The sequence below is a fragment of the Salvelinus alpinus genome, chromosome 30 (assembly GCF_045679555.1).
Source record: "Salvelinus alpinus chromosome 30, SLU_Salpinus.1, whole genome shotgun sequence".
Taxonomy (NCBI): Eukaryota; Metazoa; Chordata; class Actinopteri; order Salmoniformes; family Salmonidae; genus Salvelinus; species Salvelinus alpinus.
The window spans coordinates 37,856,206-38,000,384 of record NC_092115.1 but is presented as its reverse complement, the minus strand read 5'-3'; the positions used below and the strand labels follow the sequence as shown (position 1 = coordinate 38,000,384).

At 43.8% G+C, this 144,179-nt stretch overlaps 6 protein-coding genes, 3 non-coding genes and 2 pseudogenes across 19 annotated transcripts; 4 read left to right on the top strand and 7 right to left on the bottom strand.

Moving 5' to 3' along the window:
• Positions 1-9,136: 9,136 nt before the first annotated feature.
• Positions 9,137-9,248, bottom strand: trnal-caa (transfer RNA leucine (anticodon CAA)). The gene is made up of 2 exons: positions 9,211-9,248; positions 9,137-9,182 (listed from the first exon to the last, which is right to left on the bottom strand). It is a non-coding gene; the product is annotated as a tRNA-Leu (tRNA).
• A 355-nt stretch (positions 9,249-9,603) lies between these two features.
• LOC139559792 (uncharacterized protein CXorf38 homolog) lies at positions 9,604-13,088 on the top strand. Its single transcript, XM_071376147.1, is given in 7 exon segments — positions 9,604-9,895; positions 9,897-9,971; positions 11,399-11,533; positions 11,673-11,795; positions 11,876-12,025; positions 12,126-12,278; positions 12,424-13,088. Coding segments are annotated over 7 exon segments (954 nt in total). The 5' UTR covers positions 9,604-9,751; the 3' UTR covers positions 12,598-13,088.
• Positions 13,089-19,628: 6,540 nt separating this feature from the next.
• On the top strand, positions 19,629-39,584 carry LOC139559768 (uncharacterized). The gene is made up of 21 exons (XM_071376108.1): positions 19,629-19,960; positions 29,570-29,704; positions 29,809-29,937; positions 30,008-30,160; positions 30,233-30,418; positions 30,856-31,012; positions 31,775-31,882; positions 32,207-32,416; positions 32,584-32,718; positions 32,822-32,965; positions 33,119-33,667; positions 33,829-33,972; positions 34,073-34,210; positions 34,369-34,581; positions 34,794-34,943; positions 35,826-36,038; positions 36,252-36,398; positions 38,129-38,336; positions 38,547-38,641; positions 38,772-38,909; positions 39,080-39,584. Exons 1-21 carry the CDS (start codon positions 19,751-19,753, stop codon positions 39,169-39,171), a joined length of 3,654 nt encoding a protein of 1,217 aa, XP_071232209.1. The 5' UTR covers positions 19,629-19,750; the 3' UTR covers positions 39,172-39,584.
• Positions 39,585-48,352: 8,768 nt separating this feature from the next.
• LOC139559769 (uncharacterized) lies at positions 48,353-79,270 on the bottom strand. Of its 9 annotated transcripts, none has more exons than XM_071376114.1 (13): positions 79,166-79,265; positions 75,980-76,070; positions 62,401-62,495; positions 60,758-60,839; positions 56,382-56,458; positions 54,388-54,527; positions 54,089-54,260; positions 53,911-54,010; positions 53,228-53,573; positions 52,888-53,026; positions 51,187-51,295; positions 49,807-49,882; positions 48,353-49,692 (listed from the first exon to the last, which is right to left on the bottom strand). In XM_071376114.1, exons 5-13 carry the CDS (start codon positions 56,449-56,451, stop codon positions 49,612-49,614), a joined length of 1,233 nt encoding a protein of 410 aa, XP_071232215.1. In that variant the 5' UTR covers positions 56,452-56,458; positions 60,758-60,839; positions 62,401-62,495; positions 75,980-76,070; positions 79,166-79,265; the 3' UTR covers positions 48,353-49,611. The 9 variants fall into 9 exon arrangements, with proteins under 9 accessions (XP_071232215.1, XP_071232213.1, XP_071232216.1 ...); XM_071376112.1 differs by lacking the exon at positions 62,401-62,495 and adding an exon at positions 56,979-57,099; XM_071376115.1 differs by lacking the exons at positions 75,980-76,070; positions 79,166-79,265 and adding exons at positions 56,979-57,099; positions 62,605-64,021.
• A 2,491-nt stretch (positions 79,271-81,761) lies between these two features.
• Positions 81,762-81,833, bottom strand: trnae-cuc (transfer RNA glutamic acid (anticodon CUC)). The gene has a single exon. It is a non-coding gene; the product is annotated as a tRNA-Glu (tRNA).
• Positions 81,834-82,505: 672 nt separating this feature from the next.
• Positions 82,506-82,577, bottom strand: trnae-cuc (transfer RNA glutamic acid (anticodon CUC)). Its single transcript has one exon. It is a non-coding gene; the product is annotated as a tRNA-Glu (tRNA).
• A 3,584-nt stretch (positions 82,578-86,161) lies between these two features.
• LOC139559766 (caspase-8-like) lies at positions 86,162-92,488 on the top strand (annotated as a pseudogene).
• A 100-nt stretch (positions 92,489-92,588) lies between these two features.
• LOC139559763 (caspase-8-like) lies at positions 92,589-111,859 on the bottom strand. Of its 3 annotated transcripts, none has more exons than XM_071376103.1 (11): positions 111,716-111,859; positions 98,385-98,544; positions 97,756-97,946; positions 97,534-97,639; positions 95,322-95,451; positions 95,086-95,202; positions 94,899-95,011; positions 94,680-94,794; positions 94,448-94,575; positions 93,952-94,322; positions 92,589-92,971 (listed from the first exon to the last, which is right to left on the bottom strand). In XM_071376103.1, exons 1-11 carry the CDS (start codon positions 111,787-111,789, stop codon positions 92,842-92,844), a joined length of 1,635 nt encoding a protein of 544 aa, XP_071232204.1. In that variant the 5' UTR covers positions 111,790-111,859; the 3' UTR covers positions 92,589-92,841. The 3 variants fall into 3 exon arrangements, with proteins under 3 accessions (XP_071232204.1, XP_071232205.1, XP_071232206.1); XM_071376104.1 differs by lacking the exon at positions 111,716-111,859 and adding an exon at positions 102,622-102,867; XM_071376105.1 differs by lacking the exon at positions 111,716-111,859 and adding an exon at positions 101,110-101,153.
• A 1,210-nt stretch (positions 111,860-113,069) lies between these two features.
• LOC139559767 (uncharacterized) lies at positions 113,070-120,014 on the bottom strand. The gene is made up of 3 exons (XM_071376106.1): positions 119,898-120,014; positions 114,895-115,180; positions 113,070-114,759 (listed from the first exon to the last, which is right to left on the bottom strand). The coding sequence occupies exons 1-3, from the start codon at positions 119,992-119,994 to the stop codon at positions 114,603-114,605; spliced, it is 540 nt and encodes a 179-aa protein (XP_071232207.1). The 5' UTR covers positions 119,995-120,014; the 3' UTR covers positions 113,070-114,602.
• Positions 120,015-120,612: 598 nt separating this feature from the next.
• On the bottom strand, positions 120,613-129,023 carry LOC139559765 (DNA replication licensing factor MCM6-like; annotated as a pseudogene).
• Positions 129,024-136,922: 7,899 nt separating this feature from the next.
• On the top strand, positions 136,923-138,590 carry LOC139560065 (C-X-C chemokine receptor type 4-like). Its single transcript, XM_071376557.1, has 2 exons — positions 136,923-137,008; positions 137,173-138,590. The coding sequence occupies exons 1-2, from the start codon at positions 136,994-136,996 to the stop codon at positions 138,277-138,279; spliced, it is 1,122 nt and encodes a 373-aa protein (XP_071232658.1). The 5' UTR covers positions 136,923-136,993; the 3' UTR covers positions 138,280-138,590.
• Positions 138,591-144,179: the final 5,589 nt, after the last annotated feature.

The window sequence follows — 144,179 nt, the reverse complement described above, 5'->3', positions numbered from 1 at the left end:
GAGAGAGGGCCCGGGGGAGGGGGGGTTAGAAACAGAGGGATTTAGAGAAAGACAGAGCTAGAGAATCCACATGAAATACATGTACGGACACCAGGGAAAGAACAATATGTTGAAACCAATAGTTAAAACCAGGGCTGGGTAGGTTACTTTCTAAATGTAATCCGTTACAGTTACTAGTTACCTGTCCAAAACTGTAATCAGTAACTTTTGGATTACCCAAACTCAGTAACGTAATCTGATTACATTCCGTTACTTTTAGATTACTTTCCCCTAAAGAGGCATTAGAAGATGACCAAAACGTATGTTACCAATCTAACCACATCTATTGCAGAATAAATCAATGTTTAAGTTTACATAGTTGGCCATATATGGATGTTACATTTTACTTTATGGGTTGGTTATGTGGGCTTCTTCTAACCTATTGCTTTCGAACTACATGTAATAATACGATTAAATTATATCTTTACACTAAAAAACAAAGTCTATCAGAATTCCAGTCATTCCAATAAATATTAAACCCCTTGATCTTCAAGAATAAGACTTGGAAATATGGAAGTGTAGATTAGCCAAATTGTTTTACCTGAGCATAACCCCAAAACTACCGACTTATTAGCCAGCCCTACTCTGCTGTTTATGATTTTGTTGTCATGGAGGACTGATTGGGTTCTGATTTGAAAAATAAATGCTGCGCTCATGGAATGGTATGATTTGAGCACTACTGAAAAGTGCTATTTACATGTGAAAAATGAATGCCGTATGCTGCATTTTCTATCGGTCGATTGTTTAATCCACAGATGAAACAATAACAGAATGGCCGCCCAGCCTCTGTTTTGGTAAAAAGCTGAGGGATGGGCCTGGAGAAACGTAATCACTCAGATTAATAGACAGAGCTATGGATGCAAGGACTGAACATCCATGATATCAACATGTATTGTTTTAACCATGTTATGAGGCTCTACAGTGTTTGTTGACATGTACAATGTTTACAAACATTGGAGAAAAACAAGTTTATATTTTGGGTTCTCATGGAGTGTGACAGTTGAACTAAGCTCATGAAGCATTTATAAGTTATATTCATCAAGAATCAATGGGTATACAGTGCCAGTCAGAAGTTTGGACAACACCTGCTCATTCCAGGGTTTTTCTTTATTTTTACTATTTTCTAAGTTGTAGAATAATAGTGAAGACATCAACACTATGTAATAACACATATGGAATCATGTAGTAACCAAAAAAGTGTTAAACAAATATATTTTAGATTATTCAAAGTAGCCACCCTTTTTCTTTATGACAGCTTTAGGCATTCACTCAACCAGCTTCATGAAGAATGCTTTTCCAACCATCTTGAAGGAGTTCCCACATATGCTGAGCACTTCTTGTCTGCTTTTCCTTCACTCTGAGGTCCAACTCATCCCAAACCATCTCAATTGGGTTGTGGAGACCAGGTCATCTGATGTATCACTCCATCACTCCTTCTAGGTCAAATAGCCCTTATACAGCCTGGAGGTGTGTTTTGGGTCATTGTCCTGTTGAAAAACAAATTATAGTCCCACTAAGCACAATACAGATGGGATGGCGTATCGCTGGGGATTTAAAAGTGGGGCTTTAATTCATGCTGATAAAAATATATAGATATATTTAAAAAATGGATGTAGCAACTACAGATTGTCACTTTAAGTCTAAAAGTGTGCGAGTTTGAGCACGTGTCCATTAGGTCTATGGATTTTTTTTTTATCAGCATGAATTAAAGCCCCACTTTTATTCCATAAACTGGGATCCGCACTGTGCAGCTGTTGGAAGAGCACATTTTTCACTGGCTGTCCACTGGTTTCAAAAACAATGATTTATAGGCAGCTTAAACTTCTTGAATTCAACCATTATTGGGTTCAAATACACATTTAGATTTGTGAACAGCCATCCACAACAACCACAATCCGTAAACCGCAAATAACTAAATGAGAAAGCAGGAGTGTGGTTCACATCAATGCGCTATGTAGATATCATTAATAAGTGATATCCGTATCACCATAGTCTACACCACTGCTGTCATCCTTACCTCCAAACGTTTATTCAAGTTGGATAATCTTTGGATGCCGACAGCAGTCGCACCATTGGAAGACATAGCTTGGACTAGCCTACAAAAGCCTATTCCTGCTCTTTCCCCGCGATCCATCAAACCCATTTGGTGTGTCATCATAGTGGTCTCTGACTTGTGGTCAGACTCGCTCAGGTGGAACAAACTTAAACTTGCCCCTTTTTTCAATGCTGATTTGAATGTCATTGAGAAAACAGAGAAGTGTCAAAGATTTTTTTCCTCAAACATCCTTTCTGAATTTAAAAGTAATCCTGGAAGTAATCATCTAGTTTTTCAGAAGTATCTGTAATCTGATTACAATATTTTTGCTGGAAACATAACGGATTACAGTTACCGTTTTTTCGTAATCCCTTACATGCAACGGATTACATGTAATCCGTTACTCCCCAACCATGGTTAAAACAATGAAATAATCCTTTCCCAACCCTGCCATGAAGTTTCCCTCTTGTTATCGCCATCTAGTGTTTATCCAATGAGCTGCTCCCCCTGTAGTATGTCACCTGTATCATCACTGGGAGAAGCAGGCTTAATCACAAAAAATGTATTGATTTATATTTATTTCATGAAAATATTATTTATCAAAATTCTACGGAAATGCACCGGGGAAGAACCTCATATCAGACAGAAAAACTCTATATATATATATACAGTGCATTAGGAAAATATTCAGACCCCTTGACTTTTTCCACATTTTGTTACGTTATAGCCATACTCTAAAATGGATTCAATTGTTTTTTCCCCTCACCAATCTACACACAATACCCCATAATGACGAAACAAAAACAGGTTTTTAGAAATGTCAGCTAATTTATCCAACAACAAAAAAACTGAAATATCATATTTACATAAGTATTCAGACCCTTTACTCAATACTTTGTTGAAGCGCCTTTGGCAGCGATTACAGCCTTGTGTCTTCTTGGGTATGACGCTACAAACTTGGCACACCTGTATTTGGGAAGTTTCTCCCATTCTTCTCTGCAGATCCTCTCAAGCTCTGTCAGGTTTAATGGGGAGTGTCGCTCCACAGCTATTTTCAGGTCTGTCCAGAGATGTTCGATTGGGTCCAAGTCCGGGCTCTGGCTGGGCCATTCAAGGACATTCAGAGACTTGTCCCGATGCCAGTCCTGTGTTGTCTTGACTGTGTGCTTAGGGTTGTTGTCCTGTTGGAAGGTGAACCTTCGCCCCAGTCTGAGGTCCTGAGAGCTCTGGAGCAGATTTTTATCAAGGATCTCTCTGTACTTTGCTCCGGTCATCTTTTCCTCAATCCTGACTAGTCTCCCAGTCCCTGCCACTGAAAAACATCCCCACAGCACGATCCTGCCACCACCATTGCTTCCCTGGAGGGATGGTGCCAGGTTTCCTCCAGACATGACGCTTGGCATTCAGGACAAAGAGTTCAATCTTGGTTTCATCAGACCAGAGAATCTTGTTTCTCATGGTGTGAGTCCTTTAGGTGCCTTTTTGCAAACTCCAAGCGGGCAGTCATGTGCCTTTTACTGAGTAGTGGCTTCCGGCTGGCCACTCTACCATAAAGGCCTGATTGGTGGAGTGCTGCAGAGATGGTTGTCCTTCTGGAAGGTTCTCCCACCTCCACAGAGGAATTCTGGAGCTCTGTCAGAGTGACCATCTGGTTCTTGGTCACCTCCCTGACCAAGACCCTTCCCCCCCGATTGCTCAGTTTGGCCGGGCGGCCAGATCTAGGAAGTGTTGGTGGTTCCAAACTTCTTCCATTTAATAATGATGAAGGCCACTGTGTTCTTGGGGATCTTAAATGCATTTTTTGGTACCCTTCCCCAGATCTGTTTCTTGACACAATCCTATTTTTTTAAAAGTATTTAACCTTTAACTGTATGACATGATGGAGGCCACTGTCAACTGTGGGACCGTATATAGACAGGTGTGTGCCTTTCCAAATCATGTACAATCAATTGAATTTACCACAGGTGGACTCCAATCAAGTTGTAGAAACATCTCAAGGATAATCAATGGAAACAGGATGTACTTGAGCTCAATTTCGAGTCTCATAGCAAAGGGTCTGGATACTTATGTAAATACGGTATTTCTGTTTTTTATTTTTAATAAATTAGCAAAAATGTCTAAAAACATTTTTTCACTTTGTCATTATGGGGTATTGTGTGTAGATTGATGAGGGAAAAATACTATTTTATACATTTTAGAATAAGGCTGTAACGTAACTGTCCATAGAGAGCTTTTTATGTCTCAATTTTGGTTTGGTCAGGGTGTGATTTGGGTGGGCATTCTATGTTACTTTTTCTATGATTTGTATTTCTTGGTGTTTGGCCGGGTGTGGTTCTCAATCAGAGGCAGCTGTCTATCGTTGTCTCTGACTGAGAACCATACTTAGGTAGCCTTTTTCCCACCTGTATTTGTGGGTAGTTGTCCATGTATAGTTGCATGTGAGCACTACGTTGGCTTCACGTTTTCGTTTTGATGTTTATTGTTTTGTTGGCGACATCTTATAATAAAGAAGTATGTACGCTCACCACGCTGCACCTTGGTCTACCGTTTCCACCTTAGACGATCGTGACAGTAACAAAATGTGGAAAAAGTCAAGGGGTCTGAATAATTTCCAAATGCACTGTATATCTCTCTCTCACACACACACCACAGTTCCAAATGTCAGAATCTTTGGTCGGCCACTAAAAGATTCCTCTCGCCAAATGTCTCACCTTCAGTTCAAAACGGGTTCTCACCTCACGGGTCACTGACTACCCTCTCTCTCTCTCAGTGTGTGTGTGTGTGTGTGTGTGCTCGCGTGGTTGTTTGTATGCTTGTGTGTGTGTGATGCTTCTCAGCGTGCAGACAGAGTGTGTGATGATTGAATCACAGGTCAGTATTAAACCTCCAGGCATCACATGTGAGTAATGTAACATGTTTCCCACTGTGACTCTCTGTGTGGGGAGAAAACTACATTAATGACCTGTTTGTTTTATATGAACTCACACACAGGAGAGGTAACACACACACACACACGCGTGCGCACGCACGCATGCCTGTCTGGTTGAGTCTCCATCACTCACTGCTTTAGGGTGGTGAAATGCAATAACAGTCATAGAAGCATACATACACACACACACACACACACACAAACACTCACCCACACAAAATATGCGGTGTGAAATTGGGTCAGCAGTGGAGAGTGGGCTTAATGCCGAGCACATACGCTCCCTGAAATACATCTGCATATTCATGTGGGTGGCTATCAAAGTACACACACACATATGCAGATACACGTGTGGGAACACAGACACTCACAGACAATTACACAATCGCACACAACCTCATAATCACATGTTTGAGTTACTGTCAGGAGCAGAGTGTTTACCTTTCATGGATCTGATTGTTTTTCTAAAACACTGGATGCCTTCAGACGTGTGTGTGTGTGCCTATGTACTGTATGTGTCACCATATCCTTCGTGGGAGTGATGATAACTGTATTGACAACTGTTTGCTATTGTTCCTGTAGACACTGGGGCATATGCGGTTTGCTCTCTGTCACCAGCGTCATTTAAGAACTATTCGGACCCTAAGTCTTCTCAGTCCCACACACATGCTCAAGTCATAAAACAAAATTTTACTCATTCTAATTCTACATATGAAAGAACGAAGAATTGAATCGCACTACACCGGCTCTGACGCTCGTCGGACGTGGCAGTGCTTGAAAAATATTACGGACTACAAAGACTCCCAGATGAGCTAAATGCCTTTTATGCTCGCTTTGAGACAAGCAACACTGAAGCATGCATGAGAGCACCAGCTGTTCCGGACGACGGTGTGATCACGCTCTCTGTAGCCGATGTGAGCAAGACCTTTAAACAGGTCAACATTCCCAAAGCCGTGGGGCCAAACGGATTACCAGGATGTATACTCAAAGCATGCGTGGACCAACTGGCAAGTGTCTTCACTGACATTTTCAACCTCTCCCTGACCGAGTCTGTAATACCTACATGTTTCAAGCAGACCACCATAGTCCCTGTGCCCAAGAAAGTGAAGGTAACCTGCCTAAATGATTACCGCCCTGTAGCACTCACGTCAGTTGTCTTGAAGTGCTTTGAAAGGCTGGTCATGGCTCACATCAACACCATCATGCCAGAAACCCTAGACCCACTCCAATTCGCATACAGCCCCAGCAGATCTACAGATGATGCCATCTCAATCGCACTCCACTGCCTTTTCCCACCTGGACAAAAGGAATACCTGTGAGAATGCATTGACTACTGCTCAGCATTCAACACCATAGTGCCCACAAAGCTCATCACTAAGATAAGGACCCTGGGACTAAACACCTCCCTATGCAACTTGAACCTGTACTTCCTGATGGGCCGCCCCCAGGTTGTAAGGGTAGGCAACAACACAACTGCCACGCTGATCCTCAACACTGGGGCCCCTCAGGGGTGCATGCTTAGTCCACTTCTGTACTCCCTGTTCACCCACGACTGCATTGCCAAGCACGACTCCAACACCATCATTAAGTTTGCTGACGACACAACAGTGGTAGGCCTGATCACAGACAACAATGAGAACGCCTATATGGAGGAGGTGTAGTGCCAGGAAGTGTAGTGCCAGGACAACACTCTCTCCCTCAATGTGAGCAAGACAAAGGAGCTTTATACTGGACTATAGGAAGACGAGGGCCGAACAGGCCCCCGTTAACATCGACGGGACTGAAGTGGACGGGTAGAGGGTTTCAAGTTGCTTGGTGTCCACATTACCAACAAAATATCATGGTCCAAACCCACCCAGACAGTTGTGAAGAGGGTAGGACAACACCTTTTCCCCCTCAGGAGACTGAAAAGATTTGGCATGGGTACTTAGATTTTCAAAAAGTTCTACAGCTGCACCATCGAGAGCATCCTGACTGGTTTGCTCACCGTCTGGTATGGCAACTGCTCGGTATCTGGCCGTAAGGCGCTACAGAGGGTAGCGCATATGGCCCAGTACATCACTGGGGCCAAGCTTCATGACATCCAAGACTTATATACTACGCGGTGTCAGAAGAAGACTACAGTCACCCAAGTCGTAGACTGTTCGCTCTGCTACCGCACGGTAAGCGGTACCGGAGCGCCAAGTCTGGGACCAAAAGGCTCCTTAACAGCTTCTACCCCCAAGCCATACGACTGCTGAACAATGAATCCACCCGGACTATTTACATTGAGCCCCCTCCCCCCTTTGTCTTTACACTGTTGCTACTTACTGTTTATTATCCATGCATAGTCACTTTACAAAACTTTACCTCAACTAACCTGTACCCCCTCACATTGACTCGGTACCGGTACCCCCTGTATATATCCTCGTTATTGTTATGTATTTTCTTAACTCTATTTCTTGAATAGCATTGTTGGTTAACGGCTTGTAAGTAAGCATTTCACGGTAAGGTACCTGTTGTATTCGGGCGCATGTGACAAATGAGATTTGATTCGAAATTGATTCCAGTGTCTTTCTTCCCTCTCTGTCTCTCTCCATCTCCCTTTCACTTATCTCTCCTTCTTTTCGATCTCCAGGTGACAGTCTTTGAAGAATAATATACCTATCCCTAGAATGACTATTTAATAAAACTAACAACAAGAAACTCAGTAAGTCCTTAGAAAGTGAAACACTAACGTTTCAGTAAAACCACAAAGTAAAGACAATGACATATCATTAAACCATCCTATCCAGAGGTAGCAGACTGAAAAACAGGCTTCCCTGAGGATAAACATGTCGAACCATGTAGTTGGCGTTTCTGACTTTCTCTCTGACAAATGAACAACCATTTTCTCTGACGAAGCGTTTTTCTGCTTATTTGCAGAAAGTGGGTGGAAACTGTATTTTGTGCAAACATGAGAAACAGTGAGAGGGTAACAAAGGAAACAGAGCCAGTGAGCAGATTGTTATGAAGCCCCATGGGGGTAAGGGAGGGCAGACTTTTGAAGAGAGAGACAGTGGGTTGAGCCGAGTGGAGAGAGAAAATATGTGTGTGTGTGTGTGTGTGCGTGTGTATGTAAAAGCATGCAGGCTTGTGTGCGTGTATCCTTGTGTGTGCTTGTGTATGTGCTTCATGTGTGTGTGTGTGTGTGTGTGCGCGGACTTGCCTGTTTGTGTGTGTGTGTAGGGGGTTCGGGGGCTCTCACAGTGAGACCTGGGCGTATGATTTATTTCAGAATACTAATGTCTCTTTGATCTCCCTCTGCTTAAAACAACCCCCTGCTGGGATCACACGCACATCATTGTTGTGTCCCTCTCAATTCACTAAGCAGGCCACATTTATGCACTTACACTCGCAGGGAAGTATGGACGCAAGCGCACACACACACACACACACACATACACACACTCCAGGGTGTCTAATCTACTTTAACTTTAATCAAATCCGTAGAGATCCAATTACAAAGATAGAGGGATATTTGTTTTTCGGTGAGCATCCTAAAAGACTAATTAAATGTTCATGTAAAGATGACATTATTTGATACAACACAAAATGTATTTTCATTTTCATAATTGCTCTTTGTTGTATAAATCTGTTTGAAGTTGGGTCCTATAACTCTAAGTAAGTGATTCACTGTATCAGAGAATTCCACTGGTCCTTAAATTAGGTGTGTGGGTTGTTTTCTGTCCTCTAACTACAGAAACAAAATATGCACGCTTTACTGTTGCAGGGCCACACGTTTCTTATAATGCACATCTTGGTATATATTTCTAACACACACACAACCACACCTTGGTTATGTGGATACCCTGTAAATCAATCACTAGGAGGGTGACCAGTAAATCTTCTCCTTTCAGCCAGCAGTAAAACTCGTCCATGCAGGGCTGCCTCTGGCGTTTGGTATGATGATGGCGCCACCTCATGGACGAAAACACTCACACACTCTTTTCCTTCTATTTGAAACGTCGCTGATCTGTCTCGATCACTCGGAAATAGCCTAGATTAGCGCATTTAAAACTAGGCAATGGTAAAATGTAAAACTTTCATGTGTTTTCTTTTCACCACTTGAGGGAATCCACTGACTCTTTCATTACGATTTTGTTAGGGAAAAACATTGTCAGAAGCGGGATTCGAACCCGCGCCTCCATTCGGAGACCAGAATACCCCTTTACCCAGGAAGGATTTTCACCTTGAGTCTGGCGCCTTAGACCGCTCGGCCATCCTGACAACTGTTCTTTCTAAAGATTCTTATAGCTTTTATTATTCTGTGACCTAAAGTCTGACTTATATAGGTGAGTACTGCTATGTAGGTAAACTACATGTTGGATTTATGTAGGCAAGGCAGTTAGGGTACTGATAATGTATGGCCTAAGCCTATAGTTATAGATACATCTTTAGATTTTCTAATGAATCATATCAATTATTTTACCTGTATTGTCGTTATCACTTTAATAAATCATATTTAGGCTATGCAAACAGTTTCGCTGTTTCAGGACAGACCGACGGCAGCTGGAAAAGTCTAGCTAGTTTACTACAATCCCCATACTGCACTGACAGAAAATGGGCGGTGTTCGATTCAAGACAAACGCGGAAACTTGACATCACGGATGATACGCACTTTTGTTTGTTGACCTTTTCTTATGTCGTGTTCCAGAGATATAGTCGGCATACTCTTCAGTTTGTTTTAAGATCTAGCTCTTCTTTATGTTGGTGTTTGTTTTAATTTGTACATGGTACACGAAGAGTTGAGCGCTCGTCTGAACGATGGCGGGTATAAGAACTGGCTGAAAGCGGGGTACTGCCTCCTCAAACTGCGGGAGGGGTTGCACCCTTTCACCGATACTGAGATGAGATCCTTCCACGGAAATCTAGTGCCACGGAAATCTAGTCACTAGGAACCCAGGTCTGCGGCGGCCGTGTCGGAGCGGGTGCAGATCCAAAGGGAATCAGGTGAGAGTCAAAAGTTGTCTGCTGGCATAATGTCAGTTGAGTTTAACCCCTCCCCAAATAACCTGAATCATTTTAAGAGGAAAATGATAATGGGCTAGCTAGATCATGTGTCAATTTACTCCAGTAGTAGCCTGGGCTTTAGGAGTGTATTTATTAGTTCGAACAGTTGCAAAGCAGAAAACATATTGAGGTAGGTCCCTTCCGTTTCATTCCTTTTGCATCCGTAATAAGTTTTGTAAAAGAATCGGCGTAATGAATACGCCCCTGGCTCTCGCGTACTCTTTTCTGATATAATGGTGTTCGCACTAATTTAATGTGCATGCTGTCACCAACCGTACTGGTAATGAACTGAAGAAAAAAATGTAAAACCATTGCGCAAAGGAATAATAAAAACAATATCATACAAAATATTAAACCATCTCACTCCAGTCATAGTCCAATTCACAGCACTACACAGGCTCAGGGGCCTGGGAGGGGGGATCATCTTCAGTCAGTATTCCATGCAATGTTTCAGTTGTTAATTCCTGAATACCCCAAACTTTGCAGCTGCAGATACAATTATGCCCAGCTTCTTGGACTTTTTTTTCGTTTGGGAAGTACAATTAATCACTTGTGCAATAAACGCCACAATTGACCTTCACTATCAGTGTGTCTGTGTCCTTCAACTCATGAACAACATTCTGAATCTTAACTGGCTGCTGGGCATCCACTGCCATAACTTCCTCAGCACCACTCACTCCTTCAACAATTTCCTGCGCCTCCATGTAGGAGACCTTCTGTTCAGCCCGGATCCGTGCTCCTTCAAACTCCTTCACCCTAGCAGGGCACTCCAGGAATTCGGCAAGGTGATTGTCCACCACAATTGCAACGCCATAGATCATCACCAATATATTGCTTCTGTTGACACACACTTGATTCATGACCATACCTTTTGCAATTTTGACACTGCAAGGGTTTATTCACAAACACTCTCACTGTGTATCCCAGCTTCCCATGAATAGGCAGATACTGTTCTTCAAACATCAGTAACACCGATAGTATCCTCCTCCTTTCCATCTTCTACACGTTTAGGCGACGTGCTCTACCACTCCTGGAATCTGCTTCGACCATCTCTAGCACTTCCAAGACACTTTCCAACCCTTATTATCCGGCTCTTGTGTTGAGTCAGATTTTCTACTATATTGACAAGATAGTCGAGTGACTGCTCTAACAATGGAAGTCGTTGACCCAAAGGCGGGAATGTAGCCGGTCTTATCAGTCTGCTTATCGTGGAAAGATTTAGATGGGAGTAAACCCCTCTCGCTTCGCCTCGTCCTCTCTGGTCGAGTGAACAAAACGAGATTTGGATTTGTGGTCACGAGAGACTACTCCAGTAGAGACCTGTCATGATGAAGTTTGAATGATTCTTTCTCGTATGTGTTCCACAGCTGTACTCTGTGTGTGTGGTGTGCACAGAGTGGAGGACCGTGATCCTGAGGCACCACACAAACCCCAGGGGGATGGTGAACTGGGGGAATTGCAGACCCCCACTCTGGAACCAGGACCACTGGGAACTGGCCAAGGTAGTGTCTGTGTGTGCAAACTAAAATATTACTGATTTATTGGGTCTGTTATTGAAATTGTACTCAGTTTACTTTCATCTGTTATATTAGATATATATTAGACTACTTCTCTCCTTCTTTCTTCCTTTGTCTCCCTCAGGCCTACATGCCGCGGGGTCAAGCTGGGGTTAAGGGGGCGGAGCTGTGTGACGTGTCCGCACTGCTCAACCTCCTCAACTTCTGCTCCCACTTCAACTACGTAGACCAGCACTGTGTCAGAGAGGTAACACAAACGCACACAGTATAAACACACATGTCACCTGTGTTTGTGTGTGTTATGATTGTGTATGCGTCTCGTCTTAGGTTATCAGGTGTAGGAACGAGCTGATGCACTCCTGTGAGATGCGAGTGTGTGACCAGTGGATGAGGCGCTACCAGGTCAGCATACAGCAGCTCCTACAGCAATTCACACACCTACCAGAAGTGGCAGCAGCCGGACAACAGATACTAGAGGTGTGTGTGCGTGTGTGTGTGTTATCAGCTCTCCGATCTGTGTGTTGTATCACCTCTGATCTATGGAGCGGAAATGCTGTGTGTGTGTGTTTCTGTCCAGATGCTGGCTGTTGATTTGTCGGTGTTAGTTCCTGGTGTGGACCGAGTGGACGGTTCCGTGTCGGAGGGGTTGGAGCCTGAGTCTATCAGCCAATGGGAAACGGACTTGCTGAGAGAGAGGCTGCAGGAGCTGCTTACTGACACAGACACACAGGTACTTCTAACCACAATTGTAACCATTATCAGGTGTTCAAACAATTCACTACAGTAGGGCTGGGCTATATGGCCAAAATGTCATATCACAGTATTTAATGGTTTGAGTAATAAATGTCTGACTGACTGCCTGCTGTATTTTGTAGGACACTGAGGAGTTGCTGAGACTGAGGGATTTCCTCCTGGCCAACAGAGACTTGAGTGACCAGTTCTCCTCTGAACTCCAGACCATCACATCAATGGAGACACAGATGAGAAGGGGAGGAGGGACGAGAGAAGGGGGAGGGAAAGTAGGGAATGAAGTGGAGACACCTGAGTAACCAGTTAACCTACTAACTCATCAGAGAAGAGGGGCGCAAAGGTGAGCACTGAACCAGAAGAGATAGATGACTCAAGTGCCCAAAAGCCAGCTTTAGCATGGGCAGCGCCATTGAGGACTTTCACCATTTTTAAGTAGTCAACTGGGTGGGACTTCCTATGGGTTAAGGAAGGATCACATGATTCTATTTGTGTCATCAGGAGGGATCAGCGAATGCATTATACTAGTGAGCAAACATTCCATAACTGCAGGTGGCATTAAATCAGCAACCTTGGCATTGTACCTGTTCAAACAATTCACTACAGTAGGGCTGGGCTATATGGCCAAAATATTATATCGCGGTATTTAATGGTTTGAGTAATACATGTTCTGAATTTGCTTTGAGTAGTGTGTGACCCTAGGGTGGCAACACATACATTCTAATTGATTTCAATGGGTCTTTCTCTGTTCTGATTGTTTTATACTGTTAAATTAAACTTCAAGACAAAATAATTTTCATAAATGTTCTGCACTCATTTGAGATCATTTCCACACTGCCACGTAGCGCTGCACGATATTGGCAAAAAATGTAGGCTTTTAAAAATATTTTTACCAAATGTTGCAATTGTAATTTGACTTGTGATTTAGATCAGAACACTTGGGTGAACTGATGGAATCATGGAAATATAATTATCATAATTCTATAGTTAGAATACAAGAGTGGACACTTTGAATACAGTGTTTGACATGAAAATGCCAGGGAGGAGTTAGTGACAGGGTAGCAACCAGTGTTGGTCAGTGTTTCCTACGGGATCCTATAATCTTTGGCTACATTAAATGTTTTCTTCATGTAGCGAACAAATTCATGCTTTGCCTATTCCTCTTTTGATTTAGAAGATACTGTTGCACAAACAACATGCTGATTTAGGCCTACACCATCACTGGTATCAGGCTGTATAGCCAGCTACATTTGCTCTGACTCAGTACATTTATTGGCTAGCCGGCTGACTAGCGATTAGCATTAGCGGCTAACACGACTTAGCCACAACTTGCTAAGAAAAGAAACTAGCTGCTTACAGATGTAAGAAACAGAAACTAATAGTGTAATTATAGAATGCTTGTGGATTTATGTTAAGAAGTAAAGTGGAATGTGAACTTCATAAACTGGACAGGGGGGCAGCTGCTGGACTCGATGCTGGGATAACTTTAGAGGAAATTAACACAGCGATAGCACAATTTACAAACAGCAAGGCCCCTGGGCCTGATGGATATGTCATAGAATTCTATAAGAAGTACTGCGCCAGTCTAGCTACACTTATGTTGCGAATGTTTAAACGATCCAAAGAAAATGCCAAACTCCCGCAAACACTGTATGAGGCTACAATAGCACTGATCTTGAAAAAAGATAGAGATTCCATGGAGATGTCGTCTTATCGCCCCGTGTCGTTACTCCCCATAGAAAATAAGGTGTTGACAAAGATATTGGCAAACCGATTGAAAACATATATTTCTGACATCATACACCCTGACCAGACAGGTTTTATCCCGGGCCGACATACAGTGCGGAGAACAAGTATTTGATACACTGCCGATTTTGCAGGTTTTCCTACTTACAAAGCATGTAGAGGTCTGTCATTTTTATCATAGGTACACTTCAACTGTGAGAGACGGAATCTAAAACAAAAATCCAGAAAATCACATTGTATGATTTTTAAGTAATTAATTTGCATTTTATTGCATGACATAAGTATTTGATCACCTACCAACCAGTAAGAATTCCGGCTCTCACAGACCTGTTAGTTTTTCTTTAAGAAGCCCTCCTGTTCTCCACTCATTACCTGTATTAACTGCACCTGTTTGAACTCGTTACCTGTATAAAAGACACCTGTCCACACACTCAATCAAACAGACTCCAACCTCTCCACAATGGCCAAGACCAGAGAGCTGTGTAAGGACATCAGGGATAAATTGTAGACCTGTACAAGGCTGGGATGGGCTACAGGACAATAGGCAAGCAGCTTGGTGAGAAGGCAACAACTGTTGGCACAATTATTAGAAAATGGAAGAAGTTCAAGATGACGGTCAATCACCCTCGGTCTGGGGCTCCATGCAAGATCTCACCTCGTGGGGCATCAATGATCATGAGGAATGTGAGGGATCAGCCCAGAACTACACGGCAGGACCTGGTCAATGACCTGAAGAGAGCTGGGACCACAGTCTCAAAGAAAACCATTAGTAACACACTACGCCGTCATGGATTAAAATCCTGCAGCGCACGCAAGGTCCCCCTGCTCAAGCCAGCGCATGTCCAGGCCCGTCTGAAGTTTGCCAATGACCATCTGGATGATCCAGAGGAGGAATGGGAGAAGGTCATGTGGTCTGATGAGACAAAAATAGAGCTTTTTGGTCTAAACTCCACTCGCCGTGTTTGGAGGAAGAAGAAGGATGAGTACAACCCCAAGAACACCATCCCAACCGTGAAGCATGGAGGTGGAAACATCATTCTTTGGGGATGCTTTTCTGCAAAGGGGACAGGACGACTGCACCGTATTGAGGAGAGGATGGATGGGGCCATGTATCGCGAGATCTTGACCAACAACCTCCTTCCCTCAGTAAGAGCATTGAAGATGGGTCGTGGCTGGGTCTTCCAGCATGACAACGACCCGAAACACACAGCCAGGGCAACTAAGGAGTGGCTCCGTAAGAAGCATCTCAAGGTCCTGGAGTGGCCTAGCCAGTCTCCAGACCTGAACCCAATAGAAAATCTTTGGAGGGAGCCGAAAGTCCGTATTGCCCAGCGACAGCCCCGAAACCTGAAGGATCTGGAGAAGATCTGTATGGAGGAGTGGGCCAAAATCCCTGCTGCAGTGTGTGCAAACCTGGTCAAGAACTACAGGAAACGTATGATCTCTGTAATTGCAAACTAAGGTTTCTGTACCAAATATTAAGTTCTGCTTTTCTGATGTATCAAATACTTATGTCATGCAATAAAATGCCAATTAATTACTTAAAAATCATACAATGTGATTTTCTGGATTTTTGTTTTAGATTCCTTCTCTCACAGTTGAAGTGTACCTATGATAAAAATTACAGACCTCTACATGCTTTGTAAGTAGGAAAACCTGCAAAATCGTCAGTGTATCAAATACTTGTTCTCCCCACTGTATATATATACTACAATTTGAGACGCCTTTTCAACGTAATGTATCATGATCATAAAGTTGAGGCAGTGGTAATAGCTCTTGACGCAGAGAAGGAATTTGATCAGATTGAGTGGAAGTATATGATGTCGGTTCTGGAGCATTTCAGGTTTGGAAAGGAGTTTATTCATTGGATAAGAATTATTTATGCACACCCAATGGCGTCCGTGGTAACCAATCGGGAAATGTTGCAGTCATTCTGCCTGTTCAAGGGCTGCCGACAGGGGTGCCCTATTTCGCCTGCTCTCTTCGCTATAGCCATGGAACCCCTTGCTACTTGCATTCGGGCATGTGCTGATATAGGTTCTGTTAAAATAAAAGACACGCAGCACAAAATGTCCCTATATGCAGACGATGTTCTTTTGTTTTTATCCAAGCCTAAAACTTCTATTCCCCCTTAACTTGATAAATACATTCGGCTCCTTCTCTGGCTACAAGAGAAACTGCCAAAAAAGCGAATTGATGCCAATATCACGGCCTGTGGATATGCAATTTCTGCAATCTACCCCATTTAGAACAGTGATGGACAAGTTCACAAGCATTGGCATTGTAGTGACAAGAGACCGTGATCAGCTACTGAAAGCGAATTGGGACATGAATTTATCAGCTTAAACAAAATGTCGATTTTTGGAAAACTCTGCCTATCTCCTTGGTTGGTCGTATAAATGCTATTAAAATGGTTGTCCTACCTAGGTTTCTTTACCTCTTCCAATGTCTACCCAATTTCATACCACAAAGCTATTTTAAGAAACTGGATTCAATAGTAATTCAATTTTTATGGGATAACAAGGCAGCAAGAATTTCAAAGAAGCATTTATGCAAGTACAATATAGAGGGGGGCTTTGGCCTTCCTCACTTTAAACTGTATTATTGGGCTGCTAATCTGAACATTGTGCCTTTCTGGAGGGAAAGTTTACCTGGGATGCGACAGAATGATATGCCTTCATGGCTTTTGATTGAGCAGGCCTCCTGTCAACGTTCCTCACTCCCTGCACTTGTTAAAAGTCCATCATATGTGAAAAAAGCCACTTATGACTCTAATCCAGTCAATTGTCATACACTTACGATCTGGAAACAGATTAGGTATTTTCTTAACATACCCACTCCACTGTATACATTGACAGCCCGATTTGCCGGAATCATGCTTTCCACCCTGCATTGGATGATATGGGTTTTTCACAGTGGAGGGAGAAGGGGCTCACAACAATTGGTAATTTATACATTGATGGTCAGTTAGCTTCCTTTCAACAATTACAGGGAAAGTTCAACATGCCAACAACACGTTTTTTCAGATGCCTCCAAATCAGGAATTTCTTAAGGACACATACCCCACAGTATGGCATTAAGCCAAATAATCCTACATTAGATAGCCTGATCCTTGTCAAACCCCATTCAAAAGGGTCGGTCTGTAGACTGTATGATGTGCTACAGGCCCACATAGAGGCATCCACAGACACTATTAAAAGGGCTTGGGAACAAGAACTTGGTTCAGAATTCTCAGATGAGGACTGGGTAGAAGCTCTCAGGAATATAAACCACAGTTCAGTGAATGCCAGACAGAACCTTGTACAGTTTAAGGTGATACACATGTTACATTACTCAAAGGTTAAACTGCAATATTCCCGGACACCTCACCACTGTGTGAGGGGTGCAAGCAGGATGAGGGGACGTTGACCCACTTATTTTGGACATGTCCTAAGTTACATGCTTACTGGGCTCTCATTTTTGATTACATATCTAAAGCCTTCGATCGAGTTATAGCCCCAGACCCATTGATCGCTCTGTTTGGTACAGTTGATGGGAATAACCAGGAGGGGAAGGCTGTCTCTCTTTGTACTCTATTAGCCAAAAGGCTCATATTGCAATTTTGGAAATTGGCTGTACCTACCTTTGAAATGTGGTTACGGGATTTAGGGAATGTAATACATATGGAAAAGATACGATACAATACCTCCAATAGAAGTCCAGTGTTTTATAAAATATGGCAGCCGATACTGGATAAATGGTCTAGTCCCGCTTCATAACTGGGCTGACAATCTGCTGCTACTCTGTGCTGTACTCCACTCAATATTTATTTTTGGCTTAACTACACTGCTTGTAATGACTATATGCTGTCTTCTTATACATGTACCACCTAATAGGATTTAGTTTTATTTTGTTTGAGTTAAGTTTTGTTTTGTCCTCTAAATTGGCCATCCCATTCAACGGTACAATGAATGTCAATGTTTGTATTGCTGTCTTTTTTAAATTAATTTTTTATTGGAAAATAATAAACATTATTTTTTTTTAAGAAGTAAAGTGGAAACAGCATCATAGTCATTCTCGTTGTTGCTTGTGCTGCATTGACCAAGTGTCTCAACAAATGCGCTCCTTGAGTGAAGGGGCGGGACTAGGTCTGTGTGGAAAACGGCATACAATGACCGGAGAAAGATGACTCAATAAGCGGAGTAAACTATAAAAATTAACATTACACAAGGCGTATCATATTTAACAAGCAAAACCTTCGAATACTGTTTATAGAAGGTAAAGTAAAAACCCATACCGGTCCGTGCATCAATACTGGTATATAGTAAAATACGGTATACCGGCCAGACTACAGGTGACCGTATGCACTCAGTTTGTTTGCCAACTCATAGAAGTAGTAGAAGAAGAAAATGGAGATGGCCTCAATGGCACTGCCCATGCTCTCATATGTCTATAATGGGACAGATACAATATTGCAATGTCTGTCTAAGGGATCATCAACTAGATTCAGACGCGGGCCTTTAAAATAAAAAATGTATTGAGTGGATGGTCGGGGAGCCGAAACATGATTACAAATAATATGTAGACAGCAAATTGACCACAAGAAGTCCAAACATATATAATATTTGATTAAAACATATTTTCAAACCTTGCTTACATTTTTATATGATCACGTGTCTCGCTATTATGCGTGGAAATAATTGTGAACAGATTTCCTAGTTTAAAATTACTTGGAGCTGATTTCCCAGTGTTAAAAAAAATTATTATGTCCAAGAATGAAAATGCAAAAAATTCAATGGTGGGGATAAAACCACCTGCGGGATGCCAGCTGGGGAACAGAGATTTTTTTTAAATGTAACCTTTATTTAATCTAAGTCTATGGACTGTACTGACCAATCATGCCTTTATGCCAGGAGCGGGGTTAGGGATCAGGGGTCATGGGTTGAGTAGTGACCTACCAAAGGACAGGACAGTAGAACCCAGGGAACTATTGAAATCTGGTCAAAGTCTGAAAAAGTTTCAGATTTTGCTTGCGAGCATGTTTTTATCGATATGAACTTGGTTTTATTGACCGACTGTTTGAAAACAACATAAAACAAGATGTTTTATGTTTACTCTGTAAATCCAGCCACACTTTGATTGAACAGAACCTAACTGTTCCTTTTTTATATCATGGAGGGCCAGAAGGGGAAATAAGGGGGGAATTGATTGTCCCCCAAAAACAACTCTCCAACATGACCATACTTTGTTTTATTTGTTAAATACTTTATATTGAGATGTAGGTATGTCTATGCTGTAGATCACATTGAGACACTTTGTTATTGAATAGTGAACAGAACTGTAAGCGATAAATGCACAATCACTGAAATGTGCTAAGTTTCTATCATTATTGGTTTGAATACAATGCCGTACATCGGAATGTTTGTTTTGCTGTAGTAATAAATGGAAGCAAAGTATATGGTATAAACGGGTTAAATATGTATCTTGGAGGTGAGAGAACTTTCCACAAAAGACATGTACAGGAATCGAACTACGTACACGTTATGACGGTAGAGAGAACGCTGCTCATTGGTTGAACCGGGTTCCTGTGCGCCTGACAGTTCTGCTGCAGTCTCTACAGACAGCCTGTCAAGCCCAGCGCATAGGTAGGTCAACGGGTACGGGACTGATCGAGTCGGGTGGTACCGAAGGAATTATTATCCAGCACAACGATACGGCATTTGTTTCACCATGGACTCATTCAAACGGTTTCAGGATGACGACTATAAAAACTGGATTAAAACGACCATGGGTCTGAATTGTCTTAAAACGCGACTAGGAGGGTTTCTGGAAAACGAAACCGAAACTTTCCACGATCATCTCCGAAACAAAGTGAACACAGGAGGCAATGTATGTAAAGCTGAATGTAACCTGAAGAAATGGACCCCCAAGTCAAAGCAGGTGATTAAAATATGTGAGTTAAAATGTAACTCGCATGATATCTGAGTTTCCGTCCCTACTTTTAAAATATGTTCTGCCCATATACTGATGTCATGAATTTCACTGCTTGAAGTCTCTCACTTAATAGGCTACAACTGTTGTTTTATGGAATTACTTTTGTGATTGTAATATCAAACAAACCTTTTGAATTCGAGAACCAAATTCTTAGTATTGCGAAGCAAAATAATCATATTGAGGGCAAAACATTAACCCAAAAGTATTGAGAGGAAAAATAAATAATATTGAATTGTAAATTAATGGAAAAATGTTTTCAGTAAGCACGTTTCCATACACAGTTTGTATGGAGTGAAGTCGTCGGTAAAATGAATTATGCGAGAAATGGCGGTGGAAACGCCTTTATGCGTAAATATTGATATAATAGCCACCATACTGAAGTAAATTTGGGAGTCACGTGATGATATGTTGTGTGGTCCTTCCACTACGACTCGGGGAAACTGCAGTTTATTAGGCTACAGATAAAAAGGTAATGAAACCTCACAGGGTGGTGAAAGTGCACGGTGATCGTGATGCGTATTTCCAATATATATCGAGGTTTCGATTCTGGGGACTTGACGATCGATGCTTGATTTGCCTTTTGACAAATACAAATATTCTTGCGTTTATCCATAATAATATCACTGATCAACCCATGACCCATGATCCCTAACCCCCTGTAGACTAGTCTACCCGGGGTTGCCATGTCTGCGGCTTTCTGTAAATTGTTGTAACCTGTTGCTGCAGATTATCAGGCAGTGAGCAGACTGTTAATGAGTGAGTGGTGGGGATGGCTGGAAGGGTGTGTGTGTATTTAGAGCACTGGTTGAGAGCGCTGCTGCTGAGTCATGAAGACAGCAGCACGCGCACGTCGTGACAACATTTTACCAGTTGTAGGTTGGCTATTTAGATTGTCATTATGGAGACAACTCCTTTTCCATAAAACATATTAATGCGCTATAACTGATATAACCGCGACAAAGCACTGGACAACGAATGGAAAACGACTTTAGGCTCACTAGTATGCTGTAGATAAATTCGCTCAGAGGTGGTTTAAAGTAAACTGCATTTGAAAATCGACTTTTCTTATGGAAAACTTTATCAAGCAAAGGGTTTTACGCATGCTTAGTTCTTGGGTCTCGAGCACTGCGTTAGTGGACATTTGAAATGGAATTTATGGGTGCTTCTGTTATGGGAAAAAGTCCACAATAAACCTGACATTAAATGTGGAGAATGATACATTTGCATTTGTTGGCCATCACGTAGTCTATTAATTTATATGCCATTGTAGGCTACTGTAGTCTACCGTTTGATACGCTATATACATAAAAGTATTTATAGTATGTGGACACCCCTTCAAATGAGTGGATTTGGCTATTTCAGCCACACCCGTTGTATAAAATCGAGCACACAGCCATACAATCTCCGTAGACAAACATTGGCAGTATAATGGCCTTACTGAAGAGCTCAGTGACTTCCAATGTGGCACCGTCATAGGATGCCACCTTTCCAACAAGTCAGTTTGTCACATTTCTGCCCAGCTAGAGCTGCCCCAGTCAACTGTAAGTGCTGTTATTGTGAAGTGGAAACATCTAGGAGCAACAACGGTGCTGGGAGCGCGTAGCACATAAAAATTGTCAGTACTCAGTTGCAACACTTACTACAGAGTTCCAAACTGCCTCTGGAAACAACATCAGCACAATAACTGTTAGTCGGGAGCTTCATGAAGTCGGTTTCCATGGCTGAGCAGCCTCACACAAGCCTAAGATCACCATGCGCAAGCTAAGCTTTGGCTGGAGTGGTGTAAAGCTCGCTGCCATTGGACTCTGGAGCAGTGGAAACGTGTTCTCTGGAGGGATGAATCATGCCTCACCATCTGGCAGTCCCACAAATGAATCAGGGTTTGGCGTAAGCCAGGAGAACAATACCTGTCTGACTGCATAGTGCCAACTTTAAAGTTTTGTGGAGTAGGAATAATGTTGTGGAGCTGTTTTTCATGGTTTCGGGCTAGGACTCTTAGTTCCTGTGAAGGGAAATCTTAACGCTACAGCATACATTGACATTCTAGACGATTCTGTACTTCCAACTTTGTGGCAACAGTTTGGGAAAGGTCCTTTCCTGTTCCAGCATGACAATGCCCCTGTGCACAAAGCGAGGTCCATACTGAAATGGTTTGTCGATCTGTGTGGAAGAACTTGACTGGCCTTCAGAGCTCTAACCTCAACCCCATCGAACAACTTTGGGATAAATTGGAACGCCGACTGCGAGCCAGGCCTAATCGCCCAACATCAGTGCCCGACTTCACACATGTTCTTGTGGCTGAATGGAAGCAAGTCCCCGCAGCAATGTTCCAACATCTAATGGAATGTCTTTCCAGAAGAGTGGAGGCTGTTATAGCAGCAATGGGGGCACCAACTCCATATTGATGCCCATGATTTTGGAATGAGATGTTCAACGCGATATCACTGAAGTCATTGCAAATCAATTTGTGCCACTTGTGTAGTCTACCTGGAGCTGACAAACAGATTTTAATAAATGGCCAATAACTTCAATTTGTTGTTGTAGCCTTGTGTTATTAGGCAATTATTAATGGCCATGTTAGGTTAATTCAATTAGAAATGATCAATTGTTATCATGGTCACTGCTCCTATCTTAAATGTATCATTCTCCACATTTAATGTCAGTTTCATTGTGGACTTCGGCATGTTGGCCTATCAGGGCCTATAGGCTACCTGCATCTAGCTCAGCAAACCATGGCAAAGTTGAATTGCAATTATAAACCCAGATTTTAGTCAGTAGCCTATGCCTATTGAAATAACGAGTCAATCTCACAAACAGGCCATTTTATAACGGTTTGTAGTCTTAACATCTAACACATAATGGCACAATTGGCAGAAAATAGCCTAGCGTTCTTTTTTTGAAGTTCGTTCAAGTGTTTCTTTTTCAGAGATTTTGAGATCCTCTGTCCAACTTTCATCCCTCTAACTCTCCTGTCGGATTTATCAAGTTATGCACATGTGCAAAAGGGATTTAATTACAATTATAAACTGAATGCTGATTGGTTGAAAGCTGTGGTATATCAGACCGAGTACCACGGTTTGACAACAACCCAAACATTTATACTGTTCTAAATATGTTTAACCAGTTTATAATAGCAATAAGGCACTTCAAGGGTTTGTGGTATATGGCCATTATACTATGGCTAAGGGCTGTGTCCTAAGAACAGCCCTTAGTCGTGAAATATTGGCCATGTACCTCACCTCCTCGGGCCTTATTGCTTAATCATAGCAGTCAAAACAAGTTAAATCGACATCCATTGATGGAAAATGATCTGGCAAATTTAATAAGGGCGAATTAGCCTTTCTCTTGCGACATATTCTTAAGCTCACAATAATAATTATTTTGATGGAAAACTGAAGTTTGCTTCTTAGCTTACATCGTTACAAATTCCGCAGATATTCCTTCTTAATTCGCTCTAACATGATAGAAAAAGGGTTTATTGGATAAATGTGGCAACTGTTCTGCTGCGAAAAAAAACAAAATATTTTTGATCTAGTTTTCAGGCCTGGTAAGTGGGTTGAGATGTCATTGGGCTAGAAATTTGAACTTGACCTGGCAACCCTGAGCCTATCCTACCCTCATAGCCTACCCGCCCTGTATCTGCCAACTGTTGGCTAGAGCACGTGCTAAAACCAGACCAGGCACATTTGCTATTTAATTTTTGTGAAAAACTATGGTTAGAGTAGAAAATGCAATGGAAACACACTGAACTTTAGATTTTTATTCAGTACATGAAAACTTGAGGGAAAAGGTCAGCCTCACCCAATGATCCAGTTTGTTTACATCCAAGGCTATGTAGACCTCGGTATGTTAGATAGCTACCATGCAACCCGGATAACTTGCTAAATACTTGTTTGTTACTCTATAAAGTAGCTTGATTGCTAATTCCAGAATTCAGGGGATACAATACACATCTAAATTATCTTCAGACCCTAACTATGTTAGGTAGCTAATAGGTTAAGAAGCTAGCTAGCATGTTGATTCACACATGACTGTGTTCATTTGTAGGTAGCTGCAGTGCAACATGACCAAAGCCAAAACCAACTTTTTCTAAACACCTCAATCTGCACGTATATGGCCAGTGACGATAGCTCCTTATGTACTTATCATTTGAAGAGCCATAGTAATAAACATATTTGTCATGTGTACTCCCTCTCCGGCCTCTAGGTCATCAGGTTGCTGATTATCCCGTACACCTGTCACCGTCGTCAAGCGCACCAGCGCCTCATGACACTCACCTGGACTCCATCACCTCCTTGATTAGCTTCCCTGTATCTGTCACTCCCCTTGATGCTTTCCTCAGGTGTTATCGACTCTGTTTTCACGTCGGCGCGTTGTTTGTGTTTCGCGTTTATTGTTTTGTTTATTTATTAAAACACGCTCCCTGTACTTGCTTCCTGACACAGCGCACTCGTTACAATAATCTTGGAGTTAGTCCTTGGCGAGACAGTTGACAAAGCTGTTACTTGACTCAATACTGTTAAAGCTGCAAGACATGGGCATTACCACATAAGAGTTTTTCTTTACTCATGTCGACTGGAAAATCAGAGGCATAAAGCAGATAAGTGTTTAATTACAGTATTTGATTGATTTGTCATGTCCACGCCGTCGCAATCAGTCTGCAGAATTAACCATCACAAATGATTTTATTAAGGATATACCCCTTACTGTACATTTAGACCTGTGATAGACACATTGTCCTTAGAAGAATGTTCAAGAAATGTACAATTTCCACAAAGTGTTCAACTCGTTTTCCTTGATAATGGTTTCCAACATATGATTGGCAGAACTTAACTAAAGAGCAAGAACATCTCTGTATTGTAATTGTATTTGCAGAATACCTTATTCAACATGTGGCTGGTAACAAATTGGTACTGTAAACTGGACTGAACACAGTTCAGCGACAATGAATAAGTCTGCCCCACTCATTCTCATCTGTACAGTTAGAAGTGTTTGTAGTATTGTTGGGAACGAATTGATGTTCCTCTTCGACTTCTCTCAGCTACGGAGGCAGATCATCAGCCAAACTACCTGTGGAAAAGGAACAGGAATTCTGCAAAAGGTTAATTAACATGGGTGGAAACCGAACACAGATGATCAATGTACAACTAACGATAAGTGCACTAGTCATAATTCGCTGAAAGTTTTTTTTAAATTATTGTTCACGGTAACTGTACGCTCCGGTTTAGTCAATGTTGTCACAACCAACTATAAATTCATTACATTTACTCAGGTATGGTCTTATTGTAGTTCAATTAGGTGTTATAGCACAGGTAGGGATGACAATTTACACACTGCCGCCCTTCAGGGCCAAGAATGAGGAACACTAAAGTCGTGCACACTTTGGTAGAAAGGGTGAAGAATCAGGACACAAGCCGACCCTCTACCCTTAACCTGAAGTACGCATTCATACACTCTCCCTCTTGGCCCTTTACACTCGTACCCGTATACTGGTTGAAAATGGCAGATATGGACATTGATAAGCACGTAAATTGGAACGCAGTGGCTGTACAGTAACATGCTACACATGACGTCAGAGCTCAAGGGCCTCCACTTCATAGCGCTGTATTAGGTTTTGACTGACAGCCGTTAGGAACTTGAGCAGCACGCACGGCCCCAAAAAAGTTGCCCCATTCCTCCCGCTAATTGGCCAACTTTTGCAAATTATCTTGTGTGTCTGAGTGAGGGAAATGCCGTAAATTACGAGGACTCTGTGTATTTTGAAAGATGTGACGTTGAGGATTTATAATAAATACCACTTTGATGTCATACGAGCAAGCCAAACACCCGTGAATCCAAATGTACACTTCACATTTCCACATCATAAAACCCATGTCATATACAGTGTCAGTGATTTATAATCACTATGTTTAGTGTATAGTTACAAGATGACATGGCCTCATACCCTGGGCTGTCCTGAACACAATGAGCCTATGCTTTGCTGTGTTGTGAAGAAAATGTACAGTGGACCACGCATCTGAATGCACTTATGTCTTCATTCTATGCGCACCAAAATTACCATCTGCTTCTCTGAATTGCCTAGTGAAAGCCTAACACTGTAAGGCCATTTTTTAAAATGTAGCTAGTCATGTTGGCAATAGAACCCTACATTTTCCAACAATATTCTTGTCATGTTACTGAATCTATTTGGAGTATTTTCAGATTTTGTTATCAACAAATGTGGTCAAAAGTACAGTAAATGTAAAATGCACGTGAAGTCTTGGATTCAGTCTTGTCAGGTGAAGCGTCATGTCTTCACCTTTAGTCTAATAATTTCCCCATGATCTCCAAACGGTTCCCTTTTAATTGCTACCATGGTTATGCTTTGCTTACCATATTTCTCATGTAATAAACATTTCAATTTAGCCCTATCTATATAGGCCAATTCCCACGAGTGTAAGGGGTTAAAGGAATGAACTGGCGGTGTAAGGAATATGGCGCAACTCAACCATGGTTGTAGCAATCCATTGCCTTAAATCCATGAAAGGGAGTTAACAAGTAAATACCATTTGAAGAAGGGGGTTTAGGGCACCAAGTCCTTTTTCAGCCACGTTGGTGCCACTACAGCCCTTGCTCCCCATGGGAGAGCATCCTCACCTTGCAGCTTAGAAGGGCAGCTTGGTCAGCAGCATCTGGAAGACAGGAGGGGGCCGTCTGCTGGAGGAGCTGCTGGGTTTGCCTGCACACAGCAATGACTTTAGCCAGCTGAACCTCTCCCTTCTCATAGTTTCCTAAGGGTTGGAACACAAAATGGATTAGTTGGAAAGCACTAGGGGCAACAGTGGAGCGCATCTTTACTGAGTAGTGGGCACATGTTGTGGACGGGGATAGTGGGTGGGTGTAATTGCATGACTCTGGATCAGAATATTGTGTGTTCGATCCCAGTGTTGGACACTGATTTTTTTTTACCCTATCCCAAACCTTGACCATTCGGAATGAGTACCTAAACTTAATCCTTAACTTCGAAACTTGACGTTTAGAGAAATGGAATGCAGCTCAGTGTTCAACACATTTACATTTACATTTAAGTCATTTAGCAGACGCTCTTATCCAGAGCGACTTACAAATTGGTGCATTCACCTTATGATATCCAGTGGAACAACCACTTTACAATAGTGCATCTAACTCTTTTAAGGGGGGGGGTTAGAAGGATTACTTTATCCTATCCTAGGTATTCCTTAAAGAGGTGGGGTTTCAGGTGTCTCCGGAAGGTGGTGATTGACTCCGCTGACCTGGCGTCGTGAGGGAGTTTGTTCCACCATTGGGGTGCCAGAGCAGCGAACAGTTTTGACTGGGCTGAGCGGGAACTGTACTTCCTCAGAGGTAGGGAGGCGAGCAGGCCAGAGGTGGATGAACGCAGTGCCCTTGTTTGGGTGTAGGGCCTGATCAGAGCCTGAAGGTACGGAGGTGCCGTTCCCCTCACAGCTCCGTAGGCAAGCACCATGGTCTTGTAGCGGATGCGAGCTTCAACTGGAAGCCAGTGGAGAGAGCGGAGGAGCGGGGTGACGTGAGAGAACTTAGGAAAGTTGAACACCAGACGGGCTGCGGCGTTCTGGATGAGTTGTAGGGGTTTAATGGCACAGGCAGGGAGCCCAGCCAACAGCGAGTTGCAGTAATCCAGACGGGAGATGACAAGTGCCTGGATTAGGACCTGCGCCGCTTCCTGCGTGAGGCAGGGTCGTACTCTGCGAATGTTGTAGAGCATGAACCTACAGGAACGGGTACACCATAGTGCCCACAAAGCTCATCACTAAGCAAAGGACTCTGGGACTAAACACCACCCCCAGGTGGTAAGGGTGGACAACACATCTGCCACGCTGATCCTGAACACGGGGGCCCCTCAGGGGTGCATGCTTAGTCCCCTCCTGAACTCCCTGTTCACTCACGACTGCGTGACCAAGCACGACTCCAACACCATCATTAAGTTTGCTGACGATGGTAGCATTGATCCTCCTCAGGGGACTGAAAAGATTTGGGGAAGGCCCAAAAAATTGTCAGACTCCAGTCACCCAAGTCATAGACTGCTGCTACTCACTGTTTATTATCTATACATAGTCACTTTACCCCTACCTACATGTACAAATTACCTCGACTAACCTGTACCCCTGCACATTGACTCGGTACCAGTACCCCCTGTATATAGCCTCGTTATTGTTATTTTGTGTTACTTTTTATACAATTGTTTCACTTTAGTTTATTTAGTACATTTTCTTAACCAACAATGCAGTTCAAGAAATAGAGTTAAGGGCTTGTAAGTAAGCATTTCAAGGTACGGTTGTATTCGCCGCATGTTACAAGTAAAATGTGATTTAAATGATACAGAGCAGCAGGAGCAACTCAGGGTGTAAAAACAAATGTAAATAAAATAAATATATATTTTCAAATGTGACTTTTTGAGCAACTTGGATAAATGTCTAATTCTGCACTGAGACAGAGCTTATTGGGCAGACAGATAGACACACACACACACACACACACACACACACACACACACACACACACACACACACACACACACACACACACAGCCAGTGAGAGCCAGGCCACAAAAAAAGAAACAAATGCAAAACAAAATTGTCTATAGTACAATCAGACTGTAGTGAAACGCTGCCCTTGCTCTCGAGAACCCAGGGCCATACAGCACTGGAGTTCATGAGAAGGGCTTGTAGTGCCTTTGTTCTTGAATAGCCACATACCACTAGAGTAACTTCAGAGTTACTTCAGTGCACCATATCTTGCTTGTTGGCTGTGATAGAAATGATATAGCCATGCTTGCTAATTGTTTCAATACATCTTCTAAATGTGAAATTACAAGACCCAAAAGACACTTACCAAAGGGTGTTTCCCTATGTCTTCCTTGTTGTAAAGCTGACGTTATCTAGTTATACTAGTCAGGCCCATTGGGCTAACTAGCTAGCTAATAGCCACTGAGCCTTTATTTTATTTTTTTATGGAAAAGTTAAATAAATAATCAAGCTTTTTTATACACTAGCTGGCTAGTTATCAGAAGACACTGTTGCCTCTCAGCATTGCCAGCATTAACATACCTCAGTGAGCTGTACAGTCCATCATTTTATTTTAAATGACAATGAACTGTCTCTCCAAAACCAGTTGACCAATAGAGACGCATCATATACCTCCTCCCTCTAAACCCCGCCTACCCAGAATGAACATGCCAAAACTTTGCAAACCCCAAAAAAAGTCAGTGAAGCAAAGGGCCGGATAATGTAACCAAATAGAGTAAAAAATTGCAGTCAGAGGTGTTTAATCGCAATTCCGTAATGATTGAAAATGTTTCACAGATTATATAGATTTTTTATTAATTTACAATTATTTTGTTTTTACCTTTCAAAATTATTTTCTTGCAATACTATTTATTTTGCTCTCAATACTTTTGGGGTAATGTTTGCATTCAATATTATTATTTGTGTTTGCAATAATAATTTGTTCTCGAATTCGAAAAGTTATCTTGATATTAAAAGCACAAAAGTAATTATATGGTTGTTCCTGTGTAAGGTTCCTCAAGTGTGTAAAGTGTGCGAGCCATGGAGAGATGAGATCTTGGCAAACCATTCATGTAAAGGCGGACAGGTCTACTGGAATAACTCCAAACCGAACCTGTGGCCTACGAAGAAATGGGAGGTAGCCAAGGTAGAGTGTCTACATCTGGTGTAATGCTCTGGCTGTATTTATCATAAGTGTGTTACATCCTGCCTTGGTAGTTGGTATGTCATTGTGTGTGTGTGTGTGTTTAGGTCTACATGCCCCGTGGAAATACGGACCATACCGCGGTGGACCAATTTGACATCTCAGCCTTCCTCAATCTCATGTCCCAATGCATCCACTTTGCCAAGTTTGTGAAGTCCAAAAATCTTATCACACAGGTAAACTTCCTCACACTCACAAATGTGCACATTTACCTGTGTATAAGTATGACAGTGTGTATGTGTGCAGGTGACCAACGTGAGGAACCAGGTGATGCACTCTGCTGACTTCCGGGTGGTGAAGATGGATTTAGAATCTTACCTAGGGCGAATCAAAGACCTGGGCCAGGCTCTGAAAACACACTACCCCAAATTCAGTGAGCTGGCAGAGGAGATCGAACAGGTGTGTGTGCATGTGCTATTATGTCCATACCTCACTTTTACATTGGGAACCTGACCGGTATCTTTGTCCCAGCTCCAGAATACAGACTTCGATTTTATCATGAGCTGGGTTGGGAAGAAGATTGTACTTGCGGCAGATGAGGACCCAGAGAGCATGCTGAAACTCCAGAACTTTCTGAGTCTGGAACAACAGATACTGAAGGAAAAGTTGGAGTGTCTGTCCCAACGCTATGAAGAGGACAGAGAGACAGCCCTTACTGTAAGACACACACAAACACACACACGTCATGTTATTCTATCCTCGTGGGGACCTAAAATGTATTTCCATTCAAAATCCTTTTCTCCCCCCTAACTTTAACCCGTAACCCTAAACCTAATTTATAACCCTAAACCTAACCCTAATTCTAACCCTAAGCTTAAAATAGCCTTTGTCCTCATGGGGACGTGGGAAATGTCCCCACGAGGGAGAATTGTTTTACTATCCTTGTGAGGACTTTTTGGAATTTTAGGTCCTCACAAGGATAGAAGAACCAACACACGCGCACACACACACACACACACACACACACACACACACACACACACACACACACACACACACACACACACACACACACACACACACACACACACACACACACACACACACATCCTCACTGTAAGGCACCTCAAATGTGTGTGTGTGTGTACCCCCAGCTGGAGGAGTTGCAGTGTGTGAGGGTGTTTCTGGAGGGGAACAATGACCTGCAGGAGAGCCTGGCGCCACAGTGGGAGAAACTGAGAGAGGTGCAGGAAAGAGTGGACACACTCACCGTCAGAGTGGACACACTGGAGAAGAACACACGCACACACGGTGAGGAAGAGGAACAGAGAGAGAGAGATGGATTCAACCCCACTCAGGGCATTTGTTTTCCAGAGAGAGAGCAGGGCTGTATTCATTAGTCAAATTCCATTGCAAAACGTTTTCTCTGTTGCAAAAAGATTTAACGTAAACCGTTTACTCTAAGAAACAAACAAGCAAACAGAGTAAACGGAACCAAACAGGAAGGGACCTACCTTAATTTGTCCAATAGAAATGCTCATTTTTCATTTGGAGTAAACGGTTTCCATTGCAAAAAGTTTTGTAACAGACTAAACATTTACAACAAAACAACAGAATCCAACTAATGAATACACCCCGGGTAGAGCGAGAGACCGAGAGAGAGATAGTAGAGAGACAGATAATGGAGTTACTGAGGAATACAGCCCTACTCAGAGAGAGACTTAAAGTTAAAATTACTTAAAAGATTCACATTTTTATTTAACCTTTATTTAAACTAGGCAGTTAACAACAAATTCTTATTTACAATGACGGCCTACCCCGGCCAAACCCTAACCCGACGACGCTGGGCAATTGTGTGCCGCCCTATGGGACTCCCAATCACATCCGCTTGTGATACAGCCTGGAATCGAACCAGGGTCTGTAGTGACGCCTCTAGCACTGAGATGCAGTGCCTTAGACGGCAAATTAATCTAGTGTACAACTTTAAGTGTTCACCACATTTACATAATTTTACACAGACTTTACCATGAACAGAGAATAAATATTGACCTATGGCAGCTGTGTGTTTTTCAGATCCTGAGTTCAGTACTGACATCCTCAAATATAAGAACCATCTATATGAGGAGGCCAGGAGGCAAGGGTGGCCTGAGCCTGTCTTCTCAGAGATAAAGGAAGCCCTCGGTAGGTCAGAACCTTAACCCTAGCCTTGGGCCTGGAGTTCTTCCTTGTAGCCCATAACGGTGATCCAGACGATTCTGGCTAGGTTACATGGTCAGGAAAAACTCCTGGCCCTTATCCAATTCTGTGGTGTAAAGAATATGTCTTAAATTGGGTTATGCTGGGTTGTTTTATGATATTATATGTAATGGCTTTATAATATCAGAAAACAGCTCTATTAAAATGTGTCGATTGTAAATAAATGATTTATTATTATGTGAAAAACGTTGGAGATGCATGCAGCTGTGTCTCTGACCCTCTGGCTTCTCTCAAAATGGGTTTGTCCAGGTTACAGGGGTCGTGTGAAGGTGAGAGGTCAGACATTTGAAGGTGTTCAGGTGTGCCCAAAGTCGAAGACAGCGCACCAGGAAGTGGCTAAACTGGCCCTGAGCCAGCTAGCCAAGGACAGTGCTAGCCTGAGTGAGCTAGCCAATGACACACAGGAGGGGGAGGCATCCAGTAGCCAGACGGACCAACCACAAAGCCTCTCATCCACAGGTGCTGTATTCCTCAGCCAATCAAATGTATGGTATGGGTTAAAATATTGTATCAATAGTATCTGTTAAAATATAATATCATCATGGTTTGTTTCTCAAATGACCAATAGTCCTAAATTGGTATCGGTGTCTGATTGATTAACCTCTACCATGTAACTCTGTCTTTAGGCCCCGTGTTCTTTGGTAGTGTCACTGTGGTCCTTAAAACTGACATCACCTCTGGAGAGGGGCATTCTGGGGAGACAGAGGCTGTTCAGTCTGCCTACAAGAAACTAGCTCTCCTGTTGGATCTACCAGAATCAGGTTAAAGAGCCCTACAGTACAGTAATGTACATCTACCTTTACTGTCTTCACTTGTGTCCATCAAAATGCTTGTTGTCATGGAAACTCTTCTCTTGTACCTCAGCTTCCTCCTATAAGGATGTGGTCCTGGAGCACTGTCATACGCGGGATGTCCCACCCCCAGAGGAGGCCGTTCAATCTGATGCAGAGGGGAAGAGCTACCAATGCACTCTTCGATTCACTGGACCAATCACCTTCTATGTCCCAGGTAACACCACATTCAGTAGGCCATATGGATACTTTACAATGTTATGTTTCATGGTGTATTGAATGTAAATATAGTGTGTGTATGTCAAATGTATATAGATATATACTGTAAGTATTGTATAATGGTTAAAATATGGTTTCTGGTTCACTCCAGAGGGTTCCAGCAAAAAGAAACAGGCATATCAGCAGGCAGCTAAAGTGGCCCTCCAGCGGCTGTCCGGAGTCCTCGACAGTAAGGAAGTGGTGGGAGAGAACTACGTGAGCACCCTGAAAGAGCTGCTGGAGGCTCAGACCCCACAACTTGACAAGCCTGCGTATGATGTCACAGACAGAGGAATGGGAGCGGGGGAGGTCACTGAGAGAGGGGGTGGAGTGGAGGAGAGTGGAGGGGTGACAAGTGGGGGGGGGATAGGGAAGAAGGAGAAAGGAGTGGGGTCAAGCGAAGGTGAGGGCTGCCCTCACCTCCCACCAGCTCCCATGATACCTAGCGTGCAGCCCCCCGAGAGTCAGGTGGTCCCAGTGTCACTCATGGAAACCTTAGTTACTATGGACCCCATGGCTACCACAGTCACCATGGTTGCCATGCATACCACAGTCCCCATAAATACCACAATTACCATGGAGACCCAGGGGGGAGGGGCCTCAGAGTCAGACCCCCACCAAGCCACGCCCACCCTCCCAGAGGAGAGCAGCGTCTCTTCAGGTACACAGAATCGCATTAAAACTCACAGCTTTATTGTCCAGTTCATATTAACAGACAACTTTGTACCTAGAAGAAGAAACAACAACAAAAATAAGACAACTCAATGAAAACGAGAACGTATGAAAAAGGTGAGGTCCTTTTATCTGTCCTCCATTTTTTAGATGGCCCTGGGTTCGTTATGTGTGTGGCGGTACGTGTGCAGAAGGACCTCGCCCCACACGAGGCCTCCACTCCAGAGGAGGCGCTACAGGCAGCCTACTGCAGTCTGCTCCAGGGCCTGTCCCTGGATCCGCCACCTACAGCAGGTACACTACACACTTTAGATATGAGGGGACAACTTCATCCTACTTCATTGGTTAGTGGGTGTTGTTGTGACTCAGCCTGAACTCAGTGCTGCCCTTGCAGGTGGTGAGAAGCAGAGTGTGTTGGAGTTCTTCAGACGGGCAAAGTGTGGCCCCCCAGTGGAGGACTGTGTAACAACAATGGAGGGAAAGCACAGATGCACTCTAAGAATCGTAGGCGAGCTCACCTTCCACAGCACAGGTGACTTTTTTTTCATTACAATGGCACATTTGATGAGATGTAAACATTGGTTATAAAGGGTAATTGCAGTTTTTCCAGGACATGACATGATCGATGTCTCACAATCACCTGTAACCCCCTCACCTCTCTCTCTCTCTCTCTCTCTCTCTCTCTCTAAGAGGCGGCCCCAAAAAAGCAGCAGGCAGAGCATTGTGCAGCTAAGGAGGCACTGAGGTGTCTGAATGGGGTCCTGAGTGGGGTTTTGGGCGGAGACATTGGCGGAGCGGGTCCGAACTACAAGGGTAAACTCCAGGAGTTGCTGGCCAAGCATGGAGGAGGAGCCAAGCCAGAGTACAAAAATACTGAGGCTAACAAGATCAGAACAGGAGCCGGTTAGTCTGGACCTCTTTCTATCTCCCCACAGCTGCAGGTCAGGTGATGGGACACTGCTGCTGCTGGCTCTGCTCTGGTCAGAGGCTAAAAACTAACACAGCACTTATTCCATTATTAATACATTATCTTCTCTCTGTATCTTTCTCTATGTCTATGTCTGTCGCTCTCTCTCTCCTGACTTCTGTCTATCTCATGCTCTCTCTCCCCACAGCTGCAAGTCAGATGACCGGGGAAACTGCTGCTGTTGGCACTACTCTACAGGGTGACAAATTGTCAGTTAGTGATGCAGTTACCATGGAGACAACGCCTGAAGATTCCGGCCCGCCTCCGCCTAAGAGATCTGCAGGGGGAGAGATGGAAGGTGACTGTCCTCTCTTTGTTACTCTGCTCAAAGAACCGGAAAATGTCATTTGTCAAGGAACAGAATCGGAACCGGGAACGAAGCTGATCTATACTGTTCCGGAACAGAACCGTTATTTTAAAAGCAACCGTTTAATAACGTTCTTTTATATTCCAGACCAAAAAACTATAGTTATCACATTTCACATTGTATTTATTAACTCCAAAAATACAAGTTATTTTATTCTGGTGACGGTCTGCACACACAAGCATGTCAGCTAGCTATCTCCGGTCCAACGTTAAGCCAACTCTGAAGTTAAAGGACATTCAAAGTTCCTCAATAGAAGCCACTTCTCCGTAGGTGTAATACCGTGGGCCCTAATTCAGATAATGCCTGTTATATCAAGATTCCCAGCGCTTCAAGGCAAGCCTCCTCCTCCACCCTCACCCGCTCTCTCCCCACTCGCAAAATGTCAGTTGCATCTCACGGCCCTACACTTGTCTTTCCATCACACACGTAAACAACTCACTGAACTAGCTTGCCCGCCCCATAGCAAGCTGCTCTATCCCTACTGCATGATCGGTGAAGTCATTTCATGTCGAGCTAAATATAAAAATAAAATAAAAGATAAAAAAAGAGGTTTAAAAAGGAACTGAAAGGAACGATATTAACCAGCACTTTTTTGGGGTCCAAACCAGTTCAGAACTGTATTTATCTGGTCGGAACAGTGGGACGGAACAAAAAAAAATGGTGGTTCAAAATGAAACGATTGGAAAATAATTTAGGTTCCTACCCCTGGACCTACCCTCTTTCTGAATGATTCTAAGCCTCAATATCAGTCCATTAGCAGTAACCTTTTACTCAGTACCTTTTACTTAGCGCTCGTGTGTGTGTGTGTTTCAGACATCCGGCAGTGTCTGGCACTGTGGAGTCTGCAGCCCCCGTGTGTGGTGTGTGAGGATGTGTCTGTGGAGCAGTTGTGTGAGTGGACGGTGGAGGTCCGACTAGACCGCCACGCCTTCCGGAACCAGAACCTGTTTAGCTCTAAGAAAGAGGCTATCCGCCAGTCCTACCACAGTCTGGGTAGAGCAGGAGATATCTGCCAGCATGGCACCGGTGAGCAATCAGTCATTCAATCAATTAATCAGCCAGAGCTGAGCCACAGATCGTTATTAAAAAAAATGTTTTAAACACCACTCCTCAGTAAATGGTTACACTACATAACACCTGTCTCACCATCCTCCTTATATTCCTCCTCTCCCGTCTTCACACCCCTTCTCTCGCTCTTCCTCTCCTCCCGTCTCTCGCTCTCTCTCCTTCTCTCTGTAGACGAGAGTAAGTCCACAGCGATGGTAAAGGCTTTTTTCCTGCAGCGGTCGTTCCCGTTGCCTGTGGAGGAAGTAGCAGAACCAGAGAAGGGAAGGTTCTGCTGCAATCTCAAAGACATCACCTGTGTCTTCACTTACCGTGGAAAGGGTATATAAGGCCATGATTAGTTGAAATTGATGTATTTATCATATACCGTGCATTCGGAAAGTATTCAGACCCCTTCCCCTTTTCCAACATTTTGTTACGTTACAGCCTTATTCTAAAAAGGATAATAAATAAAATAAATCCTCAATCTCCACACAATACCCCATAATGACGAAGCTAAAACAGGCTTTTAGAAATGTTTGCTAATTTATTAAAAATAAAAAACAGGAATACCTTATTTACATAAGTATTCAGACCCTTTGCTATGACACTCGAAATTGAGCTCAGGTGCATCCTGTTTCCATTGATCATCCTTGAGATGTTTCTACAACTTGATTGTAGTCCACCTGTGCTAAAATCAATTGATTGGACATGATTTGGAACACCTGTCTATATAAGGTCCCACAGTTTTGCATGTCAGAGCAAAAACCAGGTCATGAGGTCGAAGGAATTGTCCGTAGAGCTCCGAGACCGTATTGTGTCGTGGCAAAGATCTGGGGAAGGGTACCAAAAAATGACTGCAGCATTGAAGGTCCCCAAGAACACAGTGGACTCCATAATTCTTAAATGGCAGAAGTTTGGAACCATCAAGACTCTTCCTTGAGCTGGCTGCCCGGCCAAACTGAGCAATCGGGGGAGAAGGGCCTTGGTCAGGGAAGTGACCAAGAACCCGATGGTCACTCTGACAGAGCTCCAGAGTTCCTCTGTGGAGATGGGAGAACCTTCCAGAAGGACAACCATCTCTGCAGCACCACCAATCAGACCTTTATGGTAGAGTGGCCAGATGGAAGCCACTCCTCAGTAAAAGGCACATGGCAGCCCGCTTGGAGTTTGCCAAAAGGCACCTAAAGGACTCTCAGACCATGAGAAACAAGATTCTCTGGTCTGATGAAACCAAGATTGAAAACTTTGTCCTGAATGCCAAGCGTCATGTCTGGAGGAAACCTGGCATCATCCCTTTGGTGAAGCATGGAGGTGGATGCATCATGCTGTGGGGATGTTTTTCAGCGGCAGGGACTGGGAGACCAGTCAGGATCGAGGGAAAGATAAACGGAGCAAAGTACAGAGAGATCCTTGATGAAAACCTTCTCCAGAGAGCTCAGGACATCAGACTGAGGCGAAGGTTCACCTTCCAACAGGACAACGACCCTAAGCAGACAGCCAAGACAACACAGGAGTGGCTTCTGTACAAGTCTCTGTATGTCCTTAAGTGGCCCAGCCAGAGCCCAGATTTGAACCCGATCGAACATCTCTGGAGAAACGTGGAAATAGCTGTGCAGTGACGCTCCCCATCCAACCTGACAGAGCTTGAGAGGATCTGCAGACAAGAATGGGAGAAAGTCCCCAAATACAGGTGGGCCAAGCTTGTAGCGTCATACCCAAGAAGACTCAAGGCTGTAATCGCTGGAAAAGGTGCTTTAAAGTACTGAGTAAAGGTTCTGAATACTTATGTAAATGTGATATTTCCTTCTTTTTTTTATATATACATTTTCAAACATTTCTAAAAACCTGTTTTTGCTTTGTCATTATGGGGTTTTGTGTGTAGATTGATGAGGGAAAAAAACGATTCAATCCATTTTAGAATAAGGCTGTAACGTAACAAGGTGGGACAAAATCAAGGGGTCTGAATAATTTCCGATTGCACTGTATGAGAGCGTAGTGCAGGATAATGTTAGTAAATGAATGTACTGAATGAACTGTATCACATTGCTAAAGGCAGATTTGATTGACAGGTTCCAGTGAGGCTGCAGCATGTCAGTCGGCCTCCCAGAGGGCGCTGTCTTGTCTTGCTACTTTCATTGGCTACTGTGGTCCACCCAGCAGCACTGAGGATGCGAAGGGAAGGCTCAGCACTCTGTTGAAGGGGACAGCCCTTACATCTGCGAACTCCGCCCTTTCAGAAACTCAGTACAGAATCTCCGCCCAGCTTAGGTTCTCGGGGTAAAGACTGATAACAATCTATATAAAGTTAATTTCTAAATATCAATGAATTTAAAGTTGAATGAATAGTCCCTCAGTGTTTTTTTGATATGTTGAAAATGTGTATTTTGAGTGAACTCTCTCTTTACCACACAATTATATAATGGACTTGTTTGTAGTGAGTAGTAGTAACTGCCTGATGGTGGTGCATGATTGTGATGGGATTGGCAGGTACAGCATGGAGACTGAAGGACAGGACAGTAAGAAAGCTACCAGAGCCCAACTAAGCCAGCGCTTACTGGGCCTACTTGGGGAGGATGAGATGGGTCAGTACCACACACACACACACACACACACACAGACACACACACACACACACACACACACACACACACACACACACATACACACACACACACACATATACTAGTGTTGATATTGTGAATCCCTCCACAGACTCCACAGCCTCGGTGAGGAACGTTCTAGATGAGTGGTTTACGAAGAGTGGTCTGGAGAAACCCGGATTTGAGGACACTAATGACAAGTTTGGGACAAAAGTCACCTTCTCTGCCCCTCTCATCTGCTCCTACAAAGGTAGGCTTCTGACACACACATTTACCTTTCAGTGATTTAGCAGACGCTCTTATCCAGAGTGACTTACAGTAGTAAATGCATATATTTTCATACTGGTTCCCTGTAGGGGACACACACACTCTCGCTCTCAGGCTATTTTCTGATTGGCTGTTCTCTCTGTCCTTCTGAAGAGTGGCAAGCCAGCCGGGAGAAAGCTAAGAAGAAATTAATCGATGAACTGCAGAGGCGGGTCAAATACCTTTGTGATGGAAGCACCAACTGAGGGCCCACTGACCAATCATAAAATATAGTTTACTTACCCTTGGCTCCTGCATGAAACGACAAAATGTCCTCTATTTCCCAGTCTGGATCTCTCTCTTCCAAGTTTTCCCTCTTTTCCTCTGTGTTTCGTCAGTGCTAGTGGTGTTGGTGATAGATGTCTGTCTGTAATAGTATGGCTTTAATAGTATATAATTCACTCTTTGCATGCACTGTTTTAACCACTGGTTATGGCCCTGATATGAAATTATCCAACATTTAGCAGCTGTTTTAGTTTTTACAGTCTAGTAACATAATGAATGCACTTGTGCGCACCCCAGGTGTAGTACTTTTTAATCTTTAATAATTCCCTAAGTATTTTAACACTAAATGAAAACGCTCCTCTCTGATAATAAAAATACCATCCACTACTTTGAATGATGTACTTGTCTGTCTCATCTGTCTCTGAAATGACTGGTCTTACTGCTGTGAACAGGAGGTAATGGGGAACACTGGTGTAATCGTTCCGCTGTCGCAGGTCAAATTATTTTGTATGGTTGGCTGAGTGTGAGTAATGTCGGGCGAATTGTATGGAATCCTGGAGTGGGTTGGTTGAAACATTATACACCGGCATGTTGAGGTTTCAGCCCGAATATAAGTACTCTAATGTTGTTGGCCTCAACATCGTATGAAGAGAGTCTGACTACTAGTCAATAAACATATTTAAAAATTGGCATCACTTCATCTTCATTACCTTTCCTTCTTAACTTTACATTGCCTAAATCATTTTTGACTAATGTTCATAGTCATGATGGTCGATGCTAACTTCCTTTTCAGCTGAAACGGTCATCTAATACTTTACCCAGGGGGCACCAGAGCTCCTCTTAATCACACTACCACAGGATACATTGGTGTGCGCGTTGAATGATTGTATAGAGCCAGAAACCACTTCCAAACACATTGCATGACCAGACAGACAGTCTCTCTGTACCACATCCTGAAATAAATAAGTCAAGTCTTTGCAGCAAGAGTTGTTTCTATCTCTCTCCCTGTGGCTCTGGTACCTGTATGTTGGTGCTTGATTAGCCTCATCCCAATTTAGACACTCCTCGACAAGAGGCCAGTGGAGTCAGGTGTCAGGAATACTATTCTGCTAGGCTGCTATTTATTGTTATTTCTGCACCAGCACCTTATAATGTGACTGTCTATAAACATATTATTACACATACCATCTGATGCCAGGCCGGCGGTGCTACTGCACTCTGACCTGGGTTTGTTGACATCCTGTTCAGGCCGACAGCCCGTTTCCCATGAGATGCAGGCAGTTAAGGCACACAGAGAGAGTGAACCCGAGAGAGGGAAGGGTGAGATAGGAGTGTGTGTGTGTGAAGTGGATATATATTATGTGTCTGGTGGTAGATGGGAGGGAGGGAGTGTTCAAGACCATAGTAGTGTAGTTATATTTTCATACCAAGGTTGATAGAGAATTAAGTCAAATAAGAACATGGATCTTAAATATTGCTAAAAGGAAACTCCTCTCCCTTTTTTATAAATAGCTACTCACCTGGCTGCGATGTGTGTAGTGGTCCTAGGTGTGTCTACTACTAGACAGCCACTTTTGGCTCTTGAGACCTCTACATTTGACACATCCCCAACCCCCACCACCCCTAAACAGATGCTTGAGCTGCGGTAGGCCCATCTATCGCAAAGCATCTGATTGCGGTGGATCTACTTCTCTTTCCAAAACCACTTGTGTGTCGCTCTTTGGTCGTCCGCTGCTATGTGCCAAGCCTATAGCGCACTGAGCACCTCGCTCCGCTGTCTGGCCCGCTGTCTGGCCCGCTGTCTGGCCCGCCGCGAAGTCTGTCTTTACATACAGGGAATAATTATGCTGTTGACAGGGGGAAAACTCAAGTGGTTTAATACGTAAAAAGCTTCCAAACAATCATTTGAAATAACCTATGTGGGGTAAGTAAATAAAGAAAACTAAGCCATATTTTTGGTCATTGTCTCCCATGTTCAGTGGTGACCCGTCATTCAGGGCAGTTAATAAAGCTGCATACAAACATGGTCTCTTTTTTGTTTTCTTGAGTAAGGCAGCTCAAGATGCAGGCGTTTCAGCCTAGCTCAGTGCTTTCTGCGATGGTTGGGCAAGGCAAGCCAGCAGAAAATACGTAGCGTTGCGCCGTGATTGGCTCAGTGTTCTGTCACTCATGGGGACACTAGGTCACCGCCAAGTCTAAGGGTAGAGCTCTAAAATTCTAGCCCCTTGGGTGCTGCCATAGAATTACATTAGATGTGCCCATCCAAGAAGGCTCAAGGTCATTCGCCACAGATAAAATGACGTCAAATCACGTTATCTCTACAGTATCTAAAAAGCTTGGACACACCTATTCATTCAAGGGTTTTTCTTTATTTATTTTCTTTCTTTATTATTTTCTTAAATTTTTTCTACATTGTAGAATAATAGTGAAGACATCAAAACTATGAAATAACACATATGGAATCATGTAGTAACCAAAAAAAGTGTTAAACAAATCAAAATATTTTATATTTGAGATTCTTCAAAGTAGCCACCCTTTGCCTTGATGGCAGCTTTGCACACTCTTGGCATGGTGTCACGCCCTGACCGTAGAGAGCTTTTTATGTCTCTATTTTGGTTTGGTCAGGGTGTGATTTGGGTGGGCATTCTATGTTCTTTTTTCTAGGATTTGTATTTCTGTGTGTTTGGCCGGGTGTGTTTCTCAATCAGAGGCAGCTGTCTATCGTTGTCTCTGATTGAGAACCATACTTAGGTTGCCTTTTCCCACCTGTATTTGTGTGTAGTTGTCCATGTGTAGTTGCCTGTCAGCACTCATTTCTGTATAGCGCCACGGTTCGTTTGTTATTTTGTTTAGTGTTCTTCCCTGTTTTGGAGACACGTGTTATTTGGGCATTGCCTGTTGGTTTGGCTAGACTACGCGAAATAAATGCATTTCTTTGGAAGTTTGCTCTCTGTGCCTGACTCTACACCCACCACTCCTAGAAATACATGACACATGGTCTATTCATTTGCTGAAAATGACTATAAGAAGTATTGTACTGAGATGAGTAGTAATACCTAATTAGAACTAAAAGCACTTTCAGAATGAGTGGATAGTGTTTTCAACATTTGAGTGTGTTTTAATGTCACCAGATTGTTTTACCTTTTGATTTATATGACCCTACTGAAACCGAGTGTAAATCCTTCCTCCCTCTGGTTCAGGAGGACACCGTACGCCCACAGTTTCAGAATGAATCTGAAGGATTGAGACTTCAGGTGAGTCACTCTGTATTATTCTGAGAACATGAATAAATATGATTTCAAAAGTATTCATTAAACATGGAAAATAAACTTCAACTCTCACTCCTCACTACACACATGCACTATTACCTCCCATGTTATAGCAGTCCGTGTAAGGCCTTGTAGTCAGTGTTATGAGCTGTACATTTGTGAGAATAACTGCACATTAACAACCAACAAGTACACAAAGTAGCAGCCCATAATGCAACACAATGCAGCAAACATAACAGCCTCCAAATCACTAAGTCCACATCTGCAGATAGTCCCTGCTGACAGCATACCCCCGACCACACACCCCCTGGACAAAACACAGCTGAGAGACGAGAGGCTGTAGAGTGGTAGGTCGTCCCACACACACACACACACACACACACACACACACAAACACACACTGCTTGTAATGTAGTTAACAATTTTATGTTTTCAACAGAGATGGAACAATGTGTTTGTTTGTGTGTGTGTGTGTGTGTGTGTGTGTGTGTGTGTGTGTGTGTGTATATATATACACTTAATTGAGCCTTTGAGACAATGCTTTTGTTGTTACAAAAGTGCACGTTTGTTGTTCCAGATGGAGGAACGCTTTGAAGTGTGTGTGTAATAATTTGGTGGGTACTAATATTTGTTCTATTTCACACGTGAGAATTAGAAATGTGTTTTTTTTTTTTTTTTTTTCCATATCCCACTCTCTGAAAGGATTGGATAGGTGTTAACAAAAGGTAATGACTGCATCTTGCCCTGTGATAGGTTAAGGGGATCCTCATTACAGATCGTCCCACAAGCCTAGGGGTTAACGATGATGGGGTTTAAGCAGGTAGCCTAGCGGTTTGAGCATTGGGCCAGTAACTGAGAGGTTGCTAGTTTGACTCCCCGAGCCGACAAGGTGAAACATCTATGGATGTGCCCTTGAGCAAGGCACTTAACCCTTATGGCTCCAGGGTTACCGTTCATAATGGCTGGCTGTGACCCCACTCTCCATTATGATCAGTAACCCTGGAGCCATTAGGGTTAAGTGCGTTACTCAAGGGCACATTCATAGATTTTTCACCTTGCCACTCAGTTAAACCTAGCATGGTGGAGGCAGCATCATGCAAATAGTATGGGCAGCAATTTGATTAGGTGTTCAGGAGTCTCATGGCTTGGTGGTAGAAGCTGTTTAGAAGCCTCTTGGACCTAGACTTGGGGCTCCGGGACAGCGTGTCATGCTGTAGCAGAGAGAACAGTCTATGACTAGGGTGGCTGGAGTCTTTGACAATTTTTAGGGCCTTCCTCTGACACCGCCTGGTATAGAGGTCTTGGATGGCAGGACGGTTGGCCCCAGTGATGTACTGGGCCATTCGCACTACCCTCTGTAGTGCCTTGCGGTCGGTGGCCGAGCAGTTGCCATACCAGGCAGTGATGAAACCAGTCAGGATGCTCTCAATGGTGCAACTGTATAACCTTTTGACGATCTGAGGACCCATGCCAAATCTTTTCAGTCTCCTGAGGGGGAATAGGTTTTGTCGTGCCCTCTTCACGACTGTCTTGGTGTGCTTGGACCATGTTAGTTTGTTGGTGATGTGGATACAAAGGAACTTGAAGCTCTCAACCTGCTCCACTGTAGCCACGTCGATGAGAATGGGGGCGTGCTCAGTCCTCTTTTTCCTGTAGTCCACAATCATCTCCTTTGTCTTGATCATGTTGAGGGAGAGGTTGTTGACCTGGCACCACACGGCCAGGTCTCTGACCTCCTCCCTATAGGCTGTCTCGTCGTTGTCAGTGATCAGACCTACCCCTGTTGTGTCATCGGCAAACTTAATGATGGTGTTGGAGTCGTGCAGTCATGAGTCAACAGGGAGTACAGGAGGGGACTGAGCATGCACCCCTGATAGACCCCTGTGTTGAGGATTAGCGTGGCGGAGGTGTTGTTACCTACCCTTACCACCTGGGGGCGGCCCGTCAGGAAGTCCAGGATCCAGTTGCAGTTGGAGGTGTTTAGTCCCAGGGTCCTTAGCTTATTGATGAGCTTTGAGGGCACTATGGAGTTGAACTCTGAGCAATCGTTAATTAATAGCATTCTCACATAGGTGTTCCTTTTGTCCAGGTGGGAAAGGGCAGTGTGGAGTGCAATAGAGAATGCATCATCTGTGGATCTGTTGGGGCGGTATGCAAATTGGAGTGGGTCTAGGGTTTCTGGGACAATGGGGTTGATGTGAGCCATGACCAACCTTTCAAGGCACTTCATGGCTACAGACGTGAGTGCTACGGGTCGGTAGTCATTTAGGCAGGTTACCTTAGTGTTCTTAGGCACAGGCACTATGGTGGTCTGCTTAAAACATGTTGGTATTACAGACTCGGACAGGGAGAGTTTGAAAATGTCAGTGAAGACACTTGCCAGTTGGTCATCGCATGCTCGCAGTACACGTCCTTGTAATCTGTCTGGCCGTGCGGTCTTGTGAATGTTGACCTGTTTAAAGGTCTTACATCGGCTGCGGAGAGCGTGATCACACAGTCGTCCGGAACAGCGGGTGCTCTAATGCATGTTTCAGTGTTATTTGCCTCGAAGCGAGCATATAAGTAGTTTAGCTCGTCTGGTACGCTCGTGTCACTGGAAGCTCTCAGCTGTGCTTCCCTTTGTAGTCTGTAATGGTTTGCAAGCCCTGCCACATCCGACGAGGGTCAGAGCTGGTGTAGTACGATTCCATCTTAGTCCTGTATTGATACTTTGCCTGTTTGATGGTTCGTCGGAGGGCATAGCGGGATTTCTTATAAGCTTCCAGGTTAGAGTCCCACTCCTTGAAAGCGGCAGCTCTAGCCTTTAGCTATGTGCGGATGTTGCCTGTAATCCATGGCTTCTGGTTGGGGTATGTACGTACTGTCACTGTGGGGACAGTATGTACATCATCAATGCACTTATTGATGACTGATGTGGTGTACTCCTCAATGCCATCGGAGGAATCCCGGAACATATTCCAGTCTGTGCTAGCAAAACAGTCCTGTAGCTTAGCATCTTCTTCATCTGAGTACAGTAACACACTCACTGTCATTTGCTGTCGTTATTTTGTCCACTAGGTTGAGACACTGTCATTTCAGTATTTGACCCCCAGACTAGTTTGAATTTGCCCTAGACAATCATATCGGAGGTCAGTTTTGCATTGTTGGTAATTGGTCAAATGAAGGATTGGGGAGGGTAAACTGATCCTAGATCTATGACTATGGGCAACTTCTACCTGGAGCATAAATGACCCCTGTTGGTACCGTCATAACCTCTGACCTTTTACGTTAATGTCATTGTGAAGCAGGTCACAACCCAACAACCCTTACAAGTGCACACTTCAACTGTTAAGAGGGTTATCAAAGTATTCCACCTCTTCCCTCACTTTTCGGTAATGTCCACATAATTTGCCATGAGCTTGTTACTACAGTCATTGGGGGAGCAGACAGCTAGGGGGCCGCAGAGCCTCTTGTGGATGATGCTACTCCGCAGTAGAAGCTAAGCACATAAGGACAATGCATGTCCGTGTCATTCCTACTTTTAAACTCGGACAAAACAGAGATGCTTGTTCTAGGTCCCAAGAAACAAAGAGATCTTCTGTTAAATCTGACAATTAATCTTGATGGTTGTAAAGTCGTCTCAAATAAAACTGTGAAGGACCTCGGCGTTACTCTTGACCCTGATCTCTCTTTTGACGAACATATCAAGACTGTTTCAAGGACAGCTTTTTTCCATCTACGTAACATTGCAAAATTCAGAAATTTTCTGTCCAAAATTGATGCAGAAAAATTAATCCATCATTTGTTACTTCTAGGTTAGACTACTGCAATGCTCTACTTTCCGGCTACCCGGATAAAGCACTAAATAAACTTCAGTTAGTGCTAAATACGGCTGCTAGAATCCTGACTAGAACCAAGAAATTTGATCATATTACTCCAGTGCTAGCTTCCCTACACTGGCTTCCTGTTAAGGCAAGGGCTGATTTCAAGGTTTTACTGTTAACCTATAAAGCGTTACATGGGCTTGCTCCTACCTATCTTTCCGAGTTGGTCCTGCCGTACATACCTATACGTACGCTACGGTCACAAGACGCAGGCCTCCTAATTGTCCCTAGAATTTCTAAGCAAACAGCGGGAGGCAGGGCTTTCTCCTATAGATCTCCATTTTTATGGAACGGTCTGCCTACCCATGTGAGAGACGCAGACTCGGTCTCAACCTTTAAGTCTTTACTGAAGACTTATCTCTTCAGTAGGTCATATGATTGAGTGTAGTCTGGCCCAGGAGTGTGAAGGTGAACGGAAAGGCTCTGGAGCAACGAACCGCCCTTGCTGTCTCTGCCTGGCCGGTTCCCCTCTCTCCACTGGGATTCTCTGCCTCTAACCCTATTACAGGGGCTGAGTCACTGGCTTACTGGTGCTCTTTCATGCCGTCCCTGGGAGGGGTGCGTCACTTGAGTGGGTTGAGTTACTGACGTGATCTTCCTGTCTGGGTTGGCGCCCCCCCTTGGTTTGTGCTGTGGTGGAGATCTTTGTGGGCTATACTCGGCCTTGTCTCAGGATTGAAAGTTGGTGGTTGAAGATATCCCTCTAGTGGTGTGGGGTCTGTGCTTTGGCAAAGTGGGTGGGGTTATATCCTTCCTGTTTGGCCCTGTCCGGGGGTTTCTTCTGATGGGGCCACAGTGTCTCCTGACCCCTCCTGTCTCAGCCTCCAGTATTTATGCTGCAGTAGTTCATGTGTCGGGGGGCTAGGGTCAGTTGGTTATACCTGGAGTACTTCTCCTATCTTATCCAGTATCCTGTGTGAATTTAAGTATGCTCTCTCTAATTCTCTCGTTCTCTCTTTCTTTCTCTCTCTCGGAGAACCTGAGCCCTAGGACCATACGTCACGGCAAACCGGGCATGATGACTCCTTGCTGTCCCCAGTCCGCCTGGCCTTGCTGCTATTCCAGTTTCAGCTGTTCTGCCTGCGGTTCTGGAACCCCTACCTGTCCCAGACCTGCTGTTTTCAACTCTTAATGATCGGCTATGAAAAGCCAACTGATATTTATTCCTGATTATTATTTGACCATGCTTGTCATTTATGAACATTTTGAAAATCTTGGCTCTCTCTAATTCTCTCTTTCTTTCTCTCTCTCGGAGGACCTGAGCCCTAGGACCATACGTCAGGACTACCAGGCATGATGACTCCTTGCTGTCCCCAGTCCACCTGGCCTTGCTGCTATTCCAGTTTCAACTGTTCTGCCTGCGGTTATGGAACCGCCACCTGTCCCAGACCTGCTATTTTCAACTCTTAATGATCGGCTATGAAAAGCCAACTGAAAATTATTCCTGATTATTATTTGACCATGCTTGTCACTTATGAATATTTTGAACATCTTGGCATAGTTCTGTTATAATCTCCACCCGGCACAGCCAGAAGAGGACTGGCCACCCCTCATAGCCTGGTTCCTCTCTAGGTTTCTTCCTAGGTTTTGGCCTTTCTAGGGAGTTTTTCCTAGCCACCGTGCTTCTACACCTGCATTGCTTGCTGTTTGGGGTTTTAGGCTGGGTTTCTGTACAGCACTTTGAGATATCAGCTGATGTACGAAGGGCTATATAAAATAAACTTGATTTGATTTGATATGCTTAGCTTCTACTTTGGAGTAGTATCCACTTACACCAGGGGTTCCCAAACGTTTTTGGACCGCGAACCCCACCATGTCACAAACAAAGTTATGTAATCAACCGCCAATGTTTACTTTTTTCATTTGGGCTAGGACAATATTACAAATCAGTCTGACAGTACTTTTTACTATTTCAATCTGAAGGAAGCATTTTTTGGGGGGAATACATCATCAAGGTCAATCATTTTTCCTGACGATATGACCTGTTAGGTTCTAAACAAACAGAGTAAAAACTGAAACGGATGACTAGGAAAAGCTCAAACCAAGTTTATTCCCCCACTGGGTCAAACGTCAAACAGCCGCAAAGACAAAAACATGTTTACACAAGCACATATCTTTATAACCTCGTACTAGGAGACGTCACCTCCTTGCATATCTAGACAGCCAACATCACTGTTGCTAGTCAGGAACTGAATTGGTTCCTCTCACTGGTGTAGTTATGGCCCGCCTCCTACTAGAACCTTTGTAGGCATGCAAGTCTGCGTGTGTGACAGGACTATTCCTTCTCACTTCATCTGACCTCGGGCTGAATTTCTCACTCCTCCCTAATCCACAGCTGTCCTACTTTACCATTGACTGAAACCAGACTGTTGCCCTTTGCCTCCCTCCATAGGACCCACTGATTAACTTTCCATACACCTAGTTCTTATCCGCCATTTACCCAAACATATACATTCATTGTACATGTAAAGTCATCAATAATTTATAGTATGTAACATGAATAAGTATATTTCAAGCTAGAATCCAACATATCTGACCAAGGAAACTGCTTGTGTAATGGTGCGATTAAATTGTTAAATTCCTGCATAAAATTGGTATTATGCCACCTCCTGGTGGATTAGTGTGTTTACATTCTCTAATACACTCAGTGATAAAAGTATGGGATTCTGGGTAATCCACAGCAAATTTATGGAGAATTGCTGTGGGTGAGTTGAAAATGGAATGGTCCCGGGATAGAAATGTACAAAGTTGACATTACATCATAAAATCCACATTTTACATGAGCAATTTATGTTATTAGCAACTAATGTTGTTGGTTTGGCGTCAAATAAGCCCCTCCTTATATGTTATTTGCCATGTGGGTTTTATGCTAGTTAAAGTTCCCTCTGAAGTTGGTAGCTAACTGGAGAATGCATCTTCTTTAGGAGTGCCGTTTATATTCCGTCTACTACTCATCATTCATCCATACTGTGTATGTGTCCCATGATTGCAGCTTTGGAAATAAAATAACTATCCATCCATTACTCCTTCCTGTGTTGACTCACGGACTTGAGGGACGGGACCAGGAAGGTCACACTTGCCCTACACGCACACACTCTCCTTGTCCTACTTGTAGATCTGAAAGAACTGGATAGGTATTAATAAATAATAATGACTGCATCTTGACCTCTGATAGGCTAAGGGGATCCTTCTTACAGATCGGCCTAGGGGCTAACGATGACAGGGCTTTAAACAGCCTAGCAAAGCCGTCTCATCCCGCAAGCTTCAGTCTGGTATTTACAAGGCTATTTTAAAATCTGGTCATATTGACAGGTGTTTCCTCAGCTTCCTCCACCACAGTGATCTCCTCAACACATTTGGACGGCAGGGCCTGAGGGACAAACGGTGCAAACCAGAAGGAGAGGAGTTTTGTTAGCTCCACAAGAGAGGGAATATGATAGTTTACAAAAGTAAAGATAAATGTTTCTGCTCTGTGTTTATTCACCTGAAGTAGGTCGTCTCTCTCCAAGAGGTCTTTAATCTTCAGTGGGGGACCAGGGATGGGGGGAAACAGACGTTCGCTGAACACACACACCACAGTCATTCAGGGAATCACACCACTAATACCATGGTGTTATATCATTACATTTAAACCGTATACTGTTTTCATATTGTTCTTGCCAGTTACTGTTCAATCACACAGGCATTTGTCTTCCCCTTTCTGTTGTTTTCTAAGAATAAATGGGTGTTTTCCACCTCTTGTTGGAAGGAAGTTCTGTTTCACTGTGAAAATGTGTGCGGTCTGTAGACAGATGCTAAAATCTAACACCTCTGCCCTTATTCTATTAATACGTTGTCGTCTTCTCTCTATCTTTCTCTGGGTGTCTATTTTTTGTAAATGTTTCGTTTCTCTCTGGTCCCTCCCATTCTCTCTGTTTCCTTCTCTCTTTCTCAGTCGCTCTCCGTTTCTCTCTGCTGCTCTGTCGCTCTCTGTCGCTGCTCCGCTTCTCTTTACTCTCTCAGTTGCTCTCTTTCTCAGTTTCTCAGTTGCTCTCTTTCTCAGTTGCTCGCTCTGCTCTCTCTCGTTGGAAGGAAGTGCAGTGTCACTGAAAATGTGTGTGGTCTGTAGACAGAAGCTAGAATCTAACACCTCTGCACTTACTCTATTAATACGTTGTCTTAATGTCAGTGTCTCTGCCTCTGCGTCTCTCTGCGTCTCTTTGCGCGCTCGCGGCCTCTGAGCAAAGAGACTGTGCTCTCTCAGTGTCTCTCTGCTCTCAATGGCTCTCAGTGGCTCTTTGCTCTCAGTGGCTCTTTGCTCTCAGGGTCTCTGCGTCCCTTTGCTCTCAGGGTCTCTGCGTTTCTTTGCTCTCAGGGTCTCTGCGTTTCTTTGCTCTCAGGGTCTCTGTGTCTCTTTGCTCGCTCTGCGTCTCTTTGCTCGCTCTGCGTCTCTTTGCTCGCGGCCTCTGAGCAAAGAGACTGTGCTCTCTCAGCGTCTCTCTGCTCTCAGTGGCTCTGCGCCTCTCTGCTCTCAGTGGCTCTGCGCCTCTCTGCTCTCAGTGGCTCTGCGCCTCTCTGCTCTCAGTGGCTCTGCGCCTCTCTGCTCTCAGTGGCTCTGCGCCTCTCTGCTCTCAGTGGCTCTGCGCCTCTCTGCTCTCAGTGGCTCTGCGCCTCTCTGCTCTCAGTGGCTCTGCGCCTCTCTGCTCTCAGTGGCTCTGCGCCTCTTTGCTCTCTCAGTGTCTGTGGCTCTGCGCCTCTCTGCTCTCTCAGTGTCTGTGGCTCTGCGCCTCTCTGCTCTCTCAGTGTCTGTGGCTCTTTGCTCTATGTGTGTCTGTGTCTTTTTGCTCTCTGTGTCTCCTCCCTCCCCATGAACCCAACAGAATACCTCTGGAGTCTGATCAGCAGCAGCAGAGCCAGGAGGATCATGGGTATCCCCAGAGTGATGCCAACAACAACAGTGTTCAGATGATTGTGTGATTCAGACGGGGCCACCGCTGCACACACACACACACACAGCAGTGTAAATATAAACCAACAGAAAAGACTGCTAATCAAATTAAAAAATAGATTAAAAATAGATTAGAGGTCGACCAATTAATTAATTAGGGTCGATTTCAAGTTATCATAATAAATCGGTAATCGGCATTTGTGGACGCCGATTATGGCAGATTACATTGCAATCCACGAGGAGACTACGTGGCAGGCTGACCACCTGTTACGCGAGTGCAGCAAGGAGCCAAGGTAAGGTGCTAGCTAGCATTAAACTTATCTTATAAAAAACAATCAATCTTAACATAATCACTAGTTAACTAGTTGATGATATTACTAGTTTAACTAGCTTGTCCAGCGTTGCATATAATCAATAGGGTGCCTGTTTATCATCGAATCACAGCCTACTTCGCCAAAAGGATGATGATTTAAAAGCGCATTCGCGGGAAAAAAGCACACTCTTTGCACCAATGTACCTAACCATAAGGCACTGATGTTTAAAATCAATACACAAGTATAGTTTTTAAAACCTGCATATTTAGTTAAGAAATTAATGTTTACAGGCAATATTAACTAGGGAAATTGTGTCACTTCTCTTGTGTTCAGTGCAAGCAGAGTCAGGGTATATGCAACAGTTTTGGCCGCCTGGCTCATTGCGAACTGTGTGAAGACCATTTCTTCCGAACAAAGACCGTAATTAATTTGCCAGAATTGTACATAATTATGACATAACATTGAAGGTTGTGCAATGTAACAGCAATATTTAGACTTAGGGTTGCCACCCGTTCGATAAAATACGGAACGGTTCCGTATTTCACTGAAAGAATAAACGTTTTGTTTTCGAAATGATAGTTTCCGGATTTTACCATATTAATGACCTAAGGCTCGTATTTCTGTGTGTTTATTATATTATAATTAAGTCTATGATTTGATATTTGATAGAGCAGTCTGACTGAACGGTGGTAGGCAGCAGCAAGCTCGTAAGCATTCATTCAAACAGCACTTCCTGCGTTTGCCAGCAGCTCTTCGCAATGCTTGAAGCACAGCGCTGTTTATGACTTCAAGCCTATCAACTCCCGAGATTAGGCTGGCAATACTATAGTGCCTATAAGAACATCCAATAGTCAAAGGTATATGAAATACAAATGGTATAGAGAGAAATAGTCCTATAATTTCAATAATAACTACAACCTAGACATCTTAACTGGGAATATTGAAGACTCATGTTAAAAGGAACCACCAGCTTTCATATGTTCTCATGTTCTGAGCAAGGAACTTAAACGTTAGCTTTTTTACATGGCACATATTGCACTTTTACTTTCTTCTCCAACACAGTTTTTGCATTATTTTAACCAATTTGAACGTTTCATTATTTATTTGAGACTAAATTCATTTTATTTATGTATTATATTAAGTTAAAATAAAAGTTAATTCAGTATTGTTGGAATTGTCATTATTACAAATATATATAAAAATCGTCCGATTAATCGGTATCGGCTTTTTTTGGTCCTCCAATTATCGGTATCGGCGTTGAAAAATCATAAACGGTCGACCTCTAATCCAGATGTCATTATAATATTGATGACTGCGGACTCACTGATGATGTTGCTCCAGCTGCTCCAGTGTTCAGATCCTCTGCAGTCACTATTCTTCCTCACCCTCATCTTCACGTCGTACCGTTGTGTGTGGTCCAGGTTGGTCTCATTGTATGTCAGTCCCTCTGTAAAGCTCCTCACCTTACAAGACACATATACAAATAGCCTCTTAATAAAAACAGGGCCACCACTGAGTTAGACAACTCTCTGGTATACTCATCTATTTTTTTACTTAACACTTATTTTTCTTAAAACTCCATTGTTGGTTAAGGGCTTATAACTAAGCTTTTCACTGTAAGGTCTAAACCTGTTGCCAAATACAATTTGATTTGATAGTATTACCAGGTCATTGATCTGGAGCTGGTAGTGGAAGCATCTGGGTGTGGTGTTGGGCGGGAGACCCCACTGCACCAGCAGACCCTCCTCTCTGACCCAGGCAGTGATGTTGGGGGGCGGGCGCAGTACTTCAATATCTATGGTGTACATTTTATTGGTGTAGATGCAGCACACGCCAGGGCGTGACACTTTGAAAGTCATACTCAAAGAGGTGACGCCGTCACCCACACTGCCTTGGCAGACAGCAGACACATCTCGAACCACACCGCCAGGCCATCCCTGGGCTCCCTGGCCTCCCATGACCTCAGAGACACAGTCCACACTGGAGATACTCTCAGTGTCCCTACACACACTGATATTCACACACACACACACACACACACACACACACACACACACACACACACACACACACACACACACACACACACACACACACACACACACACACACACACACACACACACACACACACACACACACACACACACACACACAAGCACTTATAGCAGACACCTTATATAAAGGTGGGTGTCATGTACTAAAATTAGATTACAATTTTATTATACTGTAAAATGGTAATTGCACAGTAATAACCAATAAATTGACAAGCTTCTACTATCACATTAAATAATTGTTGCTAAGCCTTTCATTTTCTGTGTGTCTTGGATATTGTGGGAGGGGCTTACGAGACAGAGGCAGAGAATTGGCTGTCATTGGAGAGACCATGGAATTTCCAGGAGCAGTTGAGTTGATTGGTTGGGTAGATAAGACAGAGGGGCGGTCCACCTAGAGTTACAGAGAGGGTTCAGTGAGTGTGCATGCGTGTGTGAGTGTGTGTTTGGGTCTTTGTGCGTTTTGTCTTACTGGGTGATAGGTTGCAGGGGTGAATGGTGGTGTCAGGGTGAATGGTGGTGTCATTGCTGGTGTCAATGTCAGTGTCTTCATAGTCCTCGTTGCCTTCATAGTCCTCGTTGCCTTCATAGTCCTCGCTCTGAACCAGCTGCATAACACCATGAGAATCCCTCTGGTACACTCTCTGGCGCATCAGAGACAGAAAAAGAAAGCACGAGTGAGATTTTTATTTTAAGAGACAAAGAGATTGTAAATCTAAAATGGTTTGAGAAAGGGCCATTAGAGACCACAGACTATCATAGTGATCTCACTTCTCTGTATTCCGTCTCGTCATCCTGACAGGGGTTTAAGGGAGGCGGTTCTTGGTTCTGGTCATCCAGCCCTATAGTAACCGTCCCAGCAGTCAACCCTTCTGTGCTCGCAGAGAAACTTGTTTCAGTCGTTTGAGTTACTGTCAGACAGAAACAGAAACAGAAATAGAGCTCAGTAAGGTCGCCCACTACAGGGTAACAGTTTTGGGGAAGCTACTCTGAAATCATAGTTACTCATAGTTACAATTACTTCACACTAGAAGTTAAGTTACGTTAAAGATACCCTTAGAAACTGACTGTACAAAACATGACAGACTGACCAGGTGAATCTGGGTGAAAGCTATGATCCCTTTTTGATGTCACTTGTTAAATCCACCTCAAATCAGTGTAGATGAAGGGGACGAGATAGGTTAAAGAAGGATTTTAGGAAGGTGTTCTTAATGTTTTGTACACTCAGTGTAGTTTAATTAAGTAAAGCTACATTGAAAAAGCAGTTCACTACATCCAAGCTACTTTGGGAAAAAAATGATCATATCTAAATCTGAAATGTCATAGACTATAAAAACACATCACTCTGGGGTCAGGTGTTAAATGTTCAATGCTGCCATTTATTTTATCTCAATATCAAATCATTTCTGGGTAACAATTAAGTACTTCAATTGAATTGAAAGCAATCACAGCAGTCAAAAATAAACAAAAATAGCTTCTTAGCGAAGAGCAATTTCTCAAGCAATAATTTTGCTCGGAGTGTCTGGGAGTGGTCTGAGTGGGGAGGGGAAAACTGAAAACTAGGAGAGGTTTGGAACTCTTTCTTATTGGCCTATCGAAATAATTTAATGCATGTTGATGTCACCAGACATGTCAAAACTCCATCCCACCAAAACATGGACAAATTTCAGGTGGTCTTTTCAAACAGCTCTTATAGTAACACTAGAGTCCATACCTCAGCCAGACGTCAGTATAGTAACACTAGAGTCCATACCTCAGCTAGACGTCAGTATAGTAACACTAGAGTCCATACCTCAGCCAGGCGGTCAGTATAGTAACACTAGAGTCCATACCTCAGCTAGACGTCAGTATAGTAACACTAGAGTCCATACCTCAGCCAGACGTCAGTATAGTAACACTAGAGTCCATACCTCAGCTAGACGTCAGTATAGTAACACTAGAGTCCATACCTCAGCCAGGCGGTCAGTATAGTAACACTAGAGTCCATACCTCAGCTAGACGTCAGTATAGTAACACTAGAGTCCATACCTCAGCCAGGCGGTCAGTATAGTAACACTAGAGTCCATACCTCAGCTAGACGTCAGTATAGTAACACTAGAGTCCATACCTCAGCTAGACGTCAGTATAGTAACACTAGAGTCCATACCTCAGCTAGACGTCAGTATAGTAACACTAGAGTCCATACCTCAGCCAGACGTCAGTATAGTAACACTAGAGTCCATACCTCAGCTAGACGTCAGTATAGTAACACTAGAGTCCATACCTCAGCTAGACGTCAGTATAGTAACACTAGAGTCCATACCTCAGCTAGACGTCAGTATAGTAACACTAGAGTCCATACCTCTTTTCACAATTTCACAGTATTTTTTCATCCTCATAGTGTGGAAATATGTCAAACACAGGAATCACATTTCACTGCACTCGATCTTTAACAAAATGTGTAATTTTACCTATTATTAATAAAGACAAAAGCTGTTTCAAGTGAGAAATAGGCAGTTCTGAACCTGAAAAAGAAACACATTTTCTCTTTTGCAACAACAACAAAAAAGTGTGTAGTTCCAATAGTTAGCTACTCCACTACATGGCAAAACAAGTTAACTACTGAAAACACTACCATGATTTGAATTTATTGGAATTCAACTTCCACCAAGCTACTGCAAAATGTTGTTGAATTACTAGTTGACCTAAATGTAGTTCGCTACTCCCCAACATTGCAGGGTAAACGCATGTAAGGATGATACACACACATTCACATTATCACTCACCTTTCTCTGCTCTCCCAAGGGAATGCAGCACCACAGCACAGACCCAGAGGACCACCAGATATAGCCCCATTGCAAACCTGGGGGGGGGGGGGGAACAAACACACAGATATCACACCATGATAAAAACCTGACTACTTCAGCATCCTAACTCAGACCAGATGAGCTTATATGGTCATAACTGTCCTCCTACATTTGCTCTTTTCAGTATTATGTCCATCTCTGATAAGCTACCCAGGAAAGGGCTGAAAATAGCCCATATTAATATATGTTGCCTTAGAGATTATGTTAATGAAAATCAATAATTTGCTAACATCAGATAACATTTATATTAGACATTTATGAGAGTTAATTAGATAATTAATTTGATGATACAGCAGTAGCAATACAAGGATATAACATCTACAGAAGAGACAGAAATGCTTATGAGGGAGGTGTTGCTGTATATATTCAGAGCCATATCTGTCACGCCCTGACTTTAGTTATATTTGTTTCCTGTTTTGTGTTGTTGCACCTTTCAGGACTGTTTCGATTTTCGTTGTTTCACTTTGTTATTTTGTATTTCGTGTTCAGTTATAATAAATTAACATGGACACTTACCACGCTGCGTTTTGGTCCGATCTTTCCTGTTCCTCAGATGAAGAAGATCGTTACAGAACTACCCACCACCAACAGACCAAGCAGCATGGTAAGGAGGAGCAGAGGGTTCAGGACTCCTGGACTTGGGAGGAGATATTGGACGGTAAGGGACCCTGAAGACAGGCTGGGGAATATCGCCGCCCGAAAGCAGTACTGGAGGCAGCGAAAGCGGAGAGGCGGCGATATGAGGTAAGGCAGCGCAGCAGGGACGAGAGGCAGCCCCCCAAAAAATTATTTGGGGGGGCACACGGGGAGATTGGCGGAGTCAGGCGATAGACCTGAGCCAACTCCCCGTGCTTACCGGAAGCAGCGTAGTACTGGTCAGGCACCGTGTTATGCGGTGAAGCGCACGGTGTCGGCAGTGCGCGCTCAGAGCCCGGAGTGCTATAAGCCAGCCCCCCGCAAGTGCCATGCGAGAGTAGGCATCCAGCCAGGGCGGATTGTGCCAGCTCAGCGTGTTTGGTCTCCGGTGTGCCGTTTCGGCCCAGGGTATCCTGCGCCGGCTCTGCGTACTGTGTCTCCGGGGCGCTGGGAGGGTGCTGTTCGTCCTATGCCTGCGCTCCGCCCGTGCCGGGCGAAAGTGGGCATTGAGCCTAATGGAGAGGTGTGAGCGGTAAGCACCAGATCTCCAGTGCTACCCCACAGCCCAGTTTGTCCTGTGCCTGCACTCTGGAGGGGCCGGGCTAAAGTGGGCATTCAGCCTGGAGGAGTGGTGCCAAGGCTGCGCACCATGGCTCCAGTGCTCCCCCACAGCCCGGTCTATCCGGTGCCTCCTCTACGCACCAGGCCTCCTGTAGGTCTCCCCAGCCTGGTGGGCCCTGTGGCAGCCCCACGCACCAGGCTGTCTCTGTCTCCTCCCTCCAGAGTCGCCCTCCTGTCCGGAGCCGCCAGAGTCGCCCTCCTGTCCGGAGCCGCCAGAGTCGCCCTCCTGTCCGGAGCCGCCAGAGTCGCCCTCCTGTCCGGAGCCGCCAGAGTCGCCCTCCTGTTCGGGGCCCGCTGCAAGGGTTCCCAGTCCGGGGTCGGCGGCGAGGGTTCCAATCTTTCGTAGCCGAGATTCTCAGAGACCTGCACGGGCAGGGGGTGGTAGTGTACATCGATGACATACTGATCTTTTCTGCAACACGTGCCGCGCACGTGTCTCTGGTGCGTAAAGTACTTGGGCGACTGCTGGAGCATGACCTGTACGTCAAGGCTGAGAAATGTGTGTTCTCCAAACAAGCCGTTTCCTTCCTGGGTTATCGCATTTCCACCTCTGGGGTGGTGATGGAGTGTGACCGCGTTACAGCCGTGCGTAATTGGCCGACTCCGACCACGGTAAAGGAGGTGCAGCGGTTTTTAGGGTTTGCCAATTACTACCGGAGGTTTATCTGAGGTTTTGGTCAGGTGGCTGCTCCCATTACCTCACAGCTGAAGGGGGGGCCGGCGCGCTTGCGCTGGTCAGCAGAGGCGGGCAAAGCTTTCACTCGTCTGGAGGGGCTGTTCACTGACGCACCCGTGCTGGACATCCGGACCCCTCTTTGGCGTTCATAGTGGAGGTGGACGCGTCCGAGGCTGGGGTGGGAGCCGTGCTATCACTGCGCTCGGGCACGCCACCAAAGCTCCGCCCCTGCGCTTTTTTCCCGAAGAAGCTCGGTCATGCGGAGCGGAACTATGACGTGGGGGACCGGGTGTTGTTAGCTGTAGTCAAGGCTCTGAAGGTGTGGAGACATTGGCTTGAGGGGCCTAAGCACCCTTTCCTCATCTGGACTGACCATCGTAATCTCGAGTATATCCGGGCAGCGAGGAGATTGAATCCGCGTCAGGCTAGGTGGACCATGTTCTTTACCCGTTTCCGTTTCACGATTTCATATTGGCCAGGCTCCCAAAATACCAAGGCCGACGCGCTGTACCGCCTCTATGATACCGAGGAGCAGTCCATCGAGTCGACTCCCATCCTCCCAGCTTCATGTCTGATGGCACCGGTGGTATGGGAGGTGGACGCGGAGATCGAGCGGGCGGCACGGTTGGAACCAGCACCCCCTCAGTGTCCAGCAGGGGTTTAGTACGTGCCGCTTGGTGTCCGTGATAAGTTGATTCGATGGGCTCATACACTACCCTCCTCGGGTCATCCTGGCATCGAGAGGACAGTGCGGAGTCTTAGGGGGAGGTACTGGTGGCCCACATTGGCTAAGGACGTGAGGTTTTATGTCTCCTCCTGCTCTGTGTGTGCTCAGAGCAAGGCTCCTCGACACCTGCCTAGAAGGAAGTTACAGTCCCTCCCCGTTCCACAACGGCCGTGGTCGCACTTGTCGGTGGACTTTCTCACCGATCTTCCCCCGTCTCAGGGAAGTACTACGGTCCTGGTCGTTGTGGATCGGTTTTCTAAGTCCTGCCGTCTCATCCCATTGCCCGGTCTCCCTACGGCCCTGCAGACTGCGGAGGCTCTGTTTACCCATGTCTTCCGGCATTACAGGGTGCCTGAGGACATCGTTTCTGATCGGGGTCCCCAGTTCACGTCCAGAGGTTGGAGGGCGTTCATGGAACGGCTGGGGGTCTCGGTCAGCCTGACCTCGGGTTTCCACCCCGAGAGTAATGGGCAGGTGGAGAGAGTAAACCAGGATGTGGGTAGGTTTCTGCGGTCGTATTGTCGGGACCGGCCTGGTGAGTGGGCGAGGTACGTCCCATGGGCGGAGCTCGCCCAGAACTCCCTTCGCCACTCCTCTACTAACATGTCTCCCTTCCAGTGCATGTTGGGCTACCAGCCGGTCCTGGCTCCATGGCATCAGAGCCAGACCGAGGCTCCTGCGGTGGAGGAATGGGTGCAGTGCTCGAAGGACACCTGGAGAGCCGTCCAGGAATCTTTAAAACAGGCTCGAGGATGGCAGAAGAAGAGCGCTGACCAGCACCGCAGTCAGGCCCCCGTGTTCGCACCGGGGGACCGGTTCTGGCTCTCGACTCGAAACATGCCCCTCCGCCTGCCCTGCCGGAAGCTGGGGCCGCAGTGTGTAGGGCCATTCAAAGTCCTGAGGAGGATAAACGAGGTGTGTTATAGGTTACAGCTTCCTACTTACTATCGTATTAACCCCTCGTTTCATGTGTCTCTCCTCAGGCCGGTGGTGGCTGGTCCCCTGCAAGAAGGTGACATCGAGGGGTCCCCGGCGTACACAGTACGCGCTATTCTGGACTCGAGACGCCGGTTGAGGGGCCTACAGTACCTCGTGGACTGGGAGGGGTACGGTCCGGAGGAGAGGTGCTGGGTACCGGTGGGGAACATTTTGGACCCCTCACTTCTGAGGGACTTCCACCGCCTCCACCCGGATCGCCCGCGCGACTCGGGGGGGGGGGTACTGTCACGACTTCCAGAAGGTGGCTCGGCGGTCGTCGTCGCCGGTCTACTAGCCGCCACCGATCCCTTTTTCCTTTTCTGTTAGTTTAGTCTTATTAGTTGCACCTGTTCCTTTTTGTGTTTCTTGATTTTTGTCTATTTAAGCCTATTAGGCCCGCTTATGTTTGTGCAGGATTATTTTGTGTTCTCTGTCGTTTGTGGATGTGTTTTTTCTCTGGATCGTTTACCCTGTGTTCTGGGTTGGTCAGTGTGTATGCGCCCTGTGTTTGGCGTGACCGTTTATTGAACCCTCTGCTCTCTGCGCCTGACTCCTACCTTCCACTCCTAGTAACCAGTGACAGGAAAGCCAAAGTTCCAACAGCTGGGCCTAAAATACTGTATAAGAGATCATAAAAAAGATTCTGCTGTGACTTACGTGGATGATGTTAATATTTTTTTGTCTGATCCACTTGATGAATTTATGAAATTGCTTCTTCCAGTTATTGATAAACATGCACCTGTTAAGAAACTGACTGTTAGAACTGTTAAGGCTCCATTGATTGACAAGGAATTGAAAAACTGTATGGTTGAAAGAGATGGGGCAAAAGGAGTGGTTAATAAGTCTGGCTGCACATCTGATTGGCTTACTTACTGCAAATGGAGAAATTGTGACTAAACTCAAAAAGAAGAAACTGTTCTATGAAGCCAAGATCAATGGTATAAAGAATAATGGAAAAACTTGAGTACTTTAAATGAAATTATGGGCAAAAAGACAAATTCAACAATTTCATCAAATCAGATGGCTTATTTGTCACAAAACCATTTGATGTTGCCAATTATTTGAATGATTATTTAATTGGCAAAGTGGGCAAACTTAGGCAGGAAATGCCAATTGAGCAATTGTATTCATGCATAAAAAATACAAATAATGAAAGAAAAGCATTGCAAGTTTGAATTTTGTAAAGTTAAATGTGGGAGAGGTGGAAAAATTATTGTTATCAATCAATAATGACAAACCTCCTGGCATTGACAACTTAGATGGACAGCTACTGAGGATGGTAGCTGGCTTCAGCCACTCCTGTCATATTTTTAATCTGAGCCTAGAGGAAAGGCTTTGTCCTCAGGCATGGAGGGAAGCCAAAGTAATTCCGCTACCCAAGAGTGGTAAAGCGGCCTTTACTGGTTCTAACAGCAGACCTATAAGCTTGCTGCCAGCTCTTAGCAAACTGTTGACCAAATACAATGCTATGTCTCTGTAAACAAATTAAGACTTTCAGCATGCTTATAGAGAAGGGCACTCAACATGTACTGCACAGACAAACTGCTGATGATCAGTTGAAAGAAATTGATAAGATTGTAGGAGCTGTACTGTTAGATTTCAGTGCAGCCTTTGATATTATTGACCATAACCTGTTGTTGAAAGAACTTGTGCTATGGCTTTTCAACCTCTGCCATAATGTGGATTCAGAGCTTTCTCTAATGAAAGCTTCTCTAATGTCAAACATGTAAAGTGTGGTTTACCGCAGGGCAGCTCTAGGCCCTCTTTTCTATTTTTACCAATGACCTGCCACTGGCATTAAACAAAGCATGCGTGTCCATGTATGCTGATGATTCAACCACATACACATCAGCAACCACAGCGAATTAAGTCACTGAAACCCTTAACAAAGAGTTGCAGTCTGTTTTGGAATGGGTGGCCAGTAATAAACTGGTCCTGAACATCTCTAAAAATAAAAGTATGAACCAAGATGGCGTAGAAGTGGGGATGTCTGTTTTGATTGTCTTGTCCCATCCCTTGTATATATCGTTTTTCTTCGTATATATTTAATATATATTTGTGTTCTTTTTTTAAAATCTCATTTTTTATCTAATTTTCCATCTACGGACTGAACATACTCTCCTGCAACCCGCCTCACACAATGTGGTATGGATCTGCTATTTTTACACTTTTGAACAAGAACCCCCTTCTGAAGCTAGCCAGCTAACTAGCTACTAGTTAGCCTGGAGCTAGCCTCGAACAAGGCTCATGTCCCGGCTAGCCGAAGAGATTCCATCAAGCAATCCCTGGGATTCAATTACCTCTTTTGTCAATTGGCCTGGACCCTTTGCTGCCGACACGAAGCCCCGCCGATCCATCACCACTGGTTTACTGACGTAACCATCCGAGGGGGTTTCTGTCCCGAAGGAAGCACCAGTTAGCCTGGAGCTAGCCGAGAGAGAGAGAGAGGCCCTTCTTCCGGATAGTCAAATAATTCCATCAGATAATTCCTGGGCTTCAATTACCTCTTTTGACAATTGGCCTGGACCCTTTGCTGCCGACATGGAGCCACGCCGATCCATCACGATTGGTCTGCCGACGTAACTGTCCGAGGGTTTTTTTCAACAAACTCTCCCGTAGCGACATCTCCCTGAAGCCCATCTGCTAGCCTGCTGTTAGCCCCGGCCTGCTAGCTGTCTGAATCGCCGTGCCTCCAGCTCCCCTAGCTACTCACTGGACCCTTTGATCACTCGGCTACACATGCCTCTCCCTAATGTCAATATGCCTTGTCTATTGCTGTTTTGGTTAGACATTTTTGTCTTATATCACTGTAGAGCCTCCAGCCCTGCTCAATATTCCTTAGAAAGCCCTTATGTTCCACCCCCCACACATGCGGTGACCGCACCTGGCTTAAATGGTGCCTCTAGAGACAAAACCTCTCTCATCATCACTCAATGCCTAGGCTTACCTCCACTGTACTCACATCCTACCATACCTTTGTCTGTACATTATGCCTTGAATCTATTCTTCCGCGCCCAGAAACCTGCTCCTTTACTCTCTGTTCCGAATGCACTAGACGATCAGTTCTTTTAGCCTTTAGCCAAACTCTTATCCTAACTCCTCCGTTTTTCCTTTGGTGATGTAGAGGTTAACCCAGGCCCTGCAGCCCTCAGCATCACTCCCATTTCCCAGGCGCTCTCATTTGTTGACTTCTGTAACTGTAAAAGCATTGGTTTCATGTATGTTAACATTAGAAGCCTCCTCCCTAAGTTTGTTTTATTCACTGCTTTAGCACACTCCGCCAACCTGGATGTCCTAGCTGTGTCTGAATCCTGGTTTAGGAAGGCCACCAAAAACCCAGAAATTTCCATCCCTAACTATAACATTTTCCAACAAGATAGAACTGCCAAAGGGGGTGGAGTTGCAATATACTGCAGAGATAGCCTGCACAATTCTATCATACTATCCAGGTCTGTGCCCAAACAATTCGAGCTTCTACTTTAAAAAATCCACCTTTACAGAAACAAGTCTCTCACCGTTGCTGCTTGTTTATAGACCCCCCCTCGGCCCCCAGTTGTGCCCTGGACAACATATGTGAATTGATCGCCCCCCCATCTATCTTCAGAGTTCGTACTGTTAGGTGACCTAAACTGGGACATGCTTAACACCCCAGCAGTCCTACAATCTAAGCTAGATGCCCTCAATCTCACACAAATCATCAAGGAACCCTAAATCCGTAACCATGGGCACCCTCATAGATATCATCCTGACCAACCTGCCCTCTAAATACACCTCTGCTGTCTTCAACCAGGATCTCAGCAATCACTGCCTCATTGCCTGCGTGAGTAATGGGTCCGGGGTCAAATGACCACCCCTCATCACTGTCAAACGCTCCCTAAAACACTTCAGCGAGCAGGCCTTTCTTTTTTTCAATTTAAAGTTTTATTACGTTTTCTTGTTTTTCAAATCAACCAACCAAACACATTCCACATTCACAGATGTGACAGACTTAAAAAAATAAAATAATAATAATAAAAAAAATGGTTATATATATATTATATATATATATATATACACTGCTCAAAAAAATAAATGGAACACTAAAATAACACATCCTAGATCTGAATGAATGAAATATTCTTATTAAATACTTTTTTCTTTACATAGTTGAATGTGCTGACAACAAAATCACACAAAAATTATCAATGGAAATCAAATTTATCAACCCATGGAGGTCTGGATTTGGAGTCACACTCAAAATTAAAGTGGAAAACCACACTACAGGCTGATCCAACTTTGATATAATGTCCTTAAAACAAGTCAAAATGAGGCTCAGTAGTGTGTGTGGCCTCCACGTGCCTGTATGACCTCCCTACAACGCCTGGGCATGCTCCTGATGAGGTGGCGGATGGTCTCCTGAGGAATCTCCTCCCAGACCTGGACTAAAGCATCCGCCAACTCCTGGACAGTCTGTGGTGCAACGTGGCGTTGGTGGATGGAGCATGTGGAAGTGAATGGATACAGGCTGGTAAAAACAGGAAACTAAAGCAAGGCCATAAGTGCATAGAATAGCTGGACACACCGAGGTCAGAGGGACATACAAAAGAGGGGGCCAGCCAAATGACCAACAGATGAACTATAGGCATAATACATATTTATATTAGGACACTGAGAAGGTCCTGGCACCATTGTAATCTAATCAAGAGCGGATACAGGCGTTATTGGGCACGAACAAGCAGGAAGCCTGAAAATGAAAGACAATGGTAACATATGACGTATGAGAAGTAACTTAAATGTGCGTATGTAATGGACTGATATACTGTATGTGTATAAAAACAGAGCCAGGGCTTAGGAAAGGTGGTCTTTCCGCGGACTGACACGGCTTGTGATAAATTGTATTAAAAAAGCCTATATTGATCTCACTAGTTTTTGTAAGAGTGTTATATTTCTGAGACGATTATCCACGACAAGCGAGACATGATGTCCCAGATGTGCTCAATTGGATTCAGGTCTGGGGAACGGGCGGGCCAGTCCATAGCATCAATGCCTTCCTCTTGCAGGAACTGCTGACACACTCCAGCCACATGAGGTCTAGCATTGTCTTGCATTAGGAGGAACCCATGGCCAACCGTACCAGCATATGGTCTCACAAGGGGTCTGAGGATCTCATCTCGGTACCTAATGGCAGTCAGGCTACCTCTGGCGAGCACATGGAGGGCTGTGCGGCCCCCCAAAGAAAATGCCACCCCACACCATGACTGACCCACCGCCAAACCGGTCATGCTGGAGGATGTTGCAGGCAGCAGAACGTTCTCCACGGCGTCTCCAGACTCTGTCACGTGCTCAGTGTGAACCTGCTTTCATCTGTGAAGAGCACAGGGCGCCAGTGGCGAATTTGCCAATCTTGGTGTTCTCTGGAAAATGCCAAACATCCTGCACGGTGTTGGGCTGTAAGCACAACCCCCACCTGTGGACGTCGGGCCCTCATACCACCCTCATGGAGTCTGTTTCTGACCGTTTGAGCAGACACATGCACATTTGTGGCCTGCTGGAGGTCATTTTGCAGGGCTCTGGCAGTGCTCCTCCTTGCACAAAGGCGGAGGTAGCGGTCCTGATGCTGGGTTGTTGCCCTCCTCCACCTCTCCTGATGTACTGGCCTGTCTCCTGGTAGCGCCTCCATTCTCTGGACACTACGCTGACAGACACAGCAAACCTTCTTGCCACAGCTCGCATTGATGTGCCATCCTGGATGAGCTGCACTACCTGAGCCACTTGTGTGGGTTGTAGACTCCGTCTCATGCTACCACTAGAGTGAAAGCACCGCCAGCATTCAAAAGTGACCAAAACATCAGCCAGGAAGCATAGGAACTGAGAAGTGGTCTGTGGTCACCACCTGCAGAATCACTCCTTTATTGGGGGTGTCTTGCTAATTGCCTATAATTTCCACCTGTTGTCTATTCCATTTGCACAACAGCATGTGAAATGTCTTGTCAATCAGTGTTGCTTCCTAAGTGGACAGTTTGATTTCACAGAAGTGTGATTGACTTGGAGTTACATTGTGTTGTTTAAGTGTTCCCTTTATTTTTTTGAGCAGTGTATATATACACATACATACAAATAATAATTATTACAAAATTTAAAATATAGAACTTGCAGCAGCACTATCAAGGTTCTTATTAGCTATTTCCAGCCTTAGCTGAGATGACGAGTAAATAATTCGTTTTTAGATTTTACAGCACCTTACACAACATGCATCTGCTCATCTCCCTAATCACCCTAATCACCTAATCAACAATCTGGTTCACTCTGTCCAATTTGAAATATAGTTGAGTAGTGGAGACCAGAGTCTATCAAACTTGGGCTGTCTCTTGCGGAGGTCATAAGTGAGCTTTTCAAGAGGGAGAAAGTCAACAATCTGGTCAATCCACATTTTAAATGTAGGAGAGGTATTAGAGGCCCACAATAGAAGAATACATTTCTTAGCAAAGTATGTGATGGTCATAAGCAAATTTTCTCTGTCAGGATCAAGAACAAAGTCCTGCTGGGCATTAAGAAGATAGATACACGGGGTCATATCAAACTGTACATCTAGTATTTTCTGTGCAGCAGTATGTATAGATTGCCAAAATCTGTCAATCTCTCTACAGCTCCAAAATACATGCATAAAGGTTCCACTTTCAGAGGTACATCTTTTACAGTTAGGAGAAATGTCTGTTTTCATTCTATGGAGTCTCAAGGGAGTGTAATAAAATTTGTACAAAAATTTGTAATTAGATTCTTTCATTTTTACATTAGTAGAGGAGCAGTATACCCTGTCGCAAACCTCCGGCCATAACTCATCACTGATGGTCAGACCAAGGTCCTTTTCCCAGATTATTTTCAAAGGAGTAAAGGAGGAGCCTCCTTTCTCAGAAAGGAGTCTATAGATATAAGATATTTTGCCTTTAATGAATTGTGCTGTGACAAGAAGGGTTTCAACTTCATTCAACTGAGTTCTAAACCTCCTCTTGGAAGTAAATGAGGAAATGACATGTCAAATTTGAAGATATTTTTAAAAATGGGATCTTGGCACATTGAATTCACTGCAGAGCTCCCGAAAGGATTTCAGTGTAGTGGTCTTCTGATGAAATAGGTCTGAAAAGGTCCTGATTCCTAGAGTATGCCAAAGATTAAAGTTGGCGTCCCTCAGGGCTTTTGGCAAGTCTGGGTTGCCTACTATAGGCGAGTGAGAACATATTTGGGAGGAAATGCCCAGGTATTTCTTACAGTCCTTCCATGCTAGTAGGGTGCTGTAAATCACAAAGGTTTTGGCTATGTTGCCCACTTCACTAAAGTTATTAATGAATATAATTGAGCTTAGTGGCAATGAACCACAGGATTGGGCTTCTATCTGAATCCACATTGACTCTTGTCTGTTTGTGATCCATGTTAGCATGTTGTGGATTTGGGCAGACCAGTAGTACAATTGAAGGGAGGGAAGGGCAAGACCGCCCTTAGATTCAGGTTTCGATAGAGTGGAGAACTTGATCCTAGGTTTTTTATTGCCCCATATAAATTTGGTGATGCTTTGGTTAGTTGTTTTGAAAAAGGAAGCTGGGAGATCGCATGGGAGCATCTGAAATAAATAGTTCAGTCTAGGGAGGATGTTCATACGGATGACATTAATTCTTCCTACTAAGCTAATTGGGAGGGAGATCCAGGTTTGGAGATCGTTCTTGATTCGATCCAGGAGAGGAAGAAAATTATCCTTGAAAAGCCTATTCAGATCTGGTGTTATGAATATCCCAAGGTATTGAAACCCCTGTGTCTTCCATTGGAATGGACATAGTGTCTTCATAGAGCTGGTGAGTGTAATATTGAGAGGGCAGACAGTGGATTTGTTAAAATTGATCTTATAACCTGAAAAAGTGCCATACTGAGCAATTGTGTCTAAAATGGGAGGAAGGCGTAAAGCGAAATCTTGTGCTGCAGGCCGCCTGCAGAAACACCTATAATACTTGGATTGCTCCTTATCAACTCTGCCAGAGGCTCCGCCCCCAACAAGTAGAGCAGGGGGGACAGCGAGCACCCTTGTCTTGTGCCCCGTCCCAAAGGGAATCTGTCAGAGTTCAGTCCGTTAGTAGTCACCATGGCATTTGGATGAGAGTATAGTGATTTGATCCATTTAATAAAGTTTGGGCCCATATTGAACTTTTCTAAGACTGAGAACAGAAAGCTCCACTCCATCCTGTCGAACGCCTTCTCAGCATCCAGTGAAGCCAGCAGGACAGGGGTCTTCTGTGCGTTTACTTGATCAATAATATCAAAAAGACGGCGAATGTTATCAGAAGAGTATCTGTCTCTAATAAATCCAGTTTGGTCCGCTTTTATTATTTTGGGAAGAAGAGTGTTTAGTCTTTTGGCGAGCAATTTGGTAATTATTTTGTAGTCGAAATCCAACAAGCTTATGGGCCGGGAAGGAGGAGCAGGATAGAGGGTCCTTGTCTTTTTTGAGCAACACTGTAATGCGAGCTGTGTGCATTGAGTCTGGGAGAACTCCGTTTTTGCAAAAATCCTCCAGCATTGGAATGAAAATAGGGCTAAGCTGGGGCCAAAAAGCTTTGTAGAACTCTCTGGGGAATCCATCTGGGCCTGGGGACTTGTTAGGTGGCATGGAGGTAATTGCCTCCAGGATCTCCTCAGAAGTGAAGGGGGAGTTGAGATCTTCTTGGTCGGTCTCTGATAGTTTAGGTAGCGAGATTCCCTCTAGGAAGGAGTGGAGTTCTGCCTCCGTGTGTTTTCTCTCAGAGGTATATAGTTTGCAGTAAAAATCATGAAAAGTTAAATTGATCTTTTTTGGGTCATATGTGACCTCGTCCTCTGCTGTTCGGACAGCCATGATTGTACGCTCTGACTGCTCTTTTTTTAATTGATAAGCAAGCAATCTACTAGGCCTATTGCTATACTCATGGTATTTCTGTTTAGTAAAGAAAACTTTTTTTTTTATCTCCCGAGTATAGTCCAACTTCAGTTTGGCTTTGGCTGCTTTAAGTTGACTCCAGGAGGTGCTGTCTGGGGATTGTTTATGTACTTTTTCACAGCGTTCCAGCTCCCTCTCAAGATCTAGCCTGTGTGCTTCCATTGCTTTTTTCTTAGAGGAAGCATATGCAATTAGGTGACCTCTTAGTGTGGCTTTAGCAGCGTTCCACATTGTGGCCGGAGAAACAGGAGAATCTTTGTTGTCTTGTGTGTAGTTGTCTGTCCATGTAGTTACCAATGTATGGAATGCTTCGTTTGATAGCATGGAGGTGTTGAATTTCCAGCTCTTTGACCTCGGGATGTTTTTGCAGAGGTCAAAGCGGAGGTGGACAAAGGCGTGATCCGAAAGCGCTATGGGTCCGATTCTACACGTGGCTGAATTTATGAAACTCTTTGGGATAAAAATGTAATCTATACGGGAGTAGGTGTTATGGACATTAGAGTAGTATGTATAGTCCATAGATGAGCTATTAGTCTCTCTCCATATATCTATCAGTCCCATCTCTTTAGTAAGAGAGTTCAACATCTTTGCAGATCTAGGATTTGTGGTGGGGACTTGAGATGATTTGTCTAGGGTTGGGTTAAGGGTACAATTGAAATCTCCAGCCAGCACTCCAAAGGAAACACAATGCTCATTGAACAGGGTTATCATTTTCGACATGAAAGCAGGAGTATCTGTGTTAGGGGCGTATATGTTTAAGATAGTAATTGGTTGCCCATACAGTGACCCAGTTATCAAAATAAATCTGCCCTCCGGATCAGAAATGTTTTTGTCAATTATGAGTGGAACATTCTTATGGATAAGTATGGCTGTACCTCTACTGTTGGATTTGAAAGATGAGAAATACACCTGTCCCAACCAAGCTCTGCGGAGTTTGGCATGTTCAGCATCACAGAGGTGTGTCTCTTGTAATAGCGCGATGTCTGCTTTTTCCTTTTTTAGAGCACATAGTATATTTTTCTGTTTTATTGCATGACCTAGACCATGGCAGTTCCATGTCAATAGATTTAAGGTACTAGTCATCGTCATCGAACAGTAATCGAACTTTAGTGCAAGTCATCTCTGGGTAAAGGTGGATAGTAGTTACAGCTGCGTTCACATAAAAGGAAAATAAATGGTTTACATAAAATAACAATCTCTGAACACCGCAGCCGAGTTCCCAAACAACTCGACATATCCCGTTGGATCTATTACCTCCCCGCTCAGTCACAATTCTGTGTTCCAAAAAAAACAAAAACGGGAACAGTTAGCAACGCACAACGTCTCCCCCTCCCCCAAAGAAATACCTCATCCTCTCCGCCCCGCATTGAGTAAATGACAACGTAGCCCCCGTCCAGACCACATTAAAATAGGGAGAAAATAAAATCAATAGCCCAGCCTACATATAGTAGGCCTAGGTTGTACTATGGAGCCTATCCCTCTCAGCTAAAGGAACATAAATATAGATTAGACGGCTATAATGACATTTAGCTGGGCGGGTGGGTCTTTGGATATCGGCTATATGTTGTCTTACCTCCTTTAGTAATAACAGTAATCGCATTTAGTCATTGGTCCATTTCTCATTGACCGGGATTGTCTTTCAAAAAACGTTTTGCCTCTTCGGGAGTTTTGAAGTGTCGCAGGGCTCCTTGGTGAAGAATCCTGAGCTCGTTTGGGTATTTGAATCCCCTAAAGATGTCTCGGTCAATGGAGTATTTCTTCACCTCGTTCAAACTCTCGGCGCTTTCGACGTATTCCAGCTGACAGGTCCTGGTGTAAGGTGAGTTTGGCGTTTCCCACTGTAATGGTGTTGGTTTTCGCCGCCTGTAGGACTCGTTCCTTGTCGGTGAATCTCAGGAAACGTATGGTGATTGGGCGCGGTGGTTGTCTGGCTGCTGGTGGGGGCCTCAGTGCTCGGTGAGCTCTCGAGTTCTATGGGCCTGTCGGTGGACAGGTGGAGCCACTCGGGAAGTTTGTCTTGCAGGTAGCGGATCAGTGGCATGTTTCCCTCTTCTTTTTCGCCCAGATTTAATAGAACACAATTATTCCTTCGCCCCCTGTTTTCCAGGTCCTCTGTTTTCTCTTCCAGCTGCTCAATTCTTTTTTTAGCATATGCTATTGTTTCCATGGCGTCTGTCAATAAGTTTTCCGTGGATAGGATTCGCCCCTCTGCCTCAACCATAAACGCGGGGCGCCTGGACATCTTGTTGTTGATGTCAGGCAAAGCATTTTCTAGAATTGTCACCTTGCCCCCTATCGCACTAAGCTGAGAGTTAATGGCATCTAATTTAATGTTGAGTTCTGTACGTTGGGATCTCAGCTCAGAAAGGATGCCGTCGACAGAGTGCGAGGTTGGCATTCGTTGGGCCTCGGGGGGGAACGGGTCCTCTTGCTCATGGCTAATGGCGCTAGCTTTTTCTGAAGCTAGCTGCTTCTTGGAGGCTTTTTCCGTCGCTAATGCTCGAGTCCGGGTGAAAATGTCACCTGTAGTGTCGCCTTTTGTAGCCGCCATGACTTTTTGACTAAAGCTAAATGAGTTTAAACTTGAAGTGGAGGTAAGATTAGGAATTGGAAACTACTTGTGCGGAGCTCCTAGTTCATGCGGCCATCTCGTTCAGGGGTCACGTGATCCCTGAGCAGGCCTTTCTAATCGACCTGGCCCGGGTATCCTGGAAGGATATTAACCTCATCCCATCAGTAGAGGATGCCTGGTTGTGCTTCAAAAGTGCTTTCCTCTCCATCTTAAATAAGTATGTCCCATTCAAAAAATGTATAACTAAGAACAGATATAGCCCTGGTTCACCCCAGACTTGACTGCCCTTGACCAACACAAAACACCCTGTGGCGTTCTGCATTAGCATCAAATAGCCCCCGCGATACGCAACTTTTCAGGGAAGTCAGGAACCAATATACTCAGTCAGTTAGGAAAGCTAAGGATAGCTTTTTCAATCATAAATTTGCTTGCTGTAGCACTAATTACAAAAACTTTTGGGTCACTGTAAAGTCGGTGGAGAATAAGAGCACCTCCTCCCAGCTCCCAGCTGCCGACTGCACTGAGGATAGGAAACACTGTCACCACCGATAAATATACGATCATCGATAATTTCAATAAGCATTTTTCCACAGCTGGCCATGCTTTCCACCTGGCTACCCCTACCCTGGCCAACATCTCAGCACCCCCTTAAGTAACTTAAGTAACAGCACCCCCCCCCCCTCCGCCCCGCTTCTCCTTCATCCAAATCCAGCTGATGTTCAATCTGGACCCTCTCTTTGTAAAATGATCAGATGAAATTGTTGCAACCCCTATTACTATTCAACCTCTCTTTTGTAAGGTCTGAGATCCCCAAAGATTGGAAAGCTGCCGTGTTCATCCCTCTCTTCAAAGGGGGAGAAACTCTAGACCCAAACTGTTATTCACCTATATCTTCTTATGGCTGAAGGGGCAGTATTGAGTAGCTTGGATGAAAGGTGCCCATTGTAAATGGCCAGCTCCTCAGTCTCAGTTGCTAATATATGCATATTATTAACAGAACTCATATGGCAGGCAAAAACCTGAGAAGTTCCACTTCCTGTTTGTATTTTTTCTAGGGGTGCCATATTTTCAACCAAGGGCTTATTCAAAATACAGAGACTTGTGGATGGGTTTTAACTTCCTACGGCTTCCACTAGATGTCAACCTCTCTTTTGTAAGGTCTGAGATCCCCAAAGATTGGAAAGCTGCCGCGGTCATCCCTCTCTTCAAAGGGGGAGACACTCTAGACCCAAACTGTTATAGACCTATATCCATCCTGCCCTGCCTTTCTAAAATCTTCGAAAGCCAATTTAACAAACAGATAACCGACCATTTAGAATCCCATCGTACCTTCTCCACTATGCAATCTGGTTTCCGAGCTGGTCATGGGTGCACCTCAGCCACGCTCAAGGTCCTAAACGATATCATAACCGCCATCGATAAAAGACAGTACTGTGCAGCAGTCTTGATCGACCTGGCCGAGGCTTTCAACTCTGTCAATCACCGCATCCTTATCGGCAGACTCAATAGCCTTGGCTTCTCAAATGACTGCCTCGCCTGGCTCACCAACTACTTCTCAGAGTTCAGTGTGTCAAATCAGGGGGGGCCTGTTGTCTGGACCTCTGGCAGTCTCTATGGGGGGGCCACAGGGTTCAATTCTCGGGACGACTCATTTCTCTGTATATATCAATGATGTCGCTCTAGCTGCTGGTGATTCTCTGATCCACCTCTACGCAGACGACACCATTCTGTATACATCTGGCCCTTCTTTGGACATTGTGCTAACAAACCTCCAAACGAGCTTCAACGCCATACAACACTCATTCCGTGGCCTCCAACTGCTTTTAAATGCAAGTAAAACTAAATGCATGCTCATCAACCGATTGCTGCCCGCACCCTCCCACTTGACTAGCATCACTACTCTGGACGGTTCTGACCTAGAATATGTGGACAACTACAAATACCTAGGTGTCTGGTTAGACTGTAAACTCTCCTTCCAGACTCACACTAAGCATCTCCAATCCAAAATGAAATCTAGAATCGGTTTCCTATTTCGCAACAAAGCCTCCTTCACTCATGCCACCAAACATACCCTCGTAAAACTGACTTTCCTACCAATCCTGGACTTCGGCGATGTCATTTACAAAATAGCCCCCAACAATCTACTCAGCAAACTGGATGTAGTCTATCACAGTGCCATCCGTTTTATCACCAAAGCCCCATATAATACCCACCACTGCGACCTGTATGCTCTCGTTGGCTGGCCCTCACTACATATCTGTCGCCAAACCCACTGGCTCCAGGTCATCTAAGTCTTTGCTAGGTAAAGCCCCGCCTTATCTCAGCTCACTGGTCACCATAGCAACACCCACCCGTTGCACGCGCTCCAGCAGGTATATTGCACTGGTCATCTCCAAAGCCAACACTTCCCTTGGCCGCCTTTCCTTCCAGTTCTTTGCTGCCAATGACTGGAACAAATTGCAAAAATCTCTGAAGCTGTAGTCTTATATCTCCCTCTCTAACTTTAAGCATCAGCTGTCTGAGGAGCTTACCGATCACTGTACCTGTACACAGCCAATGTGTAAATAGCACACCCGACTACCTCATCCCCATATTATTATTTACCTTCTTGCTCTTTTGCACCCCAGTATCTCTACTTGCACATCATCAATTGCACATTCTATCACTCCAGTATTAATGCTAAATTGTAATTATTTTCGCCTCTAGGGCCTATGTATTGCCTGCCTCCCTACTCTTCTACATTTGCACACAGATTTTTCTATTTTCCTTTTCTGTTATTGACTGCATGTTTGTTTATGTGTAACTCTGTGTTGGTTTTTTTGTCGCACGGATTTGCTTTATCTTGGCCAGGTCGCAGTTGTAAATGAGAACTTGTTCTCAACTGGCCTACCTGGTTAAATAATGGTGAAATAAAAAATGTATTTAAAAAAATTGTATTTGGTACAAATGATTCCTTAAGTTCAAGACCTCAGCTAAATCTGGTAATGAATGGTGTGGCTGTTGAACAAGTTGAGACTAAATGACTTGGCGTTACCTTAGATTGTAAACTGTCATGGTCAAAACATATAGATTCAATGGTCATAAAGATGGGGAGGGGTCTGACCGTAATAAAGAGATGCTCTGCTTTTTTGACACCACACTCCAAAAAGCAAGATCTGCAGGCTTTAGTTTTGTCTAATCTTGATTATTGTCCAGTCGTGTGGTCCTTTGCTGCAAGGAAAGATCTAGTTAAGCTGCAGCTGGACCAGAACAGAGCGGCATGTTTTGCTCTTAATTGTAATCAGAGGGCTGATATAAATACTACGCATGCCAGTCTCTCTTGGCTAAGAGTTGAGACTGTTTCTTATAAAAAATAAGTGATGCAGTCAATGTGTTGAAAACCCCAAATTGTTTGCATAGTCAACTTACACACAGCTCTGACACACTTATCCCACCAGGGGTCTTTTCACAGTTCCCAAATCCAGAACAAATTCAAGAAAGCATACAGTATTATATAGAGCCCTTATTGCATGGAACTTCCTTCCATCTATCCATCTCATATTGCTCAAATAAACAGCAAACCTGGTTTCAAAAAACAGATAAAGCAACAGCTCGCAGCACAACGCCTCTCCCCTATTTGACCTGGATAGTTTGTGTGTATGCACTGATATCTAGGCTACGTGTGCCTTTAAAAAATGTTATGTAATTCAGTCCTTGAGCAGTTCTTGTCTATTGATGTTCTGTATTATGTCATTCTGTATTATGTTTCATGTTTTGTGTGGACCCCAGGAAGAGTAGCTGCTTCTTTTGCAACAGCTAATGGGGATCCTAATAAAATCAAATAAAAACTCAAGGCACATCAGAACTTCAAAATTTAGAGGGCCACACATGTTTTACTTATTTCTACCAGGTTTAAGAGTGTTGCCTGGAGTCGTTCTTTAATCATGTCATTCCATGGGCTTTATAGCTTCTGGTAGAGGCTTCTCTGAGGTATAGATCTAAGACACCGGTGCCCCCTGTATATAGCCCCGCTGTTGTTATTTACTGCTGCTCTTTCATTATTTTCTTTCTTAAAACTGCATTTCATTGTAAGGAATGACTGTTGTATTCGGTACATGTAACAAATATAATTCGATTTTGAAGACCAGCTTAACTACATGAAATCCTTCCCCTATCCAGTACAAACCAGACTGACCTTGGATCAGCATCTAAGGGAAACTTGATGACATACACACAAGGGTTTTAGACAGTTGAGAAACACAAAACACTAAATTGTCCCCTTAACATTTGACATATCAAGTTCAAAACAGCACAAGACATGTTAGGCTTAAGTGTTAATAAAGTAGAGAGGTTAGAATGATGGTCTCATATCAAGATAAAAGTAAAATACCGTTGTGTTTCACTGAGTATCTTCCTTGGTCTGGTCTTGATGCCGTCTAGTGTCAGCAGAAAGATTGTTGGCACACACACACTGACTGCCTCTGGAGGGAAATGTGACATTACTCATTACTGGAAGGTTGATAGACAGGAAACTACAACCAGTGGGGTATTATGTAGAAATACTTTGAAGTACAACGTCAGTAGTTTTTTGTGTAGTTTTTTGTGTAGTGAACTTTTACTTCACTACATTCCTAAAGAAAATATTGTGCTTTCTACTACATAAAAAAGTACTCGTTTCATTTTGAATGCTTATCAGGACAGGAAAATGGTCTAATTCACACATTTAAAGTGAAAATCCCTGGTCATCCCTACTGCATCTGATCTGGTGGACTCACTAAACACAAATGCTTTGTTTGTAAATGATGTGTTAGAGTGTGCCCCTGGCTATCCGTAAATTTAAAAAACTAGAATATTGTGCGTCTGGTTTGCTTAATATAAGGAATTTGAAATTATTTATACTTTTGATACTTAAGTATATTCAAAACAAAATGTATTTTCAGCAAACTTAACATATTTGTATGAACATAACAAGATTCAACATCTGAGACATAAACTGAACAAGTTCCACAGACATATGAATAATGTGTCCCTGAACAAAGGGGGGGTCAAAATCAAAAGTAACAGTCAGTATCTGGTGTGGCCACCAGCTGCATTAAGTACTGCAGTGCATCTCCTCCTCATGGACTGCACCAGGTTTGCCAGTTCTTGCTGTGAGATGTTACCTCCCTCTTTCACCATGGCACCTGCAAGTTCCAGGATATTTCTTGGGGGGGAATGGCCCTAGCCCTCACCCTCCGATCCAACAGGTCCCAGACGTGCTCAATGGGATTGAGATCTGGGCTCTTCGCAGGCCATGGCAGAACACTGACATTCTTGTCTTGCAGGAAATCATGCACAGAACGAGCAGTATGGCTGGTGGCATTGTCATGCTGAAGGGTCATGTCAGGATGAGCCTGCAGGAAGGGTACCACATAAGGGAGGAGGATGTCTTCCTTGTAACGCACAGCGTTGAGATTGCCTGCAATGACAACAAGCTCAATCCGATGATGCTGTGACACACCGCCCCAGACCATGACGGACCCTCCACCTTCAAATCGATCCTGCTCCAGAGTACAGGCCTCAGTGTAACGCTCATTCCTTCAACGATAAATGCGAATCCGACCATCACCCCTGGTGAGACAAAATCACGACTCGTCAGTGAAGAGCACTTTTTGCCAGTCCTGTCTGGTGCAGCGACGGTGGGTTTGTGCCCATAGGCAATGTTGTTGCCGGTGATGTCTGGTGAGGACCTGCCTTACAACAGGCCTACAAGCCCTCAGTCCAGCCTCTCTCAGCCTACTGCAGACAGTCTGAGCACTGATGGAGGGATTGTGCGTTCCTGGTGTAACTCGGGCAGTTGCCATCCTGTACCTGTCCCGCAGGTGTGATGTTCGGATGTACCGATCCTGTGCAGGTGTTGCCACCGCGAGGACGATCAGCTGTCCGTCCTATCTCCCTGTAGCTCTGTCTTAGGCGCCTCACAGTACGGACATTGCAATTTATTGCCCTGGCCACATCTGCAGTCCTCATGCCTCCTTGCAGCATGCCTAAGGCACGTTCACGCAGATGATCAAGGATCCTGGGCATATTTATTTTGGTGTTTTTCAGAGTCAGTAGAAAGGCCTCTTTAGTGTCCTAAGTTTTCATAACTGTGACCTTAATTGCCTACTGTTTGTAAGCTGTTAGTGTCTTAACGACAGTTCCACAGGTGCATGATCATAAATTGTTTATGGTTCATTGAACAAGCATGGGAAACAGTGTTTAAACCCTATGAACTATGCATATGAACTAACAGGTTATAGAGCAAATTACAATTATCACAACACACAGGTTTCATTTTTTTCCTGGATTGGCTTCCCCAGTGATTTTACCCACGCACCTCTGCTGGAAGTAGGCCGAGCCTACTAACTGCTCTGTGACAGGACCCATGAAAGCTATTTTTTCACCAAGATCCATACTGTAGCCTATAGTTGCTTTCACCTATCCAACTACGTCACGTCAGTGGTTACTTCAAAAATGGAGGAAGAAGGGTACAAAAGGACGTTATAGAAATTCAGTCAGATCTCAAATGTTGGATGATGTGCGTATTGTTCTCTAGGTATTATTGAAGCACTGTTGGAGGTAGAAACACAAGCACTTCACTGCACCTGCAAGAACATCAAAATCTGTGTACACGACCAATCAACTTTGATTTGGTTATGAACAATGCTTGTTTTTTAATTCAATTAGGCCTACAGCAAGGCCTAAGGTATTAGGCTTAGTACATTTACGTCATTTAGCAGACGCTCTTATCCAGAGTGACTTACAAATTGGAAAGTTCATACATATTCATCCTGGTCCCCCCGTGGGGAATGAACCCACAACCCTGGCGTTGCAAGCGCCATGCTCTACCAACTGAGCCACACGGGACCATTTTACAACCTATTTTGTGATAATTGCTCTATAACCCGCTAGTTCCGCCATATCTTCATAATTCCCTGTGTCGTTTTATTGTCTCGGCTTTATGCCTAAATATCACGGAGACAATAAAACGACACAGGGAATTCTGAAAAGATGGCGGACTGAACACGGTAGATCACCTCGAGATAAAAAAAAAACGTTATATTCCATATCGGTAAATTAGACAAAATATTAGGCACTTCACAAACGGGTGGGTTATAACCTTCAATCTGGATAAGATCACAAAACAAATAAGGCTAGAGAAAAGTATCGACAAATATTACGAAAACAAGCAACAACCAAACATGACGGATAGTAAAACAAGGGAACCAATCCCGAAAAGAAAACAAGACTCTTCGACAGATACAGACGACTTAATATTTTCACCACCGGGAATGGTAAGGGTGGAAACCGATCTGTTAAAAATCAATAAATGACAAACTGGGCATACTTGAATTAGTCAGTTAGTTAAAGGAGTTGAAGGCAAGCATCGAGATGAGTGACGAAAAAGCTGCTACATTGGAGAAAGATATACACAAGCTAAAAGTGACAGTCAATAAGATTGAAACCGATGTTAATAAACTTAAAAATGATAAAATCTTTCTGAGAGAAGCCTTACTTGACAGACTAGATCCATGAGAGAAAATCAGGTACTTACTGGTGGTATCCAATAGAAAGAAGAAGTTCCTGAAGGTGTAGGGAGTTCCTCATGCCCCGTGTTCACTAGCAGATGGTACCCGCTTCCCATTCACCTTTGGACGGCGTGGGAGGTGGTGAAAAAATATTAACTTTTCCCAACTTTTAATGCAAATCACCAGCGGTGAAATAAGTATAGCCAGTTATAATAAATGGTGAAATAAGTAAAGCCAGTTGTAATTGTAATGGCTTAGCAGATCATTAGAAAAGGCGGTCAATATTTAACTGGCTAAAATAGAAGGAATATAATAAATATTGTTTACAGGAAACTCATTCAACAATTTTTGAAAACATTTTGTTGAAAAAGGACTGGGGGGGGCGAAATATATTTCTCCCATGGGCAAAGAAATTCAAAAGAGGTGATGATATTAATTAACTGTAATTTTGATCCAAATGTGCAAATTGTCCAAACAGATCCTCAAGGTAGATGGATGATTTTAAATATGTTATTGGCCATAAACAGATATGGCTTATTAAACCTATACAGTCAAAATAATGATGATCCACGCTTCTTTGAAAATATATAAAATAATTGATCAACCCTTCAAGCAACACAAGACTCTTTTATTATGGTGGGAGATTATAATACGTTTTTTTACTGAAACAGGATCCAAGTGGTAAATATAAAGATCCAGTCCATTACACTTCCGTGTCGTGATGTAGAAATTCTAGCTAAATGCTTAGCACATAGAATTAAAAATGTTTTGTCAGATATTATTCATCCTAATCAGACAGGTTTTTTTTATATGGACAATACATTGGAGATCATATAAAACAAGTACTGGAAACAATAGAACACTATGAAATATCTGGGAAACCAGGCCTGGTATTCATAGCCAACTTTGAAAAGGCCTTTGATAAAGTACGACTGGAGTTTATATATAAATGCCTTGAATATTTCAATTTTGGAGAATTTCTTATAAAATGGGTTAAAGTTATGTATAGTAACCCTAGGTGTAAAATAGTAAATAATGGCTACATCTCAGAAAGTTTTAAACTGTCAAGAGGAGTAAAACAAGGTTGTCCACTATCGGCATATCTATTTATTATTGCCATTGAAATGTTAGCTGTTAAAATCAAATCCAACAATAATATTAAGGGATTACAAATCTAGGGCTTAAAAACAAAGGTGTCATTGTACGCTGATGATTCATGATTTCTTTTAATTAAATCCACAATTAGAATCCCTCCACAGCCTCATTGAGGATCTACTTTTTCTAACCTCTCTGGATTAAAACCAATATATGATACATTTATGATACTATATTATGTATTGGATCACAAAAAAATAAATAATAATTACATTACCATGTAGTGTACCAATAAAATGGTCTGACAGGATGTGAACATACTCGGTATACATATCCCGAAAGAAAGAAATTATCTCTACACTCTAGACTCCAATACATTTGAATAGAAAGTTGGCAAAAATAGCAAAAATAAAATAACCCCGATTAACTCTGTAGTCATATCACAGTTTAACTATTTGCTTATGGTTTTGCCTACACCTAGCGACCTGTTTTTTAAAATTATTTGAGCAAAAAATATTCAATTTTATTTGGAATGGCAAGCCAGACAAAATTAAAAGGATTTATTTATATAAAGAATATGAATTTGGGGGGCAGAAATTATTAAATATTAAAGCAGACCTCTCACTAAAGGCATCAGTCATACCAGAGTTGTACTTTTATCCGAACTGGTTCTCTAGCAAATTAGTAAGTATGTCTCACCCCATGTTCAAGAATGGCCTTTTTCCCTTTATTCAGATTACAAACGCTCACTTTTGGTTATTTGAAAACGAAATAATCTCCAAAACATTGTTATTTTTTAAACAAGCCATAGAAAGTTTGTTACAATTTCAGTTTAATCCAGGAAAGACACAACAAATAATAGAACAAATATTGTGGTTAAACTCAAATATACTCATTGATAAAAAAATAAATCGATAACGTTTAAAAAAAACACGTATAGTCTTTGTAAATTATATCATAAATAGGACTGGTGGAGTTATGTCACACATGCAGCTAACACATATATATGGAAATGTCTGCTCGACCCAAAATTACAACCAACTAATTGCAGCATTACCACAAAAATGGAAGGGGGGAAAAGTAAGGAACTTGTTTGTCAGCCCTACATTAAAGACGAAAATTGGTTAAATAAAATTGTGATGAATAAAATATATACCAATTTCATTTAAGGACCAAAAAATTGACAGCTGTGCCATATAAACTCAGCAAAAAAAGAACCGTCCCTTTTTCAGAACCCTGTCTTTCAAAGATAATTAGTAAAAATCCAAATAACTTCACAGATCTTCATTGTAAAGGATTTAAACACTGTTTCCCATGCTTGTTCAATGAACCATAAACAATTAATGAACGGCAGGTCCATGGTGACCATCAAAGTTTTTCATTGTTTTTCACTATGGTAACTAAAAAAAACTATGCAAAATCCTTGGAACCAGAAGTTGTTCAGTGGGGAATAAGCCCCACTATGAGCTTTTGAATACATCCAAGCAGTCAAAAACAGTACTTTCGATTGAGTACGCAAAATTGTAATTCCCTGACCGGGAATCGAACCCGGGCCGCGGCGGTGAGAGCGCCGAATCCTAACCACTAGACCACCAGGGAAACAACACTTTTAACACCAACAAGTGACATCACATATATTACACAAAGTACAACTTTGTGCGAATGGGCAGCAATACTAACTTAAAGTACTCACACTTGGCTTTTACGAGGGAAGAGGGGAGCACACGGTGAGCAAAACACTCTGCAGTAGCGGTGTGAGGGTAAAATCACTGGGGAAACCAATCCATTGTGATTATTGCGTTTGCTCTATAACCTGTTAGCTCATATGCCTAGCCACCGTGATATATACGCCTACGGCCGAGACAGTAAAAAGTCACAGTGTCAGAATAAATTCAACGCAACATCTGTCTGGTGAAGTCCACAAAGCACTTTTCATGTAACAAACCTCCTACAGCATGGTCAAGCAAATTAATGTTTCTGACATTTTCAACAGGGCACCGGAAAGCTAACAACACGTCTTCAATAGTCCAAAGCAGCCCTGTAGTACCCCCGAGCGTCTGCACCTTTGCTCTACCGACTTTGTTAACATGAAGAAAAACAGGTAACATGGCCATCAAAGTTGTTCATAGTCATTCACAGTTAATAAGGGGAAAAACGATGAAAAAGCCTTGAAACCAGAAATTGTTGAGTGGGGAATAAACCTATGACTTTTTAAAATAATCACACTTTTAAAAAAAAAGTGTATTTTCAGTTAAGGGGGTCAAAAATATGTTCCCTGACCGGGAATCGAACCCGGGCCGCGGCGGTGAGAGCGCCGAATCCTAACCACTAGACCACCAGGGAAACTATAAACTTTGGAGAGAAAAGCGAAATAATAAAGCTGTACTTTGCCATAGATATAGGGCAAATACTGTCTTGATAGGTCATCATGTTAATTATTAATTAAAAGGCACGAGCGATATCCTATGCTCTTGCTTATGCTGGTGTGTCTGTTTGCAGTAGAAATGTCCTTTAGCAAGTAGCTAGAGATAGAGAACAGTAGCTAGAGTGTATACACTTCATTTTATTGTTCTATCTATTAATCTAATCTGCTCACTGTGATTAAAATGTATATCATTTATGCTTATTAAATACAAACTTTCCCCTTTATTTTCACAGCAGACATGGAGTCCAGCTTCAGAAAACTGCCAAAATTGAATCCTTGTCTTAAAGGACAGTAAGGATTCCAGGAGTTACAGGACAAAAACTACTAAAAGAGCATGGAGCAGGGCTGTCTCCAGACAAAGTGGTGGATTCAGCCAGGAGGGCTGTACTGCTCAGAGGTGGCAACCCAGCAAGCAGAGCACATTTGCTGGGTCTGCATAAGATGCAGTTTGGCCTTTATAAGGAGCAGACCTTCAAGTGGATAGTTGAAAGTGTGCTGGGCTGGGTATTTGGTGGCATCGATGCAGAAAGAATCTGCCTCTCAGCCAGCAAGTAGTGATTTAAAAAACCATGCTAATAAAATGGCTTTCAAGAAAAACATGGAGCTCTTCCCTGAGGGCTGGGAGGCTATCCGGATTAAGTCCAACATCCAGCCATCTACCACCCAGCCACCCCCCCACCACGCAAAGACCAGATGACCACTGGTCCCACTTCCCAGAGATCCTCAACATCCTCACTCAGGCCATTGCTGGTTGGAAAACTACACCCCTCCCAGAATCTCGATAGGACAATAAGAAAGGTGATTGAAAGGAAGACGGATAACATTACTAAAGAGATCGATGTTAAGATAGGAACGGTCTTGGAAGCAATAGCAGTCCATTCAGCTGAACTACAGAGGGTTGTCAAGCGTGTGGATGAGGCAGGAGGAAGAATTGCTACTGTGGAAACTTCAACTACATCAATAAATAAAGGCAATTGAGAAACAGGTGCGCGAAATGGCGGAGCACATTGACGACTTGGATAATCGAAGACGCAGATGCAATATCCGTGTTGTGGGACTCCCGGAAAGGGACACGTTCAGTATACATTTTCGAGGAATGGATCCATGGCTACTAAGGCTGGTCGTGTGAAGCTGGACAGAGCCCATCGCTCTCAAGAACCGGAACCGATACTCGGTCTCAACCAGCGCCCAAGGCCAGAGGTTATAAAGTTCCACAACTTCACCCACAAGCAGTGCATCATGGATGTGGCCAGACGCATCGGTTCTGATGGTTGTCAAGGTCCAAGGGTCTCATTCTTCAATGATTATTCCACAGCGGTTGTACGGAGACGCATGGCGTTTGATGAGGTGAAGGCTCGACTCAAGATAATGAATATGGACTACGCACTGATGTACTCAGCCACATTGAAGATGATGGTCAACGGATCGCCTAAAAAAAACTCTACACACCTGAAGAGGCTGCTGTGTTTTTATTGACTCTCTCGGGTAAATAACTTTAAGCTGCACCTCCGCAGCATTGGACAACTTTTTTTATTTGAATCTGATCATGAAGCAGTGATGTGAGTTCAAGTGCTCCTTGTTCAGTAATATTCGTATGTTTTATCATTTTTCTTGCCTAAGTAACTGCCACTATAGCTCAGACTAGTGTTGCCAACTGTCCCGTATTAGCCAGGATGTCCCGCATATTGGGCTAAATTGGTTTGTCCCATACCTGAGCTCCCTTGTCCCGTATATCCATCCAATCACAGTATAGCGTAAACGCGCCAATTCCGGCAAACTAATTTCTGTTGTTGTTCGGTCGGTTTGACATATCAAGGAAATATGGATAAACCTGCAAAAAAGAAAAGACTGCAACTACAACAAACAATGGGAAGCAAAAAAAGACGTGAGTTAAGGCTGTCAGTGGTGACAGTGACAGTGACTCGGCGCCAATTCAGAAAAAGGTTTCTGTACTTTATGCCGTCAGGAATTCTCAATTGGCCATGGAGGGGAGAGTGACCTAACTCGGCATGCATCCACAGAAATGCACAAGGAGGCCACGCTAGCTAAAGGTGCTAGCAATATCGGCGCATTCTTCGTGACGTCTACTGCGGAAAATGATTATCTGCCTCCTACGGAAGGTGATCCCGTGTATTTCTCAGTTGCCAGTGATGCCTCAAACAAGGGAAATATATTCCAGTGTGCGTCAGATATTTCTCTGTGTCTGATGGAGTTCAGTGCAAGTTACTTGACTTTTATGAAGACAGTGATGAAACTGCAAATGGCATACATCAAGCTCTGATAAACTGTCTGGAAAAGCATGAACTGGATATTAGACACATCACAGCCTATGCAGCAGATAATGCCAATGTCAACTTTGGAAAACACCACTCCGTTTACCAGTTATTGAGCAGTGACAACAATCGCATTCTGAAAGCTAATTACCCAGCTCATATAACTCATAATAACTTTTGCCTTTCCAATTGAAAAAGACTATATATACACTGTATATTCATTCCCATTACACCATACCCACACCACCGTGTCACTGTGCACTGGCACGCCGCCCTTTGTTCCTTATTTGGTAGTGAGAAAGTTGGCAACCCTAGCTCAGACTGAGATCTTGTGTGAATCTATGTTGTTGCCCAGGCTTGCTTTTAGGTGGAAGAGCCTCAATCTTCTTTTATTGATTTTCATTTCCATATATATAAAGGATGAGGCTATAGATTGGCTATGCGGGCTGAAGAGTCTACATTGGAGAGTTGAAATCCCCTGCATGTTAGCTAGTGGGAAACCCCCCTTCTGGATCTTTACATGTTTAATTTTCGGGTTTAGTATAGTTCCGGTTCAGGGTTCATATCGTTTGTTTATGCTTGGTGATATTGAGGAGAGTTCAACACATGGGAAAAGGTACCATCCCATCTTTACAGTAGGATTCTGTCTGGATATTGGTTGGTCAAAGTGCAATGGCAGGTAACAGACTGCGTGAATGTACATGGAACATTAGAGGGAGCCATAACCCCATAAAACATATTTTTTTTTCACCTTTATTTAACCAGGTAGGCTAGTTGAGAACAGGTTCTCATTTACAACTGTGACCTGGCCAAGATAAAGCAAAGCAGTGTGACACAAACACCAACACAGAGTTACACATGGCTTCAAACACTCTACTCAACAAATTGGATGCAGTCTCCCACAGTGCCATCAGTTTTCTCACCAAAACCAAATAAACTCTCTGAAAGGTATTGTAAACTCTTTCAATTTAAAAAATTGTTCATATGTGAGAATATTACCCTTGTCGAAAACATCAAGAGCAAAGTCAATATTCCTCTCATGCCAGCTGGGGTAGAACAATGACTTACTTATTCCTTACAGTTGTGTCTGAATTATTCCACAAAAGAGCTTTATGTGGGGAAAAATTGTGCAGGAAACATATTTTCCAGGCCATTAATAAAGTTTGTTGGTGAGACCTGTGCTGGGTATTTTTTGGCATCGGTGAAGATTGACGCCAAAAAACATGCTGCCAATCAGATGACTTTGAAGGAGTACCTGGAGGTTCCACCCCAGCATCGAGGAGGAAGTGCAGTCAGCGCAAGCGAACACTGAATTATTTCAATCGGCGAGCGAATCACTTTAGTCGTACAGGTAAGTCGTAGCTATTACTATTAGCTATCAAACCGTTGTTAATATATCTTGATAACCACATCGGCAAAATATGCTCACTGATAGTTGACACGAAAGTAACTAGCTAGGCAGCTAACGTTACTCATGCTTAACTTGCGCGTTACTGTACTATTAGCTACTTTTACACACTATTAGCTACTTTTACACTAAACCTATTAACGTTAGCTACCGTAGCTATCAAAGAGTTTATAAACCTACTAAATCATCTTTGGTATTATTGGGCAGTGGTGGATAATTATTTTAAAAGTAAAGATACTTTAAAAGAAAATGACTCAATTGAAAGTGAAAGTCACCCAGCAAAATACTACTTGAGTAACAATTAAAAGTGAAAGTATTTGGTTTTAAATATGCGTAAGTATCAGAAGTAAATGTAATCTCTCAAATATACTTAATGTATCAAAATTTCAAGTTCAAGTATAAATATTTTCAAATTCCTTATATTAAGCAAACCAGACGGCACCATTTTTTTTATGGACAGCCAGGGGCAAACTTCAACACTCAGACATAATTTACAAGTGAAGCATGTGTGTTTAGTGAGTCCGCCATATTGGAGGCAGTAGGGATGACCAGGGATGTTCTCTTGATAAGTGTGTGAATTGGACTATTTCGGGGGGCACTCAAGATGGCGGGCTGAGAGGGTGTAACATTACTAGCTGAGGAACAATTTTAGGGTTTTCTCACAGCTAAAATCAAAGAGAGCGCAGATGACATCATGGATTTGGTGGAAAAGAACACTATCAGTATCGTACTATTAATGTAGTTTTTGTAGGGTTTTTGGATAAACGCCCCAAATAAGGTCTGTGATAAACACAGGCTTAGGAGATCTTCTACATTTTTTTCTGTGAGATAATCTTCATGAGCTAACGTCACTTTTTGTGAAATATGAAGCATTTATGTAATACAAAAAGCACATAAAGCACAAAGACTTTATAATTTACAAATGTCATGCTAACTGACTGATATTATCTCATAGAACAAAACATATATAAGATCTCTTAAGCCTGTGTTAACCTTAGACCTTATTTTTCAGCGTTTATCCCAAAACCCTATTCTTTCCCCATTTAATTTTCCTATTAGGAATGGCTGAATGAACCAGAGGTATCTAATTTTCTGATTTTTAGGACTACAAGCTTGCGAGCTCTATTGAGGCTGCTATCAGTCTCTGGCCCACACTCCCGTACAGTAGGTGGCGGTATTGCACCAATAACATTGGATGCCAACCACTGTAAAACCCCACCGAAGAAGAGGAAGTACAGTGGCGGGAGTGGCCAAAGATAGAGCTAGACATTTTTTTTATTTTTTTACTTCATGGCTTCAACGAGAGGGGGCAGTCGTTCTCCCCTAAACAGTATCAGTCAATGCATTTTGAATGTGACCCATTCTTGGAATTTCAAAAAACTTATTAGGAACAAGGTAGGTTTTATTCATGTTTAAAATATTTTATATCATGAACAATCTTTCTCTCTCTTAAGGTCCACCATGCAGAAGTTGAGAGAGAATAAGACTTTGATTACAGAGATCCTGTCTGCGGAACCTGACTTCATCCTTCAGCATGTGCAGCAGGCGAAGATAGTGAATCAGCGTGAATACAACAACCTACATGTCGCTGGTCATCCCCCAGAGACCATCATCATCAATCTTCTGGATAAAGTGATGAACAAAGGAACGGCAAAATGCCTTGACTTTGTGACCCTGCTGCAGGAACCAAATATCACAGATACCTACCCTAGAATGAAGGAAGTATTCAACAACAACCTCACAGCACCCAGTGACCCATACACAACCTCCAGTACAGGTACTGCACACTACTAGCTGTGCACCACAAGTCTTTCATTGTTCACTGGCACATCCACCAGTAGACTACACTACATGTCAATTTACAGATCAATCAACATACATTAGCAACGGTCATCAAAATTCTTATAAGGTTTTAAAAACAGTTATATTAAATGCAACAGTTGGACAATGAGTGAAGATACTCCAAACTTTTAGAATTGTTAAAAACCTATCAGATATTAACTGAATTATAGCACATCAAACATTTGACTGTTTTTATGGATCTGGGTGGGAATTCAGGTATTACATTTGTTGTAAAATGTCAATTTTTTTCTTAGGATGCACTCATATATACATGTTCCATTTTTTTGGTAAGATTTTATTTAGGTTAGACAATAGAAAATTGACATAGACAGAAGACAACTTAACATTTCACAGACATGGCTCCAATAAACTAGACATGACGTTGGCTGGGACTTAATGCCCAACCTTCGACATAAAGAATAAGAAGAAAGACAAAAACACCAACTCAGACGTACATACATTTCAACAAACATTAATGACACCGTACTTGCTCAGACCTACATGTTCCCAACATATCCATACCCATCTTGTTTGTTCTCGTAATATTTTTTTCTATTTTTTTTATCCTTTGGATATTTCTGGTGCTTGTAATACTTTATGCCATATGGGTTGAAATTGTGCTAATTTGTTTCTCTCTGTTACCAATCTTTTTTGAAATATTTCAATAATAATTCATTTGATTCTCCCACTGTCTTAACGATGGGAGGATTATTTGATTTCCAGTTAAGTCAACTTTTCAAAGGATAAAGTTAAGAGCATTAACAACTTCAAGAAAATGAAAGATTCTACAAGAACCAATATCACTCCCTAAACATACACCCCTACGGAACAATCCTTCCTGTACAATAACATGCTGCTAATCAGTACTGTCAGTTAGCGTGGCTCTGCTTACTCATATTGTCTGTAGTAAGGGACACTAACACATGCTAACGGGTTTTTCCAGATACTACTGGCTAGGCGGTTGGAATGAGCAGTGAGGTAATTGCAGCAATCCCGTATGCTTTCATTCTTAGCTGAAACAAAACCTAACAAATCATCACAACTACACAAAACACAATAAAACTAAACTGCTCAAAACACAACATTCACAATACTACTCACAACCCAACTGAGCACCTCAGACCACCACCAACTCCAGTCAAGCCAATGAATAAAACATATTTTTCTTTTTGCACTACAAAACACTCACAAGGAACATAGAGCTTTTAACCTGTGTACACAGCTCTGAGTTAAGTAAGTGTTTGTCTCCTGACTACGCAGTGTGTGTATGCATTTTTGTGCTTAATCCCATGGCTTTTCTCTGTGTTTCCAGGTCTGTCAATACCGAATGACCAGCGAGCCACGTGGTCATTGCTTAATCATCAACAATGTGAACTTTAATGAAATGAAGGAAAGACAGGGATCAGACAAAGATGAGGGTAATGTAACCAATGTGTAAAACAGTTCTAACATATGTTACATATTGTTGTTACATGAACATTGATCTTGTTCCTCTTGCCTCAAAACATCCTGGTATTGTAAAAGGGACATATTTATGTGGCTTGGTTTAGTGTTTGTCTTGAAATTGTTTTGTGTGTGCTTTTCCTGTAGAGGTCCTGAAGGATGTGTTCCAGTGGCTCGGATTTGAGGTGACTGTACTCCTAGACCAGACAGCAGTGCAGGCCCGCGAGGGATTGAAGAGGTTTGGTAACGAGACGCATGGCGACGCCTTTGTCTGCTGCGTACTGAGTCATGGTGGCAAAGGAGTTATCTATGGCACAGACGACGAACCCATCTCCATCAATGACCTCTTTTCACCCTTCAAAGGCACCAACTGCTCCACCCTCATTGGCAAGCCCAAGGCCTTCTTCATCCAGGCATGTAGGGGGAAAGATACCCAAGCTAGAGTGCAGTTGGAGGCAGACACAAATCCAGGTCACCAGATCTACATTCCAGCTGATGCTGATTTCCTGTTTGCCATGGCCACTGTTGAAGACTACTTCTCGTTCAGAGACCCAACCAGTGGGTCCTGGTTCATCCAGACTCTGTGCAAACAGCTCAAACAGGGCTGTCCCAGGTGAAGCCTGATTGAATATGTGCTCTAGAGCACCAATTCTGGCGGGTCGCGTCGGGAGGTTTTGAATGGCTCGCTGGCATCTGAGTAAAAACAAAAAGTTTATAATTTTTTTATGAAAAAAATACTAGTCTGAACTTTAAACCAGGTTTAAAAAGTCTGTAGAAATTATAATGAACTTACATTTTTTTGTAATTTAAAGTGGGTTTTTGGGCGACCTGACCAAATTCACATAGAAATGTGAGTTATAGATCTATCATTCTACTTCAAAGCAAGTCTAAAGCGGTAGATCTGTTCTATGTGCACTATTTCTATGCCCCCCATTCTTTTTTTTTGTTACGTCTTTTATTTTCGGTTAGGTACACAATCTTCAAAGACCTGAAACAACAATAATATATATAAAATATATTTAAGTGGTTTAGATGGTGCAATGATTCTCTATAATCTTATTTTGTCACAAAAACTGAAATTAGGCTAACTATTAGAGTTTTAGCAACCAGGAAATGGCGGAGCGATTTCTGCATAGTGTAATTGTAATCTCGGAAAATGTTTTCTTCTTCACAGTACTTTCAATATAAAGCTATTAGCAGCGCTATTTTGGTTGATTTTTGTGGTCTCAAACTAGTGAGTTTATTAACATTCTTAAAGAATATGGGCAAAATGTTATTATTGACAACGAAAGAGGTGGGAATGTTTTTCCCTATAATTGTAACATTTACTATCAATATAGCATTAAAAATAGTTTTCCAGATTGTATTTTAGAGATTTATTTCTCGCGATACGAATATTGGGTCGCAAATGAAACAGCCTGGTACAATTTCTGTCCCGAGGCCAAACCATTTGAGAAACAATGCTCTAGAGGAGGCTAAAATATTCTTACATGGCCATGACCTAAACAAAGCAGATGTTTAGTAGGAAAGAGCTGACAATACAAAACTGACCATATTCTACAGAATAACAGTGTTATTCGGAACTCCAGTCTACACACTGTCAGGTGTAAACCAGGGACGTGTCTAGTTAAATAAAGGCTAGAACAAGATTACCATAAAATCTATTAGCTCGCAGTGAGCAAGTCCCCTGACTAATCAGAAATGAATGCATTGCTGGCGACGAGAACTGTATATTTTATGGGCGCTGTACGTTGTCTTTACTGGGTGTTAATGTCTTCGTTGTCTGGTATGCGTGTGTCTCCTGCTCTCTCTAGAGGTGATGACATCCTGACCATCCTAACACAGGCAATAGACAAGCAGACAGTTCTTATTGGGCAGTTTCCCATTGAAAAAATCCTGTCTATGTAAATTGGCGTTCCCTCTCACGTGAGCATGCCAGAGATTACCTAAGAACTGTTAGCTCACGCGGGAAAGCATGCGCACACGAGTGCTTGACCTTGACCATTTTTTTCCCCAATGGTAAACAACCTTTATTAGACATCTTCATTAAACACCATCTTTGACGATGCGCTATGACCCAACAGCCTCAAGACCCAGAGGTCACATCCTGTTGTCGTGGTTACTGTGGTGTTTTATGTTTGTTCTGAGCTGATCTGCTGCTTGGTGTTGAAATGAAATGTTTTATGCCTTGTAATATTTTTTCCTTTTATAGTGGGGAGTTTAGGTAGTTTCGTGCTCGTGGGAATGATGCGTTCACGTGCTAGTCGGAAATGGGAAAATCTGAAATTTCCAACTTGCAAACTGGTGGTGAGCTAGCTAACATAACTAATAATAAAGTCAACTAGCTTGCTTAACATTGACATATGGTCAAACTGGCTACATTCTCCATCTTGGTACGGTTGTAATTGTCCAAAACAGATTTGTCATCTTCTGGTTCAAAAGGTAAAAAGTCAGTGGTGATACATCAATTTGGCAACAAGATTTTCTGAGTTTGCCACTTGGAGGGTTGGTTAAATGAAATTTCCCACTGGGAACTAGGAGCTTCCGATAGCACGTGAACGCAAATCCAGCAGATATACCAAAAGTCCAGTGGCATTGCTGCATCTCAATCAAGTAAACTAGGCTAGATTAAACCAAACTATTAATGTATTTGATATGTGAAGAGTTCAGAATCACCATTCTTTGTAAACAAGTGGATTCTCATAGCAAGAACAAAGTAATTGATAAACACATTGCTTAAGCTTGACTTTATTGCATGTTCTGACTTAATCTTCTTTCCTTATTTGGGTTATTTTTACAATCGTGTTCTTACCTGCCTTTCACCTTAACATTTTATACCTGAAAATAAATATTTTAATCAGTTGGTTGCTGAAGTCTTATTAAATCGCATTCTCCTCAGAATTAGAGACATCTTGTTGAACTTTAAAAATGTGAAACATGGCTAATAGAAAAATAGACACCCATTTTACTGATCATCTCCAGAACACATTTATTACAGATAAAGTAAACGTTCCACAATTTCCAGCATTTAATAGAAAAATGTATTAATCTCATGAGTTTGAAACATCTTTCAGGAAATCAGACATGCCAACCAATGTTCAACACACTGTCTTACGGGAGGTAGAGGCTGCTGTGGTAGGGTTCCTGAGAGTGACAGCTTATTGTTAAGACATGACAGCCATTCTGAAGCTGGTTGGTCAGCCAACCAGAGGTGTTTCAGAAGTAGGGGAGGAAGAGTTTCTTGGTGAGGGTGTACTTGGGCTCGGGCATCTGTTTGGAGTCTCTATACACTCCTCTGCTGACCTCACGATTCACACGCGTCAGCACCGACAGAATATCCTCCCCTCTACACAGGAAACAGGAAATACACATTACAATACATCTCTCACCTGTTATAGAGATGTATGTTTTTAACCTTTATTTAACTAGGCAAGTCAGTTAAGAACAAATTCTTATTTACAATGATGGTCAAACCCGGAAGACGCTGGGTCAATTGTGTGCCACCCTATGGGACTCCCAATCACGGCTGGTTGTGATACAACCTGGATTCGAACCAGCATGTCTGTGGTGATGCCTCAAGCACTGAGATGCAGTGCCTTAAACCACCATGCCACTCGGGAGCCCAGAGATCACAACGTTGTATCTGCCATTATGGTGTCTGTGACAGCCTCAATGACGCTGCCCATGCAATCTCAATTTTAAAATAGTCAAATTTCTTCTTTTGATGTTTGAAAAAAGTGGCAAGCTTATATGGCCACCTGCAGTGCTGGAGTCTTGAACCAAATCTTATGTGAAATTAATTTGTGACCACTAGATGGCGGTCATATAGCTTAAAGCCATTTACAAACTAAAACCAATTTGAAGAAGATGATAAGGGTCTGATCATTGGCCGATCTCTCCCAACATGTAGGAATTCCCACCGGTTGACTATTTAAAGGCCCAGTGTAGTCAAAGTTAAGTTTGGGCTTGCCTGGTGACATCACAAGGCAGTAAATTGGTTAATAGACGAAGAGAGTTCCAAATCTCTGTCAAGTTTTAAGTTTTCCCCTCCCTACTCAGACCACTCCCAGACAATCCTAGCAAAATTCTTCCTTGAGAAATAGTTTGCTAAAAAGCACAACAAAAAATTATGAAAAACTATTACAGTAAGGTACTCAATTGTTACCCAGAAATGATTTGATATTGATATAAAAACAGCTGCATTGGGCCTTTAAAATGGTGGAATCCCTCAATGGCAACATCCCAAAAATGGGTTATTTCTATGTAATGATCTTTATACATCTCTATGGTTAATGCCAAACCTAACCCCCTTCCCTTCTAATTCACCTGTCCGCTCCCCACTCCAGCTGTTTGCAGAGCTCCTGGATGTAGATGGAACCTTCCTTAGTGTTTCGGAATGACTTGCACTCCTCCACTGTTGCCATACCGATCAGGAAGTCTGCATCCCAGGGGACGGACTCGATGGCGCCGGCGTCTGCCTCATATCGCCCCTCTCTCTGCCTTATGGAGGGGAGTAATAGGGCCCCTCGCTGGAAGCCCTTCCCCTGGCAGGCCTGGATGAAGAACAGTTTGGGTTTGCCCATCAGAGAAGGGCACTGCTTGCTGGTGAAGGGTTGTGTGAGGGAGCGAATGAGCACCTCCCCCCCATCTGTCCCAAGCACACAACCCTTCTCCCCATGGGACAGCACACACACCACCTAGGACCAGGCACAGGGATTAGAATAGTTGAACCTACTTTAAGTCATTGGAGTCCAATTGGGCTTCAAGAGTAGAGCTACTGTACCTCCTGAAGAGACTGGAGAATTATGACCTCACTACTCACCAGAGCGTCTGCCTGTATGTGACTCCGCCCTCCAAGCTCCTCTACCGCCTCCAACATGGTCTTCTCTGTCAGGTCGCTACACACTTCCACTTTAAACCCCAACCTGGAGAACACATTATGCAGAGCCTCTACACACAGAGACAGATGGGAGAATTTAACATCCAGGTTGGCCAATGGGGTTCACTGAATGAGATTAGGCTCATAATATCAACCAATGAGCGAGAATGCTTACTCTCGTCCTGCTCAGTTCCTGGTCTGTCTGTCAGACCTGAAAATCCCATGAAGTGGTGGTTATTGATGATTAAGCACGTCCCCCGAGGATTACAGGTCATGGAATAGTGCTCCATCTGTTGGGCAAACACACACACACACAGGAGTTACCACCATGGACAAAAATCAACCAAATGTTAGATTCTATGTTTGGTGTCTAAAGTGTATCCCACTTTCTAACCTCAGAGGTCTTCCAGGATTGCATTGGTGAAGTGGTCACCTGGTCAGGCCCAGACCCAGGCTGAGTTTCCGTCATTGCATCGGAGGACAACCTTGTGCGTTGCCCATGCTCACCTGTGGACAAGAACACACTTCAACTACCTGTGTGTGTGTGTGTGTGTGTGAGTGTGAGTGTGTGTGAGACTTACAGCTGGGCCGTGTCTCTGATATAGACAGGCTCTGTAGTGACTGAGGGGAGCTGAGTTGCTGTTCCTGGTTGCTGATTGGCTGAACAGAGTACTCCTGCCATGACACACTGCCCCTTGCTGAAAAACAGCAACCACATGAAAAAATAACTATATTTTAATATACTGCATAAATACTGAACTATCAATCAGTGCAAGAGAGTGGTGTGAGAGAGCTAGCCAGGTGTGTCAATATGTACCTTCTCTATGCTGCTGTACTGTGTGGGCCAGCTGTGTGTCACACTCCTCCAGTATCCTCTGTAGCTCATCCAGTCTGTCCTCTGTCAGCAGATCCTGCCTCTCCATCTCACACAGCACCTCCAGGGCCGTCTATGGGGGAGAAAGAGAGAGCGAGAGAGAGTGTAATTGTGTGTGTGTGTGTGTGTTAGGCTGCGTTTACAAAAAGGCAGCCCAATTCTGATATTTTCAAAAGCTGATCTGATTGGACAAAAGACCAATTAGTGAAAAAAAAGATCAGAATTGGGCTGCCTGTGTAAACGCAGCCATAGAGCTCTCATTTTCAGCCCGAACCCGACGGGGCCTGACGGGCTTTTAACAGGCTAGGTCTGAATTTCTGGAAAGGTGCATTTTTAGAAGTAGACGCTCGAATTGTTTGGTACAGACCTGGATAGTAAGACAGAACTCTGCAGGCTATCTCTGCAGTAGAGTGCAACGCCGCCCCCTTTGGCAGTTCTATCTTGGCGGAAAATGTTATAGGTAGGGATGGAAATTTCAGGGTTTTTGGTGGTTTTCCTAAGCCAGGATTCAGACACGGCTAAGATATTCCGGGTTGGCAGAATGTGCTAAAGCAGTGAATAAAGCAAACTTAGGGAGTAGGCTTCTAATGTTAACATGCATGAAACCAAGCCTTTTACGGTTACAGAAGTCAACAAATGAGAGCACCTGGGGAGTAGGAGTGGAGCTAGGCACTGCAGGTCCTGGATTAACCTCTACATCACCAGAGGAACAGAGGAGAAGTAGGATAAGGGTACGGCTAAAGGCTATAAGAACTGGCCGTCTAGCACGTTCGGAACAGAGAGTAAAAGGAGCAGGTTTCTGGGCACGATAGCATAAATTCAAGGCATAATGTTCAGACAAAAAGGTATGGTAGGAAGAGAGTACATTGGAGGTAAACCTAGGCATTGAGTAATGATGAGAGAGATATAGTCTCTAGAGACGTTTAAACCAGGTGATGTCATCGCATATGTGGGAGGTGGAACAACATGGTTGGTTAAGGCATATTGAGCAGGGCTAGAGGCTCTACAGTGAAATAAGACAGTAATCACTAACCAGGACAGAAATGGATAAGGCATATTGATATTAGGGAGAGGCATGCGCAGCCAAGTGAATCGTATGGGTCCAGTGAGTGGTTGGGCTGGCTGGGGACACGGCAATTCAGACAGTTAGCAGGCCGGGGCTAGCAAGCTAGCAGTTAACAGGCCGGGGCTAGCAAGTTAGCAGAAGGGCCTTAGAGGGACGTCGCGATGGGGGAAAGTCTGTTTTTGCCTCCTCGTGCGGTGACGTCGATAGACCAGTAGTGGAATTAGTATGGTTCCAAGTATCAGAGGGGTCCAAGTCCAATTGGTAAAATGGGTATAGTGGTCCAAGAAACTGGCCGATGGATCAGCTAACAGTCCAATATGCTCTAGATAGCTAGCAGACCGCGGTTAGCAGAATGGGCCTTCAGGGGACGTCTGAGGGGCCTGTTGGAATCCTCGGGCAGATTATGTCAGTATTCCAGTCGTGAAGGATCGGCGGGGTTCCGTGCCCCGTACCGGCAGTAGAAGGGGTCCGGATATTGCAGCCGAAGAGTGGGCTTCAGGAGTAGCCCAGGAGCCCTCGCCAGGAGATGGGCATAGCATAGGCTAGCTCCAGGCTAATTGGTGCTTGCTCCGGGACGGAAACGTTAGCCAGGAGTAGTCAACCCGGGTTGCGGTTAGCTAGCTGCGATGGTCCAGATGAAAAGGTTCAGAGTTTGCGGTAGGAATCCGGGGATATGGAGAGAAAAATAGGTCCGGTATGCTCTGGTTTGAAACGCGTTGTACGAACTGGCGAGAGCTTTCCGAGCTAAAGGTTAGCTGATGACTGGTAGCTGGTAAGCTAGCTAGTTTCAGTTGAGGAATTCCAGTTCCAATGGAAGTAGAAATACTTTAGAAAATAAAAAAACAGATCCACACCTCATTGGGTGAGGCGGGTCGCAGGAGAGTATTTTGAAGTTGAGGTTTAGGAATAATATTAAAAAGAATGCGAAGAAAAAGATTAAAAAAGACAAAGACGTCTGACTGCTACGCTATCTTGGATTCATTCCATTTATGTGATGTTGGACTCGGGTAGGGCTCGGGCTAGGTCGGACCAGGCTCAAATTTTCTAGTGTTCATTTGCTAATGAGTGTGTGCATGTAGGTGTTCTTACAGTGCAGGGATCCAGTCGTCCTCTGGGAAGTTTGTCACTCAGCAAAAACTTAATCTTAGTGAGATTCTCCTTAGTTACATCTTCTGAGACCTTATACAACATCCTCCTGAGAAAGAAAGAGAAAGACGTAATTACCAGAATGTCCAGCTGTTCAGTGTTGCTGTGCTATGTGGTCCATTGTGGTGAGAATGCAGTCACACACACACACACCTCTGTGCTCACCTGTACTGTGAGAGGGCAGGGCATGCGTCTGTCTGGGTGTGGGCCGTTTGCTCCGGCTGTCTGCCGTCTGTCTCCAGGAGGCGGAGAAGGTCCAGTCGACCAATGACAGAGAGGAGTTGGGACAGGAAGTAGTGGTCCTCCAGCAGGCTTTTCTCCTGCAGCCTCATGAACAGGCCACGCCCATCCTCCACCTGAAGCCAGACCACAAAGGATTAGACAGTGTTGCGTTCCGATTCTCTACATTTGCTTTCACTGATATAAAATGAATGGACTGATGGGAAATATAACGATAGGAAACTCTATAGCCATGGACCACTTTGAAAACAAGCGTTTTAATTAAAGCTTTAATTAAAACATGCTCTGGGGATCCAATGTACATTTAGTGTTTTACATTTTTTATACCCAAATTCAATTCAAATTTATGGTATTGGTTACACCTTTCATCAGTTTCCATTTGGCCCTTGTAACATCTGAAAGGATTTCATAGCAATATGGCATAAACTCCATAGTCTGCTTGAGGGCTAGGATGTGCTATTACCACAATCCTAATACCTATCATCCAATCACTTCAAGGGAGGTTAGGATTGGCCATTCATCTCGATCTTAGCCCTCTGTATGTGGTCCCTCACCGTCTCCAGGCGTTTCCTGTTGAGCACATCTCTGCACAGGAAGCACAGGGCAGCCACCTCGGAGGAGTCCAGCTCCTCATCGATACGAGACAGCAGGCGCAGGTCCATCACACACTGGATCCCCCGACCAGACCGCACTGCAACATCCACTTGCACAGGGCTATGAGAGAGCGAGAGAGAGAGGGGGAGGAGAGAAAGTAGAGGAGGCTTGTAGTCCAACATGTTGGTCCATTATTGCTGGGTCAGGTATGAGGAGATGACCAGGAGGAAGGCTTCCTAAAGGGCTATGAGAAATGACCAGTCTATATAACTCCTGGATGACAGGATGAGAAACCCACAGGCCACAGTCATCAGTGAAGGATGTATGAATGAAGGAGAGGTGAGCTCAGTGAGTTCATATTGTTTTATAGATAGGATGTCAACATGTGTTTTTTTCCATCATTACCTGATTAGGTTTTTCCTAGTCATAGATATTTTTATTTTACCCTAATTTTACCAGGCAAGTTGACCGATAACAGATTGTAATTTACAGCAACCACCTGGGGAATAGTTACAGGGGGAAGAAACAGATGAATGAGCCAACTGGAAGCTGGGGATGATTAGATGGCCACGATGGTATGAGGGCCAGATTAGAAATTTGGCCAGGACACCGGTGTAACACCTTTACTCTTACGATAAGTGCCACGGAATCATTAGTTACCACAGAGAGTCAGGACATCCATTTACATCCCATCCGAAAGATGGCATCCTACACTGGGCAATGTCCCCAATCACTGTGCTGGGGCATTATGCTCTCGTTACATGCATGTTGATTTTGTCTCCCCACACCAGATGCGATCAGGACATGCAGGTTGAAATAAACTCTGAACCAATTATATTAATTTGGGGACAGGTCGAAAAGTATGAAACATTTATGACAATTTAGCTAGCGAGCTTGCTGTTGCTAGCTAATCCGTCCTGGGATATAAACATTGGGTTGTTATTTTACCTGAAATGCACAAGATCCTCTACTCAGTTCATCTTTCAATCACCCATGTGGGTATATGCTCCTAAAAACCAATGAGGAGTTTTGAGAGGCAGGACTTGCAGCGCGTTGAGCATCACAAATAGAACCAAGTTCTATTTTAGCGCCCGGCTACGCAGACACTCGCGAGCAGTGTGGGTGCAATGATTGAATAACATGCATGTGTACATTTATTTTGCAACGCTAGCACACGCGACACGAGCGGTGTGGTGAGCATGTTAGACCAGAGGAAAGAGTGCCTCCTACTGGAAAATTATTCTACCAGTCTCAGCAAAAGTGGGGTGGGAAATACTCAGTAGGGTCTCTAATAACCAAATACGTGTGTTATACATATTAGTGATCGGGGGGGGGGGGCATTATACAGTTACATATCTGGATATTATTTTTGACGATATATATCGTATCAACAATATCGCAATATTATTTTTGCGCTGGTTGGCTGTCCCTGTACTTTTGGGTGTCAGGGAAAATGTACAGAGTAAAACATACATTGTTTTCTTCAGGAATGTAGTGAAGTAAAAGTGGTTCAAATATAAATAGTAAAGTACAGATACCCCTTCCACTGCCCCCAATGCTGTACATGGGATACATATACATGGGCTATATGAACCATTAAAGTCCAAAAGTCAAACCTTTTTATTGTGACCAAGCTGGGTTTAAGAAAATAATTAGAAGGCTATGCATAGCTGGGGTGAACCTATAGCAACATGATTTTACTGGGATACTGACAGCTTTTTATTTGTTAGGCCACAGCGATTGACCTGATGCATTTTTTGGAACATGTCGAGGCTGCCCTCAGGCTGATTTAAATGTGTAAAGGTGCAGCCAGCACATCCCCATTAGATTAATCTAGGACAGATTAATGTCAGTCCATCATTGTCTTTGAAGCAGTTCTCAACCAATCACCAATCCATTAGGGCAAGGCAAGAGTACATGAAAGTCTAGTATGGAATGGCATTTTATTTCACACTGGAAGCAAACAGGGTAAGCACTTATTTTTTTAATTTTATTTTTTTTATCGATGTTTTGTTTTTCTAGCTGATATTCAACACAGCGATAGTAAATGATTGTATTGTTTTGAAATTAATATAACATGCAGGACTAAATGAGTGTCTATAACAAGACAGACTGCGTAATAACCAGCCATTTGACAAAGCCCCCCTGGAAAACAGAATATTTGATTAGTATATAGACCTTACATCAGGGATCATCAACTAGATTCAACAGCGGGACGATTTTTTTCTTGGGGGGATGTTCGGAACATAATTACAAATAATTTGTGGACTGCAAGAAGCCCAAACAGATAAAATATTTAGCTAAAACAATTTCCAACCTTGCTTACAAATGTATATGATCACGTGTTTCTCGATTATGCATGGAAATACTTCAGAACAGATTTCGTTAATTAAAATCATTGAGCTGATTTCCTTGTGTTTTTAGTTATGTATAATGATAAAATTCAACAACAAAAAAAGCTCAGAAAACTTGGTGGCTAAATAAAGCCACCCGCGGGCCAAATTCAGCAGCCAGTTTGGGAACCGTGCCTTACGTAAAGTTATTGTAACGGCAGTCTATTTCGTCCTCCTCATCGGACGAGGAGAGGCGAGAAGGATCGGAGGACCAATGTGCAGAGTGGTAAGTTTCCATGATATTTAATGTACACGAAAACAATACACGATACAAAATAACAAACGAACATACCGTAACAGTCCCGTGTGGCACAAACACTGACACAGGAAACAAACGTGAAACCCCAGCTGCCTAAGTATGATTCTCAATCAGGGACAACGATTGACAGCTGCCTCTGATTGAGAATCATACCAGGCCGAACCCAAAATCCCAACATAGAAAACACACATAGACAACCCACCCCAACTCACGCCCTGACCATACTAAATAAATACATAACAAGGGAAAATAAGGTCAGGAACGTGACAGTTATGCTGTGTTTTTAACAGACCCTACTTTTTAAATGTATTTTACCTTTATTTAACTAGGCAAGTCAGTTAAGAACAAATTCTTATTTTCAACGACAGCCTAGGAACAGTGGGTTAACTGCCTTGTTCAGGGGCAGAACGACAGATATGTACCTTGTCAGCTCGGGGATTCGATCTTGCAACCATTCGGTTACTAGTCCAATGCTCTAAACTCAAGGCTACGCTGCCGCCCCACAACTTAGTTGTGGCAAATGGAATGGGTGCTCCTGGCCCCAACTACAGGGCGGAAATCGATTCGGAGCAGGAGGAGGCGAGTTTGATAAGGACTCACCCCGTTCCTGTACAAAGGACCGAAGACATCTTTTTAACAAAGTTACTTTTTTAAAAACATGTATCATGTCTTAAAAATATTTTACTTTTGTTAAATCATTTATACACATTTTAAATGGCTTTTACAGATTTGGATGTTTTACATGAAAAAGTACTTTTATTTATGGTTGTTTTTACTGGTTTTAACAACATGTACTTTTTAACAATTTAAATGTAATATTCAAATGCTGTTTTTTATGTGTATAAATGTTGTAAATATATAAATGAGCTGTTTTAAAAGTAAATGTGACAATAAATCTTTTCAAAAATAAATAAATAAAGTGCTCCTGGGTAATTATGACACATTCACGCGATGTCGGAAACTCGAGTTTCCCACTTGGGAAGTATCAGAATCAAACAATAGGAAGCTTTACGCAAATAACTTACATTCATTTGACATAAAAAAGGAACGTGGCATTAGACCACAGTCCCCCATGAAAAAACACCATCTGTAGATTCTACAGACACAAATGAGTATTTCCCACCCCACTTAGGTGGAGACAGGTAGAACATTGGCCATTGATTAAAATTCTACATCTTTTTATCAGCTAATGATATTTTAATCCCCTGTCCCCACGGGAGGCCTTTTGGTAGGCCGTCATTGTAAATAAGAATTTGCTCTTAAGTGACTTTCCTAGCTAAATAAAGGTTAAATAAAAACAAATAAATACAGTGTTGAAATGTGGGCTTTTATTTAGAAAGTTCCCCGATTAGCATAAAAAGTGACCTCATCATTTGTGCTGCTGGCAGAATAGTTTATTCTGTACTTTTGAAATCGCAAATACTATGCAAAAAATGTCTACACCATGTTAAATGAAATCAACTTGTAATTAAACAGTAATACAGCATTTGACTGTTGTCATGGATAGGAACTTAAAATAAACTTTAAAAGGCGGACAAAACTCACCTTGGGTCGGCTGGGCGAGTATTTCCCGCGGCTTATTCTACTAACGAAACTACGTAGTCAGTTAATGAGACGCCAATGAGATAAAACACGACTAAATAAAGAGAACAGCCAATTCACTCAACTGTAACATACACTGTACGCAAAATGTATACAAAAAAATACCACTGCCCCGCACTCTTCGAGCTGTCCCGTTTTCTTTTCGTTCGACTTCTTCTCCACGGTTTTATCATTTGAGTAAGGAAGTAGGTTATGACAATGGGCGTGGTTGTACAGTAACATGACGCATTGAATAAAATGCTCAAAAATGTCGTCATCCCTCTTCTTTTCACAGAGACAGATAATTATAGGGCCTTTGTTGTTGTATGTACAGTTGAAGTCGGAAGTTGACATACACCTAGGCTGGAGTCACTAAAACTTGTTTTTCAACTAATCCACACATTTCTTGTTAAAAACTATAGTTTTGGCAAGTCGGTTAAGACATCTACTTTGTGCATGACACAAGTAATTTTTCCAACAATTGTATACAGACAGACTACTTCACTTATAATTCCCTGTATCACAATTCCAGTGGGTCAGAAGTTTACATACACTAAGTTGACTGTGCCTTTAAACAGCTTGGAAAATTCCAGAAAATGGCTTTAGAAGCTTCTGATAGGCTAATTGACATCATTTGAGTCAATTGGAGGTGTACCTGTGGATGTATTTCAAGGCCTACCTTCAAACTCAGTGCCTCTTTGCTTGACATCATGGGAAAATCAAAAGTAATCAGCCAAAAAATTGTAGACCTCCACAAGTCTGGTTCATCCTTGGGAGCAATTTCCAAACGCCTGAAGGTACCACGTTCATCTGTACAAACAATAGTACGCAAGTATAGACACCATGGGACCACACAGCCGTCATATCGCTCAGGAAGGATACGCGTTCTGTCTCCTAGCGATGAAGATACTTTGGTGCGAAAAGTGCAAATCAATCCCAGAACAACAGCAAAGGACCTTGTGAAGATGCTGGAGGAAACAGGTACAAAAGTATCTATATCCACAGTAAAACGTGTACTATATCGACATAACCTGAAAGGCCGCTCAGCAAGGAAGAAGCCACTGCTCCAAAACCGCCATAAAAAAAGCCAGACTATGGTTTGCAACTGCACATGGGGACAAAGATTGTACTTTTTGGAGAAATGTCCTCTGGTCTGATGAAACAAAAATAGAACTGTTTGGCCATAATGACCATCATTATGTTTGGAGGAAAAAGGGGGAGGCTTGCAAGCCGACGAACACCATCCCAACCGTGAAGCACGGGGGTGGCATGTTGTGGGGGTGCTTTGCTGCAGGAGGGACTGGTGCACTTCACAAAATAGATGTCATCATGGGGAAGGAAAATTGTGGATATTTTGAAGCAACATCTCAAGACATCAGTCAGGAAGTTAAAGTTTGGTCGCAAATGGGTCTTCCAAATGGACAATGACCCCAAGCATACTTCCAAAGTGGTGGCAAAATGGCTTAAGGACAACAAAGTCTAGGTATTGGAGTGGCCATCACAAAGCCCTGACCTCAATCCTATAGAAAATTTGTGGGAAGAACTGAAAAAGCGTGTGCGAGCAAGGAGGCCTTACAAACCTGACTGAAGCTTGTGGAAGGCTACCCAAAATGTTTGACCCAAGTTAAACAAAAGGCAATGCTACCAAATACTAATTGGGTGTCTGTAAACTTCTGACCGACTGGGAAACTTGATTAAAGAAATCAAATCTGAAATAAATCATTCTCTCCTATTATTCTGACATTTCACATTCTTAAAATAAAGTGGTGATCCTAACTGACCTAAGACAGGGAATTTTTACTCTGATTAAATGTCAGGAATTGTGACAACTGAGTTTAAATATATTTGGCTGAGGTGTATGTATGTTTTTTTAAACAAAGATGGTGTAGCAGTGCAGACGTTGTTTGCCGTTCTCCCGTGATTTTTTTTTCTTCGTCTTTATTTGAAATATATTGAAATATATACATTCTCTTTTTCCATTTTTAAATTAAATATACTGTAGCGACCCGCACAGACAGAGGTGTGTTATGTGGTAGGCTATTAGTGGGTTGTGTTGTACTTACCAGTGTTCGCGGGGTCCGACATGCCAATCAACCTGCTATCTGCCAATCACGGGGATGCCTGGAATGTTCTGATGCCGGGCATCCTGGTGGTTGGCGGAGTGGCGTGGAGGGGGGTTGGGCAGGGGGATGGAGCATTGGAAGTTAAGATCAGGTTTAGCCATTGTTCTCTCTCTTACGTCTGGGCTTCACAAGAGAAGGTCACGGTTGGCTTGTGGGGTATCTTTCATTTATTTGGTGTGGGCTACGGCCAAACAGTAGCCTGTGTAAAGTTGAGTTAATAAACCGTCAATTCGTAAACTCAACCCTCTGTCTGGACAATTGTTCCTTTATGATCTAGTCAGGTCATTACAATACCTTCCGGCAACCCACCTCACCCAATGTGATACGAATCAGCTATTTTTAGACCTTATAGCCAGAACCTAAATAGCTAGTAGCCAGAAGTGAACCAGCTACTAGCTATTTAGTCATTGTTAACCACTGCTAGCGGCCTTTACCTGTAGCACAGACACCACCCGCTTTTATCCTGGTTTTTCTCCACTACAACACCGGATTCCTGCCGTAAGCCCTGGACCATTACTCCTGTTCATTGCAGTTAGCTAGCTGCTACCGAGTGGCCCAGCCCCGATGCTAGCTTTGAGCCAGGCCCATCTCCCGGCCTGCTCAGTGGACCCTATGATCACTCGGCTACACAGCTGATGCCTCCCGGACTCTTCACTAACACGACTAGAATCCACTACATCACTGGATTCTTTCCGTAAGCTCTGGACCTTTGCATCGGATCATTGCAGCTAGCTAGCGGCTACCGAGTGGCTATAGTGGCTAACGCCCTTGTCCCGAAGCTAGCACCAGTTGCCTCGAGCCAGGCACACCTCCCGGCTAGCAAACCAAATTACTACAGCTACAATACCTCTTTTGCCAACTGGCCTGGACCCTTTGTCGACACGGAGCCCAGCCGATCCATCACGACTGGTCTGCCAACGTAATTCCATCCGTTGTGCCCTCACCCAGCCTTTGCCGGACATCGGTGAAGACGCTTCTACTAGCCCCGGCCTGCTAACTTTTTTGGAACACAGTGTCCGCTTGCTAGCGTAGTAACGACTACCTAGCGGCTTCTCTGTTTCATCTATTGCTGTTCACTGGACCCTATGATCACTTGGCTACATAGCTGATGCCTGCTGGACTGTTCATTAATCACGGTACTCCATTTGGTTTATCTGTCGGCCCCAGCCTCGAACTCAGGCCATGTGTGTAGTTAACTGACCCTCTCTGCCCATTCATCGCCATTTTACCTGTTGTTGTTGTCTTACCCATTTGTTGTCTTAGCTAGCTCTCCCAATCAACACCTGTGATTGCTTTATGCCTCGGTTTATGTCTCTCTCTAATGTAAATATGCCTTGTATACTGTTGTTTAGGATAGTTATCATTGTTTTAGTTTACTGTGGAGCCCCTAGCAAGAATCAACATCCTCAGATACCTCTTTGGTCCCACCTCCCACACATGCGGTGACCTCACCCAGCATAACTAGTGCATCCAGAGATGCAACCTCTCTTATCGTCACTCAACGCCTAGGTTTACCTCCACTGTACCCGCACACTACCATACCTCTGTCTGTACATTATACCCTGAATCTATCCTACCACGCCCAGAAATCTGCTCCTTTTATTCTCTGTCCCCAACGCACTAGACGACCAGTTTTGATAACCTTTAGCCGTACCCTCATCCTACTCCTCCTCTGTTCCTCGGGTGATGTAGAGGTTAACCCAGGCCCTGTGTGTCCTCAGGCGCTCTCATTTGTTGACTTCTGTAACTGTAAAAGCCTTGGTTTTATGCATGTTAACATCAGAAGCCTCCTCCCTAAGTTTGTTTTACTCACTGCTTTAGCACACTCCACCAACCCTGATGTCCTTGCCGTGTCTGAATCCTGGCTTAGGAAGGCCACCAACAATTCTGAGATTTACATCCCCAACTACAACATTTTCCATCAAGACAGAACTGCCAAAGGGGGAGGAGTTAGCAGGCAAGGTTCTGTTATACTTTCCAGGTCTATGCCCAAACAGTTCGAGCTTCTAATTTTAAAAATGAATCTCTCCAGAAATAAGTCTCTTACTGTCGCCACCTGGTATAGACCACCCTCAGCTCCCAGCTGTGCCCTGGACACCATATGTGAATTGATTGCCCCCCATCTATCTTCAAAGTTCGTTCTGTTAGGTGACCTGAACTGGGATATGCTTAACACCCCGGCAGTCCTACAATCTAAGATAGATGCCCTAAATGTCACACAAATTATCAATGAACCCACCAGGTACAACCCTAAATCCGTAAACATTGGCACCCTCATAGATATTATCCTGACCAACTTGCCCTCCAAATACACCTCTGCTGTTTTCAACCAGGATCTCAACGATCACTGCCTTATTGCCGGCATCCGGGCAATGGGTCTGCGGTCAAACGACCACCCCTCATCCCTGTCAAACGCTCCCTAAAACACTTCTGCGAGCAGGCCTTTCTAATCGACCTGGCCCGGGTATCTTGGAAGGATATTAACCTCATCCCGTCAGTCGAGGATGCCTGGTCAATCTTTAAAAGTAATTTCCTCACCATCTTAAATAAGCATGCCCTTTTCAAAAAATGTAGAACTAAGAACAGATATAACCCTTGGTTCACTCCAGACCTGACTGCCCTCGACCAGCACAAAAACCACCTTGTGGCGGACTGCACTAGCATTGAATAGTCCCCACGATATGCAACTTTTCAGGGAAGTCAGGAACCAATAAACACCGTCAGTTAGGAAAGCAAAGGCTAGCCTTTTCAAACAGAAATTTGCATCCTGTAGCTCTAACTCCAAAAAGTTTTGGAACACTGTAAAGTCCATGGAGAATAAGAGCACCTCCTCCCAGCTGCCCACTGCACTGAGGCTAGGAAACACTGTCACCACTGATAAATCCACAATAAATCGAGAATTTCAATAAGCATTTCTCTACGGCTGGCCATGCTTTCCTCCTGGCTACCCCAACCCCGGCCAACTGCTCTGCATCCCCTGCAGCAACTTGCCCTGCAGCTACTTGCCCAAGCCTCCCCAGCTTCTCCTTCACCCAAATCCAGATAGCAGATGTTCTGAAATATCTGAAAAACCTGGACCCGTACAAATCAGCTGGGCAAGACAATCTGGACGCTCTCTTTCTAAAATTATCTGCCGCCATTGTTGCAACCCCTATTACCAGTCTGTTCAACCTCTCTTTTATATCGTCCGAGATTCCTAAAGATTGTAAAGCTGCTGCGGTCATCCCCCTCTTCAAAGGGGGTGACACTCTAGACCCAAACTGTTACAGACCTATATCCATCCTGCTTTGCCTTTCTAAAGTCTTCGAAAGCCAAGTTAATAAACAGATCACCGACCATTTCGAATCCCACTGTACCTTCTCTGCTGTGCAATCCGGTTTCCGAGCTGGTCACGGGTGCACCTCAGCTACGTTCAAGGTACTAAATGATATCATAACCGCCATCGATAAAAGACAGTACTGTGCAGCCGTCTTCATCGACCTGGCCAAGGCCTTGGACTCTTATCGGCAGACTCAACAGCCTTGGTTTCTCAAATGACTGCCTCGCCTGGTTCACCAACTACTTCTCAGATAGAGTTCAGTGTGTCAAATCGGAGGGCCTGTTGTCCGGACCTCTGACAGTCTCTATGGGGGTACCACAGGGTTCAATTCTCGGGCCGACTCTTTTCTCTGTATATATCAACGATGTCACTCTTGCTGCGGGTGATTCCTTGATCCACCTCTACGCAGATGACACCATTCTGTATACATCTGGCCCTTCTTTGGACACTGTGTTAAAACCTCCAAACGTGCTTCAATGCCATACAACACTCCTTCCGTGGCCTCCAACTGCTTTTAAACGCTAGTAAAACTAAATGCATGCTCTTCAACCGATCGCTGCCCACACCCGCCCGTCCGACTAGCATCACTACACTGGACGGTTCTGACTTAGAATATGTGGACAACTACAAATACCTAGGTCTCTGGTTAGACTATAGACTCTCCTTCCAGACTCATATTAAACTTCTCCAATCCAAAATTAAATCTAGAATCGGCTTCCTATTTCGCAACACCAGGGTATCACGCCCAGCCCACAATACCACCCATTCCCCGCATCACTACTTCTACAATGCCAACCAGTGCACTGTGCGGTAAGCCTGAACCCTCCTCTCTCACCTGGCTGGGGCTTATTCTGAGCTTTCTCTTACTCCCGAATAAGCTCTTTTGCACAGATTAATACGAATCCTTGATACTGAAGGTTATACTTTAGTAGTTGATCACCAGTCTTGTGTAAAGATGATGTTACTGACAATGTCACTAATGAGGTTTCGGCTGATGTCACAGGCAATGGGGAGGGATTTGCGACAGGCAGCTTCGACAGTCTGAAAGTGCGACATGCCTTTATACGACAGGTGAGACAGCACAACAAGCAAGCACACACAAACACAAGGTGATATAATTAAACAATAAGGCAAGAGGGGTGTGGTACTGTATATGGCCAATATACCACAGCTAAAGGCTGTTCTTACTATAAGCACGACGCAACGCGGAGTGCCTGGATACAGCCCTCAGCCGTGGTATATTGGCCATATACCACAAAGAGGTGGCTTATTGCTATTATAAACTGGTTACAAATGTAATTAGAGCAGTAAAAAATAAATGTTTTGTTATACCTGTGGTATACGGTCTGATATACCACGGCTGTCAGCCAATCAGCATTCAGGGCTCGAACCACCCAGTTTATAATATGGTATAATATTGTCTCTTTCTCTTAGGTGTATATGATTCTGGCATCTCACCTACTCATCACTGTCACACTCATTGCAGTGTGTGTGTTACTATGACTGTGGTATGTGTATTAGTGGTTTTGTGTTACTGCACACGCGTGTTGAACTGAGTTACTCTTCTCTGCAGTGACTCTGTAAAACGGTTTGTGATCAGAAACCCAGCCGTCTACTGGTTGTCATTGTAAGTACTATCCCTTCGTACTGACCTATGTTTTTACAGTGTTGTTGGATTGCCAGCTGTGCTGGCCTATGTCTTGGCTGTGCTGTTTGATTGACAGCTGTGTTGACCTATGCCTTTGTAGCACTGTGTATATTGTCACTCACATTCTGCCGGTCTGCCGTAAAGGACCCAGGTGAGTCTCTTTCTTAAAGAACATCACCTCTAGAAGATGACAATAAAGTTGACCATAAAGTTAAGAATAGAGTTTACAATATAGTTGACAATAGAGTTTTATTGTATTAAAGTGCTGCCCTTAACGTGGCCCCTCGCCTGTCTTTAGGAGGAAATTCCCACGGAAAGTCCTACTGCTGCCTACCTTTGTAAGTAACTAGCACTATTCTGTACTAGTCCAGGCTAGTCTATAGTCTACAATGGTCTTTACTGGTCTGATGGACTTTAGTGGTTTGTGCTGGCCTGCTGTGGTATATATAGATCTGTGTTTTCTTTTGCACAGACACTGGCCATGTCTTACTGTACATTACAGGGACCATATCCAGGTGAGACAGACACACACGGTGTGGTAGTAACGTCTGTCTGTCGCCGTGTGTGCGTCTCTGCTCTGTGTGTAGTTTCTATGATACTAAGGCAGTGTTTCTGGCTCTGGGCATCGCGGTCATCGTATGCATCATCACCACAGTATTCTGCTTCCAGACCAAGGTAAGAGGAGAACGGCTCAAAATCATGGCCGCAACGGCGCATATGGAATGTCATCGAACACCTAGAAACCATGCGTTTGATACTATTCCACCAATTCCCGGTCCAGTCATTACCATTAGTCCGTTCTCCCTCAATTAAGGTGCCACCAACCTCCTGTGGTGTGTGCGTATGTGTATGGACCTCACCTCATGCACAAGCCTATTTTGTGTACTGGGGGTCGTTGTCATGGTGGCAGGCATCATCACAGCCATTGTGCTCTCCTTCACATATGTGAGCTTGCACATTAGACACCACGTGTTTGATACTATTCCAGCCATTACTATGGGCCGTCCTCCCCTCACCAGCCTCCACTGATGCCGAGTCATGTTTTTTTTATACCATTACTATTGTATTACAACAATGGTTCAGTGTTTTCTAATGGTGTTGTCTCCTCCTGGCCAGATTCCTTGGCTTCACATGGTGTATGCGGCCATTGGAGCCATAGTCTACACACTACTGAGGATAAAACACAGGTAGATGTAGTAAGATGTAGTACAAACAGAACCACTTAAACTGTATGAGCATGTGTTTCTTCCTATAATATATGTCTGATATGCTGAGGTTTGTAGTGATGGTATTTCTGATACATTGTCGTTTAAGCATGATGCAACGCGGAGTGCCTGGACACAGCCCTTAGCAGTGGTATATTGGCCATATACCACAAACCCCAGAGGAGCCTTATTGCTATTATAAACTGGTTACCAACGTAATTAGAGCAGTAAAAATAAATGTTTCATCATACCCATGGTATACGGTCTTATACCACAGCTGTCAGCCAATCAGCATTCAGGGCTCGAACCACCCAGTTTATAATAGCAGTTTTACTGTCGTTATTTATATATTACTGCTATTGTAATGGCGATTCCCAATAAAAAGTCACTGTCACAAGAGAAAGCCGTCCGTAACGCGTCGTCAAGAATCAGCTTTCCAAACGTTACTCTTTTCGGGTAAAGTTCCCATATATTGTGCATATAAAATATAAATAGCTCCAAAACACATATTCCTATACAAAAGGTGCAGAAAGAAGCATTCTATAAGCTGTATCTGTGATATGGTAAGAACCTCTCACCTGTGCTAACCCTTCCTGGTTACCTATATACATGTGACCCATGACCCCAAAATAAAGTGCCCTCTAGTGTACAAAACAAGTTAAAATAACCCTTGACAGACAACATATACACAACACAGAAACAGGCCAAAATAGTTCCTACAGCTATAGTTCTGCTCTATTTCTGTGCGTAGTTTCTGACATACCACACGCATCTGTAAATCGGCAAAGGGAAAAACTCCATCAGCCCGGAGGAATAGGTGTTTCCTGCACTCTCCATCTACGTCGACATCGCACAGGGCTGCGTTTCAAACTGAGAAGACACACCCTCGTCCACTTACCCTCGCCTTATGCCCTTGGGGGAATCCCCGCGGCCATATTTGTCGTCGGTCCAAATGATTAGCCACGCATGGGAAGTTTGCAACGTAAAGTCCCTCAGGCCTCGTTTTTAATGGAGTTTGCGAGTGTACAATTATGTTCACATCGGGCCTGAAACGCCCCATAATTCAATTCACAATGATTGTACATCCGCTAAGAAAAGTCTGCCAAAACTTAAAACCTCAACATCAATATGGTGTCAACATACAGGTGTAAATAAAAATGAATGTAAATAAGTTAGAAATTGTGCTACTAATGCACAAACATGTCTCGTAAAAGTTATGTTTTTGTTTGGTTAGCTTTTGGAAATTGTAGAAATAAAAAATGTTTCTTCTTCAGAAGTAGCTCGGCAGGCTAACGTAAGCTAATTCATTTGCTAGCTATCATACAGTAGGCGTGTATTAATATAGTTAATATAAGTAGACATGCAATCATAATTGGCTGTAGTGAATATAATGACCACAGGAAAAGGAGGACCAAGCATGCCCCCATTCTCAACCACAAGCTACCGGTGGCTGAAAACACAATTGTAGTGGGACGAATTTCCGGGAAAGGGAATTCCTTCCTCCCTCGCCCTGCAAGTGTAAACGTGCCTGACACGTCATCAGAAGTGTCCACTTAATTTGAGGGCTGATGATGTGTCTGTGTTTGGAATGCAACCTAGACATTCCTGTGGCTGCTGAAGCTCATCGGAGCAGCCAACAGATGACTCCACTGGAAACAATGAGCTGGGAATAGTGAGGTACTTTCCGAAAAAAAGCTTATGAGTGCTTTTCAAACTACTTTTGGATTACAAGCTTAATATAATGTTTATGTCATCATCGCAAATCAACTGCACTATTCTTAAACATTTCCACCAGTAAAATGGCTCTTTGGCTAGCTTTTGCTACAGCCTATATCAATGAGCTTTAGCATTCTAGCTAACAACTGCTGCATTCAAAAGTTATTTTGCAAAGATCACAACCAAATATAATCTTAGCGACTGTTCAAGCAAGAATCAAAACATTATTGTAAGCGCATGAGAACCCCTAAAAGTTATTTAGTTTATAACGCAAATCTATGCTATGTTGAATGGGCGCAGATGGCGACTGCTTTCTTACTGCCGCGCGCATCTGAGTCTTGTACTGTGAAAAGGGTCCCCTGATATCAATCTTGCTCTGAGACATGGATAGAGAGGAAACGTCAAAGTAGAGACAGGTTTTATTTTCACTTCTTCTTCTGTGGATTTCATATGGCGGTTGGCAACCAACTTTAAGGTGCATTACCGGCACCAACTGGACTGGAGTGTGGACCAGAGACAATGAAGGCTCTTCAACTCCTCAAATCTAATGGCAATCGCTCCCTTTATCACATATTTCTGGCACTGAAACAGAACATATTCCACTGTCTCTATCTCCTTCCTGACAATGATCACACCTCCCAGTAGGATGTTTCCCCACCACTTTCAATGCACTATTTAGCCTTGTGACTACACTTTCCTCCCTTCTCTCTTTGGCCTGAGGTCCTCCCTGCCCCCACCTTTCCCTGAATCTTATACACGTGTCTTCCCTTACTCCCCCTGTTCCACAACTCTTGCCACTGTTCTTATTAATCCATTAGCTTCTGCTTTACTAATTGACAATTCCATCTCAACATTAGGAGCCTGATTGGCAATAATATCCACTTCCTCATTCCCCTCTACACCCACATGAGCAGGTACCCAGAGGAACATCACAAATACCCCCCATCTGTTTCACCCCATACAAACACTGCAAAACTTCATACAATACATCATGTCTGCTCTGAGACACATTCATTTAAGCTCATCAGTACTGCACAGGAGTAAGAGCAGATGACTACCCTGTCTGGCCTCACCTCCTCCACCCACTCTGGATAAATTATCCGCTGCTCTTTTTTGTATTTATTTTTACTCTGCTTTTCTATGATTTAAACATAGGTAACAACAAGGTAATCATGAGCGAAAGCTCTGGGCTGATTGATACGCCGTTTGGTAATGGTCTCGTCTTAATGATGCCATCTTATAGATGTAAATTCATTTTCATTTTATGTAAATGCAATGACTATTTCTGATGTACTTGTTAACACATACAGTGTACCTATTATAGTATTGTGAAATGTTTAGCCTAATTGTCATGTACTGGCTTGAACATACAGTTCTAGATTCAAATGTGTTTAGAACCCTCAGAACAGAACATTCGATGACATAGCAGAAAACTGAGAAAAGGCCCAAATTCACACCTCCAAGCATTAAAATACAAGCTTCTATTCTACCACATGAGAAGAATGGAAGTTTTAGACTATTGATATTAAACGATTGACCGTTGAGAGAAATCATATGGGAACACAGTTTGCAGGGTGCATGTTACAAAAATCTGGAAAGAAAAGGTCTGTTGAACGTAGCAGAGTGACATGGCCAGCGTTTTTCCTGATAAAGGTCAAGACATAGGAAGAACTCTGGATCCTATACTGACCCACGCAGACAGTCTGTGTGATCATCATGGACTTGTTTACAGTTGATTCATATACATTCTTGTAGGTGTGAACACCGAGCAAAATAGTACGGGTGTCTCAACTGTTTCCAATCTGTATACATCAGTCTCTTTTTAAGGCTTCGTCAGCCCAACGGTAGCAGAGGCAGTGAACACACACACACAGGCTGCAGACATACACATTCACTCAAGCACGCACACACACATCTTCTCAATGTAGTTGGGATCAGTCCAGTCTGTTGTTGCGGTAGCGGCTGCCCTCGTACTCTCCTTCATTGGACCGGTTCATCCGCTGGCGAATCCTCAGCTGCTTCAGGCGGTTCTTATCCACCTCTCTCTTGGTCAGGATGAACCCTATTATACCTGCAGGGAGACCTATCATCCTATAGAGAGAGGGGAAAGAGAGGGGGGACTTACCAAGGGGGTTATTCACCTGAAATACAATATCAAATTGTCAGCTGTTTCTCTACAACAGAAATCTGAATATAAACCACGTTAGAGAACAGAGGGTCTCTCACCAGGCATAGCCGATCTTCATCATGGGGTTCTTGGCCTTTCTCGTGGGGATGTACGCTGGTCCCTCCTCCTCCTCAGTCTCTTTCATTTGCTCTTTCTGCGTGTCAGTCGTTTTCTGCTGATCGGTGCTTCTCGGCTGTTCTGTTTTGGTGCTGATCAGTGTCGACCTGGTGGTGGTCAGTGGCCGGTAGAGTCGGGTGAGACACCGGGGAGGAATGCACCTCAGAGCCTGTAACTTGACCAGGCACCTTTGTGTCCATAGTGACCGGCCTGGAATCTGACACAAACCTAAAACAGTGAGAGTATTGGCCAGGTTAAATAATTCTAGCCTTCAGCTTCAGCTGCCTCAGGATCTGTGCGTTAGAGATGTAGACGATGAGTATGACACTTAAAAAAAAAAAATTAGACGATGTCTTTTCACCCGTATTGGGTGAACCGTTTAGAAATTACAGCACTTTTTGTACATAGTCCCCCCCACCCCATTTAGGGGACCAAAAGTATTGGGACAAATTAATTTGTGTATTAAAGTAGTAAAAAGTTTAGTATTTGGTCCCATATTCATAGCACGCAATGACTATTCAAAGTGCTGAAGTACAGAGGCAAAACAACATTTGTCACTGTCCCAATAGTTTTGGAGCTCACGGATAGTCTTGTGAGCGTGCATAGAGTCAGTGCAAGGTTGTCTGGGTAACCATTTAATTAACTATTTAGCAGTCTTATAGCGTTTCCCCCCAAGCCGTCTCAGAGCCTGTTGGTTCGAGAGACGATGCTTCTATACTGTTTAACGGACGGTGGCAGAGTGAACAGTCTATGTTTAGGGTGGCTGGAATGTTGGCAATTTTTCGGGCCTTCCTCTGACCCCTCCTGATATAGTGGTCCTGCATGGCAGGGAGCTCGACCCAGTGATGTACAGGGCTGTCCGCACTACCTTCTGTAACAATTTGCGGTGCATTTGCCATACTAAGAGGTGATGGAGCCAGTCAAGATGCTCTCAATGGTGCAGCTGTAGGACCTTTTCAGGATTCGAGGGCCCATGGCAAATCTTTTAAGCCTCCTGCAGGTGAAGAGGCACTGCCGTGCACTGTTAAGTCCTTAGTAATGTGGACGCCAAGGAACTTGAAGCTCTCTACCCGCTCCACTACAGCCCTGTCAATGTGGATAGGGGGCATGCTCTCCCCTCTTTCCTGTAGTCCACAATCGGCTTCCTCATCTTACTGACGTTGAGGGAGAGGTTCTTGTCCTGGCACCACAATGCTAATTCTCTGACCACCTCCCTGTAGGTTGCCTCAACTCCATGGTGATCAGGCCTACCTACCACTGTCGCGACGTCAACAAACTTGATGATGGTGTTGGAATTGTGCGTGGCCACGCAGTCGTGGGTGAACAGGATTACAGGAGGGGACTAAGCACAAACCCCAGAGGGGCCCCCGTGTCGAGGGTCAGCGTGGCGGAGGTGTTGTTGCCTACCCTCACCACCTGGGGCCAGCCCGTCAGGAAGTCAGGATCTAGTTGCAGAGGGAGGTGTTCAGTCCCATGGTCCCCAACTTGGTGATGAGCTTTGAGGGGAGTATGGTGGTGAATGCTGAGCTGTAGTCTATGAACTGCATTCTCACATAGTTATTTCCCCTCTTATCCAGGTGGGAGAGGGCAGTGTGAAATGCAATTGTTAATTAATTACAGGGTGATAGTCATTTAGGCAGGGTACCTTGGAGTTCTTGGGAACAGTGACAATGGTGGTCAGCTTGAAACATCATGGGATTACAGACTGGAACAAGGAGAGATTGAAAATGTCAGTGAAGACACTTGCCAGCTGGTCTGCGCTTGCTTTGAGAACGCGCCCTGGTATTTCGTCTGGCCCGGCAGCCTCGCGAGTGTTAAACTGTTAAATAGTTTTACTCACATCAGTCACGGAGAGGGAGATCACGCAGTCATCCGGAACAACAGGGGCTTTCACACAAGACTCAGTGTTGTATTCCTCGAAGCGAGCATAACAAGTATTTAGCTCATTTGGGAGTTCTGCATCACTGGGCATCTGACGGTTGGGTTTCCCCTTGTAATCCGTTATCGTCTGCAAGCCCTGCCACATACGATAAGTGTCGGAGCCGGTGTAATAGGATTCCAACTTCCTCCTATATTGTCCTTTTGCATGTTTGATGTCTCGTCGGAGGTCGTAACGGGCTTTCTTGTATGTGTCCGTGTCCTGTTCCTTGTAAGCGGTAGCTCTAGCCTTTAGCCAAGCGGGGATATTGCCTGTAATCCATGGTTTTTGGTTTGGATACGTTCGTATAGTGACTGTGGGGATGACGTGGTCTATGCACTTATTGATGTAGCCTGTGACTGATGTGGTAAACCCCTCAATGCTATCGGGTGAACCCGGAACATTTCCCAGTCTGTACTAGCAAAACAGTCTTGTATCCTCGCGTCTGCTTCATCTCGATCCCAGGCTGTGTAACAACCGGCTGTGACCGGGAGTCCCATAGGGCGGCACACAATTGGCCTAGCGTCTTCCAGGTTAGGGGAGGGTTTGGCCGGGGGGCTTTACTTGGCTCATCGCGCTCTAGCAACTCCGTGTGGCAGGCTGGGCACCTGCAGGCTGACTTCGGTCGTCAGTTGAACAGTGTTTCCTACGACACATTGGTGCGGCTGGCTACCGGGTTAAGCGGACGGGTGTTAAGAAGCGTGGTTTGGCAGGTCATGTATCGGAGGACGCATGACTCGACCTTCGATTAAAATAAATAAAAGCAGGATAATAGAGTCGTGATCAAATTTGCCGAAGGGAGGACCTTGTATGCATTTCTGTGGGTAGAATAAAAGTGTTCTACAGTTTTAGCTCCCCTCGTGGCGCAGGAGCCGTGTTGGTAAAAGTGATGTAGAAAGGTTTTAAGTTCTCCCCACGTTAATGTCTCCACCTGCAAGAAATGCTGCCTCTGGGTGAGCGGTTTCTTGTTTGTTTATGACCCCATGCAGTTCGTTAAGTGCCAAAGTGGTGTTGGCTTGCGGAGGGATGTAGACAGCCATGATAATTACAGATGAGAACTCTCTTGGTAGATAAAAACCTGCTGCTTACCATGTGGTATGCTATATCAGGTGAGTGAAAGCTCGACATTTCTTTCACAATGGAAACAGAGCACAAGTTGTTGTTTATGAAGAGGCACACCCCTCCCCCCCTTGGACTTGCCCGAGGCCGCCTTCGTCCAATTGTGCCACTGCATGGAGAAACCACTGAGTTCAACATACATACTACTGCACTGTTGGAGCTAGGAACACAAGCATTTCGCTACACTCGCAATAACATCTGGTAAATATGTGTATGTGACCAATAAAATTGGATTTGATGTGACAGAGTCATCCAGCCACATCTCTGCGAGGCATATAATATTGCAGCTTTTCAAGTCTCTGATGGATGAGCTTCGTTCGAGAGTCTCCTATCTTATTCTCGAGTGACTAGACATTTGCCAATAGAACATAGGGAAGTGCCGGTCGATATTCTCTTCCGTCTCAGTTTTAGAAGGATGCCGGCTCGTCTGCTGCATCTACGCCTGCAGCGTTTTGGTAGCCCATGAAACAATGGAATGAACAAGGGAACAGCTGAGTCGGAATTGAAGTCGAAATCGAGGTTGGTAACTGTCAATTCTTTGTGGGTCTGTGTAATCCGAGGGAAATATGCATCTCTAATATGGTCATACATTTGGCAGGAGGTTAGGAAGTGCAGCTCAGTTTCCACCAAATTTTGTGGGCAGTGGGCACATATGCCTGTCTTCTCTCTCGGTCTGCCTACGGTGAACTCTCAATAGCAAAGCTAAGCTCACTGAGTCCATACATAGTCAAAGCCTTCCTTCATTTTGGGTCAGTCACAGTGGTCAGGTATTCTGCCACTGTGTACTCTCTGTTTAGGGCCAAATAGCATTCCAGTTGGCTTTGCTTTTTTAGTTAGCTCTTTCCAATGTGTCAAGTAATTATCTTTTTGTTTTCTCATGATTTGGTTGGGTCTAATGGTGTTGCTGTCCTGGGGCTCTGTAGGGTCTGCTTGTGAACAGAGCCACAGGACCAGCTTGCTGATGTTTGGTGCTTGCACACAGGATGTTTTTGCAGAATTCTGCATGCAGAGTCTCAATTTGGTGTTTGTCCCATTTTGTGAATTCTTGGTTGGTGAGAGGACCCCAGACCCATATAATTAGGAATTTGAATACCAGAAAGGACATTAACCTTCTTATGATGGTCAAAAGGTCAGCCATGATTTGTCAGTGCTGTGATAAGATATTATCTGCACTGTATGTGTATTAACTAGCTAGCCAGTTTGAGGAATGATTCCATTATATATTTTTTTCAAATTAACTGCCAATATGCCAACATTCCATTCCAGCAATGCAGTCAATCCACAGCCATACACTGGCTGAAATCAGTTGATAATAGGACTTAGACAAGTTGTACATGCAACAAGTACTGATATTGTATCATATAATAGCACGCACAGCTTTCCAAGAAAATACAATCTGAGACGTTTATGGTCTGTTTACATATACAGCATTTTAAATGCTATTTATACATAAAATTGGCATAAAACCCATGTAAACTGTATTTATAATTATATGACAATATTTAAGACTGGTTTTGATTTTCTCCCTGACCAAGATAGCTACCATTTTGGCCCCATTACAGAAATGTTAAGGTTTATGATATCCCCTCTAGTAATTGTATAGGCTCTCTGTCCAGACCTCAGAGGGCAATCGGTTCTATAACTGACTGAAGTATTTTTTGCCACATCCTAATTGGGATGTCGAATTTAATGTTCATTTTTGACGGCGTAGAAGGCCCTTCTTGCCTTGTCACTCAAATCGTTCAAAGCTTTGTGGAAGTTACCCGTGGTGTTGATGTTTTCATCTGACCTGTTTTCAAACCACCAGACAAGGAGAGGAACAGTTTTGCCCCTAAAAACTGCTGACACCCTCTGTTTATGAGTTATGTCGAAATAAATGTGGTTTTAAGCTGTTCAGAGTAAACATACCTTTAAACATCCCTGTCCTCGCAAGCTTCCTACAGGGCGCCGCCATCTTGTTATGTAAAAGTGGAGTCGGCTTGGGCATGCGCAAAGCGTCATTCATGCTTTCTACGGCCCTCTGCTGCCACCTAGCGGACGATTCACCGATAGATTTGCCAGCCAGTGTTATTTGGATAATTATATTTATCAGAAGATGCGTTACATGATTATCTTTGGCTACATTCATTCTTTACAATCATCATATCAACTCCAACTAGGTATAAATGTGACCCCCTCCACCCAAGGTTAATAACTGAATTATCTTTGCTAAATTTACTGTAGGGGTCTCAAGCTCATTTAGAACTGGGATTCGGTCTTCAAAGAGCTCCAGAGGGCCATACTGAAAATGTGTAATATTTACTCGCTGTAAAAATGTGCTAAAAATAGTCCTCTATTCATCCGTTTGGGAATTTTCAATTCCCCCCGACTGTCTTTCTTTCATTTCGGTGATTATCAGTGAGCTGGACAGTCAAGAAACTGCATGAATGTAGGCCCATTATAATTTCTAGTTTCGTTTTGGTTTTAGTCATTTTGAAGCATATTGCATTACTGTTCCCCGAAACATCACTGGCGACAAGGAGGGCATAAACAATAGCAAACATTTGATTATTCTTCTTTGTTTTTTGGGGAAGCATTTTTCCACAACAGTTATTTCATTAAAAAAAAAACATGCATCAAAGGGTAGACTTTAACTTCTGTGTATTCTTTTATACATACATTTAACATGGGAGGTAAAACCATGCTAGTCAGGATTAACATAATGTTAACTGAGGAGACCCACAAACAGCCATATGCCAGTAAATGCTCTGGAGAAATCAGAGCAACATATTTATTAACATATTATTCACCTGGCCACAAGAATACAAATAAAAGGCTTAAAACAGGGTAAAGTCGTTTAAAAACTCTATAAAGCAGCAATAAAATGACAAATGTTATAAATAAACATGACAAATGTTGAGAATGTAATTACACTAACCAACATTCAACAAAAACTTGAATTGGAGTCCAACGTAAAAGCCACAGAAAGAGGCGATTGAGGAGGGGGAAAGTGCTAGGGAGGGAGTTGGAGGGGATGAGTCTAGTCCTCCAGAGTGTAGTTGGGGTTGACGACCAGAACTTCTTCCTGTGCCTCCGTCTCTGACCCTTTCAGCCCTCCCTGAGACAGCGCTATCAGGATATGATTCTACAGATGGAGAGGGAAGAAAAACAGTAATAGTAAAGATGTCTGTTGGACATTAAGGTTTCTAAAGGTGTTATTACTCCGACTCAACGCTGCAATGGGTGTGTTTGTGTGTTCTTACGTAGTGCACTAGTCTGTGCAGGACTTTCTCTATCAGTCCCTTCTTGTTGACTAGCTCCTCTTCTGAGTCGATCTCTGACTCCATCTCCTTCAGATACCAGTTGATTACTGCACTCTTCTTCAACTCCTCTTCCTCCTCGGCTGCGCACACAGGTAAACAGTTAACCGCTGCATAACACACTGTCCACATGTAGAATGTGTGCGTTTTGTCTGTCTTACCAACATAGATAGGGCTCTAACTCCTCTAGCCCCACAATGAAATAGGGTGCAGGCCAGGCAGCAGGCTGTTAGCCAACCTGCCAGCTTAGTGGAGTCTGCCAATAGCACAGTCAGTGTAGTCAGCTCAGCCATACCCATTGAGACTGTGTCTGTGCCTCGACCTAGGTTGGGCAAAACTAAACATGGCGGTGTTCGCCTTAGCAATCTTATTAGGATAAAGACCTCCTCCATTCCTGCCATTATTGAAAGAGATCGTGATACCTCACATCTCAAAATAGGGTTACTTAATGTTAGATCCCTCACTTCAAAGGCAGTCATAGTCAATGAACTAATCACTGATCATAATCTTGATGTGATTGGCCTGACTGAAACATGGCTTAAGCCTGATGAATTTACTGTGTTAAATGAGGCCTCAACTCCTGGTTACACTAGTGACCATATCCCCCGTGCATCCCGCAAAGGCGGAGGTGTTGCTAACATTTACGATAGCAAATTTCAATTTACCAAAAAAAAAATGGTGTTTTCGTCTTTTGAGCTTCTAGTCATGAGATCTATGCAGCCTACTCATTCACTTTTTATAGCTACTGTTTACAGGCCTCCTGGGCCATATACAGCATTCCTCTCTGAGTTTCCTGAATTCCTATCAGACCTTGTAGTCATAGCAGATCATATTCTAATTTTTGGTGATTTTAATATTCACATGGAGAAGTCCACAGACCCACTCCAAAAGTCTTTCGGAGCCATCATCGACTCAGTGGGTTTTGTCCAACATGTCTCTGGACCTACTCACTGCCACAGTCATACTCTGGACCTAGTTTTGTCCCATGGAATAAATGTTGTAGATCTTAATGTTTTTCCACATAATCCTGGACTAGCGGACCACCATTTTATTACGTTTGCAATCGCAACAAATAATCTGCTCAGACCCCAACCAAGGAGCATCAAAAGTCGTGCTATAAATTCTCAGACAACACAAAAATTCCTTGATGCCCTTCCAGACTCCTTCTGCCTACCCAAGGACGTCAGAGGACAAAAATCAGTTAACCACCTAACTGAGGAACTCAATTTAACCTTGCGCAATACCCTAGATGCAGTTGCACCCCTAAAAACGAAAAACATTTGTCATAAGAAACTAGCTCCCTGGTATACAGAAAATACCCGAGCTTTGAAGCAAGCTTCCAGGAAATTGGAACGGAAATGGCGCCACACCAAACTGGAAGTCTTCCGACTAGCTTGGAAAGACAGTACCGTGCAGTACCGAAGAGCCCTCACTGCTGCTCGATCATCCTACTTTTCCAACTTAATCGAGGAAAATAAGAACAATCCAAAATTTATTTTTGATACTGTTGCGAAACTAACTAAAAAGCAGCATTCCCCAAGAGAGGATGGCTTTCACTTCAGCAGTAATAAATTCATGAACTTCTTTGAGGAAAAGATCATGACCATTAGAAAGCAAATTACGGACTCCTCTTTGAATCTGCGTATTCCTCCAGGGCTTAGCTGTCCTGGATCTGCACAGCTCTGCGAGGGCCTGGGATCGGGAGAGACACTTAAGTGTTTTAGTACTATATCTCTTGACACAATGATGAAAATAATCATGGCCTCTAAACCTTCAAGCTGCATACTGGATCCTATTCCTACTAAACTGCTGAAGGAGCTGCTTCCTGTGCTTGGCCCTCCTATGTTGAACATAATAAACAGCTCTCTATCCACCGGATGTGTACCAAACTCACTAAAAGTGGCAGTGATAAAGCCTCTCTTGAAAAAGCCAAACCTTGACCCGGAAAATATAAAAAACTATCGGCCTATATCGAATCTTCCATTCCTCTCAAAAATTTTAGAAAAAGCTGTTGCGCAGCAACTCACTGCCTTTCTGAAGACAAACAATGTATACGAAATGCTTCAGTCTGGTTTTAGACCCCATCATAGCACTGAGACTGCACTTGTGAAGGTGGTAAATGACCTTTTAATGGCGTCAGACCGAGGCTCTGCATCTGTCCTCGTGCTACTAGACCTTAGTGCTGCCTTTGACACCATCGATCACCACATTCTTTTGGAGACACTGGAAACCCAAATTGGTCTACACGGACAAGTTCTGGCCTGGTTTAGATCTTACCTGTCGGAAAGATATCAGTTTGTCTCTGTGAATGGTCTGTCCTCTGACAAATCAACTGTACATTTCGGTGTTCCTCAAGGTTCCGTTTTAGGACCACTATTGTTTTCACTATATATTTTACCTCTTGGGGATGTTATTCGAAAACATAATGTTAACTTTCACTGCTATGCGGATGACACACAGCTGTACATTTCAATGAAACATGGTGAAGCCCCAAAATTGCCCTCGCTAGAAGCCTGTGTTTCAGACATAAGGAAGTGGATGGCTGAAAACTTTCTACTTTTAAACTCGGACAAAACAGAGATGCTTGTTCTAGGTCCCAAGAAACAAAGAGATCTTCTGTTAAATCTGACAATTCATCTTGATGGTTGTAAAGTCGTCTCAAATAAAACTGTGAAGGACCTCGGCGTTACTCTTGACACTGATCTCTCTTTTGACGAACATATCAAGACTGTTTCAAGGACAGCTTTTTTCCATCTACGTAACATTGCAAAAATCAGAAATTTTCTGTCCAAAAATGATGCAGAAAAATTAATCCATGCATTTGTTACTTCTAGGTTAGACTACTGCAATGCTCTACTTTCCGGCTACCCGGATAAAGCACTAAATAAACTTCAGTTAGTGCTAAATACGGCTGCTAGAATCCTGACTAGAACCAAGAAATTTGATCATATTACTCCAGTGCTAGCTTCCCTACACTGGCTTCCTGTTAAGGCAAGGGCTGATTTCAAGGTTTTACTGTTAACCTATAAAGCGTTACATGGGCTTGCTCCTACCTATCTTTCCGAGTTGGTCCTGCCGTACATACCAATACGTACGCTACGGTCACAAGACGCAGGCCTCCTAATTGTCCCTAGAATTTCTAAGCAAACAGCGGGAGGCAGGGCTTTCTCCTATAGATCTCCATTTTTATGGAACAGTCTGCCTACCCATGTGAGAGACGCAGATTCGGTCTCAACCTTTAAGTCTTTACTGAAGACTTATCTCTTCAGTAGGTCATATGATTGAGTGTAGTCTGGCCCAGGAGTGTGAAGGTGAATGGAAAGGCTCTGGAGCAACGAACCGCCCTTGCTGTCTCTGCCAGGCCGGTTCCCCTCTCTCCACTGGGATTCTCTGCCTCTAACCCTATTACAGGGGCTGAGTCACTGGCTTGCTGGTGCTCTTTCATGCCGTCCCTAGGAGGGGTGCGTCACTTGAGTGGGTTGAGTTACTGACGTGATCTTCCTGTCTGGGTTGGCAGGAAGATCTTCCTGTCTGGGTTGGCAGCCCCCCCTTGGTTTGTGCTGTGGTGGAGACCTTTGTGGGCTATACTCGGCCTTGTCTCAGGATTGTAAGTTGGTGGTTGAGGATTTCCCTCTAGTGGTGCGGGGGCTGTGCTTTGGCAAAGTGGGTGGGGTTATATCCTTCCTGTTTGGCCCTGTCCGGGCGTTTCTTCGGATGGGGCCACAGTGTCTCCTGACCGCTCCTGTCTCAGCCTCCAGTATTTATGCTGCAGTAGTTTATGTGTCGGGGGGCTAGGGTCAGTTGGTTACCTGGAGTACTTCTCCTGTCTTATCCAGTGTCCTGTGTGAATTTAAGTATGCTCTCTCTAATTCTCTCGTTCTCTCTTTCTCTCTGAGAACCTGAGCCCTAGGACCATACGTCAGGACTACCGGGCATGATGACACCTTGCTGTCCCCAGTCCGCCTGGCCTTGCTGCTATTCCAGTTTCAACTGTTCTGCCTGCGGTTACGGAACCCCTACCTGTCCCAGACCTGCTGTTTTCAACTCTTAATGATCGGCTATGAAAAGCCAACTGAGATTTATTCCTGATTATTATTTGACCATGCTTGTCATTTATGAACATTTTGAAAATCTTGGCTCTCTCTAATTTTCTCCTTCTCTCTTTCTTTCTCTCGGAGGACCTGAGCCCTAGGACCATACGTCGGGACTACCGGCCGTGGTGACTCCTTGCTGTCCCCAGTCCGCCTGGCCTTGCTGCTATTCCAGTTTCAACTGTTCTGCCTGCGGTTATGGAACCCCTACCTGTCCCAGACCTGCTGTTTTCAACTCTTAATGATCGGCTATGAAAAGCCAACTGAGATTTATTCCTGATTATTATTTGACCATGCTTGTCATTTATGAACATTTTGAAAATCTTGGCTCTCTCTAATTTTCTCCTTCTCTCTTTCTTTCTCTCGGAGGACCTGGGCCCTAGGACCATGCGTCGGGACTGCCGCCCGTGGTGACTCCTTGCTGTCCCCAGTCCGCCTGGCCTTGCTGCTATTAATGTTTCAGCTGTTCTGCCTGCGGTTATGGAACCGCCACCTGTCCCAGACCTGTTGTTTTTCAACTCTTGATGATCGGCTATGAAAAGCCAACTGAAAATTATTCATGATTATTATTTGACCATGCTTGTCACTTATGAACTTTTTTGAACATCTTGGCATAGTTCTGTTATAATCTCCACCCGGCACAGCCAGAAGAGGACTGGCCACCCCTCATAGCCTGGTTCCTCTCTAGGTTTCTTCCTAGGTTTTGGCCTTTCTAGGGAGTTTTTCCTAGCCACCGTGCTTCTACACCTGCATTACTAGCTGTTTGGGGTTTTAGGCTGGGTGTCTGTACAGCACTTCGAGATATTAGCTGATGTACGAAGGGCTATATAAAATAAAATTGATTGATTGATTGATTACCCTCTTCGGCCCTGCGGAGATGCAGCACCAGCAGGTTGGAGATGCGGCGGTACTCTGGGAAGGTCAGACGCAGCGGCCGCTGTCAGAGTGGCCGCTCACAACGTCGGTGTGTCCGTTAACTCCGTTGGTGCCGCCGTTAGTTCCGAGAGCAGTTGTGAGAGCATTGTGCGTCTAAGTTCTTGGTGCGTTGGGTATAGGTTGCGTGACCTCTAACCTCGTCGCAGCAGTGCATGCGGGCCATGCCCTCAGAGAGGCGGATCATGCTCTCCAGCTGCCGCACCGTGATTCGCCAGGCCGACTTGGCCACGCCCCCAGCGCTGACGCAGCCGTTTGTAGTGCTCCACGATGACGGACTCACCAGAGATCTACGCACAAACACAAATTCAGCCACATCAGTACTACTCCATTGGAATTGGGCATAAGCCCCATCACAGCACAGAAACGCAGACATTGGATATGTTTGCGTGCATTCAATAGTACGATTTATTGTGAATACTCAGATTTAATATAATACTTCAATTAGAACAGTTACATGGACGCATCTGAAATCAGGCTACATTTTGCGAACTCACTTCACTGGTGCGAATGAGAAACTCTAGCACACTCGCAGGTCCAATACACTGCTGGACCTCCTATTAAGGTGTTTACATGTCTTAATATTGCGAAAGATTGCTTAAAAATCGAGGTGTTTTTAAATCGATTTTAAAGGGAAAATGCACTCAAAAACAGTATTTTGTTTTTCTTTTCATTAGTCCAATGTTGATACAGTCCCAAAATTGGTGTCAGCAGTCATGTTTTCAAGATATTGGACTTTCAAGAAGCAAAGTGTCACCGGCCACATCATGATGATGATGCAAAATGGATCATATGATAATCAGAGTAAGGTGTTTACATGACTAATGCCATAAATCAGCTTAATATCTAGTTATTAGTGCATGTAAATATACTCAGTGTGAAAATCCTTAACACACACACACACACATACACCCACACACACCCACAGCACTTACCTTGGGTTTGAACTGTCGGGCGAAGACCAGGTATCTTCTGATCTCATCCAGAGAGTAGAGTCTGTCTACTGAGTTCTCAATGCGAGAGTGCAGATCCACAATACGCCTGGCTATGGCATAGTCTGTTACCTACACACACATTTCCATTAGTAATTATACACACACCATTCTTCACATACACACACAAATGTTCTCTCTTACACACACACACACACACACACACAGAACACACCTCATTGCAGTCGTCCACCAGGATGAAGAAGAGGTCGAAGCGGCTGATGATGGGAGTGGACAGGTTGACGTTCTGTTTGACTCTTGCTGCGGTCGTAGCGACCACCGACCGGGTTAGCAGCCGCCAGGATGGACGTACGGGCATTCAGTGGCCTGGAGGACAAGGAGGGAGGTCAGAGGGAGAGAGTGTGTGTGTACCTTGACTCCAGCTTTAGTGATGGTGTGTGTGTGTGTGTGTGTGTACCTTGACTCCAGCTTTAGTGATGGTGTGTGTGTGTGTGTGTGAGTACCTTGACTCCAGCTTTAGTGATGGTGTGTGTGTGAGTGTGTGTGTGTGTGTACCTTGACTCCAGCTTTAGTGATGGTGTGTGTGTGTGTGTGTGAGTACCTTGACTCCAGCTTTAGTGATGGTGTGTGTGTGAGTACCTTGACTCCAGCTTTAGTGATGGAGATGGTCTGTTGCTCCATGGCGTCATGGATGGCCACTTGGTCTCTGGTCTCCATCTTGTCAAACTCATCGATACAACACACACCCTGTGGACAAAGAGCAGCACATCCCACTTTAAGCACAAAACAGACAGAAATGCAAACACACACACACGCAACATCCTCAGCTCACACACACACTCACGTTGTCAGCGAGCATGATAGCTCCGGCCTCGATGACGAACTCGTGTGACTCCTCGTCTCGAACCACGGCTGCTGTTAAACCCTCTCATGAGGACCGCCACAGGAAAGGAAGACCCAGAGTTACCTCTGCTGCAGAGGATAAGTTCATTAAAGTTACCAGCTTCAGAAATCAGCAAATACCTGCACCTCAGATTGCAGGCCAAATAAATGTTTCACAGAGTTCAAGTAACAGACAAGTCTCAAAATCAACTGTTCAGAGCAGACTGTATGAATCAGGCCTTTATGTTTGAATTGCGGCAAAGAAACCACTACTAAAAGGACACCAGTAAGAAGAAGAGACTTGCTTGGGCCTGTTGGAAAATAATTCCAGGTGTCTAGCTCATGAAGCTGGTTGAGAGAATGCTATTATCTAGCTAGCTATAAATCTACCAGTCAGCTAACGTTAGGTATCAAGAAGAACAATAACATAATAATAATAATCTCTGCCAACTCGTCTTTCACCATCTGTCCCGCATTCTCCTGAGTCGTCTGTGCAAGATCCATCTTTTCACTGGATTAATACTGAAATATAAAATTGTTTCTAAAATCTCCTCCGTCTTCCCTTGACGAACCGTACCATGCACGCTGGAGAAGAGAAAGTGCACTTTTCGCGCGATAACAAGGACCATGTGACGTTTGGGGAGACACAGTTGACCAATCCAATCGTTGTATCTTGACACCGTGTAAAAGACTGAAAGATTCTAGCCAATCAAATGTGGTATGCAAATATGAACAACCCATTTTCTCCTTGAAGGAGCAACATTGTGTAAAACCAAAGCGCTTACAGGTAATAGCTACTTCCATAGTGATGGTGGGGTACAGTTCTACGGTTTCGCCACTAGAGGTAGCTGTTGAACTGATAGAGCAGGTTCTCAAATGCAGCATTATTATATTGCGTGTTGGTTTTGTAAAAACTTGTTATGGGTTTAAGATGACACAGTGATGCCATCTGTTGGTAAATGTTAATTACTGAAACTGGTGTGCTTGGGATACCCGGATGTATTGCAATATACTGAAAAAGACTGGTTACTCGAATCAATGCCTCTGTCTCGTCATTTAACATCCAAACAAAACTGTCTGGTTTCATGGTCTTCCACAGGGGAAGGACAAGGACCATAGCCTGTCAGTCCTCCCTGGCAAAGTGCCTTTCTCTCTCATCTCTCCTCCAGAGTACACAGTAGTTAACTCTTATCTGACAGGTGAGAGCAACATGGAGATCGCTTATCACCTGCCATCAGGGTTGGTAGGTTACTTTCCGTTAAAGTTACTAGTTACCTGTCCAAAATTGTAATCAGTAACAACTTTTGGATTACCCAAACTCAGTAATGTAATCTGATTACATTCAGTTACTTTTAGATTACTTTCCCCTTAAGAGGCATTAGAAGAAGACCAAAACGTATGTTACCAATCGAACCACATCTATTGCAGGATAAATCAATGATAAAGTTTACATATCTGGCCATATATGGATGTTAAATTTTACTTTATGAGTTGGTTATGTAGGCTTCATCTTACCCATCGCTTTCTACTACATATAATAATACAATTCAATTATATCTTCACATTAAAAACCAAAGTCTATCAGAATTTCAGTCATTCCCGTAAATGTTAAACCCCTTGACCTTCAAGAATAAGACTTGGAAATATGGAAGTATAGATTAGCCAAATTGTTTTACCTGACCATAACCCCAAAACTAAGGACTTATTATCCAGCCTTACTCTGTTGTTTATGATGGTGTTGTCATGGAGGACTGATTGGGCTCATTGATTTGAGTTGAAAAATAAATGCTGCGCTCATGGAATGGCATGCTTTGACCACTACTGAAAAGTGCTATTTACATGTGCAAAATGAATGCCATATGCTGCCTTTGCTATAGGCCTATTGTTTACCTTTTTGTTGTTGACTCTTTGATATCTTGATAATATGCATCTGTTTAAAGGGCAAATCCAAAGATGAAACAATAAGAAAATGGTTGCCCCACCTCTGTTTTGGTAAAAAGCTGAGGGATGGGCCTGGAGAAACGTAATCACTCAGATGAATAGACAGAGCTATAGATGCAAGGACTGAACATCCACGATATCAACATGTATTGTTTTAACCATGTTATGAGGCTCTACAGTGTTTGTTTACATTTGCAATGTTTACAAACATTGGAGAAAAACAAGTTTATATTTTGGGTTCTCATGGAGTGTGACAGTTGAGCTAAGCTCATGAGGCATGTATAAGTTATATTCATCAAGAATAAATGGATATTTATTATTTAAGTTAAAAAATGGATGTAGCAACTACAGATTGCCCCTTTAAGGCTATCAAAAGTGTACGAGTTTGAACATGTGTCCATTAGGCCAATGGAATTAGATTGAGCAATAAAAGCTAAATTTTTATTCTGTAGGCTGGGATCCGCACTGTGCATCTGTTGCAAGAGTGCATTTTTCACTGGCTGTCCACTAGTTTCAAAAACAATGATTGATAGGCAGCTTAAACTTCTTGAATTTTTTCAATGCTGATTTGAATATCATTGAGAAAACAGACATGTCGGGAAAAAAATTCTGCAAACCTCCTTTCTGAATTTAAAAGTAATCCTTGAAGTAATAATATAGTTTTTCAATAGTATCTGTAATCTGATGACAATATTTTTGCTGGTAACGTAACGGATTACAGTTACCGTTTTTTAAATAATCTGTTACTCTCCTACTCTGCCTGCCATTCACCTGTCCAGCTTTTTCACATTTCACACAGAACCGGTGATAAGCAATAAGGTGGATGCCTACCAGGTGTTTGCTTGTATGTGAAGCACATGGGGATGTGTGAAACTTTCTCCTCAGACTGTGTCCCCACTTGCACCAGCAAATAGCTAGTGTATTGTGTGGTGCCGACTGGGAAGATGCTCCAGGAGGGTGGTCACGTGCAAGCAAGGCAGAGGTCCTGGGTTCAAGCCTGGTGTGAGCTGAATCAGGAGGAAGTAGCCCTACTTGGTAAAAGACCAAGTCCATATAATGGCATGAACAGCTCAAATAAGCAAAGAGAAACAACAGTCCATCATTACTTAAAGACATGAAGGTCAGTCAATACAGAACATTTCAAGAACTTTGAAAGTTTCTTCAAGTGCAGTCGCAAAAACCATCAAGCGCTATGATGAAACTGGCTCTCATGAGAACCGCCACAGGAAAGGAAGACCCAGAGTTACCTCTGCTACAGAGGATAAGTTCAGTAGAGTTAACTGCACCTCAGATGGCAGCCCAAATAAATGTTTCACAGAGTTCAAGTAACAGACACATCTCAACATTAGCTGTTCAGAGGAGACTGCGTGAATCAGGCCTTTATGTTCGAATTGCTGCAAAGAAACCACTACTAAAGGACAGCAGTAAGAAGAAGAGACTTTCTTGGGCCGAGAAACATGAGCAGTAGTACTTGCTGAGCAAGCAGTGTGATGTTCTTTAAATATGCATTCACATGTCCAGTGTTTTCACACCAGAGCAGATAAAGGAGAAGAAGCCCATTTATACCGTTAAAAGGATAGCATGGGATTTTGGCAATGAGGCCCTTAATCTATACTGAACACAAATATATTAAATCAAATAAAATGTTATTTGTCACATGCGCCGAATAGAATAGAATAGAATAGACCTTACCGTGAAATGGTTATATACAAGCCCTTAACCAACAATGGCGTTTTAAGAAAAATACGTTTTAAAGTATTTACTAAAAATAAACTGAAGTAAAAAAATATATATATATATATATAAAGTAGAAAAATAATACATAATTAAAGAGCAACAATAAAATAACAGTAGCGAGGGTATATACAGGGGGTCAATGTGCAGGGCACAGTAATATGTACATGTAGGTAAAGTGTCTATGCATAAATAATAAACAGAGAGTAGCAGCAGCGCAAATAGTCCAGGTAGCCATTTGATTAGCTGTTCATGAGTCTTATGGCTTGGGGGTAGAAGCTGTTAAGAAGCCTGTTAAGAAGCCACATGTAAAGTGTTTCATGAGCTGAATTAAAAGATCCCAGAAATTTCCCATACTCACAAAAAGCTTATTTCTCTCAAATTTGGGGTACATGTTTGATTACATCCCTCTTAGTGAGCCTTTCTCCTTTGACAAGGCAATCCATCCACCTGACATGTATGGAATATCAAGAAGCTGATTAAACAGCATGATCATTACAAGTGCACCTTGTGCTGGTGCAGTTTTGTCACACAACACAATGCCACAGATGTCTCAAGTTTTGAAAGAGTGTGCAATTTGCATGCTGACTGCAGGAATTTCCATCAGAGAGGTTGACAGAGAATTAAATGTTCATGTTGTCTACCATAAGCCGCCTCCAACGTCGTTTTAGAGAATTTGGCAGTACGGCGTCACGACCGCAGACCACGTGTGACCATTCCAGCCCAGGACCTCCACAGTCGGCTTCTTCTTCTGCGGGATCGTCTGAGACCAGCGACCCAGACAGCTGATGAAACAGTGGGTTTACACAACCAAAGAATTTCTGCACAAACTGTCAGAAACCATCTCATGGAAGCTCATCTGTGCGCTCGTCGTCCTCACCAGGGTCTTGACCTGACTGCAGTTCGGCGTCGTAACTGACTTCAGAGGGCAAATGCTCACCTTCGATGGCCACTGGCACGCTGGAGCAGTGTGGTCTTCACAGATGAATCACGGTTTCAACTGTACCCCGGCAGATGGCAGACAGCATGGATGGCATCATTTGGGCAAGCGGTTTCCTGATGTCAATGTTGCGAACAGAGTGCCCCATGGTGGCGGTGGGGTTATGGTATGGGCAGGCATAAGCTACGGACAACAAACACAATTGCATTTAATCGATTTTATCTATTTGAATGCACAGAGATACCGTGACAAGATCCTGAGGTCCATTGTCGTGCCATTCATCCGCCGCCATCACCTCCATGTTTCAGCATGATAATGCACGGCCCCATGTCGCAAGAATCTGTTCACAATTCCTGGAAGCTGAAAATGTTCCAGTTCCTCCATACTCACCAGACATGTCACCCATTGAGCACGTCTGGGATGTTCTGGATCGACATGTACGACAGCGTGTTCCAGTTCCCGCCAAAATCCAGCAACTTCGCACAGCCATTGAAGAGGAGTGGAACAACATTCCACAGGGCACAATCAACAGGCTGATCAACTGTATGCGAAGAAGATGTGTGAAGCTGCATGAAGCAAATGGTCACACCAGATGCTGACTGTTTTTCTGATCTATACCCCTACATTTTTCTTAAAGCTATCTGTGACCTACAGATGCATAACTGTAATCTCAGTCATGTGAAATCCCTAGATTAGGGCCTAATGCATTCATTTCAATTGACTCATTTCCTTATATGAGCTGCAACCTTGTTGCACGTTGCGTTTTTATATTTTTATTCGGTGTACTTCCCCAGAGTCAGATGAACGTGTGGATACTATTTTTATGTCTCTGCGTTCAATATGGGCTTCATTGCCAAAATGGTGTACTATCCCTTTAAGATGTAGCCCATCTCAGTCCGAATTTCCCAGGATTGTTCAGAGTCTCACCAACAGGAAAGTCTGTCTTGCATTGACAGACGAGTTAACATTCTGTAGGCAGTAGACAAGTACACACACCCACACACAGCCAAGCGTTTAGACCATCACTATAGTGGTGCTGGGGAGTAGAAGGAGAGAGGAAAGTAGAGGAGACGAGTGATGAGAAGAATGAGGGATAGAATTGAGGGCATTTGTGTCCGTTTCAAAGCTGGATGTACATATCTTTACAGGTGTGTCTGCGTGTACGTGTCTGAAAGATCTTTCCAGCTGTTTGCTTTTCCTAAATAGAGAGGGAGGAAGTCCTTCCTGTTATGAATACTCTATGACTAGAGGAGAATAGTGTGTGTGTGTGTGTGTGTCACCAAACCCCTGACACATTAGCAGCTGCATGGGTTTGGGAAGTGGTACGTTTTGGATGTGGGGTATGCCTTGTGCGTGTGTGTGTGTGTGTGTGTGACCGTGCGTGCATCCGTGTATGTGGCTGAGGGGTGACTGATTCGGCAATGGGTACTTGTTAGGGAGTGTTGATTTGTCTTCTCTCGGTTTTCTTCGCTCTTCCTCCTCCTCTTCCTCCCTCTATCTGCCAGGAAGCTCTGTTTTAATGCTGGGAGAGGCATTGTATGGGAAGCTTCCGTGTGTGTATGGGAAGTGCTTGAGAGGCCCTGGGAACATTGACTCTGCTCGTCACTCACCGAGCCACCCTCCCATGTAACCTACTTGGCTCTAAGTTGAAACGGCTCAGCTGGCCAGCAGCAGCAATACTGTGAGTTCCCAACCTATTGTTCCCTACTCTTTCTTTCTACTACCTTTTATTTTACACCAACATCCTACTTATGTGCAGAAAAAAATAAATAATTGCTCCTCTGTTCTGGTGTGCGCGTGCGCGCGTGTGTGTGTGTGTCCCTCGGGGGGTCTGTAAAACAGCTGAAGATATGGAGCTAAACCAGCTGGTCACCAGCGCTGTCGTTGGAACAGGCTCCATGGTAACCCTGTTAGACCAGAAACACCTGCTCGTCTGTGTGTGTGTTCGGATTCAGTTCATGCCCACATACTGTAAGGGTTGTAGGCCTACAAGAGTCTCTGCTGTAGTAGTGTTCGTATTGGTGTCATAAGACCTGATAACAATACCCCCAAAAACGTATTTTCACTTCAGTCTTTTGGAGTCTACATGAGAGTGGGTGCAAAGTGGAGTTCTAAGTACAGGAGGTCTTTAATTAGGCCTATGAGGAGAGGGAGATACAGTGTTGGTGATGAAAGGGAGAGGAGAGAGGTGTGGAGAGAGAGAGAGAGAGAGAGAAGGGGAAAAAAGAAAAGAGGGGTGATGCTGTGGTAAGATAGAGAGAGAAGGAGAGAGGGTACAGATTTAGGATCTTAATTTGATCACTGTGTTGATGACAATGTTCTTGCAAAGGAGGAAATGCAAACGTGTCGTGTATTCAAGGTTTAAAAATGCTTCTGAAGTTTGTAATTTCCACTTTGAAACGTCAGACTCTATTTGCCCTGACGTAAAATGCATCAACCCATACAAAACATAAATGATCATCCACATAATAATTCACATTCCTGTTGCTGCGGGAGTATTTTCCTGCTGTAGCAAACTGGCTCAAATTAAGATGCTACTGTATAAGAGTGCGAGAGTGGTAAGGGCGGGTTGACACCTTCGTCAGTGTTGACTGGGTCTGAGATTATGTCTGCACAGGATATGCCTCACCTATAACGAACATCACACCCACTGTCTATACCACAACCCCAAACACACATCTACCTGAACCCTTCACAGGCTGTGGGTAGACTGAGCGCCCAAAATGCGCAATGGCGCCGTGCGCCTGGAGTCTGGACTCGCGCACTGAGAGGCGACACGGTTATAACACACACACACGGTTCATTTATTGTCAAAGACCCCGTGGGAGAACATGGTATTTAACAGAACGGAGAACAGGAGACACTATCTGATCTGAGAATAACACACACACACACACACACACACACACACACACACACACACACACACACACACACACACACACACACACACACACACACACACACACACACACACAATAATAATCCTGTCAGATGACGCAAGTCAGAATTTTCTCACACACCCGTGCACTTCTTCATGGTGCCACTCATGCAGGACTGTTCTGATTCAGCTCTGTGTCAAAGGGACAAAGTGGTGCAAACACAAACTCGCTCTCCCTCACTCTCAATTTATCTCACTCACACGCAGCAGCTGTACCCTCATACATACAGACGCACTACAGCTGTACCCTCATACATACAGACACACTACAGCGGTGCCCTCATACATACAGACACACTACAGCTGTACCCTCATACATACAGACACACTACAGCTGTACCCTCATACATACAGACACACTACAGCTGTACCCTCATACATACAGACACACTACAGCTGTACCCTCATACATACAGACACACTACAGCTGTACCCTCATACATACAGACACACTACAGCTGTACCCTCATACATACAGACACACTACAGCTGTACCCTCATACATACAGACACACTACAGCTGTACCCTCATACATACAGACACACTACAGCTGTACCCTCATACATACAGACACACTACAGCTGTACCCTCATACATACAGACACACTACAGCTGTACCCTCATACATACAGACACACTACAGCTGTACCCTCATACATACAGACACACTACAGCTGTACCCTCATACATACAGACACACTACAGCTGTACCCTCATACATACAGACACACTACAGCTGTACCCTCATACATACAGACACACTACAGCTGTACCCTCATACATACAGACACACTACAGCTGTGTGGTGAGAATATGTTTATAACGTTTCCCCTCTCCTTTATTGTTTGACTGTCAATAGACAACAACAGCATTATGTCATCATGCCATTGTCAACAATATTATTCTCACAGATTTGATGTTAGGGGCCTAAACTGTAAACAAAGGAGCGTGCACACACACACACACACACACACACACACACACACACACACACACACACACACACACACACACACACACACACACGCACACACGCACACACACACTAACTCAAAAATCCTGCGATAGAGCCACTTTCAGCACCTGACACCTCGAAAACAGGAAAAGCATTTCAGCGGGTCACAGATGTGTGTGTGTGTGTGTGTGTTGGGGGCGGAGCAAGGGTGGAAGAAGGGTAGACTCAGCTATTTAACCTCACCGGGTACAGAACTTTACTCCATTTGGAGAAGAGAAAGACAGACGTGGCAGGAGAGAACAGAGGGAGAGACAAAAATATAGCTGTCTCCATCATGTCCTACTACGAGGTATGGCTTGTTAACAAAACTTTTCTGGGACTTTATATGGCTGTCAGCATTTGTCTTGGTTATCATGTTAATCACTAATCAGATTGTAGCATCGGTTCTTAAAATTGTGCACATCGTATTTTTTAAGTGTACTCAATTATCCTTCTCTCTCCCTCTCTCTGTAGCACTTTGTGATACCAGAATCGGATTATGAGTACAATGACACGATTTCCGGTTTTGGTTCTGGCTTGGGCGATTTCGGTGCTGGATTTGAGGAGCCATGTGACCGTGAGCTGCTGAGCCCCAGTGTGCAGCGTATCTTCCTCCCGGTGGTGTACGGTTTCATCTTCACCCTGGGGATCACCGGGAATGGCCTGGTGGTGTTTGTACTGGGCTGCCAGCGGAAGGCCCGGCTCAGCCTAACGGACCGCTACCGGCTGCACCTCTCCGCCGCTGACCTGCTCTTCGTGCTGGCGCTGCCGTTCTGGGCTGTGGACGCAGCACTAGGGGACTGGCGCTTTGGAGCAGTCACATGTGTCAGCGTGCACGTCATCTACACGGTGAACCTGTATGGCAGCGTGCTGATCCTGGCCTTCATCAGTCTGGACCGCTACCTGGCCGTGGTCAAAGCCACGGACACCAGCACCTCACGCATCCGGCAGCGGCTAGCTCGCAGGTATGTGTACGCTGGTGCCTGGCTGCCTGCTGGTCTCCTCGCCATCCCCGACATGGTGTTCGCTCGGACCCAGGAGGCAGGGGAAGGGGAGATGGTGTGTGCAAGGCTCTATCCGTCAGAGAACGCCCCACTGTGGGTGTCCCTGTTTCACCTTCAGACGGTGCTGGTGGGGCTGGTGGTGCCGGGCCTGGTGCTACTGGTGTGTTACTGTGTGATCGTGTCCAGGCTGACCCGCGGCCCTCTGGGAGGCCAGAGGCAGAAGAGGAGGGCGGTGCGGACCACTGTGGCTTTGGTTCTCTGTTTCTTCCTCTGCTGGCTGCCGTACTGCATTGGTATCACAGTGGATGCTCTCCTCCGCTTGGAGCTGATCCCGCGGGGCTGTACGTTGGAGTCAGGCCTGGGGTTGTGGTTAGCGGTGTCTGAGCCAATGGCGTACGCCCATTGCTGCTTGAACCCGCTGCTCTACGCCTTCCTGGGTGTGGGTTTCAAGAGTTCTGCTCGCCGCGCCCTCACACTTACACGCATGTCAAGCCTGAAGATTCTCCCGCGTAGACGAACAGGCGCCACGACGTCCACAACGACAGAGTCAGAGTCATCTAGTCTGCACTCCAGCTAAGAAAGATAATAGTCGATAGCCTAATATTGTGTGTGTGTGTGTGTGTGTGTGTGTGTGTGTGTGTGTGTGTGTGTGTGTGTGTGTGTGTGTGTGTGTGTGTGTGTGTGTGTGTGTGTGTGTGTGTGTGTGTGTGTGTGTGAGAGAGAGAGAGTAATGAGAGTAAGACTGCTGGTCAGTTCTTTCTAATATCTTGAGATTTTTTTGTAAATATTTTTTGCTTTGCCAGCATTCACTGTTGTTATGGTATGTAAGTATGTATGCTTTTTAAAAAACTTCTAACATGTTTGTAATAAAATGTTAAAAAAACATAATTAATCTTCACTTGGTTCTCTCATTGAGTGGTGTTACGGTGTGTGTGTGTGTGTGCGCGTGTGCGCGTGTGTGTGTGTAAGAGAGAGAGAGAGAGAAAGAGAAAGAGAGATGAGGTGTATCTTCACGCTCTTGAAAGTGAAACTGATAAATCCCCGTGGTACGGTTGGCCAGTCAAGCGCACTTAAAACATCCTGCTGTGTGTGTGAGCAGGGGGGAGGGGGGGGGGGGGGAGGGTGGACATTTATTGTTTCTCCAGATGTTACACAGGTAAGGGGATATTTGTGTGTGTCACATCCTGTTATTATCATCATGGCATTGCTGCCCCCCTACCCACACACATACATTCACATTGAAAATGAAATTGGCTGATGTTTCAGACCATAGCCACGGGAAGTAGGGGTGCTGAGGGGGCTACAGCACCCCCTGATAAATCACCCCAAAAAATAATACAGACAAAAGAAAAGTAGGAAAAAAAAGTATTTCTCACAAAAATTGGTGCACTAGGCCTTTATCACTTCGTCACCCCAAAACATCTTGTGGTGGCCATGTTCAGACGTGTGACACTGGACCAGGTGTGAGTGATTCACAACAGCAGAGGATATTTTTGCATCTTAACAGACAAATATTCCTGTGTGTGTGTCTGTATAGGGCAGTGGTTCCCAAACTAGGGGTCCCTGATATGAAAATGTGGTTGCCGGAGAATTTCCAAAATCATTGTAAAAAAACATATACAGATATATATATATATATGGGAAAAGGCTGCACTTGACAGTTGCACTTGAATCATTGCCACGGTGAATGGCTAGGCACGCTACGAAACCCCAGACTATTGCAGAGATTTTGATATGACCGCTCACCATTGATATGGTGAAAACAGCGTGTGGGGAGGCAGAGGCTCAGAAACTCACATCAATACCTTTGTCATATAACACTGTGAAACTAAGAATTGATGCTATTGCGAGCAATCAGGAGGAAACTGAACGACTCAAAATACCCACCATATACTCTCCAAACGGATGTTAGCTGCGAGGGCCGAGATCAGAGCATGACAACGTTTTATTTCACACCAAAGCTTGGTGGTTTTTGAGGGGGAGTGTTTGAAAGAGTTTTCGAATTGAGAGAGGAACTGTTGTCATTCGCAATGGATGTAAAAAAACGACTTTGTTGAATTTCTGTGTAATGAAAAGAAAATGTGTATCCTTGCCTACGTAACAGACATGTTCGGGAAACTGAATGAACTGAATACAAGCATGCAGGGGAAATGCATTTTCTTTTTTTTTCTTTTTTACAGATGAGTGACTAAATCAGCAGAATCCATTTGACTGTGATCCTGGCTCAGTTGAAATGCCAGTGATGGGTTTGGATTTCTGATCTTTAACTATTATTAATCATTAGTTCTAATAGAGACACGAGGGGTGCCATAGCCGAGGGTTTACACCAGGAGTTGTCTGTAGGAGGAAGGGTTATGGTGGGTGCAATTAAGCTTGGGAGTAGTTCCTCCATCTTAATCTTTTATTTTTATTGGCCAGTCTGAGACATGGCTTTTTTCTTTGCAACTCTGCCTAAAAAGGCCAGCCTCCCGGAGTCGCCTCTTCACTGTTGACGTTGAGACTGGTGTTTTGCGGGTACTATTTAATGAAGCTGCCATTTGAGGACTTGTGAGGCATCTGTTTCTCAAACTAGACACTCTAATGTACTTGTCCTCTTGCTCAGTTGTGCACCGAGGCCTCCCACTCCTCTTTCTATTCTGGTTGGAGCCAGTTTGCGCTGTTCTGTGAAGGGAGTAGTACACAGCGTTGTACGAGATCTTCCGTTTCTTGGCAATTTCTCGCATGGAATAGCCTTCATTTCTCAGAACAAGAATAGACGGATGAGTTTAAGAAGAAGGAACTTAATTTCTAGCCATTTTGAGCCTGGAATTGAACCGACAAATGCTGATGCTCCAGATACTTAACGGAGTCTAAAGAAGGCCAGTTTATTGCTTCTTTAAATCAGAACAACATTTTTCAGCTGTGCTAACATAATAGCAAAAGGGTTTTCTAATGATCAATTGGCCTTTTAAAATGATAAACTTGGATTAGCTATAACAACGTGCCACAGGAGTGGTTTCTGATAATGGGCCTCTGTACGCCTATGTAGATATTCCATTAAAAAATCAGCCGTTTCCAGCTACAATAGTTATTTACAACATTAACAATGTCCACACTGTATTTCTGATCAATTTGTTATTTTAATGAACAAAAAATTTGCTTTTCTTTCAAAAACAAGGACATTTCTAAGTGACCCCAAACTTTTGAACGGTAGTGTATCAACAACTGTCGTTTTATGTGACACAAAGATATGTGCCTGCTGGGACATACAAGTGTATCTGTAGCTGCAGTAGGCCTACACATAATTTGCACCTACCAACACACACAGATCAGCTCAACAATATGAGCACCACTAGGCTATTAAAGATTCTTACAGGCTTCATAACTTGAACTAGATTGCTGTCGAATTTGTGACACTATGCAATGAGTGTAAGCAAGGCACAACGTCTCCAAGTGGGAAATATTTTGTGTGTGGGAGAGTTTTACACACACGCTATAGCAAAAGAACAGGGAGTGGGCGAAAAAGTAGGCTGTGGTGTTTTATAGTATTCATTCACTTTTACAGTAGCCTATCACTCAACAACTGTGTAATGCAAATGAGTGATTATAGAGTGAATGTTTGCCTACTTCTTTTAGTAGGCTACCCACGGTATTGGTTCTACTACTGCGACATACAAAATGTAGGCCTATCTGAAATGCAGCCATATACACAACTGTCATTTTGCACAAACAATGTTGAAGAGAAGCCTCGCGAAGACTAGTAGCCTAAGATCCGCTCATTAAGCACACACCGTAACCATCGATTCAGGACCATGGACAGAAGGTCACCGCCAGTCAACGCGATGAAAGGTTAATGTTAGAGGCCCAATTTCAGCACCACTGGAGGGGATAGCCAGGTGCACTGCGCCATGCTCACTTTAGAGCACCACCAATTAGGCTACATTGGTAATTGTCCCTCTACCCATCAAATAATGCAAAGCTGAATATCTATCAATAGCAGTTAAACCTGCAAAAGCAAGCAATGAATCACAGATAAATCAAAAAGATGCATTGAAGTAAATAAGGCCTAAACTATACATTACATGCAAACAACCAGTAGGCTTACATGAGGGCAAACCAATGAATAAATCATTCTGGCACGGTGGCCAGGGCCAAAAAGGTTGTAGCTTACTATTTAGAAGTGTTGCAGCCTCCTTGACGCAGCCTCATGTGAAGTTTCTGATTACATTCTCCTTCCTGGCGAAATGTACTTGTCAGGTCCCTCTCACATGTCAGCTGGACAAGCTGGGCTTTTCATTGATGTAACATGCTCTGTGTTCAGAGTCTGTACTCACTGAATACGTTCCTCAGGGTAGATAAATGTTTTGCACATTGCTGTACATTCCACAAAAATGTTCATCATGTTTCAGTGCCAACAGCAGAGTGGACAAGCGGCCCGCCGGCGTATCTTTAACACCACTGAGTGGGGTCCATCTGTTGTTGCTGACTGTGGTTGCGATTTCACTTTCCAAGAATGTGCGCGCCACAATAAACTCTGCTTCCACTGGTTCAGTTTTGGTTAGATTCAACAGGTTGTCAGGTGCTAGTGGCTGGGTGAACAGAGGTTCAGGTGCTTGTTGTGATGTTACCCTCGTGCTGTTGGTGCTACCGTAGGCCCTGGCTCTTCTCGAGCTTGTTGGTCAGCAGGCGGCATGGGGGAATGGACAGGTATTACAATCAGTGGTTGGGCCTGCATGCTGGTTGGTGAGCTTGGCATCGCTCTCGACATGGTGGTCCTCCAGTTTTTTTGCTTTTCACAGTCCCCAGCCATTTTTGGATATCCATGCTGGTCAATGTTTAGCCAGCTAGCATTAAGTATTCAGTGTGCTGCTACCGAAACGTAATAAAGCTAGTAGCTATGAGCTAGCCTATTATTAGCTGTAGCTGTCTGCAAAATTGTGAGAGAAAAAAAAACGACATGGGATCCAATCAGCTTCCTAAACAAGGTAATGAAGGTGGTACCTTATGAAATTATATGGCTAGATGACCAATCAGAAGCATTTTATTTTAATGACTCAATATGATATTATTACATTCCCCTTCCCCCACCCCTCCTCAGATCATGAGTTAACACCTGTAATATAGCCTCTGTCCTGGTATGCTCTACTGGCAGGCCCGGTAGTGCTACATTGGCAAAACCGGGCAGGGTAATTCATATACCATTGTGTTATGTTTATGGGAAAACAAAACTGTGGGGCATAAATTCTATCTGGGGGGGTCCATGCCTGGTTTTGCCACCCTGTAGAGCCAGCTCTGATTAGACCTACTTCCTTTCAACACTAGAGTGGAAGCATTTAATATACACACACCCACACATGCCATGTTGGAAGCTTTACACATGCATGAGCCAATGTCAATATGTGTACACACACACACACACACCGCTGACATAAGGCAATTGACATAAAATAGATACCAGGTGCCCACTACACACACACACACACACACACACTCTAACGCACATGTATGCATGTGCACACACACTCACCTGAGCAGTAGAGGAAAGGGAGCGTGGTGGGGGGTGACAGTGGCAGATGGGTTATATTGGCGAGGCACTTGACATGGTGAGTTTAATGAGTTTATATGACCCTGTGTACCACAGAGCTCACTCTCTCTCCTCCACACCTGGGTATGTTTGTTCTGAAAGGTTTCCTTAACAGCACGTGAATCTCATGATCCCAGACTGCCACTGGATTAGAGAGGATCAAACAGAGGATAGAGAGAGGGAGTGATATGGAGATACAGGAAGGTCAGCGGTAGGAGGTGGGATGAAGGGAGAAAATAATAGGTTGAAGAAGTGAAACATAATCTGGAAAAGTGAGCGGTGAGGGACGGGAGATAAAGGTAGATGTGTGTGTAGGGGGATGCAGGAGGGAATGGGGAAAAAGTAAAAGGGATAGAGAAAGAACAGAGGAGGTTTTCACAGTGGGTAAGATAGAGAGTAGAGAGAGGTGGACAACATGAAAATAGGAGATGGAGGACTATCCTCTCTCTCAGTAACTGTCAATGAAACTGTTAATATGCTTTTATTGAGAGGTCAGACAGTGAAATATTGTACGTCAGATTCAGACCACTGCCTTCCCAACTAGCACATAACGTTCTGAGAGCAGGAGACAAAGGGCTGTAGGACATGGGTTTGATCTGAGACACGTGGGATGTATACGGAGGGTACGGGGCAACAGAAGACGAACAGCAGAGGGGCTAATGACCTTGGAGATCGGGAAAGAGCCGATAAACCGGGGGAAAGTTTGCGGGACTCCACCCAGAGGATAGCACCATCTCGCTCTGCCCGAGATGATGCTGGGGTCTGGTGGCGGTCCACTTGTCATCGATAGGAGGTTGTCTTCAGAAGAGCCGACCGGTCTCTCTTCCAGGTATGACAGCGGCAGACAAACATCTGGGCCGAGGGTATGCCGACCTCTTGCTCTGGGAAGAGCAGGGGCTGATAACCCAGGGACC

What these genes read in the sequence shown, in the direction of transcription:
- LOC139559767 (XM_071376106.1), bottom strand. Translation starts at nt 119,994, where the DNA reads ATGAATGACGCTTTGCGCATGCCCAAGCCGACTCCACTTTTACATAAC. An exon ending in GAGGACAGGGATGTTTAAAG is followed by an intron (nt 115,181 to 119,897) that starts GTATGTTTACTC and finishes TCACTGTTTTAG; the next exon opens with GTTTGTGTCAGATTCCAGGC. An exon ending in ATGAAGATCGGCTATGCCTG is followed by an intron (nt 114,760 to 114,894) that starts GTGAGAGACCCT and finishes CTCTCTCTATAG; the next exon opens with GATGATAGGTCTCCCTGCAG.
- LOC139559769 (XM_071376109.1), bottom strand. Translation starts at nt 79,255, where the DNA reads ATGGGAAGCGGGTACCATCTGCTAGTGAACACGGGGCATGAGGAACTC. An exon ending in ACGAGACGGAATACAGAGAA is followed by an intron (nt 54,261 to 54,387) that starts GTGAGATCACTA and finishes CTGATGCGCCAG; the next exon opens with AGAGTGTACCAGAGGGATTC. An exon ending in CAATTCTCTGCCTCTGTCTC is followed by an intron (nt 53,574 to 53,910) that starts GTAAGCCCCTCC and finishes TGTGAATATCAG; the next exon opens with TGTGTGTAGGGACACTGAGA.
- LOC139559768 (XM_071376108.1), top strand. Translation starts at nt 19,751, where the DNA reads ATGGACTCATTCAAACGGTTTCAGGATGACGACTATAAAAACTGGATT. An exon ending in CCAAAAATCTTATCACACAG is followed by an intron (nt 29,938 to 30,007) that starts GTAAACTTCCTC and finishes GTATGTGTGCAG; the next exon opens with GTGACCAACGTGAGGAACCA. An exon ending in CTTCACTTACCGTGGAAAGG is followed by an intron (nt 36,399 to 38,128) that starts GTATATAAGGCC and finishes TTTGATTGACAG; the next exon opens with GTTCCAGTGAGGCTGCAGCA.
- LOC139559763 (XM_071376103.1), bottom strand. Translation starts at nt 111,789, where the DNA reads ATGGAGAGTGCAGGAAACACCTATTCCTCCGGGCTGATGGAGTTTTTC. An exon ending in CCTGCCCTCTCACAGTACAG is followed by an intron (nt 97,640 to 97,755) that starts GTGAGCACAGAG and finishes TTTCTTTCTCAG; the next exon opens with GAGGATGTTGTATAAGGTCT. An exon ending in GACGACTGGATCCCTGCACT is followed by an intron (nt 95,452 to 97,533) that starts GTAAGAACACCT and finishes TCTCCCCCATAG; the next exon opens with ACGGCCCTGGAGGTGCTGTG.